The sequence below is a fragment of the Mobula birostris genome, chromosome 28, assembly GCF_030028105.1.
Source record: "Mobula birostris isolate sMobBir1 chromosome 28, sMobBir1.hap1, whole genome shotgun sequence".
In the NCBI taxonomy this organism is placed as follows: Eukaryota; Metazoa; Chordata; class Chondrichthyes; order Myliobatiformes; family Myliobatidae; genus Mobula; species Mobula birostris.
Genome location: NC_092397.1, coordinates 2,590,186 through 2,717,948, shown reverse-complemented (window position 1 = coordinate 2,717,948; position 127,763 = coordinate 2,590,186). Strand labels below are relative to the sequence as shown.

The following is a 127,763-nucleotide window of genomic DNA, read 5'->3' as shown; positions in this document are numbered from 1 at the left end:
ACCAGGGTGTCCTGTGGGTCGGCGTGAAGGTGGGGAGGGACGGCCTCTCCCCTCCATCTCATCTCCCCTGCCTCTTTACCTCCCGTCCCTCTCTCTGCACCCTCTCCCCCTCACACGCTGTCTAAACCCCACACACCCTCCAATCCTCCCCAACAACCCCTCTACCCCCCTCTCCCCTCCCCACTCCCTCTCTCCCCCCGCCCGCAGACTCTGTCAGGCAGAGACCCCCCCCCCTGCCCCTCCCATTGCCCGCACACTCACCGATGACGAGCAACGCGGCGACCTGGAGGGAACGGCGTCCGAGCAGCAAGGACGACATGGTCGCCAGGAGAGCCAGGTGAAAGCTCGCCACGTGTGACACCTGCCGTGCGTGGGAAGGAGGGCGTTGATTACAGCCGCTCCCCGTCTCACCTCCCCCTCCCACACAGACACCCCCCCTCACAGAATCCCCGACACCCCGAGGGGCTGTGTCAGCGCGCTCCTGAGTCGCTGGTGGGAAGGGGAGAGAGACACCGTCAGAAGACGTGAACGTAACACTTATCTCAAGAATTTCTATAGAAAGTGCAATTTGTGTAATTTACAGTTTCTCAAACTTTATATTTATGAATCTCGAATAAAACCCTTTCTTTTCTATCTGTGGATGATTAAAAATAAATGGTTGGTCACCACCACTGCTGTGGGTGTCTTGGATTCTGACGAGAGTGTTGTCATGGCGTAGTATATCGTTTTATGGAAGCGGTGCGCTGCGCTCGGGCACGATGGTTATCGTGACGCTGTTGCAGCTTGGGACGTTCGGAGTTTAATTCCAGTGTCCTCTGTAAGGGGGGGGGTTGTACGTCCCTCTCGTGAACTGTGTGGGTTTCCTCCGGGTGCTCCAGTTTCCTCCCAAAGACGGTTAACTGGTCTTTGTAAGTGAGGCTGGGGTTGAACAGGGCAGGACAGCTCGTTGGGGCTGGAAAGCAGAAGCCAGCCTTTCCGGCGTCTGCAGAATCTCTTGTGATCTTATTCTGGCTTCTCCCTGCCCCCCCCCCCATTCCTTTCCAGTCCTGGTGAAGGCTCTGGGCCCGAAACGTCGACTGTTCACTCCCCTCCATAGATGCTGCCTGGCCTGCTGAGTTCCTCCAGTGTTTTGTACGTTTGTGGATAGATGCTGGGCTGCATTCCCCCCGTAGCGGGAGCTAGCAGGGGCCGGAGGGGCGGAGTGTCCTCCCGGGGTGAACCGCTGTGACTTACCAGCACGACGATGGTGAAGTGGTGGCTGGAGCTGGTGTAGGATTCGAGGAGGAAATGGGAGGCCAGGTCAAGGCCGAGGAGGGCCGTCTGCACGATGCAGAAGGCGAAGGACAGGATGGCGAAGCTGTGTCTCTTCATGAGGCGGCCGGTGGTCAGCCCCATGCTGTGGACAGCTCACCTCTCCTTCCCCAGCTCGTCCACTCCCCCGCCTCCCGGGGTCCCCGTGGCGACCGGAACTCCGAGACAACCACGGGGGCCCCGGTTTGTGATGCGGCTCCTCAGTGCGACGCGCGGTGGGCAGGCCTGGGGATGGGAGGGCGTGGTGGGCTTTAAAGCATAACTAACAGAGGGAAGGAAAATATCTCTCTCCCCTCCCCACCCACAGTTTCAGTCCCTCACCCGCACACTGGGACGCTGAGGATGGGTTAACCCTTCGATCCCCATGTCATCAGGATGTGGGGCGGAAGCAGAGTATCCGGGTGAAACACTGTGACAGTGTGTAATCTCCGTGCAGACACACACAGATGAAGTCGTAGAAAAGTACAGCTCAGAAACAGGCCCTTTGGCCCATCTAGTCCATCCTGAGCCATTTAAGCTGCCAACATCCATCGGCCTGCATCGGGACCATGGCTCCTCTCCCCTATTCCCCCACCATCCATGTACCTATTCAAACGTCAAAATCGAGCTCCATGCACCACTTGTGCTGGCAGCTCGTTCCACACTCTCACCACCCTCTGAGTGAAGAAGTTTCCCCTCATGTTCCCCTTAAACTTTTCACCCTTCACCCTTAACCCATGACCTCTGGTTGTAGTCCCACCCAACCTCAGTGGAAAAAAGCCTGCTTACATTTCCCCTATCTATACACCTCATAACTTCGTATACCTCAATTAAATCTCCCCACATTCTCAGATTTCCAAGCAATAAAGTCCCAACCTATTCCATTTTCCCTTATGTCTCAGGTCCTTCAGACCCGACAACACCCTGGTAAATTTTCTCTGTGTTCTCTCAACCTTATTTACATTTTACCTGTTGGTTGGTGACCAAAACTGCTCACAATCTTCCAGATTAGCCCTCAGCAATGTCTTATACAACTTTGACATAACATCCCATCTTCTGTACTCAATTGATTTATGAAGGCCAATGTGCCAAAAGCTTTCTTTATGACCCTGTCTACCTCTGACACCACTTTCAGCGAATTATGAATCTGTATTCCCAGATCCCTTTGTTCTACCACACTCCTCAGTGCCAGGCTGTTCACTGTGTAAGACCCACACTGGCTGGCCCTACCAAAGTGCACCTCCTCGCACTTGTGTGCATTAAATTCCATCTGACATTTTTTGGCCCATTTTTCCAGCTGATTGAGATCCCTCTGCAAGCCACGATAGTCTTCCTCACCATCCACTGAACCCCCAATCTTGGTGTCATCTGCAAATTTGCTGATCCAGTTAACCATATAGACGACAAATGACAATGGACCCAGCACCAATCTCTGTGGCACACCACTAGTCACAGGCCTCCGGTCGGAGAGGCAACCCTCTACTACCAGTCTCTGGCTCCTCCCACAAAGCCAATGTCTAATCCAATTTACTACCTCATCTTGAATGCTGAGTGACTGAACCTTCTTGACCAGCCTCCCATGTGGGACCTGGTCAAATTCCTTGCTGAAGGTCCATGCCTTCCCTGCCTTGCCTTCATCAGCTTTCCTGGTAACTTCCTTGAAAAGCTCAGTGAGACTGGTTAGACATGACCCACCACGCACAAAGCCATGCTGACTATCCCTTATCTACTCCATAATACCATAAGATAGTGGAGCAGAATTAGGCCATTCAGCCCATCAAGTTGCTCCGCCATTCCATCGTGGCTGGTCCCGGATCCCATTCAACCCCATACGCCTGCCTGCCCGCCATATCCTTCGATAACCTGACTGATCAGGAAACTATCTAGTTCCGCTTTGGACTAGGCCTCTGCCGCAGTCTGTGACAGAGCGTTCCACAGATTCAACACTCTGGCTAAAAATGTAAACAACAGGAATTCTGCAGATGCTGGAAATTCAAGCAACACACATAAAAGTTGCTGGTGAACGTAGCAGGCCAGGCAGCATCTCTAGGAAGAGGTGCAGTCGACGTTTCAGGCCGAGACCCTCTCGGCCTGAAACGTCGACTGCACCTCTTCCTAGAGATGCTGCCTGGCCTGCTGCATTCACCAGCAACTTTTATGTGTGTTGGCTAAAAATGTTCCTCCTTACCTCTTTGCTAAAAGCTTTCTCCCCAATTTTGAGGCTGTGCCCTCTAGTTCTGGATACCCCCACCAGAGGAAACATGCTCTCCACAGCCACCTTCAGTCCTCTCAAAATTCGGTAGGTTTCAATGAGGGAGGGAACGTCGACTCAGACAATGAGAGGCCTGCATTGGGCATTTTCATGCCTTACAAGGCGCAGATTGGAAGTCTGTGAGGGGCGCCACTCCTCGCACAGACACTAGAGCAATGTGTGGTTAAGTGCCTCGCTCAAGGACACAAACACGCTGCCACAGCTGAGGCTCGAACTAGCGACCTTCAGATCACTAGACGAGCACCTTAACCACTTGGCCACGTGCCCAACACAATGAGATCCCCCTGCATTTTTCTAAATTCCAGTGAGTACACTTTCCAGTGAAACGCTTTCTCATATGTTAACCCTTTCATTCCCCGAATCATCCTCATGAACCTCCTCTGGACTGTCTCCACTGACAACACATCCTTTCTGAGATATGGGGCCCAAAACTGTTGACAATACTCCAAGTGCGGCCTGACTAGTGTCTTATAAAGCTTCAACATTATCTTCTTGTTTTTAATACCAACATGGCATTTGCCTTCTTTACCACAGACTCAACCTGCAAATTAACCTTCTGGGAGTCTAGCACGACGACTCCTAAGTCCCTTTGCATGTCTGATATTTGAATTACCTTCCTATTTAGATAATTGTCTACACTATTGTTCCCTTTACAGTATCATACATTTCCCAACACTGTATTCGATTTTTTTTGCCCATTCTTCCAATTTGTCCAAATCCTGCTACAATTGCATTGCTTCCTCAGCACTACCTACACCTCCACCTGTCTTCATATTATCTGCAAACTTTGCCACAAAGCTATCAATTCCATTATCCAAATCATTGAAAAACAATGTGAAAAGTAGTCCATCTGGTCCAGGTGATTTATCCACCTTAAGACCTTTCAGCTTGCCTAGCACTTTTTCCTTTGTAATAGCAATGGCACTCACTCCTGCTCCCTGACACTCACAGACCTCTGGCACACTGCTAGTGTCTTCCACAGTAAAGAGTGAAGCCAAGTACTTATTAAGTTCATCTGCTTTGTCCCCCATTACCACCACACCAGCATCGTTTTCCAGTGGTCCAATATCAACTCTCAACTTCCTTTTACTCTTTATATAACCGAAAAAAACTTCTACTACCTTACCTTATATTATGCTAGTTTGCCCTCATATTTCATCTTTTCCCTTCGCTCCTAACATAAACCTCTGGCCAGCCAGCCAATGTGCTTTCTCACTTACTACTTTCTGGCTGCAAAGTTCAAAGCAAATTTCATTATCAAAGTGCAGATATGTCATCACATACAACCCTGAGCTTCATTTTCTTGTGGGCATTCTCAGGAATAGTAACTGTAACAGGATCAATGAAGACCATAAGATATAGAAGCAGAATTAGGCCATCTGGCCCATCGAGTCTACTCTGCAATTTCATCATGGCTGATCCAATTTTCCTCTCGGCCCCAATCTCCTGCCTTTCCCTCAAATCCCTTGATGTCCTGACCAATCAATAATCTATCAAATTCTACCTTGAATGTACATAAAGACAAAGAATTCCACAGATTCACCACTTACTGGTTAAAGAAATCCCTCCTCATCTCCGTTCTAAAAGGATGCCCCTCTATTCCGAAGCTGCGTCTTCTGGTCTTAGACTCTCCCACCAGAGGAAACATCCTCTCCAGTCACTCTATCTAGGCCTTTCACCATTCGATAGGTTTCAATGAGGCCCCCGTCATTCTTCTGAATTCTAGTGAATACAGGCCCAGAGCCATCAAATGACAAGCGATTCAATCTCGGAATCATTTTTGTGAACCTCCTTTGAACCCTCTCCAGTTTCAGCACATCCTTACTAAGATCAGGGGCCCAAAACTGCTCACAATGCTCCAAGTGAGGCCTCACCAGTGCTTTATAAAGTCTTAACATTACATCCTTGCTTTTATATTCTAGTCCTCTTGAAATGAATCCCAACATTGGATTTGTCTTCCTCACCACAGGCTCAACCTGCAAATTAACCTTCAGGGAATCCTGCACAAGGTCTTCCCAAGTCCCTTTGAACATCAGATTTTTGTATTTTCCTCTCCATTTAGAAAATAATCAACACTTTCGTTTCTTCTGCCAAAGTGCATGACCATACACTTCCCAACTCTGTTTTCCATCTGATATTTCTTTGCCCATTCTCCTAATCTGTCTAGGTCCTTCGGTAGCCTCTCTACTTTCCCCAAATTTCCCTTCACCTCATCCCTATATTGTCTGCAAACTTTCCAACCAAGCCATCAATTCCATCATCCAAATCAACGACATATAACCTAAAAAGAATTGGTCCCAACACAGACCCCTGCGGAACACCACTAGTCACTGGCAGCCAACCAGAACAGGCTCCTTTTATTCCCACCCTTTGCCTCCTGTCAATCAGCCATTGCTTTATCCATGCTGGAATATTTCCTGTAACACCATGGGCTCATAGCTTGTGAAGCAGCCTCATGTGTTGCACCTTGTCAAAGGCCTTCTGAAAGTCCAAGGACACAACATCAACCAATTCTCCTTTGTCTATCCCGCTTGTTATTTCTTCAAAGAATTCCAACAAATTTGTCAGGCAAGATTTTTCCCTGAGGAAACCATGCTGATTATGGCCTATTTTATCATGTGCCTCCAAGTACCTTGAGACCCCATCCTTATTGAGACTCCAACGTCTTCCCAACTACTTAAGTCAGATTAACTGTCCTATAGTTTCCTTTCTTCTGCCTCCCTCTCTTCTTGAAGAGTGGAGTCACATTTCCAATTTTCCAGTCACCGGAACCATTCCAGAATCTAGTGATCATTACTAATGCCTCCACGATCTCTTCAGCAACCTCGTTCAGAACCCTGGGGTGTACACCATCTGGTCCAGGTGACTTATCTACCCCCAGGCCTTTCAGTTTAGAAAGACCCTTCTCACTAGTTATGGTAATTTCACATACTTCATGGCCCCTGACTCCTGGAACTTCCGCCAGACTTCTATTGTCTTCCACAGTGGAGACTGACATAAAATACTGAGTCAGTTCACCTGCCATTTCCTTGTCCCCCCAGTAATGTCTCTCCAGCACTGTTTTCCAGCGATCCAATATCCACTCTCACCTCTCTTTTACACTTTATGTACCTGAAAAAACTTTTGGTATGCTCTTTAATACTACTGGCTAGTTACTTTTGTATTCCATCTTAATCGGAATTATTTAGTCCGATGGCCTGGTGGAAGAAGCTGTCCCGGAGCCTGTTGGTCCTGGCTTTTATGCTGCGGTACCGTTTCCCGGATGGTAGCAGCTGGAACAGTTTGTGGTTGGGGTGACTCAGGTCCCCAATGGTCCTTCGGGCCCTTTTTACGCACCTGTCTCTGTAAATGTCCTGAATCATGGGAAGTTCACATCTACAGATGCGCTGGGCTGTCCGCACCACTCTCTGCAGAGTCCTGTGATTAAGGGAGGTACAGTTCCCATACCAGGCAGTGATGCAGCCAGTCAGGATGCTCTCAACTGTGCCCCTGTAGAAAGTTCTTAGGATTTGGGGGACAACATCAAACTTCTTCAGCTGTTGTGCCTTTCTCACCACCCAGCCGGTATGTGCAGGCTACGTGAGGTCCTCGGTGATGTGTATGCTGAGGAACTTTAGAGCTGTTCCCCCTCTCAACCACGGATTCTTTGATGTCTATAGGGGTTAGCCCTTCTCCATTCCTCCTGTAAACCACAACCAGCCCCTTTGTTTTTGCAACATTGCGGGAGAGGTTGTTTTCTTGACACCACTGTGTCAGAGAGATGACTTCTTCTCTGTAGGCTGCCTCATTATTATTTGAGATCAGGCCAATCAATGTAGTGTTGTCAGCAAATTTAATTAGCAGATTGGAGCTGTGGGTGGCGACACAGTCATGGGTCTACAGGGAGTAAAGGAGGGGGCTTAGTACACATCCCTGATGGGCTCCTGGTTTGAGGGTCAGAGGTGAGGGAGCCCACTCTTACCACCTGCCAGCAATCTGACAGGAAGTCCAGGATTCAGCTGCACAAGGCAGCATCAAGGCCCAGGTCTCTGAGCTTTTTATCGAGCCTGGAGGGAATTTTGTGTGTTTTACTCTGGGCTTCCTGCATCTGCAGAATCTCTCTTGTTTGTTATTGTCCCTGACCTTCTCTCTCAATATAACTTTATTGTTCCCGACCTTCTCTTTCGCTGTAACTTTATTGTCCCTGACCTTCTCTCTCAATATAACTTTATTGTTCCGAACTTCTCTTTCGCTGCAACTTTATTGTCCCAGCCGTGTCCCAGTTCCGGGCCGATGGCGGCGGCCGAGCCGGAGCCCGAGCCCGAGGGGAGGAAGCGACGCGCCCACGGGATGCTGAAGCTTTACTACGGGCTGAGTGAGGGAGGCGGGCGGCAGCCGAGCTCCCGGGACCCGCTGGACCCCGCCGACATCGACGGTGCCCACTTTGATCCCGAGGTTTACCTGAACAAGGTGCGGTCGAGTAATTGGGTGGGCAGGGGAACTGTCTGTGGGGGGGGGTCACTGTCTGCGGGGTCCGGGGTGTGTGTGGGGGGTCACTGTCTGCGGGGTCCGGGGTGTGGGGGGGGGTCACTGTCTGCGGGGTCCGGGGTGTGGGGGGGGGGTCACTGTCTGCGGGGTCCGGGGTGTGGGGGGGGGTCACTGTCTGCGGGGTCCGGGGTGTGGGGGGGGGTCACTGTCTGCGGGGTCCGGGGTGTGGGGGGGGGTCACTGTCTGCGGAGTCCGGGGTGTGGTGGGGAGGTCACTGCGGGGTCCGGGGTGTGGGGGGGGTCACTGTCTGCGGGGTCCGGGGTGTGTGTGGGGGGTCACTGTCTGCGGGGCCCGGGGTGTGTGGGGGGGGGTCACTGTCTGCGGGGTCCGGGGTGTGTGGGGGGGGGGTCACTGTCTGCGGGGTCCGGGGTGTGTGTGGGGAGGTCACTGCGGGGTCCGGGGTGGGGGTGGGGTCACTGTCTGCGGGGTCCGGGGTGTGTGGGGGGTCACTGTCTGCGGGGTCCGGGGTGTGTGGGGGGGGGGTCACTGTCTGCGGGGCCCGGGGTGTGTGTGGGGGGTCACTGTCTGCGGGGCCCGGGGTGTGTGGGGGGGGGGTCACTGCGGGGTCCGGGGTGTGGGGGGGGGTCACTGTCTGCGGGGTCCGGGGTGTGGGGGGGGTCACTGTCTGCGGGGTCCGGGGTGGGGGGGGTCACTGTCTGCGGGGTCCGGGGTGTGGGGGGGGGCAATCTGTCTGCGGGGTCCGGGGTGTGTGTGGGGGGGTCACTGCGGGGTCCGGGGTGTGGGGGGGGTCACTGTCTGCGGGGTCCGGGGTGTGTGTGGGGGGGGGTCACTGTCTGCGGGGTCCCTGTCTGCGGGGTTCGGGGTGTGGGGGGGGCAATCTGTCTGCGGGGTCCGGGGTGTGGGGGGGGGGTCACTGTCTGCGGGGTCCGGGGTGTGGGGGGGGTCACTGTCTGCGGGGTCCGGGGTGTGTGTGGGGGGGGGTCACTGTCTGCGGGGTCCCTGTCTGCGGGGTTCGGGGTGTGGGGGGGGCAATCTGTCTGCGGGGTCCGGGGTGTGGGGGGGGGTCACTGTCTGCGGGGTCCGGGGTGTGGGGGGGGGTCACTGTCTGCGGGGTCCGGGGTGTGGGGGGGGGTCACTGTCTGCGGGGTCCGGGGTGTGGGGGGGTCACTGTCTGCGGGGTCCGGGGTGTGTGTGGGGGGGTCACTGCGGGGTCCGGGGTGTGTGTGGGGGGTCACTGTCTGCGGGGTCCGGGGTGTGGGGGGGGGTCACTGTCTGCGGGGTCCGGGGTGTGGGGGGGGGGTCACTGTCTGCGGGGTCCGGGGTGTGGGGGGGGGTCACTGTCTGCGGGGTCCGGGGTGTGGGGGGGGGTCACTGTCTGCGGGGTCCGGGGTGTGGGGGGGGGTCACTGTCTGCGGAGTCCGGGGTGTGGTGGGGAGGTCACTGCGGGGTCCGGGGTGTGGGGGGGGTCACTGTCTGCGGGGTCCGGGGTGTGTGTGGGGGGTCACTGTCTGCGGGGCCCGGGGTGTGTGGGGGGGGGGTCACTGTCTGCGGGGTCCGGGGTGTGTGGGGGGTCACTGTCTGCGGGGTCCGGGGTGTGTGGGGGGGGGGGTCACTGTCTGCGGGGCCCGGGGTGTGTGTGGGGGGTCACTGTCTGCGGGGCCCGGGGTGTGTGGGGGGGGGGTCACTGCGGGGTCCGGGGTGTGGGGGGGGGTCACTGTCTGCGGGGTCCGGGGTGTGGGGGGGGTCACTGTCTGCGGGGTCCGGGGTGGGGGGGGTCACTGTCTGCGGGGTCCGGGGTGTGGGGGGGGGCAATCTGTCTGCGGGGTCCGGGGTGTGTGTGGGGGGGTCACTGCGGGGTCCGGGGTGTGGGGGGGGTCACTGTCTGCGGGGTCCGGGGTGTGTGTGGGGGGGGGTCACTGTCTGCGGGGTCCCTGTCTGCGGGGTTCGGGGTGTGGGGGGGGCAATCTGTCTGCGGGGTCCGGGGTGTGGGGGGGGGGTCACTGTCTGCGGGGTCCGGGGTGTGGGGGGGGTCACTGTCTGCGGGGTCCGGGGTGTGTGTGGGGGGGGGTCACTGTCTGCGGGGTCCCTGTCTGCGGGGTTCGGGGTGTGGGGGGGGCAATCTGTCTGCGGGGTCCGGGGTGTGGGGGGGGGGTCACTGTCTGCGGGGTCCGGGGTGTGGGGGGGGGTCACTGTCTGCGGGGTCCGGGGTGTGGGGGGGGTCACTGTCTGCGGGGTCCGGGGTGTGGGGGGGGTCACTGTCTGCGGGGTCCGGGGTGTGTGTGGGGGGGTCACTGCGGGGTCCGGGGTGTGTGGGGGGGGGTCACTGTCTGCGGGGTCCGGGGTGTGTGGGGGGGGGTCACTGTCTGCGGGGTCCCTGTCTGCGGGGTTCGGGGTGTGGGGGGGGCAATCTGCGGGGTCCGGGGTGTGGGGGGGGTCACTGTCTGCGGGGTCCGGGGTGTGGGGGGGGTCACTGTCTGCGGGGTCCGGGGTGTGTGGGGGGGGGTCACTGTCTGCGGGGTCCGGGGTGTGGGGGGGGGGGTCACTGTCTGCGGGGTCCGGGGTGTGGGGGGGGCAATCTGTCTGCGGGGTCCGGGGTGGGGGAGGGTCACTGTCTGCGGGGTCCGGGGTGTGGGGGGGGTCACTGTCTGCGGGGTCCGGGGTGTGTGGGGGGTGTCACTGTCTGCGGGGTCCCTGTCTGCGGGGTTCGGGGTGTGGGGGGGGCAATCTGTCTGCGGGGTCCGGGGTGGGGGGGGGTCACTGTCTGCAGGGTCCGGGGTGTGGGGGGGGCAATCTGTCTGCGGGGTCCGGGGTGGGGGGCGGTCACTGTCTGCGGGGTCCGGGGTGTGGGGGGGTCACTGTCTGCGGGGTCCGGGGTGTGTGGGGGGGGTCACTGTCTGCGGGGTCCGGGGTGTGGGGGGGGGTCACTGTCTGCGGGGTCCGGGGTGTGGGGGGGGGTGACTGTCTGCGGGGTCCGGGGTGTGGGGGGGGGTCACTGCGGGGTCCGGGGTGTGGGGGGGGTCACTGTCTGCGGGGTCCGGGGTGTGTGTGGGGAGGTCACTGCGGGGTCCGGGGTGTGTGTGGGGGGTCACTGTCTGCGGGGTCCGGGGTGTGTGGGGGGGGTCACTGTCTGCGGGGTCCCTGTCTGCGGGGTTCGGGGTGTGGGGGGGGCAATCTGTCTGCGGGGTCCGGGGTGGGGGGGGTCACTGTCTGCGGGGTCCGGGGTGTGGGGGGGGTCACTGTCTGCGGGGTCCGGGGTGTGTGGGGGGGGTCACTGTCTGCGGGATCCGGGGTGTGGGGGGGGTCACTGTCTGCGGGGTCCGGGGTGTGGGGGGGGGTCACTGTCTGAGGGGTCCGGGGTGTGGGGGGGGCAATCTGTCTGCGGGGTCCGGGGTGGGGGAGGGTCACTGTCTGCGGGGTCCGGGGTGTGGGGGGGGGTCACTGTCTGCGGGGTCCGGGGTGTGGGGGGGGGTCACTGTCTGCGGGGTCCGGGGTGTGTGGGGGGGGTCACTGTCTGCGGGGTCCCTGTCTGCGGGGTTCGGGGTGTGGGGGGGGGCAATCTGTCTGCGGGGTCCGGGGTGGGGGGGGGTCACTGTCTGCGGGGTCCGGGGTGTGGGGGGGGCAATCTGTCTGCGGTGTCCGGGGTGGGGGTGGGGTCACTGTCTGCGGGGTCCGGGGTGTGTGGGGGGGTCACTGTCTGCGGGGTCCGGGGTGTGTGGGGGGGTCACTGTCTGCGGGGTCCGGGGTGTGTGGGGGGGGTCACTGTCTGCGGGGTCCGGGGTGTGTGGGGGGGGTCACTGTCTGCGGGGTCCGGGGTGGGGGGGGTCACTGTCTGCGGGGTCCGGGGTGTGGGGGGGGTCACTGTCTGCGGGGTCCGGGGTGTGTGGGGGGGTCACTGCGGGGTCCGGGGTGTGGGGGGGGTCACTGTCTGCGGGGTCCGGGGTGTGTGTGGGGAGGTCACTGCGGGGTGTGTGGGGGGGGTCACTGTCTGCGGGGTCCCTGTCTGCGGGGTTCGGGGTGTGGGGGGGGCAATCTGTCTGCGGGGTCCGGGGTGGGGGGGTCACTGTCTGCGGAGTCCGGGGTGTGGGGGGGGTCACTGTCTGCGGGGTGTGGGGGGGGGGTCACTGTCTGCGGGGTCCAGGGTGTGGGGGGGGTCACTGTCTGCGGGGTCCGGGGTGTGTGTGGGGGGGGTCACTGCGGGGTCCGGGGTGCAGTGGGGGGGTGACTGTCTGCGGGGTCCGGGGTGCGGAGGGGGGAACTGTCTCCGGGAGGGATCTGTCTGTGGGGTCCGAGTTGCTGGGGGGTCTGTCTTTGGGGTCAGAGGTGTGGGGTGACTGTCTTTGGGGTCAGAGGTGTGGGGAGCGGTCTGTCTGCGTGGTCTGAGCCATTACCCAGTCTGGCAGTCCTGGTCCTGATGCTCCTGTACCACCATCGTGACGATAGTGGGTAAAGAGACTGTGGGATGGGTAGTAGGGACCCTTGGCATACAACAGCCCTGATAAATGTCACCAGCAGAGGGGAGTGAGACCCAGTGACCCTCTCAGAGTTTTCCTGTCCTCTGTGAGGTGTTGCAGCTTCTGTACCACACAGTGATGCAGCCCGACAGGAGACTCTCTCTCACTATCCTTGCCCTTGGCTCTCTCTGCTCTTGTCCAGCTGAGGAGTGAGAGCACGCTGGCAGAACTGATGGACAGCGAGACCGAGATGGTGAAGCAGATCCGGGCGCTCGACAGCGACATGCAGACGCTGGTCTACGAGAACTACAACAAGTTCATATCGGCCACAGGTAGGGGCGGACAGCGAGCGAGCGGTACTCCCCTCACACAGGTAGGGTCCTGTCTGAGGAACGGACAGGGAGTGACAGATACTCCCCTTGCACAGGTAGGGTCATTTCTGAGGGACGGACAGCGAGTGACAGATAACTCTCCTCGCACAAGTAGGGTCATTTCTGAGGGACGGACAGCGAGTGAGCGATACTCTCTTTGCACAGATAGGGTCATTTCTGAGGGACGGACAGCGAGTGACAGATTCTCTCCTCGCACAGATAGGGTCATGTCTGAGGGATGCCCCGTGACCGCGTGGGTTTCCTCACATATTCCAAAGGGGTATGGATTAGGGCCAGCGAGGGGTGGGCGTGTTATGTCGGCGCTGGAAGCATGGCGACACTTGTGGGCTGCCCCCAGCGCAATCCTCATTGACCTGATTTGACGCAAACGACGCATTTCACTGTATCGATGTGCATCCAACAAAACTAATCTCCCTTTTATTCGTCTCCCATCCGTGTACCTATCCAAACTTCACTCCAACGTTGAAATCAAGTTTGTGTGCACCATTTGCACTGGCCGCTCATTCCACACTCTCATCACCCTCTGAGTGAAGAAGTTTCCCCCGAAACTTTTCATCTTTCACCCTTAACCCTTGATCTCAAGTTGTTGTCCCACCCAACCTGAGTGGAAAAAGCCCGCTTGCATTTACCCTATCGAAACCCCTCATAATGTTGTATACCTCTATCAAATCTCCCCTCAGTCTCCTACGCTCCAGGGAATACAATCCGAACCCATTCAACCTTTCCTTAAAACTCGGGTCCTCCAGACCCAGCAACATCCTTGTAAATTTCCTCTGTACTCCATGGAATAGTGGACTGGTTTATCGTGTAGGATCAGGGAATGGGTTTGAATGGCACCCACAGCGAGCAGAGGGATTGGGGTGAAAGAGGGCGGCTTCGAGAGCCGGGAGCGGAGACCAGCATAATTTGGACTAACACACTCAAAATGCCAGGCAAATTCAGCAGGCCAGGCAGCATCTATGGAAATGATTAAACAGTGGGCATTTCTGGCTGAGTTCCCTCATCACGACCGGAAAGAAAGGGGGAAGAAGCCAGAATAAAAAGGTGGGGGAAAGGGAAGGAGGACAAGCTGGCAGGTGACAGGTGACGCCAGGTGAGGGGGAAGGTGGGTGGGTGAGGGAGAGGGGGGATGAAGTGAGACACTGGGAGGTGATGGGTGAGACCAGGTGAGGGGGAAGGTGGGTGGGTGGGGGAGAGGGGGGATGAAGTGAGACACTGGGAGGTGATGGGTGAGACCAGGTGAGGGGGAAGGTGGGTGGGTGGGTGGGGGAGAGGGGGGATGAAGTGAGACACTGGGAGGTGATGGGTGAGACCAGGTGAGGGGGAAGGTGGGTGGGTGGGGGAGAGGAGGGATGAAGTGAGACACTGGGAGGTGATGGGTGAGACCAGGTGAGGGGGAAGGTGGGTGGGTGGGGGAGATGGGGGAATGAAGTGAGGCACTGAGAGGTCATAGGTGAGACCAGGTGAGGGGGAAGGTGGGTGGGTGGGTGGGGGAGAGGGGGGATGAAGTGAGACACTGGGAGGTGATGGGTGAGACCAGGTGAGGGAGAAGGTGGGTGGGGGAGGGGGGGATGAAGTGAGACACTGGGGGGTGACAGGTGAGACCAGGTGGGTGGGTGGGGGAGAGGGGAGATGAAGTGAGAGACTGGGAGGTGATGGGTGAGACCAGGTGAGGGGGAAGGTGGGTGGGTGGGGGAGACCAGATGAGGGGGGGAGATGAAGAATCTGGGAGGTGAAAGGTAGAAAACAAAGGGTTGAAGAAGGAGAAATCTGGTAGGAGAGGAGAATGGACCTTTGGAGAAAGGGAAGGAGGAGGGGAACCAGAGGGAGGTGAGGAGAAGGAATAAGAGGGGAGCCAGAATGAGGAATGGGAAAAGAGAGAAGGGGCGAAAGGAGAGAGATTACTGGAAGTTGGGGAGATCGATGTTCGTGCCATCAGGTTGGAGGTATGACCATCGGACCAGTTGGGTCAAATGTTCTGACTGGTCATTTCTAGTTCCACGATCGTGTAGGGAGTTGGGCTCCACCATTTCCCGCCAGTTCCCCCTGGGTGATTATGGGCAAGGGGGGGGGTCGTGCGTTCTTCTGATCAGTAGGCCAATGTCGTTGCCCTCTTGCCTCCTCCTATTCCCCCCCCCTCCCCACAGACACTATCAGGAAGATGAAGAACGACTTCAGGAAAATGGAAGACGAGATGGACTGCCTGGCCACCAACATGTCGGCCATCACGGAGTTCAGTGCCCGTATCAGTCACACTCTGCAGGACCAACACCAGCAAATCACCAAGCTCTCAGGTGCTCGGGGAGAGGAGGGAAGCTGTGGTGTCGGGAGGGAGGGGTGGTCCACTAATGCAGGAGGTTCAGCAGATGCTGGGAATCCAGAGAACATACAAAATGCTGGAGGAACTCAGCAGGGTCGGCAGCATCTCTGGAAAGGAATAAACAGTCAACAATTCAGGCTGAGACCCTTCATCTGGACTGGAAAGGAAGGGAGGAAGAAGCTGGAATCAGCCAGGGGTAGTAGTCGAGTCAGATACTTCAGGGACATTGAACAGACACGTGGATGAAAGAATAATGGAGGACTATGTGAGAGGGAAGGGTTAGATTGATCTTAGTGTAGGTTTATATGCCATAAACACAAAGGATTCTGCGAAGCTGAAAACCCAGAGCAACTCTCACAAAATGCTGGAGGAACGCAGCAGGCCAAACAGCGTTTATGCTAATGAATAAGCAGTCGATATTTCAGACCAAGATCTTTGTCCTGGGGAAAGTTATTGATGAACTGATGGGAATTGGGACGGTTGGTTTCTGGAGGATCAGGGAGAACGGGGATCGGGGATGGTTTTGGGGAGGACAGTGTGGGTTTGCAAAAGATCGCAAGTAGTGCAAATTTGGTGGCGGGGAGAGTTGGAGGAAGTGGGGGTGTGATGGAAAGGTTTTGAAACCCTGGGGAATTAGGACAGTTGGGTTGGAGAGATGGTTGGGAACTGTGGGGCCATTACGAGGAGAAAGGGGATGCTGAGAGTTGGGGAGGTGCAGGAAGAGGGGAGTGCCAGTGAAGTTTTGGAATCCCTTGGGAAATGGGATGGTTGGGTTGGAGAGACGGTGGGGAAGTGTGGGACAGTTAGAGGAAGAGAGGGCTGGACTGGAGAAAGTTTTACAAGATGCTGGGAATCGGGAGGAGGGGAAATTGGGGTGTGACAGGAAGGTTTTGGAGAATACTGGGAATTGGGATGGTTGGGTTGGAGAGACGGTGGGGAAGTGTGGGACAGTTAGAGGAAGAGAGGGCTGGACTGGAGAAAGTTTTACAAGATGCTGGGAATTGGGAGGAGGAGAAATTGGGGTGTGACAGCAAGGTTTTGGAAAACGTTGGGAATTTGGACAGTTGGGTTGAAGAGATGGGAGGAACTGTGGGACAGTTGGATCGGAGAGATGGGAATTATGTGACAGTTACAGGGAGAGAGGTATGGGCTTTGGGGGAAAGGACTACAAGCTGATGGGAATTGGGAAGGGGAGGGTGGTTTTGGTAGGTGTTAGAGCCCGATGTGAATTGGAACATTGTTTGGTATGGACCGGTTGGGCCGAGCAGCTCAGTGATGGTTCCCCCGTTGTCTTGTCTTCCAGGCGTGCATGCTCTCCTGCGCAAGCTGCAGTTCCTGTTCGAGCTGCCTGCCCGGCTGAAGAAGTGCGTGGAGCTGGAGGCGTACGGGCAGGCGGTGCGCTACTACACCAAGGCGCGCTCCGTCCTGCTGCAGTACCAGCTGATGCCCTCTTTCCAGGGCATCCACGACGACTGCAGCAAGATCATGGCTGACCTCGCCCACAGGCTCCGCGTCCAGTTCAGGTGCAGGAGCGCCGGCTCGTCACGTCTCCTGCCCCCTCCCACTCCTAGAGTCCGCAGCACAGAAACAGGCCCTTCAGCCCATCTAGTCCATGCCTAGACCCACCGACCCGCACCCAGACCTCTCCCATCTATGCATTGTGGAAGTCATTGCCACGTGAGGGCGGAAGTTGATGAGTTCTTGATTAGTCAGGGCGTCAAGGGTTACGGGGGAGAAGGCAGGAGAATGGGGTTGAGAGAGAAACTAAATCAGCCATGATGGAATGGCGGAGCAGACTCGATGGGCCGAACAGCCTAATTCTGCTCCTGTGTCTCATGGTCTTAAAAGCTCCCACATCCTTTCAAATGCCCCCAATGGCGTTTGTCCCAAGTAGCCTCTGACAACCAGGTCCTGCTCCTGACTTGGTTAGCGAGCCTGGCGGAACCGTTTGCGCCAACGGGAGACGGGGCAAAAGCGGGTTGGCAGGGCTTTAAGACCTTTCAGGCAGATGGGACACATCAGCCATTGTTTGCAGCTCATCGAGGAGAAGGAAAACCCCAGATCTCAAACCTCCGCTGCCTTGTGGCTATACCCACTAGTGGGAAAGGCTTTGGGAGTGAACCTCGTTTGTGGGGGGGGGAGAAATCTGGAGCAGGAAGGCAGGAGAATGGGGTTGGGAGGGGCAATAAATGAGTCATGATGAAATGGTGGAGCAGACTCGATGGGCCGAATGGCCTATTTCTGGCGGACAGTCAGAGACTTCTCCCTCTGGCAGGAGAGAGCAAGGAGGTTTAAGGGGCGAGGATCTGAGGCAGGGTTTCTCTCACAGTCAAAAGGGTCAGCACGGGCAAGTGGGCCGAAGGGCATCTTCGTGCCCCGTCCCATTCAGTGACTCAATAGTTGTCATTCGACTGGGAAAGGGTTTGTGTTGCTTGGTTATGGGGGAGCCAGCACGCCCCAAAGGGCTGAATGGCCTTCAGTACGGAACCTTCCCTGTGGCAAGTAGTGTGGTGGACTTGCTGGGGGAGCAGTTCATTGCTTCCTCGCTCCCTCCCTCCCCTAGTCCCTCAGCACCTCTCCCTCCGTCCTCCACGTACTCCCTCGGCCCCTCCACCTGTCGCGCTCTCCCCCGTCCCCCGCGCGCCACCAACCTCTCCCCTCTGTCCGGCTGACGACTGACCGCTGTCCCCCACCCTAGGGAGGGCGGCTCGAGCGCCCAACAGCTGGCCGAGTGCGTGGACCTGCTGCTGCGCCTGGGGGAGCCGGCGGAGTCCCTCTGCGACGAGTTCCTGTCGCACGCCCGCAGCCGGCTGGAGGGGCAACTGCGGGGTCTGGAATCCGGCGCTGGCAGCACCTCGCCCCCCGCCGCCGACTTCCTGGAATTCGTGGACGCCGGCTGCCACGGCTTCGTCAGCGACACCTGCCTGCTCATCGCCTCCTACCAGGAGCTTTTCGTCCGGCGGCCAGCCGCGGCCGGCAGTGACGTGGCCCCCATGGCCAACGCCAAGCTCCAGGCTTTCGTCCGCCAGCTGATGGGCCGCTACTTCTCGCTGGTGGAGGGGCGCGTGGCGGCCGAGAGAGGCGTGGCGGACAACTCGCTGCTGGTCCGGGGCTTGGACCGCATCCACCGCCGACTCCAGGCGGTCGAGAGGCTGCTGCCCGGCTCAGGGCTGGGGGCCGAGGGAGCGGAGATCGTGGCGCGCGCTGCCCGCGGGCGCCTTGGCCAGTACCTGGAGGCCCTGCGCGGCTTCCTGGCCGACTCGTTGACCGACGTGCGCCAGTCGCTGGCCGCGCCCCGCGTTCTGGGCAAGGACGGACCCGGCCTGTCGGAGCTGCTCGCCACCCTGTCTGCCTCCCTGCTGAACCAGGTCAAGTCAGTGCTCGCCTCCGTCCACCTTTTCATTGCCAAGGACATCACCTTCTCCGATAAGCCCTTCTTCAAGGTGAGAGTGCTGCGGAGGAGCTTCACGCCGACATCCCAGCCGCTAAACCCCCGTTTCCCACTGCTCCCTGTTTGTCTGACCCTCCCTAACCCAAACGTCCTTCGAATATGGTGAGGGGCTTTGGGCCCCTTATATAAGAAAGGTCGTGCTGACATTGGAGAGGGTGCCTGAGAATGATACTGGGAATGAAAGGGTTAACCTATGAGGAGTGATTGATGGCCCTGGGCCTTGACTCACTGGAGCTTCGAAGAATGAGGGGGGATCTAGCTGAAACCTATTGAATAGTGAAAAGTCTAGGTAGACTGAGTGTGGGGGGGGGGGGATGTTTCTTTTGGTGGGGGAGTCTAAGACAAGAGGGCACGGCTTCAGAATAGAGGGGGGTGCCCTTTTAGAATGGCAACGAGGGTGAGTTTCCTTCGCCAGAGGGTGGTGAATTTGTGGAATTCATTGCCACAGGGGCAATGGGTATATTTAAAGCAGGGGCTTGTGGGTTCCTGATTAGTCAGGGCGTCAGGGAGAAGGCAGGAGACTGAGGTTGAGAAGGGTGAGAGATCAGCCATGACGGAATGCTGGAGCAGATTCGATGGGCCGAATGGCTTAATTGTTCTCCATTGTCCTATGGTCTGATAAGCTCCTACTGTGATGATGAGAGGCATTGATCGTGTGGATAGTCAGAGGCTTTTTCCCAGGGCTGAAATGGCTGCCACAAGAGGACACAGGTTTAAGGTGGTTGGAAGTAGGTACAGGGGTAAGTTTTTTATGCAGAGAGGTGAGTGCGTGGAATGGGCTGCCGGCGATGGTGGTGGAGGGGGATACAATAGGGTCTTTTAAGAGACTCCTGGACAGGTACATGGAGCTCAGAAAAATAGAGGGCTATGGGTCACCTCAGTAATTTCTAAAGTAAGTACATGTTCAGCACATCATTGTGGGCCGAAGGGCCTGTATTGTGCTGTAGGTTTTCTGTGTTTCTATGTTGCCTATTAAATACCCTGAGCGTCTCAAATAGACTTTGACAACCAAGTCCAGCTCCTGACCTTCACATGTGGCTTAGCCACCAAGCCCGGCGGAACAGTTTCTACTGACAGGAGAAGGGCAAAGGCAGGTTCCTGGCATCTTAGAAACCAGTCGCTTTGGGCAGACGGGGCTTGTCAGCCGCGGTTGGCAGCTCACCTTGGAGAAGGAAAACTCTGATCTCAAACCTCCGCTGCCTTGTGGCTATACCCACCCACGGGGAAGGCTTTGGGAGTGAACCCCGAGGGAAAAATCTGGAGCCGGGGTCCCTAAGACAGTCCTACGTTGAGTTCAATGCCGATGGGCAACTCCTGCGACACTGCCGGTGCCAAACTGCGTCGGTCTCTGCCGTTCCTTTGCATTCATCAGCTGTGTGGAGAGGGGGAGCCTGCTGCGTGGACAACAGCTCACTCTCCATATCATACTGCCCTGGCTTGCCTACTGGCTTATAGCCTCTGCTGAGACTTGGAGGGTGCTGGAAGAAGGCAGTACCGGGAAGGTTTGGGAAACTGCTGGGAATTCAGAGGTTCAGGAAGATGGAGGATGACGGCTCTATTTCTTGATCTTCTGGGAATTTGGACATTCAGGGAGATGGGGGTGTCTTCCCTGTCTCTCGATCTGGGAATTTGGAGGTTCAGGGAGATGGGGGGGTGACGGCCCTGTCTCTCGATCTGGGAATTTGGAGTTTCAGGGAGATGGGGGGTGACGGCTCTGTCTTTCGATCTTCTGGGAATTTGGATGTTCAGGGAGATGGGGGTGACGGCTCTGTCTCTCGATATCTCTGCAGGGGGAGTTCTGTAGCCAGGGTGTGCGTGAGGGTCTCATTGTCGCCTTCATCAGACATGTGTGCCAGACTGCGCGGCAGTTCTGCGAGACGACCGGCGAGAAGAGCTCAACTCCGCCTGGGCTGCTGCTCCTGCTCAGCCGCCTCTGCCTCGACTACGAGACGTCCACTGTCAGCTACATCCTCACGCTGACCGACGAGCAGTTCCTCGGCCAGGTCAGTGATGCCCATCCCCCCCCCCCCCACCTTTCTCAGATGGGGCAGCGTAGAGGGAGCTTCACTCTGTGCCTGACCCCGGGAGTGTGTGATGGGACGGTGCAGAGGGAGATTCACAGATTCACTCTGTGTCTGACCCAGGGAGTGTGTGATGGGACGGTGCGGAGGGAGCTTCACTCTGTGTCTGACCCCGGGAGTGTGTGATGGGACGGTGCGGAGGGAGCTTCACTCTGTGTCTGACCCCGGGAGTGTGTGATGGGACGGTGTAGAGGGAGCATCACTGTGTCTGACCCTGGGAGTGTGTGATGGGACGGTGCGGAGGGAGCTTCACTCAGTGTCTGACCCCAGGAGTGTGTGATGGGACAGTGTGGAGGGAGCTTCACTCTGTGTCTGACCCCGGGAGTGTGTGATGGGACAGTGTGGAGGGAGTGTGTGTGATGGGACGGAGCGGAGGGAGTATGTGTGATGGGACGGAGCGGAGGGAGTATGTGTGATGGGACGGAGCGGAGGGAGTGTGTGTGATGGGACAGTGCAGAGGTAGAGTGTGTGTGATGGGACGATGTGGAAGGAGTGTGTGATGGGATGGTGCAGAGGTAGAGTATGTGTTGGGAGCCTCACTCTGTGTCTGACTCTAGGAGCGTGTGTTGGGATGGTGCGGAGGGAGTGTGTGTGTGTGTTGGGACAGTGCGGAGGGAGTGTGAGTGATGGGACGGTGTGGAGGGAGTGTGTGTGATGGGACGGAGCGGAGGGAGTGTGAGTGATGGGACAGTGCGGAGGGAGTGTGAGTGATGGGACGGTGCGGAGGGAGTGTGTGTGATGGGACGGAGCGGAGGGAGTGTGTGTGATGGGACGGTGCGGAGATAGTGTGTGTGATGGGACGGAGCGGAGGGAGTGTGTGTGATGGGACGGAGCGGAGGGAGTGTGTGTGATGGGACGGTGCGGAGATAGTGTGTGTGTGATGGGACGGAGCGGAGGGAGTGTGTGTGATGGGACGGAGCGGAGGTAGAGTATGTGTTAGGAGCCTCACTCTGTGTTTGGCTGTGTTGTCCGCTCCACACAGGACCATTCGCCGGTGACGCCGGTGACGGTGCTGTGCGCGGATGCCCGCGAGTCGGCGCAGCGGCTCCTAAACCACTACGTGAAGGTGCAGGGGCTGAACGTCTCGCAGATGCTGCGCAAGAGCGTGGAGACGCGCGACTGGATCAACACCATTGAACCACGCAACGTGCGGGCCGTGATGAAGCGGGTGGTGGAGGACATCACCTCCATCGACGTGCAGGTGAGGACGCGGTCACCACGGGAACCGGACGGTGACGGGAGGGAGGCAGAGACGCCAGGCAGGATAGTGGAACGCTGCTCTCGCAGGATGAGGGAAGGCAGCAGACTTCCAGTGTCCCTGCCGACTACGACTGCGAGAAGGGTGTCCAGCTGCAGCTTCTAGCGCTCCACGTTACGGAGTTGGAGCTGGAACCGGATGAACTCCGGATCATCCGGGAGGCTGAGGGGGTGGTCGATAGGACACATACAGAGGGAGTTACACCCAAGGATTAAAGAATTAAGGAGCCAGTGCAGATTACCCCTGTGGCCATCCCCCTCAACAACAGGTATACCACTTTGAATACTGTTGGGCTGGGGGAATGACCTACCAGAGAAAAGTCCCAGCAGCCAGGCCTCTGGCACTGACTGACTTTCATTCAGAAGGGATGCGAGCTGTGGAGATAGTGGATTCATTAGTGAAGGAAACAGAAAGGAGGTTCTGTGGAGAAGAATGAGATTCCCGGATGTTACAGTTGCAAGAAAAAGTTGTCAACCCTTTGCAATAACTTGGCTTTCTGCATTAATTACTCATAAAGTGCAGTCTGATCTTAATCTAAAATCACGATAAGGCACACACAATCTATTTAAAGTAAGAACAGACAAAACTTGTCAATACTGAGTACACCATTCACAGTCTAGATTCAAGAAAAGTATGTGAACCTCTGGGGTAATGCTTTCTGCGAAAGCTATTTGGAGTCAGGCGTTCCAATCAATGAGATGAGATTGGAGGTGTGGGTTGTGGAGGTTCCCTGCCCTATAAAAAAGACACACAAAGTCAGGTTACTGACAGAGCTTGCTCTTCCCAACAAAGATCTGTTGACGTGCACTATGCCTCAATCAAAACAACTTTCAGAGGATCTTAGAAGAATTGTAGAGATGCATGAAGCTGGAAAAGGCTACAGAAACGTGCTAGTGAGGCCAGATGTAGGAAGATTATACAGTTTGATACATGGCTAAGGAGCTGGTGCAGGAGGGAGAGCATAAGATCTTTGGATCATTGGGCTCTCTTCCAGGGAAGGTGGGACCTGTACAGAAGAGATGGATTTCACCTGAACTGAAGCGGGACTAATATCCTAGTGGGAAGGTTTACTAGTGTGGGGTTTAAACTAGAGTTGCAGGGAGACAGGAACCAGAGCATCAGAACGGCTAGTGGAGAGGTTGTGGAGGCAGATGTTGTTAAGACCTCAGACAAAGTCCAGAATCAAAAGGTTGAGCTTGGTGTGACTAGTGTCCTGAGCTGCGTATATTTCAGTGCAGGAAGTATCGTAGGAAAGGCAGGTGAGCTCAGGGCATGGTGCAACACATGGAATTATGATGTGGTAGTCATGAATGAGACTTGGTTGCGGGAGGGGCAGGATTGGCAGCTCAGTATTCCGGGGTCTCCATATTTTTAGACGTGGACAAAGTGGGAGGGATTGGAGGAGGAGGGGTGGTGTTCCTCGTCAAGGGAAAACGTCATGGCAGTGCTCCGTCAGGACGGACTGGAAAGCTCGGGTAGTGAGGCATTTTGGATGGAGCTGAGAAATAAGAAAGGTAAGACCACGTTAGTGGGGCTATGTTACAGACCACCCGACAGTCTGTGGGATTTAGAGGAACAAATTTGTAAAGAGCTTGCAGATTGTTGCAAGAAACATACGGTTGTTACGGTAACTTTACACTTATTGACTCTGCCTCCCGGACTGTAAAAGGACTGGATGGGGTAGAGTTTGTCAAATGTGTTCAGGAAAGATTCCTTCATCAGTACATAGAAGTCCCAACGAGAGACTGTGGGATACTGGATCTACCGTGAGGGAATGAGACAGGGCAGGTGACTGAAGTTTGTGCAGGGAATGATCATAATGCCATTGGTTTCAAAGTAAATATGCAAAATGATAGGTCTGGTCCATGGGTTGAGATTCTAAACTGGAGAAAGGCCAATTTTGATGGTATCGGAAATGATCTAGCAAGTGTGGATAGGGACAGGCTGTTTCCTGGCAAAGGTGTACTTGGTAAATGGGAGGCCTTCAAAAGTGAAATTTTGAGGGTACAAAGCTTGTATGTGCCTGCCGGAATAAACAGTAAAGATAACAGGGTGTAGGGAACCTTGGTTTTCAAGAGATATTGAGGCCCTGTTAAGAAAAAAGAGGAGGCACATGGCTGGTGAAGGTAGGTAGGAACAAATGAGGTGTTTGTGGAGTACAAGAAATCAGGAAGGCTAAGAGGGCATGAGGTTACCTAAGCAGACAAGGGATACTTCAGATATGTTAAGAGCAAAAGGATTGTAAGGGATAAGACTGGTCCTTTGGAAGACCAGAGCGGTAATCTATGTGTGGAGCTAAAACAGACGGGGGGAGACCTTAAATGAATACTGTAAGTACTCAGGAGACAGAAACAGAGTCTGCAGAAGTGAGGCAATGCAACATTGACTTCATGCACCTATACAGATTACAGAGGAGGAGGTGTTTGCTGTCTTGGGAAAATTAAGGTGGATAAATCCCCAGGGCTTAACAAAGTGTTTGTTGGACGTTGCGGGAGGCAAGCACAGAAATTGCCGGAGCCCTGGCAGAGATATTTAAATCATCCTTCGCGACAGGAGAGGTACCAGAGGATTGGAGGATTGCCAGCGTTTTTCTGCTGTTTAAGAAAGGCTCTAAAAGTAAACCAGCAAATTATAGGCTGGTGAGTCTGACATCAGTAGTGGAAAAGTTATTAAGAGGTATTCTAAGGGACCGGATATATGAATATCTGGCTGGATGTGGACTGATTAGGATAGTCAGCAAGGCTTCATGCTTGGCAAGTCATGTCTAACCGATCTTACAGAGTTTTTCAAGGAAGTTACCAGGAAAGTGGATGAAGGCAGGGCAGTGGATGTTGTCTACATGGACTTTAGTAAGGCATTTGACAAGGTCCCACATGGGAGGCTGGTCAAGAAGGTTCAGTCACTTGGCAGTCAGGGTGAGGTAGTAAACTGGATTAGACATTGTCTTTGTGGGAGAAGACAGAGAGTGGTAGTAGATGGTTGCCTCTCTGACTGGAGGCCTGTGACTAGTGGAGTGCCACAGGGATCGGTGCTGGGTCTATCGTTGTTTGTCATCCATTATCAACGATCAACGTGGTTAACTGGATCAGCAAGTCTGTGGATGACACCGAGATTGGGGGTGTGGTGGACATCGAGGAAGACTGCCGTGGCTCGCAGTGGGATCTGCATCAGCTGGAAAAATGGGATGAAAAAATACAGATGGAATTTAATGCAGACAAGTGCGAGGTGTTGTACTTCGGTAGGACCAACCAGGGTGTGTCTTACACAGTGAACAGTCGGGCACTGAGGAGTGTGGTAGAACAAAGGCGTCTGGAAATACAGGTCCATAATTCACTGAAAGTGGCGTCACAGATAGATGGTCTCGTAAAGAAAGCTTTTGGCACATTGGCCTTCGGTGTATTTGTACAGGAGATGGGATGCGATGTTATGTTGAGGTTGTATAAGACATTGATGAGGCCTAATTTGGAGTATTATGTGTGGTTTTGATCACCTACCTACAGGAAAAATGTAAATAAGGTTGAAAGAGTGCAGAGGACAATTTACAAGGATGTTGCTCGGTCTGGAGCACCTGAGTCATAGGGAAAGGCTAAATAGAGTCATAGAGAAGTACAGAACAGAATTATGCCTTTCAGCCCATCTAGTCCGTACCGAAAACCATTTAAATTGCCTACTCCCATCGACCTGCATAGCCCTCCATATCCCTTTTTCCAACCTCAGTGGAAAAAGCCTGCTTTCATTTACCCTATCTATAGTATACCCCTCATAATTTTGTATACCTCTAAAATCTCTCAATGTTATAAAGAATAGAGTCTTAACATATTCAACCTTTCCATATAAATCAGGCCCTGCAGACCCGGCAACATCCTTGTTGTAAATTTTCTCTGTACTCTTTGAAATTTATTTACATCTTTCCTGTAGGTCGGTGACCAAAACTGCGCACAATACTCCAAATTAGGCCTCACCAACATCTTATACAACTTCAACATAACATCCCAACTCCTGTACTCAGTAGGTTAGGAATTTATTCCTCGGAACATAGAAGATTGATGGGAGACCTGATAGAAGTATACAAAATTATGAAGGATATAGATAGGGTAAATGCAAGAAGTTTTTTTCCACTGAGGTTGGTTGGGACTACAACCAGAGGTCATGGGTTAAGGGTGAAAGGTGAAAAGTTTAAGAGGAACAGGAGGGGAAACTCGTTCACTCAGAGGGTGGTGAGAGTATGGAATGAGCTGCCAGCACACGTGGTGCATGGGAGTGTGATTTCAATGTTTAAGAGAAGTTTGGATAGGTACTTGGATGGTTGAGGTACAGAAGGCTATGGTCCTGGTGCAGGGTGATGGGAATAGGCAGATTGAATGGCTCAGCATGGACTAGATGGGCAGAAGGGCCTGTTCCTGTGCTGGACTTTTTTATGACACTGTGGTTCTAGCCACCAGCCGTGACCCAGCCTCGGTCGGACAAAACTCTCTCACCTTGCACCAGGAGTTCTCCCCTTTTATACCCTGCAAAGCCCCCTGCACCGGTGCTGTTCCGTGCATTCGGTACCTGCTCTGACACGAGGATCTCACCTTCCCCAGACAAACACGGTTTTCACCATTATCCATTATTACGACTGCAGACGCGTACTCTCTTAACGTTCAAAAATATTGCAGTGGACTGGTTCTCAAAACAATCCCTCTCCAGACTAACCCCATTTCATCTTCCAGACCTCCATTTTCTTTGAGCAAATGCCAAGGAGGAATGCCGTTTAACCCTTTCCTCACAGAATCCCAAGTGGCCGTCCCTTTATTGTGAACCTGTGCCCTCTGTCTGGGGCACCGGGCCTGTTTGTCCGCAGTGGCTCAGGGTCTGAGCCGAGCCCCGTGTAACCATGCCGTGTGTACTCCTGTGCAGGTTGGACTGCTGTACGAGGAAGGTGTGAGGAAGGCCCACAGCAGCGATTCCAGCAAGAGAACCTTCTCGGTGTACAGCAGCTCCCGGCAGCAGTCACGCTACACCCCCAGCTACACCCCCAGGTAGGCGGGCTGTGGGGAAGGCAGGGGGGTGGTGAGGAGCGTTGTCCCCATCGGATCGGGAACAGGGAAAACACGTGTCCGAGGCTGTGCCGCGCCGCCGTCTCGCTTCTTGCGAGTTCCGATTTATTTCTCGCGCGTACATTGAAACATACAGAGAAATGGCCCCCAAACAGCCGTTACGTGTGAGGCAACACTTTGTGGCCGGTTGTCTCTGGTGCCCCCGATGTGGCCTCCTCTACGTCGCGGGACCACTTCGTCGAGCACCTCTCCATCCGCCAAAATCAGAACTTCCCGGTGGCCAGCCGCTTAAATTCCCATTCCCATTCCCATTCCGACATGCCAAGATGAGGCCACTCTCAGGGTGAAGCAGCAACAGCTGATATCCTGTTTGTGTGGCCTCCCAACATGATGGCATTAACATCAATTTCTTCTGGTTTGTAAAATAAAATTCCCTCCCCCTCCCCTTTTCTTATATTCCCTACTCTGACCTCTCCCTGGGGTCCCCCCACCTTTCCCTTTCTCCTCTCCTATCAGATTCCTTCCTCTCCCCTGGCTTCACCTACCACCTTCCATATACCCTCCCCCCCTTCCCCCCTCCCCTGCCTTTTTATTTTGGTGCCTCCTCGCTCCCTTTCCAGTCCCGATGAAGGGTCTCGGCCCGAAACGTCGACTGTTTATTCGTTTCCGTAGATGCTGCCTGACCCGCTGAGTTCCCCCAGTGTTTTGTCTGTGTTGCTCTGGATTTCCAGCATCTCTCGCGGTAGATCGATGCGTTGTTCACGTTAACGGCAAACGCGCCCCAAGGATGCACCGTGGGCAGCCCGCGCGAGTCGTCACACACCCGGGGCCCGCGTGGCACGCCCACACTGCTCAGCAGAACAACGCGGGACACAGCAAGCCGCAAATCAGCGACGGCAAACCGCCGGCACGCTAGCGTGGGGTTTAGCGTGACGCCGTTACAGCCCGGGGCGCCGGAGTTTTCAGAGTTCAATTCCAGCGTTCTCCGGAAGCAAGTTTGTACGCTACTTCCAGTGAACATGCAGATTTCCTCTGGGTGCTCTGTTTCCTCCCACAGTCCAAAGAGGTACCGGTTGGTGGGTTAATTGGTCATTGTAAATTGTTCTGTGGTTAGGCTGGGGTTAAATCGGTGGGCTGCTGGGTGGGGTACCTCATCGGGCCAGAACGGCCTGTACTGATCTGTACTTGGAAATAAATAAATAGTTTGCCCAAATGCCCAGCAGAACAACACAACTGGCCAAACAACAGCAAAACAAGCACCTGGCCTGCACACACACACACACACTCACTCACTGCTCCAGCTTCAGAACAGGCCTGCAGTCTTCAGTCTTCGGCTATTGTGCTTCAACCTCTGGCCTTTGGTATGGATTCCCGGATGAGCCGTTGACAGGACCCTAACCTCCAGGCTGGCACCTCAGGGCACGCCGATTGACTAGCCCTCGCACAGACTCCCGCCGGCGGCGGATGCCCTCTGTCACCCGTGCACGTCAATCACCGGCGCTGGCGGAGCATCCGGCTGGTGTGCGGTGCAGGCCTGCGTCAAGCAGCCTACGGGGTATCCGCGTGCCTCTCCGGTGCTTCTGGGAGAAGGGGGTGAGAGTGAGTATCAGACCACTGGCAAATGATGCTGGAGAGATAGTAATGGAGGACAACAAAATAGCGAACGAACTAAACATTTTGCATCAGTCTTCACTGTGGAAGCCGAACCCTGCTTCTATATCTCATGGTCTTATTGAAGGAACATGGGGAAGATAACTGCTGTACTGGGGCAGTCTCGGACCAGGGGACACAGATGGAGTGGATGTGGAGAGGATGTTTCCTATAGTGGGTGGAGTCTAGGACCAGAGGACACAGATAGAGTGGATGTGGAGAGGATGTTTCCCATAGTGGGAGAGTCTAGGACCAGAGGACACAGATAGAGTGGATGTGGAGAGGATGTTTCCCATAGTGGGAGAGTCTAGGACCAGAGGACACAGATAGAGTGGATGTGGAGAGGATGTTTCCTGTAGTGAGGGAGTCTAGGAGCAGAGGACACAGATAGAGTGGATGTGGAGAGGATGTTTCCTATGGTGGGGGAGTCTAGGGCCAGAGGGCACAGATAGAGTGGATGTGGAGAGGATGTTTCCTATAGTGGGGGAGTCTAGGACCAGAGGACACAGATGGAGTGGATGTGGAGAGGATGTTTCCTGTAGTGAGGGAGTCTAGGAGCAGAGGACACAGATAGAGTGGATGTGGAGAGGATGTCTCCTATAGTGGGGAGTCTAGGACCAGAGGACACAGATAGAGTGGATGTGGAGAGGATGTCTCCTATAGTGGGAGAGTCTAGGACCAGAGGACACAGATAGAGTGGATGTGGAGAGGATGTCTCCTGTAGTGGGGGAGTCTAGGACCAGAGGACACAGATAGAGTGGATGTGGAGAGGATGTCTCCTATCGTGGGGGAGTCTAGGACCAGAGGCCACAGATAGAGTGGATGTGGAGAGGATGTCTCCTATCGTGGGGGAGTCTAGGACCAGAGGCCACAGATAGAGTGGATGTGGAGAGGATGTTTCCTATAGTGGGGGAATCAAGGACCAGAGGGCACAGATAGAGTGGATGTGGAGAGGATGTCTCCTATAGTGGGGGAGTCTAGGACCAGAGGCCACAGATAGAGTGGATGTGGAGAGGATGTTTCCTATAGTGGGGGAATCTAGGACCAGAGGGCACAGATAGAGTGGATGTGGAGAGGATGTTTCCTATAGTTGGGGAATCTTGGACCAGAGGGCACAGATAGAATGGATGTGGAGAGGATGTCTCCTATGGTGGGTGAGTCTAGGACCAGAGGACACAGATAGAGTGGATGTGGAGAGGATGTCTCCTATAGTGGGGGAGTCTAGAACCAGAGGACACAGATAGAGTGGATGTGGAGAGGATGTTTCCTATAGTGGGGGAATCTAGGACCAGAGGGCACAGATAGAGTGGATGTGGAGAGGATGTTTCCTATAGTTGGGGAATCTAGGACCAGAGGACACAGAGTGGATGTGGAGAGGATGTTTCCTATAGTGGGGGAGTCTAGGACCAGAGGACACAGGTAGAGTGGATGTGGAGAAGATGTTTCCTATAGTGGGGGAGTCTAGGACCAGAGGACACAGATAGAGTGGATGTGGAGAGGATGTCTCCTATAGTGGGGGAGTCTAGGACCAGAGGACACAGATAGAGTGGATGTGGAGAGGATGTTTCCTGTAGTGAGGGAGTCTAGGAGCAGAGGACACAGATAGCGTGGATGTGGAGAGGATGTTTCCTATAGTGGGGGAGTCTAGGAGCAGAGGACACAGATAGAGTGGATATGGAGAGGGTGTTTCCTATAGTGGGGGAGTCTAGGACCAGAGGACACAGATAGGGTGAATGTGGAGAGGATGTTTCCTGTAGTGAGGGAGTTTAGGACCAGATGGCACAACCTCAAAATAGAGGGACGTCCCTTTAGAACGGAGATGAGGAGGAATTTCTTTAGCCAGAAGGTGGTGAATTTGTGGAATTCTTTGCCTGAGACGGCTGTGGAGGCTGTTATTGGGTATATTTAAAACGAAGGTTGATAAGTTCTTGATTAGTACGGGCATCAATGGTTATGGGGAGAAGGCAGGAGAATGGGGTTGAGAGGGATAATAAATCAGCCATGATGGAATGGTGGAGCTGACTGGATGGACTGAATGGCCTGATTCTGCTCCTATGTGTTATGGTCTTGTATTTCTGGACTGCTGATTCAGAAACACGTTCAAATCACGTCCAAATGTTCAAAGTGCATAGGTTACCGGGGGCATGAATGGTCAGTGCAATGGTGTTACAGCTGAGGGGTGGAGTTCAAAGTTCAATCCCAGCACCGTCTGTGAGGAGTTTGTACTTTCCGCAAACACATGGGTTTCCTCGGAGCTCTGGTCTCCTCCCGCAGTCCAATGCCGTACCGGTCAGTAGAGTAATTGGTGGCTGTAAATTGTCCCGATTGAACACAAGAAGTTCTGCAGAGGCTGGAAATCCAGGGCAACCCACACAAGTGTGTCTCTGCTCGGGTTAACTGGGCAGTGCCTGTCCCTAGCTGTATCTCAAATCCCTACCTCGCCTGTCAGGAAGAATGGTATTAGAAAGAAAATCAGCCGTGTTGGAACGGCTGAGCAGGCTCGACGGGCCGAGTGGCCTGGTAGTGCTCCTGTGTCTTCCGGATGGAGGAAATGGGAATGGAAGAGTCCATCTGGCCCCGTGAGCCTGCTGTGCGTGTCGGTGAGATTTAGCGGAGGATGCACTAACAGGCCGCTCGGATCGTCAAGCACCCAGTTTTCTACTCATCCCAGTGAATTCCTTTTACTTCCCTCTCCATCCCATCAACCCCACCACCCCACGATTCAAGGGTTAAAAAACCAGGGGTACAACGCCCCATATTCTGTCTGTGGAGCCTCCAACCTGACAGCGTTAATGTCGATTTCTCTAACGTCTGGTAATTTCTCCCCCTTCCCTCCCCTTCTCTCTTTTCTATTCCTCATCCTGGCTCCCCCCTCACCCTTCTCCTCACCTACCCATCACCACCTCACGTACCCATCACCACCTCACGTACCCATCACCACCTCACCTACCATCGCCTCCTCACGTACCCATCACCTCCTCACCTACCCATCAACTCCTCACCTACCGTCACCTCCTCATGTACCCATCACCACCTCACGTACCCATCACCACCTCATGTACCCATCGCCTCCTCACGTACCCATCGCCTCCTCACGTACCCATCGCCTCCTCACCTACCCATCGCCTCCTCACGTACCCATCGCCTCCTCACCTACCCATCGCCTCCTCACCTACCCATCGCCTCCTCACGTACCCATCACCTCCTCAGCTACCCACCACCTCCTCACCTACCCATCACCTCCTCACCTACCCATCGCCTCCTCACCTACCCATCGCCTCCTCACGTACCCATCGCCACCTCACGTACACATCGCCTCCTCACCTACCCATCACCACCTCACCTACCCGTCACCTCCTCACCTACCGTCACCTCCTCACCTACCCATCACCTCCTCACCTACCATCACCTCCTCACCTACCATCACCTCCTCACGTACCCATCGCCTCCTCACGTACCCATCGCCCCCTCACGTACCCATCGCCCCCTCACGTACCCATCGCCACCTCACCTACCCATCGCCTCCTCACCTACCCATCGCCTCCTCACCTACCGTCACCTCCTCACCTACCGTCACCTCCTCACCTACCGTCACCTCCTCACCTACCGTCACCTCCTCACGTACCCATCACCACCTCACGTACCCATCACCACCTCACGTACCCATCACCTCCTCACGTACACATCACCTCCTCACCTACCCATCACCACCTCACCTACCCATCACCTCCTCACCTACCCATCACCTCCTCACGTACCCATCACCTCCTCACCTACCCATCACCTCCTCACCTACCGTCACCACCTCACCTACCGTCACCTCCTCACCTACCGTCACCTCCTCACGTACCCATCACCTCCTCACCTACCATCACCTCCTCACCTACCATCACCTCCTCACCTACCCATCACCACCTCACGTACCCATCACCTCCTCACCTACCCATCACCACCTCACCTACCGTCACCTCCTCACGTACCCATCACCACCTCACGTACCCATCACCTCCTCACCTACCCATCACCTCCTCACCTACCCATCACCACCTCACCTACCGTCACCTCCTCACGTACCCATCACCACCTCACGTACCCATCACCTCCTCACCTACCCATCACCTCCTCACCTACCCATCACCTCCTCACCTACCGTCTCCTCCTCACGTACCCACCACCTCCTCACGTACCCATCACCTCCTCACGTACCCATCACCTCCTCACGTACCCATCACCACCTCACGTACCCATCACCACCTCACCTACCCATCACCACCTCACGTACCCATCACCTCCTCACCTACCGTCACCTCACCTCCTCACCTACCGTCACCTCCTCACCTACCGTCACCTCCTCACCTGCCCATCACCTCCTCACCTACCCATCACCACCTCACCTACCCATCACCACCTCACCTACCCATCGTCTCCTCACCTACCCATCACCACCTCACGTACCCATCACCTCCTCACCTACCATCACCTCCTCACCTACCCATCACCACCTCACCTACCGTCACCTCCTCACGTACCCATCACCACCTCACGTACCCATCACCTCCTCACCTACCCATCACCTCCTCACCTACCCATCACCTCCTCACCTACCGTCTCCTCCTCACGTACCCACCACCTCCTCACGTACCCATCACCTCCTCACGTACCCATCACCTCCTCACGTACCCATCACCACCTCACGTACCCATCACCACCTCACCTACCCATCACCACCTCACGTACCCATCACCTCCTCACCTACCGTCACCTCACCTCCTCACCTACCGTCACCTCCTCACCTACCGTCACCTCCTCACCTGCCCATCACCTCCTCACCTACCCATCACCACCTCACCTACCCATCGTCTCCTCACCTACCCATCACCACCTCACGTACCCATCACCTCCTCACCTACCATCACCTCCTCACCTACCCATCACCACCTCACGTACACATCACCACCTCACGTACACATCACCTCCTCACGTACACATCACCTCCTCACGTACACATCACCTCCTCACATACCCATCACTTCCTCACCTACCATCAACTCCTCACCTACCATCAACTCCTCACCTACCATCAACTCCTCACCTACCATCACCTCCTCACCTGCCCATCACCTCCTCACCTACCCATCACCACCTCACCTACCCATCGTCTCCTCACCTACCCATCGTCTCCTCACCTACCCATCACCACCTCACGTACCCATCACCACCTCACGTACCCATCACCTCCTCACCTACCGTCACCTCCTCACCTACCGTCACCTCCTCACCTACCGTCACCTCCTCACCTACCCATCACCACCTCACCTACCCATTGTCTCCTCACCTACCCATCAACACCTCACGTACCCATCACCTCCTCACCTACCATCACCTCCTCACCTACCATCACCTCCTCACCTACCATCACCACCTCACGTACACATCACCTCCTCACGTACACATCACCTCCTCACGTACACATCACCTCCTCACGTACACACCACCTCCTCACGTACACACCACCTCCTCACCTACCCACCACCTCCTCACCTACCCATCACCACCTCACGTACCCATCACCACCTCACGTACCCATCACCACCTCACGTACCCATCACCTCCTCACCTACCCATCACCACCTCAAGTACACATCACCTCCTCACGTACCCATCACCTCCTCACGTACCCATCACCACCTCACGTACCCATCACCTCCTCACCAACCGTCACCTCCTCACCAACCGTCACCTCCTCACCTACCGTCACCTCCTCACCTACCGTCACCTCCTCACCTACCGTCACCTCCTCACCTACCCATCACCACCTCACCTACCCATCACCACCTCACCTACCCATCACCACCTCACCTACCCATTGTCTCCTCACCTACCCATTGTCTCCTCACCGTACCCATCACCTCCTCACCTACCATCACCTCCTCACCTACCATCACCTCCTCACCTACCCATCACCACCTCACGTACACATCACTCCTCACGTACACATCACCCTCCTCACGTACACACCACCTCCTCACGTACACACCACCTCCTCACCTACCCATCACCACCTCACCTACCCATCACCTCCTCACCTACCCATCACCACCTCAAGTACACATCACCTCCTCACGTACCCATCACCTCCTCACGTACCCATCACCTCCTCACGTACCCATCACCTCCTCACGTACCCATCACTTCCTCACGTACCCCTCATCTCCTCACGTACCCATCGCCTCCCCACGTACCCATCGCCTCCCCACGTACCCATCGCCTCCTCACCTACCCATCACCTCCTCCTTCCCGTTCTCCCACGGTCCTCTCTCCTCTCCTATCAGATTCCTCCTTCCTCAGCCCGTTACCTCTTCCACCTATCCCCTTTCAGCTTCTTACTTCATCTGGCGTCACCTATCACCTTCCAGCTTGTCCTCCTGCCTCTCCCCCCCCCCCCCCCACCTTACTCTGCCTTCTACCCCGTTCCTTTCCAGTCCTGGTCTGAAGCTTTGACTGTTCATTCCCTTCCATAGGGTGCTGCCTGACCTGCTGGGTGCCTCTCGCATTCTCAGACCGTGGACCGTAAGAATTAGGAGCAGGATTAGGCATTTGTTCCACCATTTCCCCTCTCAGCCCCAGACTACTTCCTTCTCCCGGTATCACCCGCCGCCACCCCCCCTCTCCAGCCCCATCGACTCTGAGGGTCTGTCATGCCTGTCTCTCACTCTCTCCTCTCCGTCCCCGCCAGCGCCCCCATGGACGCCAACCTGCTGAGTAACATCCAGAAGCTGTTCTCCGAGCGGATCGACATCTTCAGCCCCGTCGAGTTCAACAAGGTGAGAGTGCATCCAACCTCCCCCCACTCTTTTCCCCCTCCCTGCCGGCTGGCTCTGGTTCAGTGGGGCAGGTGGTGTCCTGTTGGGGAGAGAGGTGTGGGCAGTGGGGTGGGAGGGGTAGGGGTGTAGAGAGGGGCTGGGTCTCTGGGGAGGGCTGGTTAGAGGGGAATCACCAGCCGGCTCTTCGACCCCCAGATATCGTCAAATGGCACAGCGGGTAGTGCTGCTACCACCCAGCTCCAGAGACCCAGGTATGATCCCGACCTTTCACTGTGTGTGTGTGTCTGTGTGCGTGTGTGTGTGTCTGCGTGTGTGAGACCATGTGGGTTTCCCTTGGGTGACCTGATTCCCTTCCCCATTCTAACTTTGCACGGGTGGGGTCAGCGGGTTAATCGGCTGCCGTGAATTGTACCCGCCCCTCAGTGCTGGTGAAATGAGATTGGTGGGTTAATCAGCCGCTGCAAATTCCCCCTCCCCCCAAGTGCAAGTGAAGTGGGGGTTTGGTGAGTTAATCGCCTGCTGTAAATTCTGCCGCCCCCCCAAATAGTGTAGGTGAAGGGGGGGGCGTTCGTGGGTTAATCGCCCGCTGTAAGTTGTTCCCCCCCCCCCCAGTGCAGGTGAAGGGGGGGGTCAGGGGTCTGTGAGTTAATTGGCTGCTGTGAATTGTCTCCCCCCCCCCCCCAGTGCAGGTGAAGGGGGATTGGTGAATTAATCGCCCGCAGTAAATTGTCTGTTTCCGCCCCCCCCACCAGTGCAGGTGAAGGGGAGGGTGGTTCGGTGAGTTAATCGTCCACTGTAAATTGCCCCCCCCCCCCAGATTGTGCCGGTGAAGAGGGGATGTTGGTGGGTTAATCGGCTGCTGTGAATTGTCTCTCCCCCCAGTGCAAGTGAAGGGGGGGGGGTTGGTGGGTTAATTGGCTGCTGTGAATTGTCTCACTCCATTGCAGGTGAAGGTAGGGTCGGGGGTCTGTGAGTTAATCGGCCGCTGTGAATTGCCCCCCCCCCCCAACACCGCCTTGTTGTCGATTCTGGAGGGAGGGTGACAGGCATTCCTTGTTGCTGCACCCCACCCCCCGGGCTAACACGATCGCTCCCCGCTCCCAGGTCTCTGTGCTGACGGGCATCATCAAGATCAGCCTGAAGACTTTCCTAGAGTGCGTGCGCCTGCGCTCGTTCGGCCGCTACGGGCTGCAGCAGATTCAGGTGGACTGCCAGTACCTGCAGCTGTACCTGTGGCGTTTCGCCTCCGACGAGAACCTGGTGCATTTCCTGCTCGACGAGATCCTGGCCAGTACTGCCCACCGCTGCCTGGACCCCGTCACCATGGAGCAGAGTGTCATCGAGGTCATCTGTGAGAGGGGCTGAACTCCCCCATTCCCATCCCGTCTGTTCACTGCCCTCTGCTGCCCCTCCCCTCCCGTCCCGTCCTCTCCCTGTGCTTCCCCTCCCCTCCCATCCCGTCCTCTCCCCTCCCGTCCCGTCCTCTCCCTGTGCTTCCCCTCCCCTCCTGTCCTATCCTCTCCCCTCCCGTCCCATCCCCTCCCCTCCCCTCCCGTCCTGTCCTCTCCCTGCCCTCTGCCGCCCGTCCCCACCTCTCCCTGTGCTTCCCCTCCCCTCCTGTCCTATCCTCTCCCCTCCCGTCCCATCCCCTCCCCTCCCCTCCCGTCCTGTCCTCTCCCTGCCCTCTGCCGCCCGTCCCCACCTCTCCCTGTGCTTCCCCTCCCCTCTTGTCCCCTCCTCTCCTCTCCCTGTGCTTCCCCTCCCATCCCGTCCTCTCCCCTCCCGTCCTGTCCTCTCCCTGTGCTTCCCCTCCCCTCCCGTCCCATCCTCTCCCTGTGCTTCCCCTCCCCTCCCATCCCATCCTCTCCCCTCCCGTCCCATCCTTTCCCTGTGCTTCCCCTCCCCTCCAGTCCTCTCCTCTCCCTGTGCTTCCCCTCCCCTCCCATCCCATCCTCTCCCTGTGCTTCTCCTCCCCTCCCATCCCGTCCTCTCCCCTCCCGTCCTGTCCTCTCCCTGTGCTTCCCCTCCCCTCCCGTCCTCTCCTCTCCCTGTGCTTCCCCTCCCCTCCCATCCCATCCTCTCCCTGTGCTTCCCCTCCCCTCCCATCCCGTCCTCTCCCCTCCCGTCCTGTCCTCTCCCTGTGCTTCCCCTCCCCTCCCGTCCTGTCCTCTCCCTGTGCTTCCCCTCCCCTCCCGTCCTCTCCTCTCCCTGTGCTTCCCCTCCCCTCCCGTCCCATCCTCTCCCTGTGCTTCCCCTCCCCTCCAGTCCTATCCTCTCCCCTCCTGTCCCATCCTCTCCCTGTGCTTCCCCTCCCCTCCTATCCCGTCCTCTCCCCTCCCGTCCCGTCCTCTCCCTGTGCTTCCCCTCCCCTCCCCTCCCGTCCTCTCCCTGCCCTGTGCTTCCCCTCCCCTCCTCTTCCTGTGCTTCCCCTCCCCTCCCGTCCGCTCCCCTCCCCTCCCATCCCGTCCCATCCCCTCCCCTCCCATCCAGTTCTCTCCCTGCCCTGTGCTACCCCATCCTTCCCATCCTGTTTATTCGCTGCCCTGTGCCACCTCCTGTCAGGTCCTCCCCCGCTCTGTGCTTCCGCTCCCCTCCCGTCCTGTCCCCGCCCTGCCCTGTGTCGATCCTCCTGCCCGATCCTCCCCCTGCCCTGTGCTTCCCCTCCCCTCCTGTGTCGATCCTCCCGTCCCGTCCTTTCCCTGCCTGGTGCTGCCCCTCCCATCACGTCCTCTCCCTGCCCTGTGTCGATCCTCCTGCCCGATTCTCCCCCTGCCCTGTGCTTCCGCTCCCCTCCTGTGTCGATCCTCCCGTCCCGTCCTTTCCCTGCCCTGTGTCGATCCTCCCGTCCCGTCCTTTCCCTGTCTGGTGCTACCCCTCCCATGAAACAGGAATAATGGGAGACCATTCCACCCCTCCAGGTCTCTCCTGTCCCCATGGCTTCCCGGGATCCCTGAGCATCTTGATGTTTTCTCTTTGCCGTCTCTGTGGGTGGACTTGACATCTCTTGTCCCGACAGTGTCGAGGTTTGGACAGTGCGTGACTTCTCCCTGGGGTCTGTTCCTTTTTAAGCTCTGCACCTTCTCAACACTACTCCAAAAGAAATCTAATTTATAAAACTACAGTGTGTCAGAGCCTGATTGTAGCTCCAAACCCCAAACAAGTCTCACTCGTCCCTACCCCTGAGATGGGGGTTTGGGTGAGATCTTCCCAAAGGCCCAGCGAGACTCGTTCCACCCCACCCCTCTTCCCTTTGCGATCTGCCCCCACCTTCCCTTCAGCGTCTCACTCCCGTGGAGTAGGGTCTCCCTCCTTCACCCTTGCTCCCTGTGGGGGTACAGGTGTATATTTTTGACAGTCAGCTGGGAGATGAACTCGCAGACTGACTGCTCCACACAAGAGTGTGACGTTCGATTCATGTGTATATACTTTGTGGGGAAATAAATCTACGTTCCGTCTGAATTTGATGTTTTCTTTATTCCGTTTGTGGGATCTGATTTATAGTGTTATGTGGCAATGAAACAGGCCCTTTGGCCCATCCTGTTCATACTGACCATCAGACTAGTGGAAAAGTAGAAATAAAGCAGTGAGGTAGTGTTCATGGGTTCAATCTCCATTCAGAAGTCGGATGGCAGAGGGGAAGAAGCTGTTCCTGAACCACTGAGTGTGTGTCTTCAGGCCCCTGTACCTCCTCCCTGATGGTAGCAATGAGAAGAGGGCATGTCCTGGGTGATGGGGGTCCTTAATGATGGATGCTGCCTTTCTGAGGCATCGCTGCTTGAAGATGTCCTGGATACTACAGAGGCCGGTGCCCGTGATGGAGCTGACTGAGTTTGCAACTTTCAACAGCTTATTTCGATCCTGTGCAGTAGCCCCCTCACCCCATACCAGACGATGATGCAGCCAGTCAGAATGCTCCCCACGGTATATCTGTGGAAATATGCGAGTGTTTTTGATGAGAAACCAAATCTCCTCAAACTCCTAATGAAATATAGCCACTGACGTGCCTTCTTTGTAGCCGCATCGATGTGTTGGGCCCAGGATAGATCCTCAGAGATGCTGACACCCAGGAACTTAAAATTGCTCACTCTCTCTACTTCTGTCCCCTCCATGAGGACCGCGTCCTACCCTTCCTGAAGTCCACAATCAGCTCTTTGGTCTGACTGACGTTGAGTGCGAGGTTGTTGCTGCGGCACCACTCCACCAGCTGGTACATCTGGCTCTTGTACGCCCTCCCGTCACCATGTACGACCTTGAGAGCCGTCCTCCTGTAGGCACTCTCAGCAAAACAGTGAAATGCAACAGAATCCACGGGAAAGAAACGTACAACCAACACCGACAAACATTGGGTGCGCTACAGGGGACGGATAATAAAAGATAATCAAGTATTATTGAGAACGCAAGTTGTCAGGGTCCTTGAAAGTGAGTCTGTAGGTTGTGGCAACACACATCAAAGTTACTGGTGAACGCAGCAGGCCAGGCAGCATCTCTAGGAAGAGGTACAGTCGACGTTTCAGGCCGAGAGTAGGTTGTGGAATCAGTTCAGTGTTGTGATGTGAAATTATCCCCTCTGGTTCAGGAGCCTGATGGTTGAGGGGTAATAACTGTTGCTGAACCTGGTGGTGTGAGTCCTGACGGCTCCTGTACCTCCTGCCTGATGGCAGCAGGAGCAATGGAGGAGGAGGTGTCAGACGCAGGCGGACGGAACGGGTTCAGGTAAGGATTTTGGCTTATTCTCACTGACTTACCTCGTGAACTTAGTTTTTGCAGCGGCAGAACCCTGCAAAATGTAAATAAACTTCTAAGTGCAAACTTCTAAATCTTTCCATCCATGTACCTGTCTAATGTTCCCTACGGGAGGGAGTGGGGATGAGCTCCCACTGTCTAGCATGTGTCTCAAAAAGCCTCTGACAAACCAAGTCCATTCCCTGGCCTTCGTGTGTACCTCAGCTACTAACCCCGGAAGAACAATTTCTACTGTTAGGAGAAGATGGGTTACTAACACCTTAAAGCAGTCACTTTGGGCAGACAGGCTTGTCTGTTGTGTTTGCAGTTCATCCAGGAGAAGATCTCAAACCTCCGCTGCCTTGCGGCTATACGCACTCGTGGGGAAGGCTTCGGGAGTAAACCTCCAGGGAAAAATCCTCAGCTGGACTCCCTAAATATTCCCAATACCTTGGTCTCAACAGACTTACTACATCCTCTCCACATCCACTCTACCTGTGTCCTCTGGTCCTAGACTCCCCCACTACAGGATACATCCTCTCCACATCCACTCTATCTGTGCCCTCTGGTCCTAGACTCCCCCACTACAGAAAACATCCTCTCCACATCCACTCTATCTGTGTCCTCTGGTCCTAGACTCCCCCACTATAGGAAACATCCTCTCCACATCCACTCTATCTGTGTCCTCTGATCCTAGACTCCCCCACTATAGGAAACATCCTCTCCACATCCACTCTATCTGTGTCCTCTGGTCCTAGACTCCCCCACTATAGGAAACATCCTCTCCACATCCACTCTATCTGTGCCCTCTGGTCCTAGACTCCCCCACTACAGGAAACATTCTCTCCACATCCACTCTATCTGTGTCCTCTGGTCCTAGACTCCCCCACTATGGGAAACATCCTCTCCACATCCGCTCTATCTGTGTCCTCTGGTCCTAGACTCCCCCACTATAGGAAACATCCTCTCCACATCCACTCTATCTGTGTCCTCTGGTCCTAGACTCCCCCACTACAGGAAACATCCTCTCCACATCCACTCTATCTGTGTCCTCTGATCCTAGACTCACCCACCATAGGAAACATCCTCTCCACATCCACTCTATCTGTGTCCTCTGGTCCTAGACTCCCCCACTATAGGAAACATCCTCTCCACATCCACTCTATCTGTGTCCTCTGATCCTAGACTCCCCACTATAGGAAACATCCTCTCCACATCCATTCTATCTGTGTCCTCTGGTCCTAGACTCTCCCACTACAGGAAACATCCTCTCCACATCCACTCTATCTGTGTCCTCTGGTCCTAGACTACCCCGCTATAGGAAACATTTTCTCCACGTCCATTCGGTCTAGGCCTTTCAGTATTCACAAACACTATAAAATCTGCAGATGCTGGAAATCCAAAGCAACACACACAAAATGCTGGAGGAACTCAGCGGTCAGGCAGCATCTATGGGAAAGAGTAAACAGCCAATGTTTCCAGCTAGCCTCTTTCCCCTCCCCCCACCTTTTATCTTCGACATCTCCTCACTTCCCTCTGGCCTTGGCCCGAAACAACAACTGTTTATTCGTTTCAATAGATGCCTCCTGACCTGCTGAGTTCCTCCAGCATTTTGTGTCTGTTTCTTTCAATATTTGATAGGTTTCAATAAAATCCCTCCTCATTTTTCTAATCACCAGAGAGTACAGGACCTGAGCCATCAAACACTCCTCGTTCTTTAACCATTTCATTCCTGGAATCATTATCCTGAGCCTCCTCTGGACTCTTTCCAATGTCAGCACATTCTTTCTGAGATAAAGGACCCAAAACTGCTCGCAATACTCCAAGTGTGGTCTAACCAATGCCTTATAAAGCTTCAGCGTCACATCCTCGCTCTTACATTCCAAACACAAGAGATTCTGCAGATACTGGAAAGCCAGACTAACACTAACGCACACGCAATGGTGGAGAAACTCAGCAGCGTCTGTGGAGAAGAATAAGGATTTGACGTTTTGGGCCGAGATCCTTCATCAGGGATAATATTCTAGTCCTCTCGAAATGAATGTTAACTTTGCATCTGCCTTCCTTACCACCGACTCAACCTCCAAATCAGCCTTCAGGGAATCCTGCACACACCCAGACAAGTATGCAAATTTAACTTGTAGTCTCTCTGACTCTGCTCTCTGGGTGTCAGCTGTAAAGAAGCGAATGATTTATTTTCTTAGGCGATGGGGAGAGTTTAGTTGCGTCCATCGTTGTCGGATCTGAACCTGGTCATTCAGATGAAGTAAGGAAATGCTTTGGTAATACTTTATGGTTCTGTGAGGGAGCTGCGGAGCTCAGTGAGGGATCTGGGGGGCTCAATGAGGGATCTGGGGTGTTCAGTGAGGGAGCTGCCCAGCTCAGTGAGGGATCTAGGGTGTTCTGTGAGGGAGCTGCCCAGTACTGTGAGGGATCTCGTTTCCATCAGATACAAGGGAGGACAAGGGGGGGGAGGAGCCGTGATACTCAGTCTCTGATTGGTGAACCGAACAACGCGAATTTCTTAGCGTTGATTGGCTGCCCAGCCGTCGCCTTGTGGCGGTTGTGGCTTGTGATTGGCGGACGGGGAGTGGTTACACTGGGGTGACAGTGCGCAGTCGCAGCCGCGGCCGGGAAGGGACTGTGCGAACCGGGGCGGAGGGGCGCCGGGGACTGTCAACGGGACCGAGACCGTCCTGCAGCCGCCGGCCGGGCAGCTCCACCGGGCAAGTGGATCATTTTCATGTCGATCTCCCCCCAGTCCGCCCCTCTCCCTCTGCCTGCGCGGGCTGATAAACTTATTCCCGGGCTACGCTCTGTGCAGCCGGGGTTACCGATGTACGGACGGGGTTCTCTGCATAAAGGGACTTCCACTAGCGACCGCTGTCACTCCCAGGAGGAAAGACCGGCCGACCGACCATGGCACGTCCGGACGGTGTGGAGCGGTAGTCCATACCTCCCACCCCACCCAGAAACTAGAAATGGTGTTGTGGTTATCTACGAGAGCAGCTCACGGACAAGATTTCTCTTCTCACCTGCACCTGAGTCCCCTTCTCCAATGGTCCACTCTCTTCTCCGATTGGATTCCTCATTCCTCAGACCTTTCCCTCTGTCACCTCCCAGTATCCCCCTTCCCCCTCACCTGGTCTCACCTATCACCTCCCAGTGTCTCACTTCATCCCCCTTCCCCCTCACCTGGTCTCACCTATCACCTCCCAGTGTCTCACTTCATCCCCCTTCCCCTTCACCTGGTCTCACCTATCACCTCCCAGTGTCTCCCTTCATTCCCACCCCCCCACCCACCCACCTTCTCCATCACCTGGTCTCACCCATCACCTCCCAGTCTCTCACTTCATCCCCCCCTCTCCCCCACCTTCCCCCTCACCTGGTCTCACCTATCACCTCCCAGTGTCTCACTTCATCCCCCTTCCCCTTCACCTGGTCTCACCTATCACCTCCCAGTGTCTCCCTTCATTCCCACCCCCCCACCCACCCACCTTCCCCATCACCTGGTCTCACCCATCACCTCCCAGTCTCTCACTTCATCCCCCCCTCTCCCCCACCTTCCCCCTCACCTGGTCTCACCCATCACCTCCCAGTCTCTCACTTCATCCCCCCCCTCTCCCCCACCTTCCCCCTCACCTGGTCTCACCTATCACCTCCCAGTGTCTCCCTTCATTCCCACCCCCCCCACCCACCTTCCCCCTCACCTGGTCTCACCCATCACCTCCCAGTGTCTCACTTCATCCCCCCTCACCCCCACCTTCCTCCTCACCTGGTCTCACCTATCACCTCCCAGTGTCTCACTTCATCCCCCTTCCCCTTCACCTGGTCTCACCTATCACCTCCCAGTGTCTCCCTTCATTCCCACCCCCCCCCACCCACCTTCCCCCTCACCTGGTCTCACCTATCACCTCCCAGTGTCTCACTTCATCCCCCCTCTTCCCCACTCACCTTCCCCCTCATCTGGTCTCACCTATCAGCTGCCAGCTTATAGTCCTCCCTCTTTTCCCGTCCCCCCACTAATTCTGTCTTCTTGCCCTCTTCCTTTCCAGCCCTGATGAAGTGTCTCAGGCTGAAATATTGTTTATTCCCCTCCATGGATGCTGCCTGACCTGCTGAGTTCCTCCAGCATTTTGTGTGTGTTGCCTCGGATTTCCGGCATCTGCACAATCCCTTGTGTTTAAGATTCCAGCTTGTAAAGTTTTTTTGTCCTCTGTCCAGGGGTGGCGGTCTGCACTACACTGCCCCACCCAAGCGGGTAGCTGGCACCGCCAATGTCGGGCGTGAGGACTCGTCCACACGGAGCTGGCGAGGCTGGGGCTGGCGGATGGGAGCCGAGGATGGGCCAGATGACCAAAATGGCCAGAACCTCCAACCTGGAGTTCGGAGGGCCCCTAGGTGACTGACATCTGTGTTAATCGTTGTGGTTGGCGGGGAGGAAACGAGTCATCAGGGTGGATTATTGCTAAGAGATGTTGCATCTTACAGCCCATAAAACAGGCCCTTTGTCCTAATTTCCACGCTAACCTTGATGCCTCTCTATGCCAGTCCCAATTTTACCTTCATCATGGTTGAAGCCCTCTCCACCACTGAGCACATCTGGGAATGGTGTCACAGGGAAGCAGCATCCATCATCACGGGCCCCTGCACCCAGGACGTGCTCCCTTCTCACTGCTGCCATCAGGAGGGAGGTACAGGAGCCTCAGGACCCACACTACCAGGGTCAGGAAGAGTCAATACCCTTCGACCACCAAGCTCCCGAGCCAGCGGGGGAGAACTTCACTTGCCCCATCACTGAAGTGTCTCCACAAGCTAAGGAGGTTCGCGGTAGTGACCCCGGGTTTAAGCAGCTTGTCGTATGAAGAGCGTTTGATGGTTCTGGGGCTGTATTCGCTGGAATTCAGGTTTTTCATCAGGTCGTCCATCATTCATCTATCGAATGGTGAACATCCTCGACAGAGTGGATGTGGGGGAGGATGTTCCTGTGGTGGGGGAGTCCAGGATCAGAGGACACTGCCTCAGCATAGAGGGACTTCCTTTTAGAACAGAGATGAGGAATTTCTTAGGCCAGAGAGTAGTGAATCTGTGGAATTTGTTGCCACAGGCAGCTGTGGAGGCCAAGTCATTTGGGTATATTTGAGGTAGAGGTTGATGGATACTTGATTAATCAGGGCATGAAGAGATACAGGGAGAGGCAGGAGATGGTAGCTGAGATGGAAAATGGATCATCCATGATGAAATGGTGGATTTCATGGACCTGATGAACTCACTTTCAAGGTCTCTTCATAAGACCATAAGGCATAGGAGCAGAATTAGGCCATTTGGCCCATCGAGTCTGCTCCACCATTCAATCATGGCTGATCCTTTCTTCCCCCTCCTCAACCCCATTCCCTGGCCTTCTCCCCTTAGACTTTGATGCTGTGTCCAATCAGGAACCTATCAAGCTCTGCCTTAAATACACCCAACAACATGGTCTCCACAGTTGCTTGTGCTAAAAAAATTCCACAAGTCCACCATCCTTTGACTAAAGAAATTTTTCTGCATCTCTGTTTTAAATTGTCGCCCCTCTATCCTGAGGCTGTGCCTTCTTGTCCTAGACTCCCCCACCATGGGAAACATCCTTCCCACGTCTACTCTGTCTCGGCCTTTCAACATTTGAAAGGTTTCAATGAGACGCCCCTCATTCTTCTGAATTCTAGTGCGTACAGACCCAGAGCCATCAAACGTTCCTTGTAAGATAACCCTTCCATTCCTGGAATCATCCTTGTGAACCTCCTCTGGACCCTCTCCAATGCCAGCACATCTTTTCTAAGATGGAGCCAAGAACTGTTTACAATACTCAGAGTGAGGCCTCACCGGTGTCCTATAAAGCCTTAGTATCACATCCCTGCTCTTGTATTCTCGATCTCTTGAAATGATTGCTAACATGGCATTTGCCTTCCTCACCACCGACTCAGCCTGCAAGTTTAACATTTAGGCTGTTCTGCACAAGGACTCCCAAGTCCTCTTGCATCTTGATTTTTGGATTTTCTCACTGTTTAGAAAATATTCCTCACATTTATTTCTACTACCAAAGTGTATCACCATGCATTTTCCAACAGTGTATTTTATTTGCCACTTTCTTGCCCATTCTCCTAATCTGACTAAGTCCTTCTGCATCCTACCTGTTTCCTCAACACAACCTGCCCCTCCACCAATCTTCATATCGTCTGCAAACTTAGCAACAAAGTCATCTATTCCATCATCTAAATCATTGATACACAGCATAAAAAGAAGCAGTCCCAACACCGAACCTTGCGGAACACCACTAGTAACTGGCAGCCAACCAGAAAAGGATCCTTTTATTCCTACTCGCTGCCTCCTACCAATCAGCCAATGCTCTAACCATGTTAGTAACTTTCCTGTAATACCACGGGCTCTTAACTTGATGTATGTAAGCCATACATGTGGCTTGATGTGCAGCCTCATGTGTGGCACCTTGTCAAAGGCCTTCATGAAAATCCAAATATACAACATCTACTGCATCCCCTTTAACTATCCTACTTGTAGTTTCCTCAAAGAATTCCAACAGGTTTGTCAACCAAGGTGTTCCTTTAAGGAAGCCATGCTGATGTTGTACTTTCTTGTCCTGTGTCACCAAGTAGTCCATAACCTCATCCTTAACAATTGACTCCCAACATCTTCCCAACCACTGAGGTCAGGCTAACTGGTCTATAATTTCCTTTCTGCTGCCTTCCTCCTTCTTAGAGTGGAGTAACATTTGCAATTTTCCAGTCCTCTGGGACCTAGGGTGGAATTCATCTGGTCCAAGTGACTTATATACCCTTAGGTCTTTTGAGCACCTTCTCTGTTGTAATAGTAACTGCACTCACTTCTCTTCCCTCACACCCTTCAACATCTGGCACACTGCTAGTGTCCTCCACAGTGAAGACTGATGCAAAATACTCATTTAGTTCATCTGCCATCTCCGCAGCCCCCATTATTTCTCCAGTCTCATTTTCTAGCAGTCCTATATCTACTCTCATCTCTTTTTTATTTTTACATACTTGAAGAAGCTTTTACTATCCACTTTGATATTGCTTGCTAGCTTTCTTTCATATTTCATCTCTTCCCTCCTAATGATTCTTTCAGTTGCTCTCTGTAAGAATTGAAAAGCTTCCCAATCCTCTGTCTTCCCACAAATTCTAGCTTTGAGCTAAAACCGTCAGCCACAGTTGTACTATTTTGCTGTTTGAGCACTTGTTTGTTTTTGGGATACATCTATACTGTACTTTCTTCATTTTTCCGAGAAACACACACCATTGCTGCTCTGCTGTCATCCCTGCTAGCATTTCCTTTGTAGTTACTTTGGCCAACTCCTCTCTCATACCACTGTAATTTCCTTTACTCCACAGAAATACTGCCACATCAGACTTTACTTTCTCCCTGTCAGATTTCAAGCTGAACTCAGTCATATTGTGATCCATGCCTCAGGGTGCTTTTACCTTCAGCTCCCTAATCCACTCCAGTTCATTATATCGTAGGCGTTCAACAGACTCACTCCCTTGAGATCCATTACCAACCTGATTTTCACTATCGACCTGCATGTTGAAATCTCCCATGACTATCATAACATTGCCCTTTTGACAAGCCTTTCCTATTTCAATAGACAATAGGTGCAGGAGTAGGCCATTCGGCCCTTCGAGCCACCATTCACTGTGATCATGGCTGATCATCCACAATCAGTACCCTTTTCCTGCCTTCTCCCCATATCCCTTCACTCCGCTATCTTTAAGAGGTCTGTCTAAAGTCCCTTCACTCTGATTCCCACACCCCTGCCAAATCCTCCCTGTGCTCTCCTCCAATCACCTAAAAATTACGTCCCCTTGCATTAGCCCTTTTCACCCTGGAGAAAAGTCTCTGGCTGTCCGTTCAGTTGATGCCTCGTATCATCTTTTACACCCTCTATCAGGTCACCTCTCACCCTCCTAATGGGTAGGCGTGCATCTCATCTGATCAGCCAGCCAGTCAGTACAGTGAGTGGGCGGAGGAGAGAAGGCAGGTTCAATCCTGACCAGCGCCCTCCGGGTGTCTGTATGCCCGTGGGGTTTGTGCACCCTCATGTCAAGAGTCACCCTTATTGGTCAGGGTGTGGCTGGCAGCATGAAACAATGCTCAACAATTATAAAGCATTATGTAAGTGATAAAATTAGAGGTTAAAGTACAGATATAGAATAAGATGTACATAAATATGATATAAATACAATTTAAACTATTTTTAAAAAAAGTGGCTTAAAATATCTGCAGTGCAGTGACTGGGTAATAGATAGAGGAGGATGGGGCAGGGGTACAACTAGAATGGTTCATCAGATTAACTGCCCAGGGGCAGGGGAAGAAACTTGTAAGATAGCGTGAAGTTTTTCTTTTAATAATCCTAGAGAACTTTCCTGAAGGGCGATTTTGGAAAAGGAAGTTTGCTGTCCGCAATGATTTTTCCTGCCCGCTTCTGGTTCTGAACACACACACACACACACACACACACCCTCTTCCACACCCCTCCGGCAGTGATGTTAGACTGTAGCTGTATGGGTCTCTTCCTCTCCACCCCCTACCCAGGGGCTCTGGTTCTCTCCTGCCTAACGACCTGCAGGTTTGGTGGGTTAATTGCCCCCATAGTGTGTGAGGGGTGAGTTCAATTAAGAGTTTAATTGTCATTCAACCCTACACAAATACCCATGAATACATCCAAGCAAGGTAGTGTGCCTCTGGGGTCAAGGTGCAAAACACAGTACCGACAGTCATGCACAGCACAAAGCACACACAAGATAGCGGGCACATAAAGGTATCAGTAAGATATAGTCGCACAGTAATAGAGTCCAAAAACTGCATTTTTTGATGAACTGTGGATCAGGGTCTCTTTAGGGGGCTTTTGTTATTGCGTGCACGGTTGGATCTGATGTTTCTGTCAGTGCAAGTGGTGTGGGGGAGAGGGGTTAATGTGCCTGCATGAGGGGGAGGGGGAGCTTCGGGGTTCTGATGTTTCTATTATTTATTCTGTGCTGTTTCTTATTTTGTGGGCGTCTGTGAAGAGTAAGAGTTTCAGGTTGTATACTGTACACATTCTCGGATGTGAAATGGAACCATTTTGATACAACGCTAACCGCTGGCTGTGGTTCGCCTGTCTGCCCAGGTGCGCTGGTGCTGGTCGCCCTGCTGCCCTGCAGCGTTCTCTACCTGCTGCTCGCCTGCCGCACCGAGGCAGCCAGCGTCCTGAACAACCCCCTACCCCAGCTGGACCTGAGCCAGCTCTGGGACCCTGCTGCCTTGATCCTGGTTCTCGCCTGGTTTGCCCTCCAGTCTGTGCTCTACCTCCTTCCTCTGGGCAAGGTAGGTCCGAGGGAGGGGTGGGGGCAAGCACCTTGTCCTGTTTCTGATTGCAAATTGGTCGTGTGGGGGGGGGGTGCGGGTGTGGTTATCCAATATAAGACAGGGGAGCAGAATGAGGCCATTCAGCCCATCAGCTGTGCATGCTGGTGCTAGACTCCCCCATGGCCTAATATGGGTAGACCGTAGCAACTCCTTACAGACAGCAGCGGGATTGAACTGTGACCTGCTGTAAAGTGTTAACGCTTGCCGCTATGTGGCCGTAGCGAGCTGAGTACGGGGTGAACAAGACTGGCGTGACGGGAGGGTGGCTCACGAAGAAGGCAATGGCAAACCAGTTTGGAAGAAAACTTTGCCAAGGGCAATCATGGTCATGGAAAGATCATGTCCGCCTATGCCATACGACATGGCGCATAATGATGATGCCATACGACATGGCGCATAATGATGATGTCATATGGTATGGCACATGACGATAATTACTTTATGAGCCATGTTGTGTACCTTGGTCTGGAGGAATGTTGTTTCGTTTCGCTGTGTGCTGTGCACTGTTGAATGACAATAATCTTGAACTTAATCATAAGTTTCACAACTTCTTCCTTTATGACCAGTAAAGTGTTTCCCGCGACGCTACTGGGCCGCCATTCAGCCTGCGTTATCTGCTGTCGCTCTGACCCCTGACCCCTGACCCTCGCTGTTTCATGTCCACAGGTTACGCAAGGCATGCCACTTCGGGATGGCACCCGTCTCTCCTACCGGATTAACGGTATGTTTTGTGTTCATACGCGTGTGTGGCGGGTGTCACGTGACCTCACGCTGCCTGAGGTTCGCGACCTCAAACCGCCCAGGCGGTTCACCGTCGTGGTAACCCGAGGCCAGGTGCACCTATCCGTTCGTTTCTTGTCCGCAGTTCGGTCGCCCCGCTACAGGAGGGATGTCGGGGCTTTGGAGAGGGGGCAGAAGAGGTTCACCGGGATGCTGCCTGGTTTAGAGAGCGTGTGCTGTCACGAGAGGCTGAACAAACGTGGGTTGATTTCTCTGGAGCATCAGAGGCTGAGGGGAGATCTGATCGAGGTGTATAAGATTATGAGAGGCATTGATAGACAGCCGGTATGTTTTAACCTGGGATAAAATACCTAACACTGGAGGGCATGCATTGAAGGTGAGAGGACGTGCCGGCATTGGAGAGGGTCCAGAGGAGCTTCATGCGAATGACTCCAGCAGTGGAAGGGTTAACATGTTTGGTGGCCTGGGGCCTGTACTCGCTGGAGTTTAGAGGAATGAGGGAGGATTTCAATGGGATATTGAAAGGCCTGGATGGGGTGCACAGTGGGGAGGTCGAGGACGAGGGGGCACAGCCCCAAGATTGACGGGGCAGAAAGAAACGCAATAATAGTTAATGTAGGTAAATGCTTCAAAGAAACTCATTGTGGTCATAGGAGTAGATTATAAGCGTAGATTGTGGTCGTGTATACGGTACATAGGATTAGATTATATACGTAGATTGTGGTCGTACAGACACTATGTCAGATTAGATTATATATGGAGATGTATATAAGGAGTGGAAACAGCACAGTTGCCTACAGGTAAAGCCCTCCACACCGCTGAGCGCATCGGTATGAAACGGTGCCACAGGAAAGCAGATTCCATCATCAGGGACCCCCGGCACCCAGCACGTGCTCTCTCCTCACTGGTACACGAGCCTCGGGGCTCAGGACCCGCTATTACTCTTCAACCAGAGGAGTGAGCTTCACTCAACATCAATGAAGCGACTCCTCATCTTCAATTCTTCATATTCATTGCTTATTTATGCATTATCGTTATTTATTTGCTTTTGTATTTGCTGGGTTTGTTGTTTGTGCTCTGGTTGATTGTACAAGATGGTGCCAGCACTCTTTCATTATTCTATCACGGTAATGAATGAATTCATTGATCATCTGCACAAGGCCATGAAGCTCAGTGTTCCATACGTGGACGTGCTTGTACTTTGAAGATAAATTAACCTTGAACACTTTGAACGTTGATTGTATGTCCAGAAGAGTGACACAAGGTGTAGGGGTGCCTGCATTTAAGGTGAGTCTGACAGGAAATGGAAAGTAATGACTGACTCTTGGCAAGAGGAACTCGTCCAGGTAGCAGCGGGGAAAATGAAAACTGAGCAGGACAGGGAGTGTGTCAGTGTGGGTGTGAGGTGTGGAGTGTCAGTGTACAGTGACAGTGAATGGGGGTGAAGGGGGTGGTGAGGGACTGTGGAGAGGAGTGTGTCAGTGTGGGTATGTGGTGTGGAGTGTCAGTGTACAGTGACAGTGAATGGGGGTGAAGGGGGTGGTGAGGGACTGTGGAGAGGAGTGTGTCAGTGTGGGTATGAGGTGTGGAGTGTCAGTGTGAAGTGACAGTGAATGGGGGGATGAAGGGGGTGGTGAGGGACTGTGGAGAGGAGTGTGTCAGTGTGGGTATGAGGTGTGGAGTGTCAGTGTGAAGTGACAGTGAATGGGGGTGAAGGGGGTGGTGAGGGACTGTGGAGAGGAGTGTGTCAGTGTGGGTATGAGGTGTGGAGTGTCAGTGTGAAGTGACAGTGAATGGGGGGATGTAATGATAAGTGTTTTTTGATCAGAATCAATATCAGGTTTAATATCAATGACATATTTTGCGAAGTGCTTTGTCTTTGAGGCAGCAGTACATTGTGATAGATAACAGAATAAATCGTGAATTACAGTAGGAATATTTATTCAACAGTTAAATAGATGGTGCAGAAATAGAAATAAAAAAATAGTGAGGTATTGTTCATGGGTTCAAAGTCCATTCAGAAATCAGATGGCGGAGGGGGAGAAGCTGTTCCTGAATCGCTGAGTGTGTGTCTTCAGGCTCCTGTACCTCCTCCCTGATGGTAGCAATGAGAAGAGGGCACGTCCTGGGTGAAGGGGGTCCGTAATGATGGATGCCGCCTGCTTGAATTTGAAGTTTCTGCAGAGGCCAGTGCCCGTGATGGAGCTGACTGAGCTTACGACTCTCTGCGGCTTACTTCGACCCTGTACAGTAGCCAGCAGCCTCCCTCCCACACCAGGCAGTGATGCAGCTCTCCTCTGTACATCTGTGGAAGTTTGCGATTGTTTTGGTGACAAACCAAATCTCTTCAAACTCCTAATGATATATAGCTGCTGTCGGGCCTCCTTTGTAACTGCATGGGTATGTTGGGTCCAGGTTAACGACCGCAGTACAGTGTAAAACGTAAGTTCCTATAAGAAGTAATAAAAGTGAATATTTTGCAAAAGGGAAGTAGTGAGGTGTTCATGGATGGTTCAGAAATGTTTGTTTATTCAGAGAAACCGCATGGAACAGGCACATCTGGCCCAGCAAGTCACGCTGTCCAGCAGCCCAGCGACTGAAATTTGCCCCGATCGCGGGACAATTTACAACGACCAATCAACCCACTGACCGGTGCGTCTTCAGACTGTGGGAGGACGCCGGAGCACCCGGAGGAAACCTACGCGGTCATGGGGAGAGACCGTACGAACTTTCTGACAGGGGATGCTGGGGTCGAACTCTGAACTCCGATGCCTCGAGCTGAAGTAGTGCAGCGCTAACCGCCCCCCTACCCCGGTGCGCTGGTGGAAATCTGATGGCGGGGGGGGGTAGCTGACGTGTTACGTGGGTGTCTCCACCCCTTCGCTGCACGCAGATTCCCCCCCCCCCATGGTAACTCTGCCCCTCCTCTCCCCCCGCAGGTCTGCATGCCCTCGTGATCACCGCGCTGTTGACGGCAGTGGGCGTCGTCTGCGGGCTGCCCCTCGCCCACGTTCACGACTGCTGTGTGCAGCTGGCCTGCGTCTGTATCCTGACCTCGTTCGCCCTCAGCGTCCTCCTCTACGCCCGCTCGCTGTGTGTGTCCGAGGTGGCCCTGGCGCCCGGCGGGAACTCGGGTGAGTTCTCCTGCGCCTTTGGAGGCTGGGGGAGGTGCTTTATAGACCCTGGTTGGTGGTGGGGACAATTCGGAAGGCCACACGATTGATAGATACATCCCAAAGTGAGAAAAGTGCTCAAGAGGCAGGATGACACAACCGTGGCTGACAAGGTGAGCCAAAACGAACATAGAAACAAAAGAGGGAGGGTATATAGTACAGCACAGATTAGTGGGAAGTTAGGGCAACTCACAAAGCCATCAGAAGAAATGAGATTATCAAAGTAAGCGAGCCAATAATATCAAAGAGGATACAAAAAGTTTTTCTCGTATATATAAAGAGTAAAAGAGAGATGAAGGTGGATGTCAGACCCTGGAAAATGATGCTGGAGAGGCAGTAATGGGGACAAGGAAATGGCAGACGAACCAAATAAGTATTTTGAATCAGTCTTCACTGTGGAAGACACTGGCAGTTTGACAGAAGTTTGAGAGCTTCAGGGGACAGAAGTGTGTGAAGTTGCCGTTACCAGGGAGAAGGTTCTTGGGAAACTGAAAGGTCTGAAGGTAGATAAGTCACCTGGACCAGGTGGACGACATCCCAGGGTTCAGAAAGAAGTGGCTGAGGAGATTGTGGAGGTATGAGTCATGATCTTTCAAGAATCACTAGGTTCTGCAATGGTTCCGGAGGATTGGAAAATTGCAAATGTCACTCCATTCTTAAAGAAGAGACAGAGGCAGAGGACAGGAAACTATGGGCTTGTCCTCAGTGGTTGGGAAGATGGTGGAGTCGATTATTAAGGATGAGGTCTCATGGTACTTTGAGGCACATAATAAAAGAGACCATTGTCAGCCTGGTTTCCTCGAGGGAAAATCTTGCCAGTCAAATCTGTTGGAATTCTTGGGAGGAAATAAGAAGCAGGTTGGACGAAGGGAGAGTCAGTGGACGTTGTGTATTTTGATCTCCAGTAGACCTTTGAGGCTGCTTAACGAGATGTTACAGGAAAGATGCTAGCATGGGTAGAAGATTGGCTGACTGGCAGGAGGCAAAGAGCGGGAATCAAGGATCCTTTTCTGGTTGGCTGCCGGTGACTAGTGGTGTTCCGCAGGGGTCTCTCTTGGGTCCAGTTCTTTTCACATTATATGTCAATGAAGGAATTGGTGGCTTTGTGGCCAAGTTTGTAGACAATACAAAGATGGATGACTGGGCAGGTAGTGCTGAGGGAGCAGGGGGTCAGTAGAAGGTCTTGGACAGATTAGGAGAATGGGCAAAGAAGAGGGATATGGAATTTAGTGTAGAGATGTGTATGGTCATGCACTTTGTAGAAGGAATAAAGGTGGAGACTGTTTTCTGAAGAAAATTCAAAAATCTGAGCTGCAAAGGGACTTGGGAGTCCTTGTGCAGGATTCTCTAAAGGTTAACTTGCAGATTGAGTCAGTGATGAGGAAGGCAAATGCAATTTTAGCATTCATTTCAAGAGGACTAGAATAATAAGAGCAGGGGTGTGATGCTGGGGCTTTATAAGGCACTGGACAGACCACATTTGGAGTACTGTGAGCAGTTTTGTGGCTCTTATCTAAGAAGAGGTGTGCTGGCATTGGAGAGGGTGCAGAGGAAGTTCAAAAGAATGATTCTGGGAATGAAGGGGTTAACTTATGCAGAGCATTGGATGGCTCTGGGCCTGTACTCAGTGAAGTTTGGAAGAATGAGTGGGGTTCTCATTGAAACCTATCGAATGTTGAAAGGCCTGGATAGATTGGCCGTGGAGATGATGTTTCCTATAGTGGGGGAGTCTAGGACCAGAGGACACAGATAGAGTGGATGTGGAGAGGATGTTTCCTATAGTGGGGGAGTCTAGGACCAGAGGACACAGATAGACTGGATGTGGAGAGGATGTTTCCTATAGTGGGGGAGTCTAGGACCAGAGGGCACAGATAGAGTGGATGTGGAGAGGATGTTTCCTGTAGTGGGGGAGTCTAGGACCAGAAGGCACATTCTCAGAATTAAGGAACGTCTCTTTAGAACAGAGATGAGGATGAGCTTCTTCAGTCAGAGGATGGTGAATCTGTGGAATTCATTGCAACAGATGGCTGTGGAGGCTGTTATTGGGTATATTTAAAGCGAAGGTTAATAGGTTCTTGATTAGTATGGGTATCAAAGGTTACAGGGAGAAGGCAGGAGGATGGGGTTGAGAGGGATAGTAAATCAGCCATGATGGAATGGCGGAGCAGACTCCATGGGCTGAATGGCCTGATCCTGCTCCGATGTCTTAGCCTTTCAGTCACATTAGCTGGAGTGAAGGTTTACGAGGATGTTGCCGGGACTTGAGGGGCTGAATTATGAAGAGAGTTTAGGACTTTATTATTTTTTTCGAGCGGAGTATTTGGAACGAGCTGCCAGAGGGAGTGGGTGAGGCAGGTTCACCAACACTTGGACAAGAACAGTTTAAACCAGGGGTTCCCGACCTCTCCTAACCATGGACACTCACCATTAACCGAGGGGTCCGTGGGCCCCAGGTTAGAACCCCCTGGTTTCGAGGGATACTGGCCAACTGACTTGGATGGGAATCTTGGCCAGCATGAACTGGATAGGCTGAAGGGCCTGTTTCACTCTATGACCAGCAGGAGTTGCACTGAGTGGACTGAACTAAGCGCTGACCTTTAACCTTGGTCACCCCAGGCAACCCCATCTACGACTTCTTTATCGGGCACGAGCTGAACCCCCGCATCGGCAACTTTGACCTCAAATACTTCTGCGAACTGCGGCCGGGACTGATTGGTTGGGTAAGTGGCCAGTGTCCCCTTCAACCCCCACCTCCGGCGGGGAGATCTAGGTGGAGTGCACTTAGGGCGTTTCATAGAGTGAGTGAGTCTCAGGCCAGGGGCCACAGCTGCAAAATAGAGAGACGTCCATTTAGAATAGAGATGAAGAGGAATTTCTTTATTTATTCATTGAGATATGGCGGGAAATAGGTCCTTCCGCCCCTTCGAGCCACGTTGCCTAGCAATCCCACGGTTTCACCCCAGCCTAATCAAGAGACAGCTTATAATGACCAATTAACCTGCCAACCATTGCGTCTTCGGACTGTCGGAGGAAACAGGAATTCCCTGGGGAAACCCACGCAGTCACGGGAAGAGACCGTACAAACCCCTGACAGGCAGCAGTGGGAATTGAATCTGGTCTTTGTTGCTGTAATTGTGTTACATTGCCTGCTACACTATTGTAAACCAACCCCCCCCCCCCACTACATATATCTTTTTATTCAAATGGTTCAGTTTAATATCAGGGAATGTATGTGGTATACAACCTGGAATTCTTACTCTTCACAGACACCCATGAAACAGGGAGAAAAATCCCAAAGAATGAATGACAGAAAGATCAGAACCTGAAGCCCCCCTCCCCCTCCACACAAACACAGCAAAAGCATCGACCTCTCCCCCAGACTCCCCCACTATGCAAGCAATAGCAAAGCCCACAAAGAGACCTTGATCTAGAGCCCATTAAAAACTACAGTTCGCCATCTGGGACAGCTCTCTGTCCAGCTAGGGAGAGGGAGATAGGTCACTCCTCACTCCTGTTACATTGGGAGTGGGAGGCCAGCAGCTCGCTGTTTCGATGTTACAATCTGCCGCGGCGCTTCTCAGAATCCCCCGACACGGGGACCGACAGGCGCGTGTGCGCTCTCTCCTTACCCCCCTCTCTCCTTACCCCCCTCTCTCCTTAACCCCCTCTCTCCTTACCCCCCTCTCTCACCCCCCCTCCTCACCCCCCCTTCCCCCCCCTCACCCCCCCTTCCCCCCCCAAGGCTAGGGGCCTTTTCCGACAGCCTCGCACGCCGCCTGTTGTCTCGATGTTTCAGTCCCCCACCACACTTCAGTTGGCAAAATCGACGAGAATTCGGGTTGTCCACAGGGCTGCCCTCTGACTTCCGACCTCCTAGCTCTGAGGGCATAAGTTTGAAGGAGATGTGTGGGGCAAGTTTTTTTTTACACAGAGGGTGGTGGGTGTGTGGAATGAGCTGTCGGGGGTGGGGGTGGAGCTGTTGAAGAGGCTGTTAGAGAGACGGAGATGGAGGGAGATGGACACTGTGTAGGCAGAAGGGATGAAAAAGGATCTAGTGCTTTCCTGCCCGGTGGTATTTTACCCCTGACATGTCCAGACATCAGTCCTGATGAAGATGGCAGAGTTTGGCCATCGAAACGTCGGTTAAAATGGATACTTGCACCCGGCTGGAAGCCCGGGAAGCGATGAGTTTATTTTCTTGTTGTGCTCAGTACTGGCGCGATGGGCTGAAGGGCCTTTCCCACCCAATCAGTGTTCTGGCTTGCCCCTCACAGCTGCTTATCAACCTGGCCATGCTGATGAAGGAGTGGGAGTTGCAAGGAAGCCCGTCTCTCGCCATGCTGCTCGTCAACGCCTTCCAGATCCTCTACGTGTTTGACGCCCTTTGGCACGAGGTGAGACAGGGCAGCCACCCCACCGGGGGCGGGGTCCCGGTGGGCTTCTGATAACCTGGCATCTGACCCATTGGAAATGCCCAGCATCCTTTGATTCCATTTCCATTCAAATGTGTTATCTAAGCAGGGTGGGTTGGTAGGTTTGCAGATGGCACGAAGGTTGGTGGAGCTGTGGACGGGGCAGAAGGTTGTTGGATGTAAGAAGGCAAATGGAATGTAGGCCTTCATTGCCAGAGGGATTGAATTCAAGAGCAGGGAGGTTATGCTGCAACTATACAGGGTACTGGTGAGGCCGCACCTGGAGTACTGTGTGCAGTTCTGGTCTCCATACTTGAGGAAGGATAGACTGGCTTTGGAGGCCGTGCAGAGGAGGTTCACCATGTTGATTCCAGGGGCCTGTGAGGAGAGATCAAGTCGCCTGGGACTATACTCTCTGGAATTCAGAAGAATGAGAGGGGATCTTATAGAAACATACAAAATTTTGAAAGGGATAGATAAGACAGAAGTAGGAAAGTTGTTTCCATTGGTAGGTGAGACTAGAACTAGGGGACAAAGCCTCAAGATTCAGGGGAGAGGATTTAGGACGGAGATGAGGAGAAACTGTTTTTCCCAGAGAGTGGTGAATCTGTGGAATTCTCTGCCCAGGGAAGCAGTTGAGGCTACTTCACTAAATATATTTAAGATGCAGTTAGATAGGTTTCAACATAATAGGGGAATTGAGGGTTATGGGGAAAAGATGGAGCTGAGTTTACGGACAGATCAGCCATGATCTTATTGAATGACAGAGCATGCTCGACGGGCCGGATGGCCGACTCCAGCTCCTATTTCTTATGTTCCTATGACACTGACAGGATGCAGAGCTGGGTTGACAAGTGGCAGATGGAGTTCAATCTGGAAAAGTGTGAAGTGTTTTACTTCAGGAGGTGGAAACTAGCAGGTAGAGCACAGGGTTAATGACAGGATTCTTTGCAGGGTGGAGTAACGGGGATCTTGGGGTTCACATCCAAAGATCCCTCAAACTTGCCGCACAAGTTGATCGGGTGGTTAAGAAGGTGTTTGGTGTGTTGGCCTTTGTTAGTTGGGGGATTGAGTTCAGGAACAGTGAGGTAATGTTGCAGCTCTATAAAACCCTGGTCAGACCACACTGGGAGTATTGTGTTCAGTTCTGATTACCTCATTATAGGAAGGATGAGGAAGCTTTAGAGAGGGTGCAGGGGAGATTTACCAGGATGCTGCCTGGATTAGAGAGCATGTCCTATAAGGATAGGTTGAGTGAAAGGGTCTTTCTCTTTGGACTGAAGGAGGATGAGAGGTGACTTGATAGAGGTGTACAAGATGATAAAGAGGCATCGATCGAGTGGACAGCTGGAGACTTTTGCCCAGGGTGGAAGTGGTTAGTATGATAGGGTATAATTTTAAGATGACTGCAGGGAAGTATAGGGGGGGATGTTAGAGGTAGTGTTTTTTCACACTGAGAGTGGTGGGTGTGTGGAACGCCCTGTCAGGGATGTGGTGGGAGAGGCAGGTACATGAGGGACATTTAAGAGAATCTTAGATAGGCTGATGGAGGATAGAGAAAATGGAGGGCTATGTAGGAGGGAAGGGTTAGAATGATCTTGAGTAGGTTAAAGGGTCAGTTGTGGGCCGAAGGGCCTGTGCTGTACTGATCCACGTTCCTGGCCAGTAAACTAATTGTGGCCATGCCAGACGCACTGCTGACTGACTGACCGGTGTGCGACGTGTGGCTTCTTGGCAGGAGGCGGTCCTGACCACGATGGACATCGTCAACGACGGCTTTGGCTTCATGCTGGCTTTCGGGGACCTGACCTGGGTGCCCTTTACCTACAGCCTGCAGGCCCACTTCCTGGTGTCTCACCCTCAGGAGCTGAGCCCCACGGGGGCGGTCGCCATCACCCTCCTCAACGGTAGGTGTGTCTGCAGCTCGCTGTAATCTCCACACCCCCTCACCGATCTTCTCCAGTTCAAGTTCATTGTCATCTGACTGTACATGTATACAACCAAATGAAACAACGTTCCTCCCGGCCGCAGTGCCCCCACACTACATCCATCACACCCAGCGCATAAAACAAAACATTACCACAAATAAGGCCAGGCAGCATCTCTAGGAAGAGGTGCAGTCGACGTTTCAGGCCGAGACCCTTCGTCAGTTCTAACGTTAGTCCTGACAAAGGGTCTCGGCCTGAAACGTCGACTGCATCTCTTCCTACAGATGCTGCCTGGCCTGCTGCGTTCACCAGCAACTTTTATGTGTGTTGCTTGAATTTCCAGCATCTGCAGAATTCCTGTTGATTACCACAAATAAATTTATAAAATATAATTTAAATGCATGTTGTGTGCAGCACAGGTAAATGGTACATAGCTCGCTGTACCAGTGACGAGATCTCGGTGGCAGGGTACTCAATAGTCTCACAGCCTGGGGGAGGAGGCTGTCACCCAGTCTGACAGTCCCAGTCCTGGTGCTCCTGTACCTCCTCCCTGACGGTAGTGGGTCAGAGAGATTGTGGGACGGGTGGTCGGGATCCTCAACAATGCTTTGTGACCTTTGTGTACAACACTCCTGGTAAACGTCACAAATATGGGGGGTGTAAGACCCTGGTGATCTTCGTGGCATTTTTACTGTCTTGCGGTCGGTGCCCTGTCGCTTTTGTACCACACAATAAATCAGAATCACTTTTAATATCGTAATATCATGTCGTGAAATTTGTTAACTCTGCAGCTGCACAATGCAGTACATAATAGAAAACTGAATTACAGGAAATATATGTAGCAAAAGTAGCCAAATAAGTTGTGCAAAAACAGAAATAAAAACGTAGTGAGGTAGTGTTCATGGGTTCACTGTCCATTCAGAAAGGGGAAGAAGCTGTTCCTGAATCGCTGAGTGTGTGTCTTCAGGCTCCTGTCCCTCCTCCCTGATGGTTGCAATGAGAAGAGGGCATGTCCTGGGTGATGGGGGTCCGTAATGATGGACGCTGCCTTTCTGAGGCATCGCTCCTTGAAGATGTCCTGGATACTACGGAGCCCGGTGCCCGTGATGGAGCTGACTGAGTTTACAACTCTCTGCAGTTTACTTCGATCCTGTGCAGTAGCCCCTCCTGTTCCCCCCCGCCCCATATCAGACGATGGTGCAGCCAGTCAGAATGCTCTCCATGGTACATCTGTTGAAATTTGCAAGTGTCTTTGGTGACAAACCAAATCTCCTCAAACTTCTAATGAGATATAGCCACTGTCGGGCCTTCTTTGTAACTGCATCGATATGTTGGGACCAGGATAGATCCTCCAAGAGACTGACAGCCAGCAACTTGAATCTGCTCCCTCTCACCACCTCTGATCCCTCTGAGGACTGGTGTGTGTTCACTCATCTTACCCTTTCAGAAACCCACAATTACTGACGCAATGATGCAGCTGGACAGGAAAGCCTGGGCAGTTCTCCTGTAGAAAGTTGCTAGAAATGGAGGGCGGGGAGCCTTGCACGCCTCAGTCTCCTTAGGAAGTGTAGCTGCTGCTGTGCCTTCTTGACTGATGAGAAGGTGTTGTGGGTCAACATTAGATGGTCTATTATGTGCACACCAAGCAACTTTGTGCTGTTCACGCTCCCCATGGCTGACATTGATGTGTGATGGAGCGTGGTTGACCTGTGCCTTCCTGAAACTCACAATCATCTCTTTTGTCTTGTCTCCTGGAGTGTTACCCTCATAAGAATTGGGTACAGATGACCATCCTGCCCATTGATCTTTGCTATCCCACTCACCTAGATCATGGCTGATCTTTGACCTCAGTGTAAAAGATAAGTTAAAGATTAGCTTTATTTATCACATGTTCATCAAAATCTTCCACATAGCGAACTGTGTCTGCCCTGCCTCTCAGTGTTAGAACAAACTCTGATTTAAAGATTAATATCAGATGGTGATGAGAGGGGATACTGGAGCAAGGTAGATCAGTTGGTTGAGTGGGGTCACAGCAACAGTCTTGTCCTCAACGTCAGTCAGACCAAAGAGCTGATCATGGATTTCAGGAAGGGTAAGATGAAGGAACACATACCAATCCTCATTGAGGGATCAGAAGTGGAGAGAGTGAGCAATTTCAAGTTCCTGGGTGTCAACATCTCTGAGGATCTAACCTGGACCCATCATCTCAATGTAGCTACAAAGAAGGCACAATAGAGGCTATATTTCATGAGGAGTTTGAAGAGGTTTGGTATGTCACCAGTAACACTCACAGATTTTTACAGATGTGTTGTGGGGAGCATTCTGACTGGCTGCATCACCATCTGGTGTGGGAGGGGTGGGGAGCTACTGCACAGGATCGAAGTAAGCTGCAGAGAGTTGTAAACTCAGTCAGCTCCATCACAGGCACCAGCCTCTGTAGTATCCAGGACATTTTCGAGGAGCGATGCCTCAGAAAGGCAGCATCCATCATTAAGGAACCCCATCACCCAGGACATGCCCTCTTCTCATTGCTACCATCGGGGAGGAGGTACAGCAGTTCAAAGTTCCAAGTACATTGATTGTCAGGGTATGTATAAATTATACAACCTTGAGATTCACCTGCTTACAGGCAGCTACCAAGCAAGGAACCCAACACAACTCGGTTTTTAAAAAAGACCAATACCAAATGTGCAGGGAGAGTGGGGGAAAAGAAAACACAACTCATGCAAACAATAAAAGCAAGCAAGAGCATTCTGAACCAAATCGAGTGGATAGACCCGGAGCCCAGAGCAGCTGGTGTAGGCTCACAGCCTCAGCTTCGGTTCACCGCATAGTGGGGCAAATCACTGCAGAGCTTGTGGATATGAAGCTGGATTAGTCGGAGCACGGCACAAGCTCAGCGCCATGGAGAAAGGAGTAAACGTCGCAGAAGATGGGGCAAAATTGGCTGGATCCTCGACCCTGGTCCCGACACCCTGCCTTGTCGGTCTAACTAGGCTGGCGTGTGAATTGTCCAAACACCGGGTCACCGCCCACACTAGGACCCGGCTCCCACCGCAGCTGTACGCTCTGGACCCAGACCTCGCCGCCCGGCCTGTGGCTATAACCGTGTTCCAGCTCGCACTTGAGCCTCCCAAATCAGCTTGAAGCACAGATCAATCCAACCTTGCTTCATTGACTCCGAAACTCCTCTGCTCTGATTTCTTTCCGATTCACTCATTCCAGCTCTAGCTCCATCTCTGACTCTGTCTCAAAGGTGCCTCACCTTCACTTTTACAGATCTGTTTTCACTTTGACACAAAAGAGATGTTTCTGTTGGCCAGTGCCAAAAAAAGCCAAATTAAATCCACAGTGATTCAATGTTGTAAAACAATAAAACATGAAAACTTCTGGGAGGTTGTGAATTTTTATAGACACTATAAGAGTGTGTGTGTGTATATAATGTATTGTAATTCAGTATTTTTCTATTATTAGATAATTCATTGTACCGCTGTCTCAAAGACAACAAATGTCACAACATTTGCCGGTGATATTCAATTGATTCTGATTATAGGAAAGATGTCAATAAAATTGAGAGAGTACAGAGAAGATTTACTAAAATGTTGCCTGGGTTTCATCTCCTAAGTTACAGAGAAAGGTTGAACAAGTTAGGTCTTTATTCTTTGGAGCGTAGGAGGTTGAGGGGGGACTTGATAGAGGTGTTTAAAATTATGAGGGGGATTGATAGAGTTGACGTGGATAGGCTTTTTCCATTGAGAGTGGGGGAGATTCAAACAAGAGGACATGAGTTGAGAGTTAAAGGGCAAAAGTTTAGGAGTAACATGAGAGGGAACTTCTTTACTCAGAGAGTGGTAGCTGTGTGGAACGAGCTTCCAGCAGAAGTGGTTGAGGCAGGTTTGATGTCATTTAAAGTTAAATTGGATAGATATATGGACAGGAAAGGAATGGAGGGTTATGGGCTGAGTGCAGGTCAGTGGGACTAGGTGAGAGTAAGAGTTCGGCACGGACTAGAAGGGCCGAGTTGGCCTGTTTCCGTACTGTAATTGTTACATGGTTATATCGTTATTTGCCGGTGATATTAAACTGATTCTGATTTATACGTCATGCACACAGTGATAAACACAGGAGATTTTGCAGATGCTGGAAATCCAGAGCAACTCACACAAGATGCTGGAGGAACCCAGCAGGTCAGGCAGCATCTATGGGGAGGAATTAGCAGTTGTTGCTTCGGGGTTGGACCCCTTCATCAGGACTGTGAAATGTGTCATTTGTGTCAACAACCAACGCGGTCCGAGGATGTGCAGTGGGCAGCCTGCGAGAGTCGCCAGGCCTCGGGCAGCAATGTAGCACACTCACAGCTCACTAACCCTGACCTGTACGTCTTCGGACCGTGGGAGAAAACTGGAGCACCTGGAGGAAACCCACGTGGTCTCGGGGAGGACGTACAAACTCCTTACAGACAGCGGCAGGAATTGAACTCTGGCGGCACTGTAAAACGCTACACTAACCGCTAGACTGACATGCCCACCCCCAAGACATGAAATTGGCTTTTCAGCAGCAGTACAGTGCAATGACATCATTATAATTTACAAAAATTAATAGTGCAAAATAAAAAGGAATTATGAGGGTAATATTCATGGACTGTGCATGAATCTGATGACAGAGGGGGAAGAAGCTGTTCCTGAATCGCTGAGTGTGTGTCTTCAGGCTCCTGTCCCTCCTCCCTGATGGTAGCAGTGAGAAGAGGGCATGTCCTGGGTGATGGAGGTCCGTAGTGATGGACGTCACCTTTCCGAGGTATGACTGTTTGAGGACGTCCTTGATGCAGGTGCCCATGATGGAGCTGACTGAGTTTACAACTCTGCAGCTTATTTTGATCCTGTGCAGTAGCCTCCCCGCCCCCCCATACCAGACCGTGATGTGACCAGTTCGAATGCTCCCCACTGTACGTCTGTAGAAATTTACTAGTCTCCAGTGACTCCTAATGGAGTAGGCTGCTGACGTGGCGGCTCTGGTCAACGGGCTGTCGGGTTGAACTGTGATGATCCTTTTCTTGCTGGCACCCCTTTCCCTTCCGGATCACTAACGCTGTCTTTCCTTGCCGTCACAGCCCTTGGATATTATATCTTCCGCAGCGCGAACTCGCAGAAGAACACATTCCGCAGAAACCCCGGCGACCCCACGGTGGCAGGTACGTCGTGTGTGGTTCAGGCGCAGGGGCTGTGGAGCAGTATGTGCTGACCCTACTCCCTCATCGAGGGGGAGTGGGCAGCGTTTCATTGTCCCCTCCCCAGGCCGCATTTGTGTCCACTCCGGGGCGGTCAGCTCTCACCTGTGGCTCCAATAGGTGTTTGCAGGCCAGTGCACTGCTTTGACACGCAGGGTAAACCAGGTCAGGGTAGCTGACGGGACTCGTGCCCCGCTGAGACGGGGAGGTGCCTATCGTAGCACGCGAAGGTAACTCCAGCGGACTGGGCGAGTGAGACCCAACGGCCAGGGAGCCGGTTCTCTAACGCCCCGTGTGGAGAGCGAAGGGCGCGACCAGGCACGGAAAACATCACGGTCACCCACTGCAACCAGGGAAGACCCCGGTTTGTGACGCTTGTTTGTCCCACTGGACCCGGACCGTCGAGAGAGCGGAAACTGCCCCAGTGCAACGGCTTTTCCACTTTACAGACTCTCCCGTCATCGTCGGACACGGTGGACAACCACCAGTTGCCCTTGAGAAGCTGGTGGTGATCTGCTTTGAACCGTTGTGGTCCTTGGGGTGTTGGAGTATAACCCAGAGGGAGTCCCTTTGATTTTAACCCAGTGACTGTGAAGGAAGGGCGATAGATTTCTAAGTAGGACAGTGGGTGATTTGCAGGCCAGTTTCTGGGTTGGGGGAGGTGTTGTGTTCCCTGTATCCTTCCAACTGGTAGAGCTGGTGGGTTTCGACGATGCTGTGTGAGAAGTTTCAGTGAAGACTGCTGTTTGACTCGTCTCTGAGACAACCCTTCCCTGTCTTAGACCACAGAACTGTACAGGCAGAGAGACGGTGCAGGTGGGATGTTCAGGGGTGATGGTGTGTTGGCAGAGTGGCAGGAGTGATAGCATACAGGTGGAAAATGGGTGGTGAAGTGAACAGATGATGGAGGAGAAGGACAGGCAGGGTGTTTACAGATGGAAGGAAAGCGATGATAGTGTACAGGCAGAGAGGGGATGACTGTACTGACAGGACAGGCAGAGAGTGAATGGGTAACGATGTACAGACGGACGGCGGGAGGACAGGCAGAGTGGGGATGACGGTGTACTGACAGGACAGGCGAAAAGAGTGAATGGGTAACGGAGTACAGTTGCAGAGTGGGAGGATAGGTGGTGACAGTGTACAGGGGAGACTAGATGAGGGGGTATACAGACTGAGACGGGGATAGGTGAGGGTCGACATGGAACCATACAAACAGAATAGTTGACTGGTTGTACAGACGGAGGAGGACAGGCGAGGGTTGGCGGAGGCAGAGAACGGGTTAAGGGGTGTACAGATGGGAGTGAGGACAGCTAGAGAGTTGTGTGGCTGTGGGTGGGTGATGACTGGTTGAACGCTAACGTGTCTCCCATTCCTCCTCCACCCCCCCCCCCCACCCCGGTTTCAGGGCTGGAAACGATCCCCACGGCAACTGGGCGGCAGCTGCTGGTGTCGGGCTGGTGGGGCTTGGTGCGTCACCCGAACTACCTGGGGGATCTGATCATGGCTCTGGCCTGGTCTCTGCCCTGTGGTGAGTGCCGATGGGTGAGGGGGTGCAGCCTTGTGGGGAGGGAGAGGGGTGAGCACCAGTCGGTGGGAGGGAAGGGGCTCTGTCCCAGTCTGTTCACATCCACACTGCCTGCCTCACCTCTTTGTACATTCGTCTATCACACCACCTACACAGAGTGACTGCATCACTTCCCTCAGAAAACAGTTTGATTAGACTTTTTTATATAACTACTTAAATGCGTATAACTGCTTTGTATGTTCCCCAGTGGTCACCGTCTGTATATGCAGTTGTTTCGTGTGCCCCTAGTGGTCACCGTCTGTATATGCAGTTGTTTCGTGTGCCCCTAGTGGTCACCGTCTGTATATGCAGTTGTTTCGTGTTCCCCAGTGGTCACCGTCTGTATATGCAGTTGTTTCGTGTGCCCCTAGTGGTCACCGTCTGTATATGCAGTTGTTTCGTGTGCCCCTAGTGGTAACTGTCTGTATATGCAGTTTTTCAGTGTGTCCCCTAGTGGTTACAGTTCTTTCTGGAAACCTCTCTGCAAATTTGAATGGAATTTTTCTTATCTATGGGTATAGAAGTAGCTGACCATGAGGTGGCACAATCTTTCCTTTTTGCTTCTTCACTCACCAGACCGCTATCTCTGTACATTTTTCATTGCTCTTGGCTCTCTGAAACGATCAAGAACCAACAAGTTTTATGCCTCTTTCCTAACTTCCAAAACAGCAGAATCCAAAACGTGTCTCTGCAGAAGGTCTCCGTCACTTCTGTCACAGTTATCTGGCACGGAAGCAGGCTATTTGGCCCATCTTTTCCATTCCGACCCAAATGCCCATCTGCTGCCCAAACCAAATAACACTCAATATTACTGAGCTGGTACAGACAATCTTATTTCTGGATCCCAGCCACCTTCCTATTTTAAGCAATAAGTACTACTGTGCTCTGTGGCAGGGTGGCGATTCGTCTCTTCCCTCTGCTGGCCTGCAGGTCACCCTTGGGCAAGGTGTAGCACCTGCTTAGCCCCCCGATCAGGGTCATGTGAAGCCACGGGAGAAGTGATGGATGGTCGTACAAGCAGCCGGTGCAGATCACAAGTCCTGGTTATGCGACCACTGATGCCAGGCAGACAATCTCTGAAGAGTATTGATAATGGCTGAGGTCACCCATCTTGTAAAGACACTGGCCAGAAGCAGGCAAAGGCAAGCCACTTCTGTAGAAAAATTTGCCAAGGGCAGTCATGGTCATGCAAAGACCATGATCAGCAACATCATACAACACAGCATCACATGTGCCTAAGAATTTTACCTTGTGTGTTATACTCTAACCTGAAGGTTAATTTACAGGTTGGGTCTGTGCTGAGGGAGGCAAATGTGATGTTAGCATTCATTTCAGGAGGACTAGAATATAAAAGCAGGAATATAATGTTAAGGCTTTATAAAGCACTGGTGAGGCCTCACTTTGAGTATTGAGAGCAGTTTTGGGCCCCTTATCTAAGAAAAGATGTGCTGACACTGGAGAGGGTCCAGAGGAGATTCATGCGATTGATCCCTGGAATGAAGAGGATAATGTATGAGGAGTGTTTGATGGCTCTGGGCCTGTACTCGCTGGAGTTTAGAAGAATGGAGGGGGAGGAATCTCATTAAAATCTATTGACTATTGAAAGGCCTAGAGAGAGTGGATGTGGAGAGGATGTCTCTCATAGTGGGATGATCTAGGACCAGAGGACACAGATAGAGTGGATGTGGAGAGGATGTTTCCTATAGTGGGGGAGTCTAGGAACAGAGGGCACAGATAGAGTGGATGTGGAGAGGATGTTTCCTATAATGGGGGAGTCTAGGACCAGAGGACACAGATAGAGTGGATGTGGAGAGGATGTTTCCTACAGTGGGGGAGTCTAGGACCAGAGGACACAGATAGAGTGGATGTGGAGAGGATGTTTCCTACAGTGGGGAGTCTGGGACCAGAGGACACAGATAGAATGGATGTGGAGAGGATGTTTCCTATAATGGGGGAGTCTAGGACCAGAGGACACAGATAGAGTGGATGTGGAGAGGATGTTTCCTGTAGTGGGGGAGTCTAGGACCAGAGGACACAGATAGAGTGGATGTGGAGAGGATGTTTCCTATAGTGGGGAGTCTAGGACCAGAGGACACATATAGAGTGGATGTTGAGAGGATGTTTCCTGTAGTGGGGGAGTCTAGGACCAGAGGACACAGATAGAGTGGATGTGGAGAGGATGTTTCCTATAGTGGGGAGTCTAGGACCAGAGGACACAGCCTCAGAATACTAAGTCATCCCTTTAGAACGGAGATGAGGAGGAATTTCTTTAGCGATGGTGAATCTATGTAATTCATTGCCACAAACCGCTGTGGGTATTGAGTATATTTAAAGCGGAGGATGATCAGTGAGGGTGCCGAAGTTTATTGGGAGACGGCCGGTGGACAGGGCTGGAAAGAATAATGCATGAAATGGCAGAGGAGGCTCGATGGGCCAGATGGTCTAATTCTGCTCCTGTGTCTCATGGTCTGACATTAACGTACATTAATGGTCGTCAAACACCTCTACGGCTGAGGTTGTGAGGATGAGAGGTGACTTGACAGACGTGTGCAAGATGATAAGAGGCATAGATCGATAAATTTACTTTGAACTTTTGTTCCCCCCCCCACCCCCCGCCCCCCACCCGCCAGGTCTGGACCACGCTCTGCCTTATTTCTACGTTGTCTACTTCACCGCGCTGCTGATCCACCGTGAGGCCAGGGATGAGCACCTGTGCCGCAGGAAGTACGGCTCGGCGTGGAGCACTTACTGCGGCCGTGTCCCTTACCGCATCTTCCCCTATCTGTACTGACGAGGGAGTCGGGGCGGTGGCTAGCCGTCTGCTATCTCCACGCCGGCTCCATCCACCCTCCTCCACCCTTCCTTCTCCAGCTCCACCGGTCAAGTCAAGGACTGTGCGAGGTCGAATCAGCTGGGTTACTGGTGGATGTCCACGGCCATCCTGTTGCTGCCTCTGGTGTGTGTGTGTGTGCCTCAGTGGAAGCCATCGGATGAGCTCCCCGCTCCCCTCGGTCTTCAGCCAGTCTCGCTGCAGTGGCTGAGATCAGCGTTTGAAAGATGAGCCTTGTTTATCGCGCGTACATCGAAGCCTACAGTGAAATGCCTGGTTTGCGTCAACCGCCTGAGGATATGCTGGGGGCAGCCCACAAGTGCGTTTCTACCCGTAACCGCGCGGATTTCCTCCAGGTGATCCGGATTCCTCCAGCGTTCCAAACGCGTACCGGTTAGGCTGAGTGAATTGTGGGCGTGTGGCGATCTGCGGCTGAAACGTGGTGACACTTGCGGGCTGCCTCGTAAAATCCTCACTGATTTGATTGGACACAAACGACACATTTCACTATATGTCTTGGCAAATAAAGATGATCTTTAATCTCTTTAAGACTTTAAAAAAAATACACAATAATTTTTAAAAAATACAGAACGATAATAGATAAAATGTGGTCAAATGTGAATGATCTGCTGAGGTGAAAAATGTGACTTTTTACACTTATTTGGCTTTTAATCAGGGTGAAACTTTTTGATACATGCCTTTGTAGTTAAGTGCAGAAAACTGGATCTCCTGCAGGGGGTGTCAGTGCTGCCTCTCTGTGAGTGAAAATGGTAAGCTCGTGTTTAATATTGGGTGTGCGTGTTATCCAGGTGAGGATTGTGGGTAATGTGGCCTAATATCTGCCCGGTATTTATAATTTATTATCTTAACATTAATTCCTGTTATATTGGTGGGGGCCAAATAAATTAACTGCTTTCAATCTTACTGAAATGAAATGAAATATCTTTATTGTCATTACAATTTGTCATGCACCAATACAGCAAAAATGAGTTTGCAACTCTCATACTCAATGCTATAAAACAACAAATAAAATATAAAAACAATAAATAAAATCAAGTAACCAGCCAGTACAAGCGATGTCCAGCAGTACAAAAGCGCAACTCAGATGCATGACAGCCATAAATCCAGTATTAAAGTAGCAATATAACAAATTTATGGATGATGCTTGATCAATTGGGGGAAAAGCTATTTTTCAGTCTGGAAGTGCAGGCATAGAAAATCTTATAACGTCTGCCAGATGGAAGAAGTTCAAACAGATGATTGCATGGGTGTGTATTGTCCTTACAGATGCTTGTAGCTTTCCTCAGGCAGCGAGAGCTGTGGGTGTCCTCCAGGGCTGGGAGCTGTGTCCCGATGATCTTTTGTGCGCTAGAGACGACCCGCTGAAGTGCTTTCCTGTCAGCTGCTGTACCACACAGAGATGTAGTACGTTAAGATGCTCTCTATGGTGCAGCGGTAAAAAGTCACCAGCACCTGTTCAGGTAGACCAGCTCTCTTCAGCGTCCTGAGGAAAAACAAGCGTTGCTGTGCTTTCTTAACTATTGTTGTGGTGTTGGTGGACCATGTAAGGTCTTTTGAGATATGTATTCCCAGAAACCTGAAACTGGACACTCTCTCCACCATCTCTCTACTGATGACAAGTCGAATCATTAAAGGTTTGAACATCAGCTCAACATGTACATTGAAACACAGTGAAAAGCGCCTTTTGCGCCAATGGCCGACACGGTCCGAGGACCTGCTGGCGGGAGGGGCCGCACTTCCAGCTGCAACGTATTTCGTGCCCACGTCACTAACCCTAACCGGTACATCTATGTACTGTGAGAGGAAACCCACATGGTCACGGGGAGAACGTGCAAACGCCTGACAGACAGCAGCGGGAATTGAACCCCCCGATTTTCCCGTCGCTGGCGCTGTGAGGAGTTACGCTCGCCACTACACTACCGTACGGCCGTTAATTTGATGCACACCAGCTGCTGAACGTGGAACACTCACTTGACCTGGCGATAGGGTGGATTGGGTGGAGGACGGCGAGTTACGGTGTGACTGGGCGTGTGCATTCTCCAAGTGAGGACCATGGTTAATGTGGCCTAATATCTGTTCCAGTATTTGTAACTTAGCACTGGCAACCCCTGTGTTTGTGGGGCCAAATAACCACGGTAGTGTCGCGGTTAACCCACACTACTGCGGCCAGGTGCTCACTTCCGGTGTACTTTCTTCCCGTCTCCTCCCACAATCCGGAGACCAACCGGTTAGTAGGTTAATGGGCCATTGTAGATTATCCTGGGCGTTAAATAGATGGGTTTCTGGGCCACGTGGGTCATTGGGCCAGGAAGGCCTGTTACCTGCTGTATCTTTGAATGAATAATGTTTCAGTCAAATCATTAAAGATTTAAAGATGAGCTTCATTTTTCACACGTGCATCATGAAGCGGGTCATTTTGTGCCAGGACCCAACACAAGTCACGGATGTGCTGGGGGCAGCCCGCAAGTGTCACCAGGCTTCTGGCACTGACGTAGCACACCCACGACTCGCGAACCCTAACCTATACATCTTTGGAATGTGGAGGAAACTGGAGCACCCGGAAGAAACCCACATGGTCACGAGGAGAGCGTACAAACTCCTTACGGACAGCAGTATAGTGAGGACTTGGTCTCAAGCTGCAGTCTGTGTGGAGGTATCCGGGAGAGAGGTGTTGGTGCCAGAGTCAGTGCTGCCATCTAGTGTTCGGTCAGCAGAAGACAAGCTGTATTGTGTTGGACTGTAGACTGCTGCAACATTCATGGACTTAGGGACTCAGACTATATTTTTTTGTGGGAGTGTACTTTACTGATATCTTGTGTGCCTTTATTTACTGAGATGCAGAGCAGAACAGGCCCTACCAATCCCTCGAGCTGCACTGCTCAGCAACACCCGATATAACCCCAGCCGAATCATGGGAAAACTTACAATAAACCTAACAGCCAGTCTGTCTTTGGACTGGGGGAAGAAACCAGAGCAAGCCCACGGTGTCACGGGTGACATACAAACTCCTTACAGACAGGGGTAGGTATTGAACTCGGGTTGCTGGTACTGTAAAGCATTGTGCTAACCACTTCATTGCTGTGCCTTCCTGCCTTGTGCTGTTGTGTGTGACTGTTGGTAATGTGTTTCACACCTTGGCCCTGGAGTAACATGGTTTCATTTGGCTGTATTCATGAATAACAAGTAAACTTAAAACATGAGCAAGTCAGCAAATCCAGAGCAACCACACAGAAAATGCTGGAGGAGCTTAGCTGGTCAGGCAGCATCTATGGAGAGGAGTAAGCATTTGGGCCTAGACCATTCTTCAGGACTGAGAAGGAAGGGGGGGGGGAAGACGCCAGAATAAAAAGGTGGGGGAAGGAGGTTAGCTGGAAAGTGATGAGTGAAGCCAAGAGGAGAGGAAAGGTCAAGGGCAGGAGAGGAAGGGATCTGATCGGAGAGGGGAGTGGACCATAGGAGAAAGGGAAGAAGGGGGCAGCAGGGGTGGTGTGATAGGCAGGAGGGAAGAGGTAAGAGTTTGGGGATTTTTTTTACTGGAAGAGAAAATTGATGCTCCTGCCCATGACATAAGACACAGGAGAAGAATTAGGCCATTCGGCCTGTCGAGTCTACTCTGCCAATCCATCATGGCTGAAGGGTTCATGGGGGTCGTGCCCACGATGGAACTGGCTGAGTCTACAAACCTCTGCATGGTTTTGTGACATAGAACATAGAATAGTACAGCACTTTACAAGCCCTTCGGCCCACAATGTTGTGCCGACCCTCAAACCCTGCCTCCCATATAACGCCCCACCTTAAATTCCTCCATATACCTGTCTAGCAGTCTCTTAAACTTCACGAGTGTATCTGCCTCCACCACTGACTCAGGCAGTGCATTCCACGCACCAACCACTCTCTGAGTAAAAAAACCTTCCTCTAATATCCCCCTTGAACTTCCCACCCCTTACCTTAAAGGCATGTCCTCTTGTACTGAGCAGTGGTGCCCTGGGGAACTGGCTATCCACTCTACCTATTCCTCTTATTATCTTGTACACCTCTCCTCTCATCCTCCTTCTCTCCAAAGAGTAAAGTCCTAGCTCCCTTAAACTCTGATCATAATGCATACTCTCTAAACCAGGCAGCATCCTGGTAAATCTCCTCTGTACCCTTTCCAATGCTTTCACATCCTTCCTATAGTGAGGCAACCAGAACTGGACACAGTACTCCAAGTGTGGCCTAACCAGAGTTTTAAAGAGCTGCATCATTACATCGCAACTCTTAAACTCTAACCCTCGACTTATGAAAGCTAACTCTCCATAAGCTTTCTAAAACTACCCTATCTACCTGTGAGGCAACTTTCAGGGATCTGTGGACATGTACCCCCAGATCCCTCTGCTCCTCCACACTATCAAGTATCCTGCCATTTACTATGTACTCTGCCTTGGAGTTGTCCTTCCAAAGTGTACCACCTCACACTTCTCCAGGTTGAACTCCATCTGCTACTTCTCAGCCCACTTCTGCATCCTATCAATGTCTCTTTGCAATCTTCGACAATCCTCTGCACTATCTACAACACCACCAACCTTTGTGTCGTCTGCAAACTTGCCAACCCACCCCTCTACCCCCACATCCAGGTCGTCAATAAAAATCACGAAATGTAGAGGTCCCAGAACAGATCCTTGTGGGACACCACTAGTCACAATCCTCCAATCTGAATGTACTCCCTCCACCACGACCCTTTGCTTTCTGCAGGCAAGCCAATTCTGAATCCATCGGAACTCAGACTAAAACTTTGTTGTTGTGAGGTGCCCCCGAGCAGTTAAAATCCATGAGCCATTAATCGCCAGACACTGATGAAGACTCTAGCAACTTGGAGCAATGTTACTAAGGGCTCTGTTACTCACACAGCACGAATCATATTGATGAATTTCTGAATTGGACGTTTGGTCATGAAGCAATCACTTTGACAGCACAAGACAGAGGAGCAGAATCAAGCCATTCGGCCCATCAAGCCTGCTCCACCATTCCATCATGGCTGTGGAGTTCACGAGGTTCGTGTCCCCGATCGAGCTGGCTGAGTTTACAAACCTCCGCGTGGTTCTGTGACCGGGTCAATGCACGTCATGGAAAAAAATCATAAAAATCACAAAATCGTGTTCGTGAACCACTCGAGGAACAATGAGGTGTTCGTGGACAACTAGAGGAACAATGAGGCAATGCTCATGGAACACTCGAGCAATAATGTGATGGTGCTTGTGTTCCACTCGAGGAACTGTGAGGTGTTAGTGGAACACTCGAGGAATAATGAGATAGTGGACCATTTAAGAAATAACGAGATAATGTTTGTAGACCATTCGAGGAACAATGAGGCAATGCTCATTGACCACTCAAGCAACAACGAGCCAGTTCTTGCGGACCATTCCGAAATTCTGATTGATGGTGGAGGGGGAAGTTGCACTGAATCGTTGTGTGTGTGTGTGTACCTCCCTCCTGCTGGTGGCAATGAGAACAGGGCACGTCCTGGATGCCGAAGGTCCTTAATGACGGATGCTGCCGTCTTGAGGCGGAGGTACTCGAAGACGTCCTCGGTCGCTGGCAGCGTTGTGCCTGTGAGGGCGTGGGCTGAGTCGACAGCCCTCGGCAGTTTCACTTTCCAATCCCGTGGGCTGGTGCCTCTATCAGATGGTGACGCACCTGGTCAAAATTCTCTTCCCCGTCCATCTACAGATGTCTCTGGTGACTCTTGCGAATGCTGCCGTCTGCTCCAGTCTATGTGTGCCTGAGACCGCATCACGGGCACCAGTGATCTCACTTTAAGGACTCTTTGCCTCATGTTCTAGTTATTTATTGCTATTTATTCATATTTGTATTCACACAATTTGTTGTCTTCTGCTCTCTGGCTGATCATTCATGGGTCCTGTTATAGTTATGATTCTGTCGACCTGCAGGAAACTGAATCTCATGGTTTAATATAGTGAGATGTGTGCACTTTAATAATAAACTTACTTAGAACTTTGAAGATCACAACATTCACCAAAAAAACATAGTTATACCCAATTTTCATAAGAAGGAACATAATTTGACGAGGAAGGTCTCCAAAAGCAGAAATATTTTGCCTGTTGGAGTGGGTTACAGTCTGAATACACTGCCAGGGCAGTTGCTGGATAAAATCTGCAGACACAATGTGCTGGGTTACACAAAGCCAGGGCAGACGTGATGGGCAGAATAGCCATCATCTTTATTGCTGCAGTAATTCAGTGGTTCCAGTCTGCAACTGTTACCACCGACGGTAAGTTTGTGAAGGGAGGACGGGACCTGCTGGTCACGTTGTTTCTGAAGGATCCTACTAGGATCAGAAGTGGAGAGAGTGAGCAGTTTCAAGTTCCTGGGTGTCAAGATCTCTGAGGATCTAACCTGGTCCCAACATACTGATGTAGTTATAAAGAAGGCAAGACAGCGGCTATACTTCATTAGGAGTTTGAAGGGATTTGGCATGTCAACAAATACATTCAAAAACTTGTATAGTTGTACAGTGGAGAGCATTCTGACAGGCTGCAGCACTGTCTGGTATGGAGGGGCTACTGCACAAGACCGAAAGAAGCTACAAAGGGTTGGTAAATTTAGTCAGCTGCATTTTGGGTGCTAGTCTACAAAGTAGCCAGGACTTCTTCAAGGAGTGGTGTCTCAGAAAGGCAACGTTCATTATTAAGGACCTCCAGCACCCAGAGCATGCCCTTTTCTCACTGTTACCATCAGCAAATGTTACTCCGCTATTTAAGAAGGATGGGAGGCAGCAGACAGGAAACTATAGACCTGTTAGCCTGACATCAGTGGTTGGGAAGTTGTTGGAATCGATTGTTAGGGATGAGATTACGGAGTACCTGGAGGCCAAAGCGAGCATGGTTTCCTGAAAGGAAAATCCTGCCTGACAAACCTACTGCAATTCCTTGAGGAAATTACAAGCAGGGTAGATAAAGGAGATGAAGCAGATGTGGTGTACTTGGATTTTCAGATGGCCTATGACAAGGTGCCGCACATGAGGCTGCTTAGCAAGATAAGAGCCCATGGAATTACAGGGGAGTTACTAGCATGGGTGGAGCATTAGCTGATCGGCAGAAAACAGAGAGGGGGAATAAAGGGATCCTATTCTGGCTGGCTCCCGGTTACTGGTGGAGTTCCACAGGGGTCGATGTTGGGACTGCTGCTTTTTACGATGTATGTCAATGATTTGGACTGTGGTATTAATGGATTTGTGGCTAAATTTGCCAATGATATAAAGATAGGTGGAGGAGCGAGTAGTGTTGAGGAAACGGAGAGCCTGCAGAGAGACTTTAGGGGAATGGGCAAAGAAGTGGCAAATGAAATACAGTGTTGGAAAGTGTATAGTCGTGCACTTTGGTGGAAGAAATAAACAGGCAGACTATTATTTAGATGGGGAGAGAATTCAAAATGCAGAGATGCAAAGGGACTTGTGTAGGATACTCTAAAGTTTAACCTCCAGGTTGAGTCGGTTGTGAAGAAGACAAATACAATATTGGCATTCATTTCTAGAGGTATAGAATATAAGAGCAGGGATAACCATATAACAATTACAGCACGGAAACAGGCCATCTCGGCCCTTCTAGTCCGTGCCGAACTCTTACCCTATCCCAGTCCCACTGACCTGCACTCAGCCCATAAACCTCCATTCCTTTCCTGTCCATATATCTATCCAATTTAACTTTAAACAACAACATAGAACCTGCCTCAACCACTTCTGCTGGAAGCTCGTTCCACACAGCTACCACTCTCTGAGTAAAGAAGTTCCCCCTCATGTTACTCCTAAAATTTTGCCCTTTAACTCTCAATTCATGTCCTCTTGTTTGAATCTCCCCTACTCTCAATGGAAAAAGCCTATCCATGTCAACTCTATCGATCCCCCTCATAATTTTAAATACCTCTATCAAGTCCCCCCTCAACCTTCTACGCTCCAAAGAATAAAGACCTAACTTGTTCAACCTTTCTCTGTAACTTAGGAGATGAAACCCAGGCAACATTTTAGTAAACCTCCTCTGTATTCTCTCAATTTTATTGACATCTTTCCTATAATTCGGTGACCAGAACTGTACACAATACTCCAGATTTGGCCTTACCAATGCCTTACACAAATTCAACATTACGTCCCAACTCCTATACTCAATGCTCTGATTAATAAAGGCCAGCAAACCTAAAGTTTTCTTCTCCACCCTATCCACATGAGTTTCCATCTTCAGAGAACTATGCACCATTATTCCTAGATCCCTCTGTTTTACAGCATTCTTCAATGCCCTACCATTTACCATGTATGTCGTATTTTGATTACATAGAAACATAGAAAATAGGTGCAGGAGTAGGCCATTCGGCCCTTTGAGCCTGCACCGCCATTTATTATGATCATGGCTGATCATCCAACTCAGAACACCGCCCCAGCCTTCCCTCCATACCCCCTGACCCCCGTAGCCACAAGGGCCATATCTAACTCCCTCTTAAAAATAGCCAATGAACTGGCCTCAACTGTTTCCTGTGGCAGAGAATTCCACAGATTCACCACTCTCTGTGTGAAGAAGTTTTTCCTAATCTCGGTCCTAAAAGGCTTCCCCTCTATCCTCAAACTGTGACCCCTCGTTCTGGACTTCCCCAACATCGGGAACAATCTTCCTGCATCTAGCCTGTCCAATCCCTTTAGGATCTTATACATTTCAATCAGATCCCCCCTCAATCTTCTAAATTCCAACGAGTACAAGCCCAGTTCATCCATTCTTTCTTCATATGAAAGTCCTGCCATCCCAGGAATCAATCCCAGGATTAGTCCTATCAAAATGTAGCACCTCACATTTTTCAGCATTAAACTCCATCTGCCATCTTTCAGCCCACTCTTCTAACTGGCCTAAATCTCTCTGCAAGCTTTGAAAACCTACTTCATTATCCACAACTCCACCTAACTTAGTATCACCTGCATACTTACTCATCCAATTTACCACCCCATCATCCAGATCATCAATATATATGACAAACAACATTGGACCTAGTACAGATCCCTGAGGCACACCGATACACACCGTCCTCCAATCTAACACACAGTTATCCACCACTACTCTCTGGCGTCTCCCATCCAGCCACTGCTGAATCCATTTTACTACTTCCATATTAATGCCTAACGATTGAACCTTCCTAACTAACCTTCCGTGTGGAACCTTGTCAAAGGCCTTACTGAAGTCCATATAGACAACATCCACCGCTTTACCCTCATATCTGTCTTAGTAACCTCATCAAAAAATTCAATAAGATTTGTCAAACATGACCTTCCACGCACAAATCCACGTTGACTGTTCCTAATCAGACCCTGTCTATCCAGATAATTATATATACCATCTCTAAGAATACTTTCCATCAATTTACCCACTACTGATGTCAAACTCACAGGCCGATAATTGCTAGGTTTACTCTTAGACCCCCTTTTAAACAATGGAACCACATCAGCGATACGCCAATCCTCCGGCACCATCCCCGTTTCTAATGACATTTGAAATATTTCTGTCAGAGCCCCTACACTAACTTCCCTCAAGGTCCGAGGAAATATCTTGTCCGGACCCAGAGACTTATCCACTTTTATATTCCTTAAAAGTGCCAGTACTTCCTCTTCTATAATTGTCATACTTTCCATAACTACCCTACTTGTTTCCTTTACCTTACACAATTCAATATCCTTGTCCTCAGTGAATACCGAAGAAAAGAATGTGATGTTGAAGCTCTATAAGGCAATCGTGAGACCACACTTGGGGTATTGTGTGCTGTTTTAGAAACATAGAAACATAGAACATAGGTGCAGGAGTAGGCCATTCGGCCCTTCGAGCTTGCACCACCATTCAGTATGATCATGGCTGATCATCCAACTCAGAACCCTGTACCTGCCTTCTCTCCATACCCCCTGATCCCTTTAGCCACAAGGGCCATATCTAACTCCCTCTTAAATATAGCCAATGAACTGGCCTCAACTGTTTCCTGTGGCAGAGAATTCCACAGATTCACCACTCTCTGTGTGAAGAAGTTTTTCCCCATCCTCATTTTCCTGATTCCTAAGTTTTGGGCTCCTTATTTTAGAAAGGATATACTGACATTGGAGGGTTCAGAGAAGATTCACGAGAATGATTCCAGGAATGAAAGGGTTACGGTATGAGGAACGTCTGGCTGCTCTTGGGCTGTATTCGCTGGAGTTCAGGAGAATGAGGGGAGATCTCATAGAAACATTCCAAATGTTAAAAGGCTGAACAGATTAGAGATGGCAAAGTTATTTCCCTTGGTAGGGGAGTCTAGGACAAGCGGGCACAACTTCAGGATTGAAAGATGTCTTTTTAGAACTGATATGTGGAGAAATTACTTTAGTCAGAGGGTGGTAAATCTGTGGGATTTGTTGTCACAAGCAGCTGTGGAGGCCAAGTCATTGGGTGTATTTAAGGCAGAGATAGATAGGTTCTTGATTAGCCAGGGCATCAAAGATTATGGGGAGAAGGCAGAGGAGTGGGGATGACTGGAAGAATGGGATCAGTCCATGATTGAATGGTGGAGCAGACTTCACAGGCCAAATGGCCTACTTCTGCTCCTATATCTTATGGTCTTATAGGTGGAAGTACAGAAGCCTGAAGACACACACTCAGTGATTCAGGAACAGCTTCTTCCCCTCTGCCATCCAATTCCCAAATGGACATTGAATCCGTGAACACCACCTCACTTTTTAATATATGTTATTTTTGTTTTTGCACGGTTTTTAATCTATTCAATATATGTATGCTGTAATTGATCTACTTATTATTATTATTAGCTTCTTCTACATTATGTATTGCATTAAACTACTGCTGCTAAATTAACAAATTTCACAACACAGGCTGGTGAGCAGCTCCATAGCAAAGAAAGCCCAGCAGCATTTCTACTTTCTGCGAAGGCTGAGAAAAGTCCATCTCCCACCCCCCATCCTCACCACATTCTACAGAGGTTGTATTGAGAGCATCCTGAGCAGCTGCATCACGGCCTGGTTCGGAAATTGCACCATCTCGATCGCAAGACCCTGCAGCGGATAGTGAGGTCAGCTGTGAAGATCGGGGTCCCTCTTCCCGCCATTACAGACACTTACACCACACTCTGCACCAGCAAAGCTAACAGTATTGTGAAGGTCCCCACACACCCCTCATATAAACTCTTCTCCCTCCTGCCATCTGGCAAAAGGCACCGAAGCATTCGGGCTCTCACGACCAGACTATGTAACAGTTTCTTCCCCCAAGCCATCAGACTCCTCAATACTCAGAGCCTGGACCGACACCAACCTACTGCCCTCTACTGTGCCTATTGTCTTGTTTATTATTTATTGTAATGCCTGCACTGTTTTGTGCACTTTATGCAGTCCTGGGTAGGTCTGTAGTCTAGTGTAGTTTTTGTGTTGTTTTTACGTAGTTCAGTGTAGTTTTTGTATTGTTTCATGTAGCACCATAGTCCTGAAAAACGTTGTCTCGTTTTTACTGGGTACCGTACCAGCAGTTATGGTCGAAATGACAGTAAAAAGTGACGACTTGACAATAAACCCGATTCCAACCGATGCTTGCGCCCCAAAGGCCGCGCATGCGTATTGCTGTTCCCAGAGAGGCCGGTCGTGAAGGATGAATGGCGGCACTATGCCGTCTCCACGCATGCGTACTGCGCCCACTCTCGCTGAGTGCGCACGCGCGGACTGTCGATCGCCGGCAGAAGATGGCGGCGGTCGTTTCGAACCGTTTGCTGAGGGCTGCACGTCTCGTTGTTCCTCGGCCTCAGGTAGCGGGCAGGGCGGCGATCAGACCGGGAGCAGGACCCACCGGGAAGGCTGGGGCAGTAACTTGAGGGGCGGTGGGGTGGGGTTGGATGCGATGCCGGCGACGGGAGGAGTTACCTGTCGGGAGTCGTTGCCCAGGTTGAGGAGAGTCGGCTGCCTGGACACCGAGTGTGGAGGCGCGGTCAGAACGGGTGGGCGGAGTCTGGGACGGGGCGTGACCAGAACGGGTGGGCGGAGTCTGGGACGGGGCGGGGCCAGAACGGGTGGGCGGAGTCTGGGACGGGGCGTGACCAGAACGGGTGGGCGGAGTCTGGGACGGGGCGGGGCCAGAACGGGTGGGCGGAGTCTGGGACGGGGCGTGGCCAGATTGAGTGGGCGGGGCCAGCTCACCTCGCGCTCCCAAATCATAAAGTCAAAAGTTTAGTTAATTGCCATTTGAAAGTTCTCAGTTTCAGGTCGAGTCTTCCGATTAGATCATGGGGCTCAACTCTGCCTCTGCGTAGAACCTTGAACGGTACAGGCCCTTCGGTCCACGTTGTTGTACCGACCTTTTAACTTCAACCTAACCCTTCCCTCCTATTTCTCTTTCATCCATGTGCCTGTTTACGACGCAGTGTCCCCGAATGTATCTGCCTCTGACTCCACCACCAGTAACCCATTCCACACACCAAGCACTCTCTGTGTAAAAAATACCTATCTCTGACATCCCCTTAGAGTTTACCTCATGTATGATCAGTTCGTTGTTCGGAACAGCTGGCTGGATTTCTCTAACAATCACCTTAAAATTATGCCCTCATCTATTAACCATTTCCACCCCCCCCCCCCAGAAAATGTCTCTGGCTGTCCACTTGATCTATGTCCCTTATAGTCTTGCAGGCCTCTATCAAGTCACCCCTCATCCTCCTTTGCTCCAAAGAGAAGCTCGCTGAACCCATTCTCATTAGACATGGATAACAAATGAAATAATAGAAGCCATCAAACTAAAAGCTTGTGCGTACAAAGTCACTGAGAGTAGTGGGAAACTGGAAGATTGGTGGAGCTTTAAAAAGCAACAAAGAGCCACTAAGCAAGCAATAAAGAAAGGGAAGGTAAGGAGCCAGCTGTCAGGCAGCTTTTGGTAGTTTGATCTCACAGGACCACCAGTTGTGAAGGTTCTCAGTGACGTTTCCGTTTTGTCCTAGAGTTACTGCACGGCTCCGGGTTCTGGTTCCACATATCCGGGGATTGTTGAGTCGACGGAGGAATTCCATTTTGTGGAGAGATTGATTCCACCCACCACCGTGCCAGTTCCTCCGAAACACGACCGTTACCCCACCCCATCGGGATGGTGTCCACCTCGAGGTCTGTGTCGTCCGATGCAATGCTGGAGGATCGAGCAGCATGTGTGGATGTGGGAGGGGGAATTGTCGGTGTTTCGGGTCGATACCCTGCATGAGGGCGTCAATCTCCCCCTTATCTTTCAGCCCAGCGTCACTCTGCCAACCACCTCTGGCTGCTATCCCACCAAATCAAAGTATCTATCATCCACCTGTCCCTCTCTCTAGTAACTGCACCCAGACACCCTTCCCCTGCCTGGCACAGCCTCCTCATTCTCCTTCACTCTGCCTCAGACCATCAATCAACATAAGACAAAATTAGGCCATCAGCCCATCGAGTCTACCTGACCATTCCATCATGGCTGATTTATTATCATCCTGAACCCCATCCTCCTGCCTTCCCCCCGTAACCTTTGATTCCCTGACTAAACAAGAACCTATCAAACTCCACTTTAAATATGCCCAGTGACTTGGCTTCCACGGCCGCTTTTGGCATTGAGTTCCACAGAATAATCACCCTCCGGCTGAAGAAATTCCTCACCATCACTGTTCTAAATTGATGTCCCTCTATTCTGAGGCTGTGTCCTCTGGTTCCAGACTCCCCCACTATAGGAAACATCCTCTCCACATCCACTCTATCTGTGTCCTCTGGTCCTAGACTCCCCCACTACAGGAAACATCCTCTCCACATCCACTCTATCTGTGTCCTCTGGTCCTAGACTCCCCCACTATAGGAAACAGCCTCTCCACATCCACTCTATCTGTGTCCTCTGGTCCTAGACTCCCCCACTATAGGAAACATCCTCTTCACATCCACTCTATCTGTGTCCTCTGGTCCTAGACTCCCCCACTATAGGAAACATCCTCTCCACATCCACTCTATCTGTGCCCTCTGGTCCTAGACTCCCTCACTATAGGAAACATCCTCTCCACATCCACTCTTTTGAGGCCTTTCAACATTTGATAGGTTTAAATGAGGTCACCCCTCAATGAGGTTCATGTACTTGACTCAAACATCTTCTCTGGCAGCTCGTTCCATGCACCCACCGCCCTGTGCGTGAAGAAGCTGCCCCTCAGTCCCTCTCAAATCCAATCAGCCCGGCTCAGGTTACCTTCAGCCCAGGTGTGTGACCAGTGAGCTCATTGAGTCAGTAAGGAGCTGGTGTTTGCCGGGTCCACGGTGTGTAATCGGTGTTTAATCTTTTCCAGATCCACCCCTTGACCTGCCGTATATGATCCGGCGTTCCCGCATGCACAACCTCCCAGTTTATACGGACATCACGCACGGCAACAGAAAGATGACGGTCATTCGGAAGATAGAGGGCGACATTTGGGTACGTGATCGTTTCCTTGCATCGTCTTAAAACTGTTTAAACGAAATGTTCCCTCCATTTCTACACCCAATGTTATAGACTCACTTTAAGTTCTCTACAACTCATGTTGTCAGTATTGTAGTTTAAAAAAATATTTTATTTCCCCAAATTGTCTTCTCTTGCACATTAGCTGTGTGTCAGAAACAGGAGAGATTCTGCAGATGCTTGAGCTCCAGTGCAACACACTGAAAAAGCTGCAGGTACTTAGCAGGTCAGGCAGAATCCATAGAGAGGAATAAACAGTCTCCTCCTGATGAAAGGTCTCAGCCCGAAACGTTGACTGTTTATTCAACTCCAAAGATGCTGCCTGTCCTGCTGAGTTCCTCCAGCATTTTGTGGTGAGTTCTCAGTCTTTGTTGTATATTTTTTCATAAATTCAATTGTATTTCTTTATTTTCCTGTAAATGCCCCCAAGAAAATGAATCACAAGGTGACATAGATACACATACTTAATCATAGAAACAGGCTTTTCTGCTCACCTAGTCCATACCGAACTATTATTCTGCCTAGTCCCATCGACCTGCACCTTTCAACTGTAAGAGATGTTTGGATAGGTACATGGATGGAGTAAGTATGAAGGGCTCCCATGGACCATAACCCTCCTTACCCCTCACATCCAGGTACCTATGCAACCTTCTCTTAAACTCGCGTCCACCGCTCCCACTGGCAGCTCGTTCCACACTCTCACCGCCTTCTGAGTGAAGAATTTCCTCTTCATGTTCCCCTTAAACTTTTCACCTTTTACTCTTAACCCATGACCTCTGGTTCTAGTCCCACCTAACCTTAGTGGAAAAAGCCTGCTTACATTCATCCTATCTTTTCCCCCTCATACTTTTGTAATCAAATCTCTCAATCTTCTACGCTCCAGGGAATAAAATCCCAATCTGTTCAGCCTTTCTCTATAACTCAGGTCCTCATGTCCTGACAAATCTTCTCTGCACTCTTTCAGTCTTATTGATATCTCTCCTGCAGGTAGGTGACCAGGACTGCTTACAGTAATAACTGAACATGGTGGTGTGGGACCAAAAGCTCCTGTACCTCCTTGCCGATGGTAGGAGAGAGAACAGAGCATGGCCTGGATGCTGGGGGTCTTTGATGATGGAAGTTACTTTCCTGTGATAGTGTTCCATGCAAATATACTCAGAGTTAGCCCACAAGCTTTGATAAGATCCTTTTCTCTCACCTTAAACCTCTGCCATCTAGTTCTTGATTCACCCTGTCTGTGCCCCTCATGACTCGTAAGATCAGCCCTCAGTCTCCAGGGGATAAAGTCTCTGCCAGTTCAATCTCTCCATAACTCGGTCCCTCGAGTCATGACAACATCTTCCAAAAATTAGGAGGGGTATAGATAGAGTAAATGCAAGCAGGCTTTTTCCACTGAGGTTGGGTGGGACGACAGCTAGAGGTCATGGGTTAAGGGTGAAAGGGGAAATGTTTAAGGAGAAACATGGCTGCAAACTATTTCATTCAGAGGGAGGTGAGAGTGTGTTGTGAGCTACCAGCACAAGCGCATGCAAACTGGATTTCAATTTTTAAGAGAAGTTTGGATAGGTACATGGATGATAGGGGTATGGAGGGCTATGGTCCCGGTGCTGGTCGATGGGAGTAGGCAGTTTAAATGGGTGGGCACTGTTTAGATGGGCCAAAGGGCCTGTTTCTGTGTTGTATCTTTCTATGACTCTATGACTCTAAATCTTTTCTGCAGTGCTGTGTGGAGAGAGACTGTCTTGGTATGCAGTGAGACTGTCAGGAAGGACAGGCAGATGACAGGACAAAATTGCAGTCAGCAGGATGAGTTTCAGTGTAACATGGGGACAAAGTCAAAAAGGATGATGAATACAGGACTGAAGGTGTTATATTTGAATACCCAGTATACAAAATAAGGTAGATGATCATGGAGTGCAGTTAGCAATTGGTAGGTATGACAATGAGGGCATCACTGTCGTGGCTGAAAGATCATAGTTGGGAGTTTAATATCCAAGGATACACATTGTATCGAAGGTACAGGCAGGTAGGCAGAGGGGATGGTGTGGCTCTGTTGGTAAACAAATGAAATCAAATCCTTAGAAAGAGGTGACATAAGGAAGATGTAGAATCATTGTGAGTCAACTTAAGAAACTGCAAGGTTAAAAATACCCTGATGGGAGTCATATACAGGCCTCTGAACAGTATCCTGGATGTGGGCTACAAATTACAATGGGAGATAGAAAATGCATGTCAAAAGGGCAATGTTAGGATAGTCATGGGGGATTTCAGTATGCATGTAGATTGGGAAGATCCGGTTAATCCTGGATCCTAAGTGGGGGAATTTGTAGATTGCCTACAAGATTGCCTTTTAGAGCAGCTCATGGTTGAGCCCACTAGGGGAAAGTCTATTCTGGATTGGGTGTTATTTAATGAAACGGATTTCTTTAGGGAGCTTAAGGTAAATGAACCTTTAGGAGGCAGTGATCATAATATGATACAATTTGAGGAGGAATAGCTCAATTCAGGTGTATCAGTATTATGAGGTTTTCTGATGAGGAAGTCAAGGATCCAGTTGCAGAGGGAGGTACAGAGGCCCAGGTTTTAATACTTGCCGATTAACACTGAGCGATGATGGTGTTGACCGCTGAGCTGTAATCAATAAACAGAAGCCTGGCATATGTGTAGCGGTTGTCCAGGTGCTCCGGAGTGAAGAGTAGAATTGCACAAACCCTGCATCGTAGAACGTAAATCAGTACTGCATAAGAACAGGCCCTTTTCCCCACGGAAGGCCTAACTGAACAATCTGGAGCTGGAGACCCTAAGGCAGTGCTATGTTGCAGTACATAATCTACAAGAGAAAAAAATAATAAATAAAATAAAAATAATAATAATAAATAGGTAAATCAATTACAGTATATTGACTAGATTTAAAAAAGTGCAATAAACAGAATTACTGTATATTAAAAAATGTGAGGTAGTGTCCAAGGGTTCAGTGTCCATTTAGGAATCGGGTGGCAGAGGGGAAGAAGCTGTTCCTGAATCGCTGAGTGTGAGCCTTCAGGCTTCTGTACCTCCTACCCGATGGTAACAGTGAAGAAAGGGCATGCCCTGGGTGCTGGAGGTCCTTAATAATGGACACTGCCTTTCTGAGACACCGCTCCCTGAAGATGTCCTGGGTACTTTGTAGGCTCATACCCAAGATAGAGCTGACTAGATTTACAACCCTCTGCAGCTTCTTTCAGTCCTGTGCAGTAGCCCCTCCATACCAGACAGTGATGCATCCTGTCAGGATGCTCTCCACGGTACATCTATAGAAGCTTTTGGTATATTTTTTGACAAGCCAAATCTCTTCAAACTCCTAATGAAGTATAGCTGCTGTCTTGCCTTCTTTATAACTACATTGATATGTTGGGACCAGATTTGATCCTTAGAGATCTTGACACCCAGGAACTTGAAACTGCTCGCTCTCTCCACTTCTGCTCCCTCTATGAGGATTAGTATGTGTTTCTTCATCTTACCCTTCCTGAAGTCCACAATAAGTTCTTTTGTCTTACTGACGTTGAATGCCAGGTTGTTGCTGTGACACCACTCCACTAGTTGGCATGTCTCACTCCTGTATGCCCTCTCGTCACCACGTAAGCTTCTACCAACAATGGTTGTATCATCAGCAAGTTTATAGATGGTATTTGAGCTTCCTATCGCTCTGTCCTGTGCACGAGTGTTGTTGTTCTGCATGTTTTAACCCCTCTGGTGCCCTCTTGCCTTCCTCAGACACTCGACAAGGACGTGAAGGAATACCTCGCGCAGCTGACGGGCAAGACGCCGCTCACACAGGTCAACGAGGTGACAATGAGTCTGCGGGTGAAAGGTTACTTCGACAAAGAGCTGAAATCGTGGCTGCTGGAGAAGGGGTTCTGAGTTTTGTGAATGGATGTTAAACAGTGTGCTGAGATTGTTTGATTAAAACAGAAATCTACAGTAGAAAATCTCCTGTTTTCACGTTATAAGAAACATATCTCTTGTGAATGCACACCAGCCCAGTAAAGTAGAGGTCAGTGTGAACAGCGGAGCGACTCATCAGCTTAGACAGTATATTGATCTACTCGTCTCTCTGAGATCATCCATCATGATTCCAACATCTTTTGTGTCTCCATTAAACCGACAACTTGCTCTGGTTTCCTGCCCGGCATGTCATTTTCATTTTTGTGATTTGTAATTGTGGTCACCGTGTTACAGGAGAGATGTCGTTAAGCTGGAAGTTCGAAGGAGCCACAGGCACACAGTTCTGGAGGAACTCAGCGGGTCAGGCAGCATCTGTGGAGGGGAATAAACAGTCGACATATTGGTCGGAGAGTCTTCATCAGAAGTGGAACGGGAGGGGGAGGAGTTCTCTCTCTACTCCCTGTTTCGCCGCTGCCATTTAGGGTAGCAGTGAAGGTCCTCCATCTCTGGCAGTGTTCAGGGCTTCCTTTATCGTGTCAATAGCTCAGTTTTCAGTGCTGTCAGCCATGCAAGTCATGGGTGGAGACTCAGGAATACCGTAGGATTCGGATGTAGAAGGATTCTTCATTGCTGTTTCTGTAACAATTTTGTTTTCCCAGTCAAGGTTGTTAGCCCTGAGCTGAACCCCTGAACCTGGAGGGCCGGTGGATCACTCTTAGTCTGTCCTCTACCCTTTGACCTGCTTTGCATGGGTGACCCTACCAAGAGCCAAAGCCTAAAGCCCTGACTCCAGCCAACGTAGCTCTCCGGGTCATTGAGGGACGCAAGCCTCCAATGCTCCTGACGCGGCTGTGGTCCTAGTGGAGGGAAAGGGAAGGGTTTAATGTGACGATATTACATCTCAAAATGCCTTTTGTCACAGATGGAGTGAGGGAGAGACTGAACGATCTGTTCCCCCTCACACACCCCTATCTCACAGTACCATTATCGTACCGCGGCCATCGTTTAACCTACTCCATCTTTTAACCTGGACCACGCCATCTTCATCACTAACTGTTTATTCAGGGCGCCACGTGTCGGTTAGCGCTATGCTATTGCAGCTCAGGGCTTCAGAGTTCAAATCTGGAGTGCTCTGTAAGAAAGTTCGTGCATTCTTCCCGTGAGAAGGTGGGTTTCCTCCGGATGGTCCAGTTTCCTCCCAGAGTACCGGTTGGTAGGTTAATTGGTCATTGTAAACTGTCTGTGACTAGGCTGGGTTAAATCGGTGGGTTGCTGGGTGGTGTGGCTCGTTGGGCTGGGAGGACCTGCTCTGCACTGTATCTCTGAAATACATGAAATAGACAAAGGGAGGGGGAAGAGCACAAGCTGGCAAGTCATTCAGAGGAGGTTGACGAGGATGCTACCAAGATTCGAGGGACTGAGTCATGGAGGGAGGTTTGAATCTTATTCATTGGAGCGTAGGAGATGGAGGAGTGACCTTACAGAGGTGTGTAGAATCACGAGGGGCACAGACAGGGTGAATGCACTCAGTCTACTCCCCAGGGTTGGCGATTTAGTAACAAGAGGGCACAGGCTTAAGGTGAAAGGGGGGAGAGATTTAATCGGAACCTGAGGGACGTCCTCTTCACCCAGAGGCTGGTGTATATGTGGAACGAGCTGCCAGAGGAAGTGGTTGAGGCAGGTACAGTAACAACATTTTAAAAACACTTAATCAGGTATGTGGATAGGGAAAGCTTAGAGGGACGTGGGGCAAATGTGGGCAAATGAAAAGCTAGGATGGGTGTGTCGCCGGGTATGGAGAATTGTGCCGAAGAGTGTGGTGTGACTTTTGTCTGTGAAGTCCACTTAGGGTCCAGCCAATATAGCTCTCCAGGTCATTGAGGCACACAAGCCTTCAAACCCAACGACAAGGTTGTGGACTCTTGGAGGATCAACTTGACCATAAGACAGGAGCAGAACGAGGCCATTTGGCCCATCAAGTCTGCTCCACCATTTAATCATGGCTGAATCCTTTTGTTCCCTCCTTAGCCCCACTCCCCAGCCTTCTCTCCGTACCCTCTGATGCCATGTCTGATCAAGAACCTATCAATCTCTGCCTTAAGTACACCCAATGACCTGGCCTCCACAACTGCCTGTGGTAACAAATTCCACAAATTTACCACCCTCTGGCTAAAGGAATTTCTCTGCATCTCTGTTTTAAATGGACACCCCTTTATCCTGAGGCTGTGCCCTCTTGTCCTAGGCTCCCACACCATGAGAGACATCTTTCTACATCTACTCTCTCTAGACCTTTCAACATTCAAAAGGTTTCAATGACATCCTCCCTCATCCTTCTAGATTCCAGCAAGTACAGACTCAGAGCTATCAAACATTCCTCGTATTATAACCATTTAATTCCTGGAATCATCCTTGTGAACCTCATCTGAACTTTTCCAATGCCAGCATGATCTTTTCTCAGATGAGGAGCCCAAAATTGTTCACAATACTCAAGGTGAAACCTCACCAATGCCTTATAAAGCCTCAGCATCACATCCCTACTCTTGTTTTCTTGAAATGAATGCCAACATTACATTTGCCTTCCTCACCACCAACTCTACCTGCAAGTTAACCTTGAGGGTGTTCTGCACATGGACTCCCATCTCAGATTTTTGGATTTTCTCCCCTTTTAGAAAATAGTCTGCACATTTACTTCTACTACCAAAGTGTATGACCATGCATTTTCCAACATTGTGTTTCATTTGCCACTTTCTTTCCCATTCTGCTAATCTGTCCAAGTCCTTCTGCAGCCTCCCTGTTTTCGCAACAGTCTCTGTATCACCTGCAAACCTGGCAACAAGGCAATCTTTTCCATCATCTAAATCATTGATATACAGCATGAAAGGAAGCAGTCCCAACACCGACCCCTATGGAACACCACTAGTCACTGGCAGCCAAACAGAAAAGGATCCTTTTATTCCTACTTGCTGCCCCCTACTGATCAGCCAAGGCTCTAACCGTGCCAGTAACTTTCCTGTAATAGCATGGGTCTTAACTTGGTAAGCAGTCTCTTGCGTGGCACCTTGTCAAAGTCCTTCAGAAAGTCCAAACATACAATATCTTTTGCATCCCCTTTATCTATACTACTTGTAATCTCCTCAAAGAATTCCTACAGGTTTGTCAGATAAGGTACTCCCTTAAAGAAACTATGCTGACTTTGTTCAATCTTGTCCTCTGTTGCCAAGTACTCCATAACCTATCCTTAACAATTCACCACAATATCTTTCCAGCCACTGGGGTCAGGTTAACTGGTCTATAATTTCCTTTCCTCTGCCATTCTCCTTCCTTAAAGAGTGGAGTGATATTTGCACCATGCCAGAGTCCAGTGATTTTTGCAAGATCATTACTAATGCCTCCACAATCTCTCTTTTCAGAACCTCTCACAACCTCTTTTCAGAACCCTAGGGTGCAGTTCATCTGGTCTGGGTGACTTATATACGTTTAGGTCTTTCAGCTTTTTGATTACCCTCTCCCTGTCATGGTCCAGCCCGTGAAGTCTGCCCGTGAAGCATGGTTCAATGTCTGGTCCGTGGACTCAGGACTCCGAGTCTTCCAGCTGTCCCTTGTTTGGTTGAGTTAATCATAGGCACCTGATTCCCATCTTTGGGCTTGGAATATAAGTAGCTCTGGGGTTGAGTGTGGGTTGCTGGTTTGTCTTGTCAGTCCCCCTTGGAGCAACCTGCTGATGGAAGGCTAGTGAAACCATTCGTGAAATCTAGGCCTGGTTGGAGGATCACCGCTTCATGGGCCCTTGTTGCCAGTCGCTGGAGTAGTCATTGTGGTATGGATTTGGACGTTTCTGTAGCCAGCCAAGGTTGCTGGCTGCCCCGAGACTCAGAGCCACTCTGGATTGACCTCCTTTCCGGTCCCTTGCCTCCGTCGGGTAAGTCAGGCCGATTGCCGTTACCCTGCGGTTGGTTCTGTCCCTTCCTGTCCCTTGCCTCCTTCGGGTAAGCCAGCCGATTGCCGTTACCCTGCGGTTGGGTCTGTCCCTCCCTGTCCTTGCCTCTGTGGGTGAAGTTCCGCGTCCTGCCCAGGAGTTCCGCATCCTGCCCAGGAGAAGCTCCAAGAACCCAAGCCTCGAGGATCCCAAGCCAAGCTCCAAGAACACAAGCCTGAAGTTCCCAGCCTGCTGCCAAGCTCAGGCCTCTAGACCCCAGCCACGTTCTGTCCTGAAGCCATGTCATGTCCTTGCCTGGCTCTGGGGTCCGAGCCCGAGGCAAGACCCAGGTTCTGGGTCCTTGTCCAGTCTCGAGGTCGGATTCGAAGCCTTGTCTCCAAGTCCATGGGGTTCTAGTCCTGGTCCCGCTTTCCCTAGCCCAAGTCTGTGTTCTTGTCCCTGCTCCTGATCTGAATCCTGTCACGTCCCTACTCTAATCAAGTCCTGTTCCTTGTACTTCAGTGTCTGTGTCTTGCATTTGGGTCCGCTACCAGCGCCCCCATTGTGACACTCCCTTGTAATAGTAACTGCACTCACTTCTCTTCTCTCACACCATCCTTCAATATCTGGTATACTGCCAGCGTCTTCCACGGTGAAGAGTAATGCAAAATACCCATTCAGTTCATCTACCATCTTCTTGTCCCCTGTTATTATTTCTCCGGTCTCATTTTCTAACAGTCCTGTATCCACTACCATCTCTCTTTTAGTTTTTACATACTTGAAGCTTTTGTTATCCACTTTGATATTATTTGCTAGCTTGCTTTCATATTTCATCTTTTCCCTCCTAAAAATTATTTTAGTTGCTCACTGTAGGTTTTTAAAAGCTTCCCAGTTGTCTGTTTTACCACTAATTTTTGTTTTGTTGTCTGCCATCTCGTTTGCTTTTAGATTAGCTTTGATTTCCCTTGTCAGCCACAGTTGTAGTATTTTGCCATTGTATTTGGATACATCTATCCTGCACCACTTTCATTTTTCCCCAGAAACACATGCCAGTACTACCCTGTTGTCATCCCTGCCAGCATCTCCTTGCAAGTTACTTCCATACCATTGTCATTTCCTTTACTCCATTGAAATACTGCTACATCAGTTTTTACTTTCTCCCTATCCAATTTCAAGTTGAAGTCAATCGTATTGTGATCACTGCCTCCTAAGGGTTCCTTTACCTTAAGCTCCCTAATCACCTGCCATTCACTACATTACACCCAATCCAGTATAGTTGATCCCCTAGTACGCTTAACGAAAAACTGCGTAGGCATTCAACAGACTCACTCTTTTGAGATCCATTGCCAACCTAATTTTCCCAATCGACCTACATGTTGAAATCTCCCATGACTATCATAACATTGCGCTTTAGGTATACCTTTCCTATTTCCTGTTGTAATCTGTGGTCCACATCCCAGATACCGTTGGGACGCCTGTATATAATTGCCAACGTTTTACTCTTGCAGTTTCTGAACTCAACTCACAATGATTCAACATCTTCTAATCCTATGTCACACCTTTCTACTGATTTGAGCCGTTCTTTACCAGTAGTGCCACGCCACCCACTCTGCCTACCTTTCTATCCCTCTGATACAACGTGTAACCTTGGATATTCAGCTCCCAACTATAACCATTCTTCAGCCATGACTCAGTAAGCCACACCACCCCCTCTGCCTACTAACCTACCCTTCTGACATAACAGATATCCTTGGACGTTCAGCTCCCAATGGCAGCTGTCCTTTAGCCAAGTTTCAGAGATGGCAACAACATCATATTTGCCAATCTATAGCTGAATTTCACGATCGTCTATTTTATTCCTTATGCTGTGTGCATTCAAATACAACACTGCCAGTCCAGTATTTGTTGTTTTCTGTTTTAAATGCACCATGCCTCTATTGCCTGTAACTCATCCCACTGGCTGTGATTAAGCCTCATTTCCTGCCTGCCCTTTCTATAATCTCTGTTGCACGCTCTCTTTGACTTATTTCTGTTTTCCTCTTCCTCAGCCCTATCACTCCGGTTACCATCCTCCTGCCAAATTAGTTTAAACCCTCCGCAGCAGCTCTATTAAATGTGCCCGCAAGGATATTGGGCCCCTTTTATTCAGTAAGGGACCCAAAAAAGGCCCAGTTATCCAGGAATCTGAATCCCCGCCCTGCCCCACACCAGTCTCTCAGCCACACATTAATATGCCTGATCATGTTATTCTTTCACTCGCTAGCCCGTGGCACAGGCAGAAATCCTGAAATTACTACCCTTTTAGCTTCCTAGCTAACTCCCTGAATTGTCTCTTCAGGACCTCTTCCCTTTTTCTACCTATGTCATTGTTACCAACGTGTACCAAGACTTCTGGCTGTTCACCCTCTCCCTTCAGAAGACTCTGCACCCAATCCGAGACATCCCATACCTTGGCACCTGGGAGGCAACACACCATACGAGTATCTCTATCAGGCTGACAGAATGAGGGGACCAGAACTGAACACAATACTCCAAGTGTGGTCTAAATAGAGTTTTATAGAACTGCAACATTACCTCACGGCTCTTGAACCCTTTGATTTAAATTTCAGTGTAGGCCAGCAAATTAAGTTGACCATTGTTAATTTAGCCAGGACTTTCTAAATGTCGAATACTTTTAACTTTTACAATTGCAGTATTGTTTGTAAGATATACACATATACACACACACACAGATTGAGCGGAAATTCTAAAATCCAAAATTTGATTTTTTTTAGCACTATTGTGATAATAAAACACTGATAAAAGTGAAAAATAAAGATCTCGATTGTGTATTGAAGGAGTGTTGGCCTGAACATTTGCTGCCTAATGGTAGACTGATCATGAAGCAAGCAAAGATCTGTCATGGCGAACTGAAAATTGAAGGTAATTGTTTCAAGTATTCAGCATTCAACAGTTTGAGGGACTGGGACTGTGTTGGCAACGAGCTCTACGTGGTAAAACAACCTTTCTATTCAATAACCTGTCCAACTTTTCAACATGCTCCTCGCTTCACTAGTCCGCTGTAAAACTCTTCAACAGTTCAAGTGCTGTGAACAGAACTATGGAAATTCAAATATTTCTCCTTAAACGTCATTAGTTCTTGGAAAGATTTCAGGTGAAGAATGTGTGCGTCTATGTGATGTGACTATCCTTTCATATTTGAGTTCTGTTGATAGGCCTTCAGCCTGAAATTGAAGCAGCACACACAAAGCGCTGGAGGAACTCAGCAGGCCAGGTAGCATCGATGGAAAAGAGTAAACAATCGACTTATCGGACCCTTCGTCATGACTGGAAAAAAAAAGATGAGGAGTCGGAGTTAGAAGGTGGATGGAGGGGAGGAAGAAACACAAAGTGATGGGTGAAATGGTAGGGGGGTGGTTGAAGTAAAGAGCTAGGAAGTTGGTTGGTGGAAGAGATACAGGGCTGGAGAAGGGGGAATCTAATGGGAGAGGACAGAAGGCCATGAAGGAAAGAAAAGGGGTGGAGTATCAGAGCGAGGTGATGGGCAGGCAAGAAGATGAGGTAAGAGAGGGAAATGGGGATGGGGAATGGTGAGGGTGGGGGGCATTACTGGAAGTTCGAGAAATCAATGTTCATGCCATCAGGTTGGAGGCTATCCAGACGGAATATATGGTGTTGCTCTTCTAACGGGAGTGTGGCCTCATCGCGACAGTTGATGGGTTGCCACTGGGAGATCCCACTCTTTCTGGCGGATGGAGCATCGGTGCTCGGTGAAGCGGCAGTTTCACCCACCACTTTGTGTTTCTTCCTCCCCTCCCCTCACCTTCTAACTCTGAGTCCTCGTCTTTTATTCTCCAGTCCCGATGAAGTGTCTCGGCCCGAAACGTCGACTGTTTACTCTTTTCCATAGCTGCTGCCTGGGAAGCTGAGTTCCTTCGGCATTTTGTGTGTGTGTGTGTGTGTGTGTGTGTGTGTGTGTGTGTGTGTGTGTGTGTGTGTGTGTGTGTTGCTTGGATTTCCAGCATCTGCAGATTTTTCTCTTGTTTGAGCCTAAAATTGAATTCTGTTTCTTGCACTCACCAGCCAAAGATTTCAAACATTTTCTGTTTTGGAATTCATTTTTCCAGCTTCCCGAACACTTTAATTTTGTATTTATGTTAAGGAGTTTTTGTCGTTTGATTGCTCTACAGGTATTAAAGGAAATCTGGTGTGTCCCTGTTGACCCAATATTTATCTATCAGTTATATTTTTTGGAGGCACAATGCGGAACTGGCCTTTCCTTCCCACCGAGCCGCACCGCTCAGCAAACCACTTGTTTAACAAGACAATTTACAATGACCAGCTAACCTGCTGTCCGGTACATCTTTGGACTGTGGTCATGGGGAGAACGTATACAAACTCCTTACAGACAGCGCTGGAATTGAACTCAGAACTCTGGAATGCCCCGGGCTGTAATAGCATTGTGGCTACCATGACTCCTCATTGTACAGCTTGGTGCAACAACTGCTCTGCCCGTGACCGTGAGAAACTGCACACAGTCGTGGGCACAGCTCAGCACATCACGGAAACCAGCCTCCCCTGCATGGACTCTGTCTACACTTCTCACTGTCTCAGTAAAGCAGCCGGCAAAATCAAAGACACCACCTACCCCGGACATTGTCTCTTCTCCCCCCTCCCATCCGGCAGAAGATACAAAAGCCTGAAAGCTCATACCACCAGGCCCAAGGACAACTTCTACCCCGCTGTGATAAGAATATTGAACCCTGAGATGATAAGATCAACTCTTGGCCTCACAATCTACCTTGTTAGATATAGAAAACTCTGAGGGGTATAGATAGGGTGAACACAAGCAGGTTTTTTCCACTGAGGTTGGGTGGGACTACAACTAGAAGTCATGGGTTAAGGGTGAAAGGTGAAAAGTTTAAGGGGAATAAGAGGGGAAACTTCTTTTGATGGCCGTGAAAGTGTGGAATGAGCTGGCAGTCCAAGTGATGCTTGCAAGCTTGATGTCAATGTTTAACAGAAGTTTCGATAGGTATGTGGATGGTAGGGGTATGGAGGGCTATGGTCCCGGCGTAAGTCGATGGGAGTAGGCAGTTTGAATGGCTCAGCATGGACTAGATGGGCCGAAGGGTCTGTTTCTGTGCTGTACTTTTCCATGAATCTATGACCTTGCACCATATTGTATGCCTGCTCTGCACTTTCTCTGCAACACTCTTTTCTGCATTCTGTTATTGTTTTCATCATTATCATCAGGTGCCATGCCCAGTTTGGGCTTTGACTGCCATGGCCCACACACTCCTGTTTCGGGTCAGGTGGATCAATTCATTGATATTCATTTCCAGTTCTCTGGCTGCTGTCTCAATCATCATTTGTCTTTGCCTTCCTCTTGCTTTCTTCCCCTCAATCTTTCCCATAATTACCATGCATTCTAACTCCTCTTTCCTAATCACATGTCCAATGAAGTTACGTTGCCTTTTCATGATCTCACACACTATTTCTCTTTTTGTGATTGCTCTGTTCATGACATCCTAGTTAGATATTCGTTTCGTCCATGATATTCTTTGCATCCTCCTCAAAAAACACATCTCTGCTGCTGCAATTCGTTTCCTCATGTTACTAGATATCATAGACACTAGACAACAGGTGCAGGAGTAGGCCATTCGGCCCTTCGAGCCAGCACCACCATTCACTGTGATCATGGCTGATCATCCACAATCAGTGTCCATTTCCTGCCTTATCCTCATAACCTTTGATTCCGCTATCTTTAAGAGCTCTATCCATCTCTTTCCTGAAAGTATCCAGAGACTTGGCCTCCACAGCCTTCTGGGGCAGAGCATTCCATATATCCTCCACTCTCTGGGTGAAAAAGTTTTTTCTCAACTCCGTTCTAAATGGCCTACCCCTTATTCTTAAACTGTGACCTCTGGCTCTGGACTCACCCATCAGCGGGAACATGCTTCCTGCCTCCAGCGTGTCCAATCACTTAATAATCTTATATGTTTCAATAAGATCCCCTCTCAGCCTTCTAAATTCCAGAGTATACAAGCCCAGTCGCTCCAATCTTTCGACATATGACAGTCCCGCCATCCCGGGAATTAATCTTGTGAACCTACGCTGCACTCCCTCAATAGCAAGAATGTCCTTCCTCAAATTTGGAGACCAAAACTGCACACAGTACTCCAGGTGTGGTCTCACCAGGGCCCTGTACAGCTGCAGAAGGACCTCTTTGCTCTTATGCTCAATTCCCCTTATTATGAAGGCCAGCATGCCATTAGCTTTCTTCACTGCCTGCTGTATTTGTATGCTTGCTTTCTGTGACTGATGTACAAGAACACCTAGATCTCGTTGTGCTTTCCCTTTTCCTAACTTGACTCCATTTAGATAATAATCTGCCTTCCCGTTCTTACCACCAAAGTGGATAACCTCATCTTTATCCACATTAAACTGCATCTGCCATGCATCTGCCCACTCACCCAGCCTGTTTAAGTCACCCTGCATTCTCATAACATCCTCCTCACATTTCACACTGCCTCCCAGCTTTGTGTCATCGGCAAACTTGCTAATGTTACTTTTAATTCCCTCATCTAAATCATTAATATATATTGTAAACAGCTGCGGTCCCAGCACTGAACCCTGTGGTACCCCACTGGTCACCGCCTGCCATTCCGAAAGGGACCCGTTAATTGCTACTCTTTGTTTTCTGTCAGCCAGCCAATTTTCAATCCATGTCAGTACTCTGCCCCCAATACCATGTGCTCTAATTTTGCCCACTAATCTCCTATGTGGGACTTTATCAAAGGCTTTCTGAAAGTCCAGGTACACTACATCCACTGGCTCTCCCTTGTCCATTGTCATAGTTACATCCTCAAAAAATTTCAGAAGATTAGTCAAGCACGACTTCCCCTTCGTAAATCCATGCTGACTCGGACCAATCCTGTTACTACTATCCAGATGTGTCATAATTTCATCTTTTATAATTAACTCCAGCATCTTTCCCACCACCGACGTCATGCTAACCGGTCTATAATTCCGTTTTCTCTCTTCCTCCCTTCTTGAAGAGAGGGACAACATTAGCCACCCTCCAATCCACAGGAATTGATCCTGAATCTATAGAACATTGGAAAATGATTACCAATGCGTCCACGGTTTCTAAAGTCACCTCCTTAAGTACCCTGGGATGCAGACCATCAGGTCCCAGGGACTTATCAGCCTTCAGACCCAACAGCCTATCCAACACCATTTCCTGCCTAATCTAAATTTCCTTTAATTCATCCATTACCCTAGGTCTTTTGGCCACTATTACATCTGGGAGATTGCTTGTGTCTTCCCTAGTGAAGACAGATCCAAAGTACCTGTTCAACTCGTCTGCCATTTCCTTGTTCCCCATAATAAATTCACCCGCTTCTGTGTTCAAGGGCCCAATTTTGGTCTTCACTATTTTTTTTCCTTTTCACATACCTAAAGACGCTTTTACTATCCTCTTTTATATTCTTGGCTAGTTTACCTTCCTACCTCATTTTTTCTCCACGTATTGCCTTTTTAGTTCCCTTCTGTTGCTCTTTAAAAGTTTCCCAATCCTCTGGCTTCCCACTCGTCTTTGCTATGTTATACTTCTTCTCTTTTATTTTTATACTGTCCATTACTTCCCTTGTCAGCCACGGCCTCCCCTTAATCCCCTTAGGATCTTTCTTCCTCTTTGGAACAAATTGATCCTGCACCTTCCGCATTATTCCCAGAAACACTTGCCATTGTTGTTCCACTGTCATCCCTGCTAGGGTATTGTTCCATTGAACTTTGGCCAGCTCCTCCCTCATAGCACCATAGTTCCCTTTGTTCAACTGTAATACTGACACTTCCGATTTTCCCTTCTCCCTCTCAAATTGTAGATTAAAACTTATCATATTATGGTCACTACCTCCTAATGGCTCCTTTACCTCGAGATCCCTGATCAAAATCTGGTTCATTGCACAGCACTAAATCTAGAATTGCGTTCTCTCTGGTAGGCTCCAGTACAAGCTGTTCTACGAATCCATCTCGGAGGGTCTCCACAAACTCCCTTTCTTGGGGTCCAGTACCAACATGATTCCTCCAGTCTACCTGCATGTTGAAGTCCCCCATATCAACTGTAGCATTACCTTTGCGACATGCCAATTTTGTCTCTTGATTCAACTTACACCCTACATCCAGACTACTGTTTGGGGGCCTGTAGATAACTCCCATTAGGGTCTTTCTACCCTTAGAATTTCTCAGTTCTATCCATACTGACTCTACGTCTCCTGATTCTATGTCCCCCCTCGCAAGGGACTGAATATCATTCCTCACCCAACAGAGCCACCCCACCCCCTCTACCCATCAGTCTGTCCTTTCGATAGGACGTATACCCTTGAATATTCATTTCCCAGGCCCTGTCCACTTGAAGCCATGTCTCTGTTATTCCCACAACATCATACTTACCAATTTCCAACTGTACTTCAAGCTCATCCACTTTATTTCTTATACTCCGTGCATAAGAAGTGGCTGAGTTGCAGGAAGCAAAGGGTGGGAAGAAAGGGAGCCCTTTCTGGCTGGCTGCCCGTGTCTAGTTGTGCTCCACAAGGGTCTTTGTTGGGACCGTTTCCTTTTTCTCAATATACCAGTGATTTGGATGATGGAATTGATCGGCTTGCTGCAAAGTTTGTAGACGTTATGAAGATTGGTGGAGCGGCTGGAAGTTTCTTGGAAGTATAGAAGCTACAAAACGCCTCAGACAGATTAGGAGAATGGGCAGAAATAATACACTGCCGGGAAGCATACATAGGTCATGTACTTAGCTGGAAGAAACGAAAGCATTTACCATTTTCTAAATGGGGAGAAAATGCAAAAACATACCGAGACGCAAATAGACTTGGGTGTCCTCGTGCAGGATTCCCTGAAGGTCCATTTGTGGGGCAGTTTGTGGTGAGGAAGGCAAACGTGATTTTAGCATTCATTTCTCAAGGACTAGAATATGAAAGCAACGATGTAATGGTTAGAGTTTATGAAGTACTGATGAGGTCTCACTTGGAGTATTGTGAGCAGCTTGGGGCCCCCTAGCTTAAAAAAAAACAACATGTGCTGGAATGGAGAGGGATCAAACGTGGTTCATAAAAATAATCCAGGATTGATTGGCTTGCAATCGGAAAAGAGTTTGATAGTTCTGGGACTGATTAACAGGAGTACAGAAGAATGAGGCGTGACCTAATTGAAGCCGATCGAATGATGATTGGTCTTGATACAGTGGACGTAGAGAGGATGTTTCCCATGGTGGACTGAAATTTCATGATATTGGAGTCAATAATCCTTCCATGACGATAAGAATAATTTAACACTTACTGCGTAATCCCCGCTGATCGGTTCTACAGTGAGACCCCTAAACAACGCTCGCTTGGAGGTCAAATCAAATACTCGTCCAAGTAATTGTCTTGAATTTGCAAGAAGGAATAATCGTGTTTTCATTTTATTTGCAAATCTCCCGCGGTGTTCCAAACAGGTAAGTTACTCCATTTTTAAATTCCTTCCTGAACTTTCTCTGTGTCACAGCATAGATACACGTGTTGGTGCAGGTACTGAGAGAGGACAACATAAACCCACACACCTGCAGGATATAGGTCGGTTTACTGAAATATCTGTCTGCGTAGGAATAGTTTTCGGCTTGCCAGTTCATCGAATGTACGACATAGGGCATCCAAAATAACGTAAAATTGGCTGACAGAACGAACGACAGAATCATTGACTTTCGCCGGTTCGCCACCTCTGGATCACTACCACTTTCGCTGTTTTTCCGAAGTACTTGTCGAACTCTATTTGCCGCTATAATTCTTTTGACGGTTGAAACATTGAAGAACAGAACCAAACTGATTGGCAGCAACGGCGATGTGATGCTACTACATACCTCGTAAGATTTCCACAGGGGTGAAGTGAAGTATTCAGCTGCGGCGACACAGCGCCATCGATCCACTGCGAAGTAAGACGGAATGGCCTTGACACAACACGCTGCACTCACCGTTGCTACCACCACCGTCGCTGTTCTCTCGGTGCAATATCGGTTCCGCAGCGTCTGACAGCAGATGGCGACGCAACGATCGAAAGTGAAAGCAACCGTCAACCAAATAGAACAGTCCCAGGTTGCGAGACTCAGGACAAGCAGTACAGAACACGCCGGAGGTACGAGCAAGAAATCAGCAAACAAATAGATATAATTTATCCTCTGTAATATGATAACAACGATGACCACCATCAGATCGGCTGCCGCCATGGCCACGAGGTAGAGAGTGATGCATCTGGACAGACCGCATTTCCCGCGGCACAGGATCACAATCGCCGTCAAATTAACTGAAATAAGTTAAATGAAATTAGATTACTATCATTTACCTCAATGATCACGGTGAATGTATTTGCGTTGTGTGCGTAACAGTCGATGGGAACATTGTTCGGAGTCAAGGCCCATTCGCGTTGACCGACATGGCAGGCGGATGACCAGACTGGCTACATTATAATGCACTATTTAGATCCCGCCAGTTTTACGCCCAGAATAATGTGGGCTGTTTAATGACTATCGCCCGGTAGCACTCACATCGACAGCTGTGGAATGCTTTGAGAGGTTGGTTACGATTAGACTGAACTCCTGCCTCAGCAAGGACCTGGACCCATTGCAATTTGCCTATCGCCACAATAGGCCAATCGCAGACGCAAACTAAATGGCTCTCCACACGGCTTTAGACCACCTGGACAACACACACACACACCTACGTCAGGATGCTGTTCATCGACTATAGCTCAGCATTTTATACCATCATTTCCACAATACTGATTGAGAAGTTGCAGAACCTGGTCCTCTGTACCTCCCTCTGTAATTGGATCCCCGACTTCCTAACCGGAAGAACACAGTCTGTGCGGATCTGTGATAACATATCCTCCTCGCTGACGATCAACACGGGCGCACCTCAGGGGTGTGTGCTTAGCCCACTGCTCTACTCTCTGTATACACATGACTGTGTGACTAGGCATAGCTGAAAATACCATCTATAAAGTTGCTGACGATACAACTGTTGTTGGTAGAATCTCAGGTGGTGACGAGAGGGCGTACAGGAGTGAGATATGCCAACTAGTGGAGTGGTGCCACAGCAACAACCTGGCAGTCAACGTCAGTAAGACGAAAGAGCTGATTGTGGACTTTAGGAAGGGTAAGGCGAAGGACCACATACCGATCCTCATGACATAGAGGGATCAGAAGTGGAGAGAGTGAGCAGCTTCAAGTTCCTGGGTGTCAAGATCTCTGAGGATCTAACTTGGTCCCAACATATCGATGTAGACCATAAGACCATAAGACAAAGGAGCAGAAGTAGGCCATTCGGCCCATCGAGTCTGCTCCACCATTTTATCATGAGCTGATTCATTTTATCCTATTTAGTCCCACTCCCCTGCCTTCTCACCATAACCTTTGATGCCCTGGCTACTCAGATACCTATCAATCTCTGCCTTAAATACACCCAATGACTTGGCCTCCACTGCTGCCCGTGGCAACAAATTCCATAGATTCACCACCCTCTGACTAAAAAAAATTCTTCGCATTTCTGTTCTGAAAGGGCACCCTTCAATCCTGAAGTCATGCCCTCTCGTACTAGACTCTCCCATTATGGGAAACAACTTTGCCACATCCACTCTGTCCATTCCTTTTAACATTCGAAATGTTTCTATGAGGTCTCCCCTCATTCCTCTAAACTCCAAGGAATACAGTCCGACAGCGGACAAACGTTCCTCATATGTTAACCCTCTCATTCCCGGAATCATTCTAGTGAATCTTCTCTGCACCCTCTCCAACGTCAGCACATCCTTTCTTAAATAAGGAGACCAAAACTGCCCACAGTACTCCAAGTGAGGTCTCACCAGCGCCTTATAGAGCCTCAACATCACATCCCTGCTCCTATACTCTATTCCTCTAGAAATGAATGCCAACATTGCATTCGCTTTCTTCACTACTGATTCAACCTGGAGGTTAACTTTAAGGGTATCCTGTACGAGGACTCCCAAGTCCCGTTGCATCTCAGAACTTTGAATTCTTTCCCCATTTAAATAATAGTCTGCCCGTTTATTTTTTCCGCCAAAGTGCATAACCATACACTTTCCAACATTGTACTTCATTTGCCACTTTTCTGCCCATTCTTCCAATCTATCCAAGTCTCTCTGCAGACTCTCCGTTTCCTCAGCACTACCGGCCCCTCCACCTATCTTCGTATCGTCAGCAAACTTAGCCACAAAGCCATCTATTCCATAATCTAAATCGTTGATGTACAATGTAAAAAGAAGCGGCCCCAACACGGACCCCTGTGGAACAGCACTGGTAACCGGCAGCCAACCAGAATAGGATCCCTTTATTCCCACTCTCTGTTTCCTGCCAATCAGCCAACGCTCTATCCACGTATGTAACTTTCCCGTAATTCCATGGGCTCTTATCTTGTTAAGTAGCCTCATGTGTGGCACCTTGTCAAAGGCCTTCTGAAAATCCAAATATACAACATCCACTGCATCGCCCTTGTCTAGCCTACCGGTAATTTCCTCAAAAAATTGTAATAGGTTTGTCAGGCAGGATTTTCCTTTAAGGAATCCATGCTGAGTTCTGCCAATCTTGTCATATGCCTCCAGGTACTCTGTAACCTCACCCTTGACAATCGACTCCAACAACTTCCCAACCACGGATGTCAGGCTAACAGGTCTATAATTTCCTTTTTGCTTCCTTGCCCCCTTCTTAAATAGCGGAGTGACATTTGCAATCTTCCAGTCCTCCAGAACCATGCCAGAATCTATCGACTTTTGAAAGATCATCGCTAATGCCTCCGCAATCTCCACAGCTACTTCCTTCAGAACACGAGGGTTCATTCCATCTGGTCCGGGAGATGTATCTACCTTTAGCCTATTCAGCTTCCTGAGTACTTTCTCTGTCGTAATTGTGACTGCACACACTTCTCTTCCCTGCCACCCTTGAGTGTCCGGTATACTGCTGTCTTCCTCAGTGAAGACTGATGCAAAATACTTGTTCAGTTCCTCTGCCATCTCCTCATCTCCCATTACAATTTCTCCAGCATCATTTTCTATCGGTCCTATATCTACTCTCACCAGTCTTTTACTCTTTATATACTTGAAAAAGCTTTTAGTATCCTCTTCGATATTATTTGCTAGCTTCCTTTCATAGTTAATCTCTTCTCTCTTAATGACCTTCTTGGTTTCCTTTTGTAAGGTTTTAAAAACTTCTCCATCCTCTCTCTTCTCACTGAGTTTTGCTTCATTGTATGCCCTCTCTTTTGCTTTAACTTTGGCTTTGACTTCTCTTGTCAACCACGGTTGCATCCTTTTTCCACTCGAAAATTTCTTCTTTTTTGGAATATACCGGTCTTGCACATTCCTCATTTCTCGCATAAACTCCAGCCACTGCTGCTCTGCTGTCTTTCCCGCCAGTGTCTCTTTCCAGTCAACTTTGGCCAGTTCCTCTCTCATGCCACTGTAATTTCCTTTACTCCACTGAAATACCGACACATCAGATTTCGGCTTCTCTTTTTCTAATTTCACAGTGAACTCAATCATGTTATGATCACTGCCTCCTAAGGGTTCCTTCACGTCAATCTCTCTAATCACCTCCAGTTCATTACACAATACCCAATCCAGTACAGTCAATCCCCTAGAAGGCTCAACAACAAGCTGTTCTAAAAAGCCATCTCACAGACATTCTACAAATTCTCTCTCTTGAGATCCAGTGCCGACCTGATTTTCCCAATCTACTTGCATGTTAAAATCCCCCACAATTATCATAACACTGCCCTCTGACAAGCCTTTTCTAGTTCCAGTTGTAATTTGTAGTCCACATCCCTGCCGCTGTTTGGAGGCCTATAAATAACTGCCATTAGGGTCCTTTTACCCCTGATATTTCTTAGCTCAACCCATAAAGATACTGCACCTCCCGATCCTATATCACCTCTTTCTAATGATTTAATATCATCTCTTATCAATAAAGCCACGCCTCCCCCTCTGCCTACCTTCCTATCCTTCCGACACACCGTGTATCCTTGGACGTTCAGCTCCCAGAGACATGCATCCTTTAGCCAAGTCTCAGTGATGGCCACAATATCATACCTGCCAATCTGTAGCTGTACAACAAGATCATCCACCTTATTCCTTATGCTGCGTGCATTTAAGTACAACACCTTAAGACCAGTATTTGATACTCTTTGCTTTGATTTCACTGCAACTTTATTGCACTGCAACTCATCCCAATGGCTACAAATTTGCCCCATCACCTGCCTGTCTTTCCTGACATCTTTACTGCTCACTATCTTAGATTTATTTCTGTTTTCCCCTTCCTCCGCTCTATCATTCCCGTTCCCATCCCCCTGCGAAATTAGTTTAAACCCTCCCTAACAGCTCTATTAAACTTTCCCGCCAGGATATTGGTCCCCTTCGGGTTCAGGTGTAACCTGTCCTTTTTGAACAGGTCATACTTCCCCCGGAAAAGATCCCAGTTATCCAAGAACCTGAAGCCCTGTCCCCTACACCAGAGTCTCAGCCACGCATTTATCTGCCTGATCCGACAACTCTTGCCCACGCTAGCACGTGGCACAGGTAGCAATTCCGAGATTACTACCCTGGAGGTCCTGCTTCTCAGCTTCCTTCCTAACTCCTGGAAATCTCTCTTCAGGACCTCCTCCTTTGTCCTATCTATGTCATTGGTACCAAGACAACTGGCTGCTCACCCTCCCCCTTTAGAATATTCAGGACCCGATCCGAGACATCCCATACCCTGGCACCTGGGAGGCAACACACCATGCGGGTATCTCTGTCAGGCTGACTATGGAATCCCCCACGACTATCGCATTTCTCTTCTCCCTCCTTCTCTCCTGCACAACAGCGCCAGGCTCAGTGCCAGAGACCCGGTCACCGTGGGCGTCCCCCGTCAGGTCATCCCCCTCAGCAGCATCCAGAGCAAGATATTTGTTGCTGAGGGGGACAGCCACAGGTGTGCTCTCCACTATCCGGGCATTTCCCTTCCCTCTCTTGACAGTGACCCAGTTTTCTGAGCCCTGTAGCCTAGGGATGACTACCTCCCTGTAGCTCCTGTCTATCACCTCTTCACTTTCCCTGATAAGCAGTAGGTCATCAAGCTACAGTTCCAGATCCCTAACACGGTCTCTGAGGAGCTGCATCTCGGTGCACCTGGCGCAGATGTGGCCATCAGGGAGGCTGGAGGTCTCCTAGGATTCCCACATTTGACACCCTGAACAAAGCACTAACCCTACAGGCATGTTATCTAATTCTACAGGAATGAAACAGGAAAAATAAGTCTACTCACCCACTTATCTCGCCAAACAGACGAACTTTTTAAATCGTTAGCTCGTACCGTTAGCTGTGAGAGCCCTGCTGTTCCTGCCTGTCCGGGCCGATTCGCGAAAGGGGTGGGGACGGGGGAAGAAAAAAAAAGTTGGCGCTTCGCTCTCGCCTCTTTCCGTTTACCGCCAAAGCCCGCTGAAGCCAAAGCCCTACACTCTGCTGCCACTCACTCCGCTGCCCGCTGTATAGGGTGGTCTCCTTTTTAAAATCTCCGCGCGGTCCTGCTGACGTCACGCGCCTGCGCAGTCTCGCCCTTCTTGCGCTCGAAGTTTTTGAAAAAAACTGCCTTCCTTCAGAATTCAGCTCCCACGACGCTCTGTAGTCCCGATCAATATGTAGTTATAAAGAAGGCAAGACAGCGACTATACTTTATTAGGAGTTTGAAAAGATTTGGCATGTCGACAAATACACTCAAAAACTTCTATATTTGTACTGTGGAGAGCATTCTGACAGGCTGCATCACTGTCTGGTATGGAGGGGCTACTGAAAACGACGGAAAGAAGCTGCAGAAGCTGGTAAATCTACTCAGCTCCATCTTGGGCACTAGCCAAAAAAAAAACTCAGGAGATGTTTAGGGAGCTGTGACTCAGAAAGGCAGCGTCCGTTATTAAGGACTTCCAGCACCCAGGACATGCCCTTTTCTCACTGGTACCATCAGGTAGGAGGTACAGAAGCCTGAAGGCACACACTCAGCGATTCAGGAACAGCTTCTTCCCCTCTGCCATCCGATTCCTAAATGGACATCGAAGCTTTCGACACAAGTCACGTTTTTAATATACAGCATTTCTGTTTTTGGACGTTTTTAATCTATTCATTATACCTAATTGATTTACGGGTTTATTTATTTTTATTGTGTTTTATATTATTTGTTATTGCTTTCTCTGCTAGATTATGTATTGCATTGAACTGCTGCAAGTAAGATAAATTTCTCGTCACATGCCGGTAATATTAAACCTGATTCTGATTCTAACTGTTTTGCTCGATGGTTAGCAGACTGAGGAGAGGTCTGAATGAATTTTATAAAACATGAGAGACACAGCTGGGGAAGAGAGTCAGCATTATTTTCCCGGGTGCAAAAAATGTCCATTGCTGGAAGTCACAACTGTAAGACGAGAGAGAGGGGAAGTTCAAAGCTATGCGTGGCGACATTGTTTCTTTATGTTGAGAGTGGTCGGTGTCTCGCACTTACTGCCTTGCGGAGTGTTGGAAGCATTCACGACAGTGGAATTTACGATCTTTATGATAGGCGCGTGAATATGGCAGAAATAGAGAAATGAATCGCAGATTTGATTTATCTGGCATTTTGTTTAGCAGAGTTAACGTCCGCCGGCTTGTTATTCACTATATGACGTTCGCTGCTGCTGCTGACCAGTAACGATTTCAGCCAAGGTACGCATAGCTTTATCTGAGGCCACGCCGATGCATTACCTCAGTGGTGGCAGTGCGGAGAATGATTCCAACATGCCCTTCATTGCGTTGTTCGCAGGATTACTCCCTGTTCGACGAGAAGAGGTCTAAGAATTTAGGAAGAACTAGGAATTAATTAAGTGTGTGGCTGAGGAGTTGGTGGAGTGGAAATGTTTCAGTTATAAGCATCTCTTCCTGTGCAGGTGAGACCGTTGCAAAGACGACCAGTTTCACCTGAGATGACTGGGAGCACAATCCCTCACCAGTGTGTTCGCTGCCAGGACCTGATCCTGTTCATAATCGAGTGGCAAAGTGGTGGGGACCAAGGCCGCAGGTCAGCAGACACCATTCAGCGAACTGTGGAGTAATGGTGAAAGGAAGTCCAGCTGGAGACAGGATAATGAGATCATGAAGTGTTTATTTATTTTTGACGCGATACACCACAGAGTCGATTTACAGCGCCAGCCACTGCGCTGTGCTGATAAGACATGGACAACTCACTCTATGCTGTGAACACCCAACCCATCTAAGACCATACACAGCCCAATGTGAACAGAAAGCTTTACACCAGCCTATTTCAACACCAGAAAGACACAGAACTGCACAAACCAGTTTTTTTGACCACACAGGGTTCGCCCAGTACACAGAAGTGCAGTGGGAAGTAGAAACCAAACACAGTCCTGCGGGGAATCAGACTTCTACAACACAACCAAGGCGACCCCCGTTAACCCAGACTATCAATAAATATATACACACATACACACACACACAGAAACACACACACAAACAACACACACACACACATACATACACACACACAAACAACACACACCACATACACACATACACACACACACAGAAACACACACACAAACAACACACACAAACAACACACACCACACACACACACACACACACACCACACAAACAACACACACCACACACACAAACAACACACACCACGTACACACATACACACACACACAGAAACACACACACAAACAACACACACCACACACACACACACACCACACAAACAACACACACACCACACACACAAACAACACACACACATACCACACACACAAACAACACACACACACCACACACACACACACACACACACAACATACAGAGACAGACAGACAGACACACACACACAACATACACCACACACACACATACACACACACACACACACACACACACACACAACATACACCACACACACACACACACACACAACACATACACACACACACACACACACACACACGCACACACACATACATAACATACACAGACAGACAGACAGACACACACACATACACACAGACATACAAACAACACACACCACACACACACACACAAACAACACACAACATACACACAGGCGCGCGCTCACACACACACAAACAACACACACCGCACACACACAACACAACACACACGCGCAAACACGCACACACACACACACACACAAACGACACGGGAACATCGGCAGTTGCTGGCAATGCAAGGCAGCACACACAAAATGCTTGAGGAACTCAGCAGGGCAAGCAGCGTCTATGGAAAGAGAATACCGTTAATGTTTCCGTCTGAGACATTTCGATAGGATAGGCATTGCATGCATCCTGTCTTCAAGCAAGTAACAGACTCCAGAGATAATATGTCTAATCAAACTGTATTCTCTGTGTCCAATGCATGATCTGCTTCTGAAACCTAGAATCGACGTGTATACCTTTGTTCGTGATGATTTCTGTGTCCTTCAGAATTCACCCAGCAATTCCATTAGTGCCATGATTTTGGCGGCACTGTCGCTCGTTGTAAACATTGACACCACATTAGCATCCATCCCATCCTCCCGCACCACACCTTTGACAAGGGAATCCCGATCCTAATCGGCAGACCATCTGCTACTCCAAACTACCTTGTTTCTGAACAAACCAGGGCTTGTTTTCGGGTCTATTCATTTATTGGTTTGTACAGTTGCTGAACAATATTTCTTCCCTCTCGATCCGTTCCCCCCATCCACTCCACCCTTTTTTAAATGTTATCATTCTGTCGCCTACCTACGGCTCCATCCCCCGTTCCTGCTGCACCATTCAATGGGGCGACAGTTGGTCTCCTTAATGGTCACTTCTTGACAGGTGACCTTAGCGCTACTTCCTTGACCCACTCTCAGATGCATTGACGCTAACGGCATCCGCTGTTTCCAGAGACTCTTGACTTCAGCCTTGCAGCAACTCTACCCCAAAATGCTCCTTAAAACAATGAAGAAACAGGATTAATCACATTCTGATTAAATATTACACAATTTCCTTCTCTTCTCCTTCCTAAATGACATTACTAAATGACGATAAAAGAGGACTGGCTGTCCTCATTATCTAATCTAATCTAATTCTGTATGCCCCTATTAGGTCTCTGGTAGTTACTGTGGCAACATTAGGAAGATTGAGGCATGGAGACGAGTGAGGATATCAAGCCACAGTTCCACGCCGACTGCTTTCCTTTTCATCACTGCTGGAGAAGGAGTCACCGAGCGGCCGATCACAGTGCGGCTCCTCATGACAGATGGGCGGGCTTCTGCGTTCGACTGATGTCCCGTTCTTCGAATAAACTGCATACCTGGAGTATTGTGTGCAGTTTTGGTCCCCTAATCTGAGGAAAGACATCCTTGCCTTAGAGGGAGTACGAAGAAAGTTCACCAGATTGATTCCTGGGATGGCAGGACTTTCATATGATGAAAGACTGGATCGACTAGGCGTATACTCTCTGGAATTTAGAAGATTGAGGGGGAATCTTATTGAAAAGTGTAAAATCCGAAAGGGATTGGACAGGCTAGATGCAGGAAGATTGTTCCCGATGTTGGGGAAGTCCAGAACGAGGGGTCACAATTTGAGGATAAAGGGGAAGCCTTTTAGGACAAAGATTGGGAAAAACTGCTTCACACAGAGAGTGGTGAATCCGTGGAGTTCTCTGCCACAGGAAACAGTTGAGGCCAGTTCATTGGCTATACTTAAGAGGGAGTTAGATATGGCCCTTGTGGTTAAAGGGATCAGGGGGTATGGAGAGAAGGCGGGTACAGGGTTCTGAGTTGGGTGATCAGCCATGATAATACTGAATGGCGGTGCAGGCTCGAAGGGCCATATGGCCTACTCCTGCACCTATTTTCTATGTTTCTATGTTAAAAGTTGGTGATACGGTAGGATGGTATCGCGGTTCCGCATATGGGTTTGACTCTCGTGTTTATGGAAACTTTCAGAGTTATTGTTTTTATATTCTGTGCTTTTCCCCCCCGCTCATTCCTTTTCCGTTTTGTTGACTGAAAGGAGTGGATTTGGTGCTGATGTTCCGTTGTGTACCGTTAGTTATTTGTGCGTGGGTGGGGTTTTTTTGCAATCGATTTTCTTGCTCTATTTTGTACGGTTTTCGTGTTTGTTGATTGGGCTGCTGTTCTGTTTTGGGCAGCTTGGGTGGGTTTGAGGTTTCGCTTTGTACTGCAGAAACAAAGATGTTGACTACTCTCTAGATGGAGAGAAAATACAATAAAACAGAGGCGCAATAGGACCTGGGAGTTCTTGTGCAAGATTCACTAAAGGTCAATTTGCAGCTTGAGTCCGTGGCGAGGAAGTCAAATGAAATGTTATCATTCATTTCAAGAAGACTAGAATATAAAATAAAGGATGTCATGCTTTGACTCATGAGGCATCACTTGGATTGGAGCAGTTGGGCCCCATATCTTAGAGAGCATGCGATGCAATTGGAGAGCTTTGAAGGGAGATTCACAGAAACTGCATGGCCTGTCATAGGGAAAACGTTTGATTGTTCTGGGGCTGTATTCATTGGAATTCAGTAGAATCACGGCTGGCATAATTGAACCCCGTCGATAGTTATTGGTCTTGATAAAGTGGATGTGGGGAGGATGTTAACTGTAGTGGGAGAGTGGAAGGCAAAAGGCACGGCCTCAGAATAGTGTGCCGTCATTTTAGAATGGTGGTACGGAGGGATTTATTTAGACAGAGAGTAATAAATCTGTGGTCTTCTTTGTCAGAGGCAGCTGTGGAGGCCAAGACTTCTTTTTTGTGATTTATTTTTTTATTGCATTTCATCATCAAACAAACATTTCCATGAGATGTATTTCAGATACTGTACAAATATATCACATAATCATATTTGTCACAAATCTCCACATAATATTTATCTGAGGTATACACTTATAGAAAGGAGAGGAAAGAAAGAACAATCGAAAGAAGAAAACTATGTACGGAGTAGGGTGTAATTTTTTTTACAACATATTCATTGACTTCTGAGAATAAAATCAGGCCTATGAGGTCTTATGTAGTTTACTATTTTTTCCAGTATCAATAAAATTGTTCCAACTTACGATCGACAGATGCTGTTATCTTCTCCATTTTGTAAATGTCCATTGTAATTTCCATCCATACGTTTAGAGTTGGGCTCTCCTGTGATAACCATTTCCTGGTAAGGGTCTTTTTACCAACCACCAGCAATATATTCATTAAATATTTCTCTCTTTTCAACCATTCTTGAGGTATATACCCAAAATATATGGTCTTACTCTCTAATGGTATTTCACATTTAAAGATGGAGGGCATTATGTATCCCACTCCAATAGTCTTTGATAACGGGGCATTCCCAGAAAATATGATAATGGTTTGCATTTTAATTTCCACAATTTCTCCAGCAAACAAGGGGGTTACAATCATAATGGGATTTCTGAGAGGGTGTAATAAAATATCTTATCAAGTTTTCCAACCCGAACTCCCTCAGTTTCTGTGAACTGGTACACTTCCATTGATACCTATTGTCCAGTCTTCGTCAGATATTATTATCCCTCCTTCCTTCTCCCATTTTGTTTTAATGTATGAAGTCGAGTGTGTTTTAAAATTTGACAAACCCTTATACGCACTTGAGATTATTCTACTACTGTTGTCTGAATTATATGCCTTTCTAAATAGCTCTATCAGACATGTACTTGCCTTGGTTACATTTTTAACCGTCCTATTAACATACTGTCGCATCTGCAAATACCGGTAAAAGTCTTGTTTTACTAGTAAGTGTCTCTCTTTCAGCATTTCAAAACTGAACAGTGTTTCTTCTTTCATTATATTGCAAATAGCTGTTATTCCTTCAGGTGTCCAGTCCTTAAATCTAGCTTCCAGCTTATTCGGGGTAAAATCCGAATTATATGCACACCGTTTAAGAATTGCAATGTCTCTCTCCAGTTTATATCGTTCTATACTAGTTTTCCATATTTTAAGAGTCCATTTCACCTACGGGTTGTCAATATTATTGACTTTGTAGGTTGTTATCAGCCAAAATTGCCTGTATGGGGATGGAAAGTATCCTCTCCTCAACGATTAGAGATAAAGGTGGGAAGATGTGCCTGGAGGCTGTGGAAGTGAGCGAGGTCCTCAATGAATACTTCTCTTCGGTATTCACGAATGAGAGGGAACTTGATGATGGTGAGGACAATATGAGTGAGGTTGATGTTCTGGAGCATGCTGATATTAAGGGAGAGGAGGTGTTGGAATTGTTAAAATACATTAGGACAGATAAGTCCCCGGGGCCTGACGGAATATTCCCCGGACTGCTCCACGAGGCGAGAGAAGAGATTGCTGAGCCTCTGGCTAGGATCTTTATGTCCTCGTTGTCCACGGGAATGGTACCGGAGGATTGGAGGGAAGCGAATGTTGTTCCCTTGTTCAAAAAAGGTAGTAGGGATAGTCCGGGTAATTATAGACCAGTGAGCCTTACGTCTGTGGTGGGAAAGCTGTTGGAAAAGATTCTTAGAGATAAGATCTATAGGCATTTAGAGAATCATGGTCTGATATGAGACAGTCAGCATGGCTTTGTGAAGGGCAGATCGTGTCTAACATGCCTGATAGAGTTCTTTGAGGAGGTGACCAGGCATATAGATGAGGGTAGTGCAGTGGATGTGATCTATATGGATTTTAGTAAGGCATTTGACAAGGTTCCACACGGTAGGCTTATTCGGAAAGTTAGAAGGCATGGGATCCAGGGAAGTTTGGCCAGGTGGATTCAGAATTGGCTTGTATCTTGGCTTGTATGTTGATCTTGTATCCTGATAATTGACCATATTGTTCAAAGGATTGCATCAATTAAGGTAAGGAGTATGTTGGTTGCCCTAGATAGATCAAAATGTCATCTGCGTAACAAGCCAATTTATGCTCTGTCCCTTCAATAGTAATTCCTCAGATATCTTCATTTTGTCTGATGTATTGAGCTAATGGTTCCAGATATAATGTGAAGAGTAGTGGTGATTATGCACATCCCTGTCTCGTGCCCCTTTCTAGGGTAAAACTATTTGATAAATATCCATTGATTTTAATCCTGGCGGTAGGATTGTCATATAGTGCTTGTATAGTTTTAATAATTGTGTCATGTAGACCAAATCTATGTAAAACTCTGTAAAGAAAATTCCAATTAACCGAATCAAATGCGTTTTCAGTGTCCACGCTTATCGCTATTGCTTCAATTTCATTTTTTTATATGATCCATAATGTGAAATGTCTTTCGTATATTGCCTTGTATTTTGCGTTGTTGTATAAAACCTATCTGATCAGTATGTATCAGTGTGGGTATAAACTCTTCTAATCGTTTGGCCATGATAGAGGTTAATATTCTATAATCCACATTAAGAACAGATATTGGTCTAAATGACCCGCATTCCATTTTATCCTGGCCTTCTTTCGGTATAGCTGAGATTATCGCCTCCTTCCAGCTGGGTGGCATTTGTGTCTTTCTTTGGGCCCAGTTCAGTGTGGGGAGTAAAACAGGAATTAAGTCACTTCTAAACTCTTTATACCACTCTGCCGTATATCCATCTGATCCTGGTGACTTGCTTAATTTAAGCCTACTCATTGCAGTTTTCAGTTCAGCTTCAGTTATGTCAGCAGTCATCGTTCTATTTTGTTCTTTGCTTAAAGTGGGTAACTCTAAAGAATTCAGGAAGGTGTCAATGTGGGTTATGCTTCCCTTGAAACTTTAGAATACTGAGTTTTGTAAAAAATTTCAAAAGCTTCTTGAATTTCACTTAGCTTATTTTTTAAAAAATCGTTTTTGTACTTAGATCCCTAATTCTATGAATTGTATTTTCTGCTATCTTTTTTTTTCAGTTTCCACGTCGGTATTTTCATAGATTTAGATCCTCCTGCATAGTGTCCCTGTTTCAGAAACATTAATTTTTTTGTAATTTCTTGTGTAGCCAAAGTATTAATTTCATTCCTAATTTTTAAAATTTCCTCTAGTGCATCCTGTGCCAAACTCAATTTGTATTTTTTTCTAGTTCCTTCAGCTTATTTTGAAATTCCTCTCATGTTTTATTCCTTTTTTTTTCTTATATGAAGATATCGCTATAATTTTCTCTCTGAAGACAGCCTTCAGAGAATCCCATAGAATGGGAGGTGAAACCTGTCCATTATCATTGAATTCTAAGTAAAGACCAATTTCTTTTTTAATTTGTTCCTTAAAGTAGGGATCATTGAGTAGACTTGAATTTAGTTTCCAAATTGTATTCTTTGGTTGGAGGTCAAAATCAACAGATAAATATATAGGTGCATGGTCACTTACATCTATTGTCGCAATTCCACAGGTGATTATTTTGTCTCTATCTTTTTCAAATGTTATGAAATAGTCTATTCTTGTATATACGGAATGGGGGGGGGGGTGCAGAATAATGAGTGTAATCCCTTCTGTCGGGGAAAAGGTCTCTCCATATATCAATTAGACCAACGTCGTCAAAAAGAGTGTTAACTTTCTTATGTAAGGACTTTGTTTCATAAATTTTTCTATTGGAAGAGTCCAACTTTGGTTATAATTGTAAATTTAAGTCTTCCCCACATATCAAGAGACTTTCTGTTTCCGTTACCGTAATATTAGTAATTTTCTGGAAGAAACTAATATCACTTCCTGGGGTTGCGTATATATTCAATAAAGTAACTGGATTTCCATTGTTATTCCCCCTTACCAGAATATATCTGCCCTCCGTATCTCCTATTTCGAATACTTTTTCAAAATTTAGCTTGCTTGAGATGAGAATAGCAACTCCTCTTCTATGTCCTGATTTATATGAGGAGAAAAACAAATTAATGAAGCTCATTCTCTTCAATTTTCCATGCTCATTATCACTTGAGTTTCCTGTAAATGTACTACATGGGCTTGTTTTTTTTTCATTTTTGATAGAATTTTACTGCGCTTGACTGGATTCAACAGCCCATTGATATTAAAAGAAATGAATTTTACTTTGTCCTTAGCCATGTGTATTTATCTTTTAGTATAGCATTGAAATTTGCAGAATATAATTTAATCGATCGACTCCCTGAACAAATAAGAGCCAAGAAACGCGAATAATAAAAAAAAAGGTAACGAAGGTGTGATTCCAAGGCTGGGGTCTCTAGATGACCCTGGGTTGAGCTACAGGAAACGTCTAGCCATGGGTGATAGCCCCTCCTACCTGTGAGTTGAGGGCCCCCGCTGCAGTACCTATAAAAGTAAGTAAAAAAATCTATGTCCATTACACAGAAATGATTTCCCTATGTATTCCTCCCATGTATATATTCTCATTTTGGTGGGGAAAAAGGAATGAATGAATTAAAAAAATGAGTAATATAAAATCCACATTATAATACGTATTTCTCGAGATAGGTATATCACCGTCAATTTTTGATTCCATTTAGTTTATCAGCACTTTTAAAGTTAGCCAAATCTTATGGCTCTTGTGGAGGAGGTGAGGCCTGCCCTCGGAGAACTCACAGTCTCTTCCTAATATCCTTCTCTCGTCCTGCTCCCGTCCGCTGCTTTCTGGGTTCTCTTACTATTTCCCAAACAGATCGGGATAACTGCTCAGCCAGACTTTCCCTTGGTTTGACCACGCTAATGGGCAGTCCTCTGTTGTTCATGCCTGTTGTCGCCTCTTCCATCGTCTGATACAGTCATATGCCTTCTGGGTAAAATACCCTCAGTTTAGCAGGGTACGGGGTTTGGAATTTAATGTTTTCTTGCTTTAATATTCGTTTTGCTTCGGAATAGTCCTGCTGTTTTTGTAGGACCGCCAGGGGGTAATGATGATCCAAGTATATTAACTTCTTGTTCCAAAAAACCCTCTTCTTACCCCAGGACCTTCGTGGAATCTCCGCCTTGCTCTTGAATCGAAGGAATCTAAGTACTATTGAACGCAGTTTACTTTCTCAGTCTCCGGGAGGCCTCGATACGAGCGCATGATGCGCCCTCTCAATTTCAATCTCCATGGTCGAAGGAATCTCCAGCACTTCCCACAGCAACTTTCCTACAAAGTCTATCATCGACACTCCCTCCGCTCCTTCGGGAACATTATGAATCCAGATATTTTTCCGTCGCGATCTTCCCTCCTGGTCAAGCAATTTACTTTCCTGTTGATTTAATATTTTTATCGTCTTACTTAGTATCTGTTCCACGTTTTGCACGCGATCTTCCACCTTCTCAATTCTGGTCTCTGCCACCGCTATTTTCTGATTGACGTTGGTGAGCTCTGACTTTATATCATTGAGTTGCTGTTTCTATATCTTTTTGGACTTCCCTTATCTCTTCCCAAATCTTTATCACATTTGCTGCTTCACATGCACGAGGCCCGGCGTCAGCCTCGCCGCCACCCGCTGCACATCTCTCTTCCATAGGCTCCGCAGCGGTGCTTTTTTAAAATCTCTTTTCTTTTTCCCCATTCTTGCCCCCCCCCTTATCAATTCAGATATTTTCGAAAGATCCTATATTTGATGGATTAACGAGGCAAAATATGCGTTTTTCTAGAGGAGCTATTGATTTAAGCTGCCATCCTGAACGATGACGGCACCGGAACCGTGGAGGCCAAGTCTTATGCATACTGAAAGCAGAGGCTGATAGATTCTTGATTGGTCAGGGCATGAATGATATGTTGAGAAGGCGGGAGAGGAAAGTTGGATCAGCAATGATAAAATAGCGGATCAGACTCGATGCGTCAAATGGCAAATTCTGCTCCTCTATCTTATGGTTTTATGGACGTGTTCAGAGGAACGTGTTTCTAGCTTTTATTTCCAAAACATAACAACAGACGAGTAGCGCGCATTAACTGAAATGACAGGCTTCAGCATTACCTCAGCACAATAACAAAGCCCAAACACATTAGTGACTGAAAAGTGCAAAGTAACCCTTCCTACTTCCCTGTTCCCGAGCATTCTGGCATCGACATGTGACTGTGAGGGGTAGAGTAACCAGTATCTGCAATTATTGTAATCACCTTGCTGTCTGATGCTGACATTCAGAGATACTAAAATGAACCTACAATGCCGTAAAACAGAGGGAAATAATGATCATTTTCGGATTATACAAGTTTTTAAAAAATATTTTATGATGTTTTTAAATCCCTACGGATATTTGGTCAGCAGCGTGTTTCGTGAGCGAATAAGATAATTTCCTGTTCATATGCTTAGATACGTTGTCTTCAAACATAATGAATTGAAATTTCATGATATCTGAGTCAATAACCATTCCATGAAGAGAATAATAACTTTATTCCTGTTGCTTAATCCCCGTTAATCGTTTGTACAGCGAGACACTGAAACTCGCTTGAAGCTCATCTCAAGTACCATTCCAAATAATTGTTTTGATCCTGCATGAAGGAATAATTGTGTTTGCATTTTATTTCCAAGTCACCTTCATTACTGCAAACAGATTCTTCACTCCATTCGTAAGCTCGTTCCTGAACTTTCTCTGAGTCAGTCCATAGATACATGTGTTGGTGCAGGTACTGAGAGAGGACAACATAAGCCCACACTCCTGCAGGATATAGGTCGGTTTGCTGAAATATCTGTCTGTGTAGGAATAGTTTTCGGCTTGCCAATTCAGCGAATGTACGACATAAGGCATCCAAAATAATATAAAATTCGCTGAAAGAGCGAACAACAGAATTATGGATTTTCTCCGGTTTGCTACCTCCTGATCCTTACGATTTTCGCAGCTTCTCCAAAGTGCCTGACGAACTCTATTTGTCGCTATAATCTGTCTGGCAATTGAAACATTAAAGAGCAGGATTAAACAGATTGGTAGTAACGGTGTTGTGATGCTGTCAAATACCTCGTAGGCTTTCCGCAGGGGTGAAGTGAAGTATTCAGCTGCGGCGACACAGCGCCATCGATCCACTGCGAAGTAAGACGGAATGGCCTTGACACAACACGCTGCACTCACTGTTGCTACCACCACCGTCGCTGTTCCCTCGGTGCAATATCGGTTCCGCAGCTTCTCACAGCATATGGCGACGCAACGATCGAAACCGAAAGCCACCGTAAACCAAGCGGAGCAGTCCCAGGTCGCGAAAGTTAAGGCAAGCAGCAGGGAAAACGCCGGAGTTTCGAGCAAGAAATTAGCAAACAAATAGATATAATTTATCCTCTCCAGTATAACAAGAACGATGACCACCATCAGATCGGCTGCCGCCATGGCCACCAGGTAGACGCTAATGCATTTGGACAGACCGCATTTCCCTCGGGACAGGATCGCAATCGCCGTAACATTAACTGAAATAAGTTATATAAAATCAATTACTATTAGTTACTGCAGAATGACGAGTATGACTTTATTTGTGTAGTGTGAATAATAGTCAATCGGGCCATTGTCTGTTTTCTCTGCCAGGGTAGCATTCTACCTGTGCGGACTGAGATGAGTTCCGGATGATCCAATCAAGCTTATTCTAGTTTTTAATGCACAGTTTAGATCTCGCCAGTGTCATGTCCAGCAGTTAACCATCAGAAGGAAAGTCGGAGGCTGAAAGTCGGAGCCCTCAGGCAGTTGTGTGAAGTAGTGAACAAACGTTCGGATTCTAAAGCCGCAGGAGAGCATAATCAAAAGCTGTCCTGAACAGAATGGTGTCTTGTGCAGAACAGCGCAGGTAGTGGAGGGATTGGATTTAATTTCAGATATATGACGTTACTATTATTCATTAAAAGAGTTTATTTAATTGACTACTATTTAAAATGATTTTTTTTTGATAATTACATTGACAAAATGCCAGGAACGCATTTTGTTGGAAATCGGGAGATATTTGGAGACCGCGGCGGAAGCCTTCTGACCTAACAAGATGTGAAAAGGCTCGCAGACCTACCCGAACACAGGGAGACCGATCATCAAAATTAAAATCAGACGACACACTCTGTATGCCCTCTGTCTAGATGAATAGTGTTACCGGCTATGGAACCTTCGTCCTATTTATTGTCACTTCACAAATTTCATGACCCCTGGCACTCTGGAACTTACAGATTACAGTGAAGAGTGATGTAAAATCATTTGTTCGATTCATCTGCCATTTCTTGCTTTCCATTACTAACTTTCCAGCACGACGATAGCCACACTCGCCGCTCTTTTACGAATTTACTTCTGGTATGCTCTTTAATATCATTGGCTCGGTTGCTTTTGTATTCTATCTTCACCTTCTTAATGGCTTTTATGGTTGCCTTTTGCTGGGTTTTAAATTAAACTTCACAATTCTCTAACCCCACTATATTTTTCTTTATTATATGTTTTTTTTTCTGTTGACTTTTAACTTTTGTTAACTTTTCTGTTGGCTTTGAATTCCCTTGTTAGACACGCTTGTGTCATCTTTCTTTTTGAATACTGCTTCCTATGTAAGGTATATATACCCTGTACCTTCCAAATTGCTTTCGGAAATTCCAGCCATTGTTGCTCTGCTGTCATCTCCGCCAGAGTTCTTTTCCAATCAATTCTGACCAACTCGTCTCTCTAGCTTCTGTAACGCCATTTTATTCCACTGAAGTACTGATAGATCCGAGTTCAGCTTCTCCTTCTCAATTTTCTCAAACGTCCTGCTTCTCAAACTTCTAACGAGCTCGCTAAGATTTCGCTGCAGTTCTCACTTTTTCTCCATCCGTCATGAACCAGGCTGCTCAGCCCTGCCCTTGAGAACGCAATGACATCCCTGATCGCGACACCAGTGAGGCCACATCACACCGGGGTGTGACTATTGCTCCCACAACCTCTGTTTCTCTGACGAAGGAAGCCATATCAACACTGTACTCCTGTTCAACGATCTGCTCATCTGAGCCATAACACCACAATCAGTGTCAGAGACCCGGTAACGTGTCTAATTTGGTATAAATATTGGTGAGCGGACATCTACAAGTGTAATCTGCAATGCCTGTGCATTTCTCCTCCTTCTCCTGCCAGTAACATGGTTGCATGTCTCCCGCAGCCGTGGGGTGACTACCGCTGCAACTCTCTAAAACCTCATCATTCTCCCATGTATGCTGAAGTTCGTCGAGCGGAATAGAACATACATTATACTCCTCCTTCCAGCAGACACAGTTCAAACAAAATGAAGGAGTTATGGCCGCAGCCGCTGGTTTGAAGACAAATATTGCCGTTTGGAGAAACATAGGCAAATAATTTCAAGAGTAGCCAGACAGACTACTCTAAAACGCACGTTTCATTTGCATCACTGCGTTTTCTTCTGCTATGAGGGAGGACCCATGAGACAGAGTCATGCCTGTTGCAGATATCAAGGTAACTCAACTGAAATATTCTTATCGAGGTACCACGGAGCGTTGGTCACTTCTGTGGAAATTAATTGAATTAGATTCTAAATCAACTGCAAAGGATTGTTTTCATTGTCGAATGACAGAAAAGATGCACTGGACAGTATATGCACTTTGATTTTCAAGATACAGTTAATCTGCGATACCCCGAGTGTAAAATAAAGATATAATATTACCTGGAATACTGAGTGTGGCAAACACTGGGTAGAAAATTCTGACGATGCTGAATATTCCATTTGCTACCTGATACAGTGTCCAGTTGTACAAACTTTCCCAACTGCCTGCATGCACCGATTCGAGGAGTTCTTACACTCCAGTCAGAACCTCGGCTAAATCAGTCAGTGATCCCATCGGTCTCATTAGACACAATCCACTGAACAAACACGCTGTGTCAGCTATTTTTACGCATTGTGCCATTGTCTATCATATTTTGTTCTCAAAATTAAAAATGAAGTTGTATTGCGTTCATGAATAGCTCATGATTTCAACAAGTCCAAGAATCTGATCACCTGGCAACCTGGCCATTCTTGGTCCACGCAAGAAACGCTTTGTGACAATCGGTACCACAGAATCACCTCCCTTGGGTTAAAGAAATTCCTCGTCATCACTGCTCTGAAGTAACGGCCCTCGGTACTGTGCCATGTTGACCAGATGGTAAAGGCATGTTTGCTTTTATCATTCTGCATTGAGATCGGTGACCGGTGGTGTTCCGTATTGATCTGGTCTGGGTCCACTCCTCTTGTGATTTGTATAAATAACCTGAATGATGAAGTGGAAAGGTGGGTTAGTAGGGTGCTATGGATCGTCTGGAGGGTTGACAACGTTTACAGTGGGTCATCAATAGGATACAGATCTGGGCTGAGAAGCGGCAGATGGAATTCAACTCAGCTAAGTATGAGGTGGTCCATTTTGTCGTTCAAATTTGAAGGCAGAATATAATATTAATAGAAAGACTCTCGGCAGTGTGCAGGATCAGAAAGATTTTGGTATCCGTATCCATAGGACACTCAAATCTGCCGCGCAGGTTAGAAATGTTGTTAAGAAGGCGTATGGAGTACTTGCCTTTATCAAACGTGGGATTAAGTTGAAGAGCCGAGAGGTAATGTTAGAGTTATATAAGACCTTAGTTAGACAAGGCTTGGTGTATTTTGGTCAGGTCTGGTCATCTCACAAGGGGAAGGTGTCATGGTCCGGTCCGTGAAGTCCGTATTCTGGTTCACGGTCCGGTCCATAGTTCCTTATTCCAGGGTTTCTGGTTTTCCCCAGTTTCTGTTGTAGGCACATGATTCCCGTTTTGGGGCTGAGACATAGATACCTCTGCAAACCAGGGATTCGCTGCTGGGCTGTTCTGTTCCCCTCCCTGTCTTTTTCCCCTTTGCCTGACTCTCTGCCTGGATACCACGCCTGACTCTCTGCCTGCTCACCTAGCCTGGATACCCCGCCTGTATCGCTGAAGTTTTACAGCCGGAGCAAGACCGGAGCCTTGTTAGGTCAAGATAAGGAACTGTCTTTCATTGCCTGGAATTGTCTCTCTATGTCCGCGCCTTCGCTAGGTAGGTCCAGCCGTTTGCCGCTACCTAGTACGTATTGGGAACTGTCTCTGTGTCCTCACTTCGCTAGGTGGGTCTGGCCGTTTGCCGCCACCTTGTGTTGTGATCCGTCTCTTCATGTTCAGCGTTCTGTGTATGAGTCCCGGCCTTATGTCCTGTTCCCAAGGAGGGGTCCCAGCTCTGTATTCCGTGCTCCCGAAGGTCCTTGTCTATTCCGTGCCTAGTCCAGTCCTATCCGAGTCCTGTCCATGTGCCTTTACCTGTCCTTGTGTCTCGCCTCACCCAGGAGTTCCGCACCCAAGCCATGTCCAGTCCTGTAGCCTCGTCTTGTCCTCGCCTAGTTCTGGAGTCTGAGCCCGAGTCAAGTCCCAAGTTCTGGGTCCTTGCCCAGTCTCTGGTTCGGAGTCCAGTTCTGGTGGGGACCAACACGCCTCTTGTGAGGAGGCTCATGGGGGCTGCAAGGAGAAGGTTGGCGAGAGCTTTCTGGGAACATTGTCCGTGTACCCGGTGTTTCGAGCTGCTTTTGAGTAAGTGCGTGGCTACCTCAGGCCGGAGACCGAATTTAGACGAGGGACTGTATGTTTCACCCAGTCGAAACCGATGCCCGGGGAAGTAGTGAGAGTGATGGGGACCCCCAAATTTCCAGGAGTGCCTGAGGGCGAACTCCTCTTGGTGGGCGCTCCTGAACTTCATTGTGTTGCGTTCTGCGTTGAACTTCATCTGCCATTTCACAGCCCGGTTTTGCATCTTATAGATGTCCCGATGTAACCTCTGACAGCCCTCCACACTATGGGCAGCACCCCCTCCTATGTGCCATCATCAAATTCAGGAACTCATCCCCCAACTTCGTCATCCAGGTCATTTATTAAAAAAATCATGAAGAACAGGGGTCCAGACCAAATCCCTGAGGCACACCACTGGTCACCGACTGCCATGCTGAATATGACCCGCCTACAACCACGTACCGTCGTTCTGCATTTCTGGATTCGGCTGTTGTAATTATGGATTATTTCAGAGTTATGGCTTTTTTATATTCTGTGCTTTTTTTTAAGCTCGTTTCTTTTCCATTTTGCTGTTAGAAAGGAAGGGATTTGGTTCTGATGTTCTGTTGTGTTCCGTTACTTAGTGTCAGGATGGGAGAACACACATCATCTACTCTCATCCTGAACACCGGTACACCACAGGGGTGTGTTCTCAGCCCCATCCTATATTCTCTTTTCACCCATGACTGCTCTACCATTCACTCCACCAACACCATTGTCAAATTTGTTGACGATACCACCCTAATAGAAACATAGAAACATAGAAAATAGGTGCAGGAGTAGGCCATTCGGCCCTTCGAGCCTGCACCGCCATTTATTATGATCATAGCTGATCATCCAACTCAGAACCCCGCCCCAGCCTTCCCTCCATAACCCCTGATCCCTTTAGCCACAAGGGCCATATCTAACTCCCTCTTAAATATAGCCAATGAACTGGCCTCAACTGTTTCCTGTGGCAGAGAATTCCACAGATTCACCACTCTCTGTGTGAAGAAGTTTTTCCTAATCTCGGTCCTAAAAGGCTTCCCCTTCATCCTCAAACTGTGACCTCTCGGTCTGGACTTCCCCAACATCGGGAACAATCTTCCTGCATCTAGCCTGTCCAATCCCTTTAGGATTTTATACGTTTCAATCAGATCCCCCCTCAATCTTCTAAATTCCAACGAGTACAAGCCCAGTTCATCCAGTCTTTCTTCATATGAAAGTCCTGCCATCCCAGGAATCAATCTGGTGAACCTTCTTTGTACTCCCTCTATGGCAAGGATGTCTTTCCTCAGATTAGGGGACCAAAACTGCACACAATACTCCAGGTGTGGTCTCACCAAGGCCTTGTACAACTGCAGTAGTACCTCCCTGCTCCTGTACTCGAATCCTCTCGCTATAAATGCCAGCATACCATTCGCCTTTTTCACCGCCTGCTGTATCTGCATGCCCACTTTCAATGACTGGTGTATAATGACACCCAGGTTTCGTTGCACCTCCCCTTTTCCTAATCGGCCACCATTCAGATAATAATCTGTTTTCCTATTTTTGCCACCGAAGTGGATAACTTCAGATTTATCCAGATTAAATTGCATCTGCCATGAATTTGCCCACTCACCCAACCTATCCAAGTCACTCTGCATCCTCCTCGCAGCTAACACTGCCACCCAGCTTCGTGTCATCCGCAAACTTGGAGATGCTGCATTTAATTCCCTCATCCAAGTCATTAATATAAATTGTAAACAACTGGGGTCCCAGCACTGAGCCTTGCGGTACCCCACTAGTCACCGCCTGCCATTCTGAAAAGGTTCCGTTTATTCCCACTCTTTGCTTCCTGTCTGCTAACCTATTCTCTATCCACATCAATACCTTACCCCCAATACCGTGTGCTTTAAGTTTGCACACTAATCTCCTGTGTGGGAACTTGTCAAAAGCCTTTTGAAAATCCAAATATACCACATCCACTGTTTCTCCCCTATCCACTCTACTAGTTACATCCTCAAAAAATTCTATGAGATTCGTCAGACACGATTTTCCTTTCACAAATCCATGCTGACTTTGTCCAATGATTTCACCGCTTTCCAAATGTGCTGTTATCACATCTTTGATAACTGACTCCAGCAGTTTCCCCACCACCGACGTTAGGCTAACCGGTCTATAATTCCTCAGTTTCTCTCTCCCTCCTTTTTTAAAAAGTGGGGTTACATTAGCCACCCTCCAATCCTCAGGAACTAGTCCAGAATCTAACGAGTTTTGAAAAATTATCACTAATGCATCCACTATTTCTTGGGCTACTTCCTTAAGCACTCTGGGATGCAGACCATCTGGCCCTGGGGATTTATCTGCCTTCAATCCCTTCAATTTACCTAACACCACTTCCCTACTAACATGTATTTCGCTCAGTTCCCCCATCTCACTGGACCCTCTGTCCCCTACTATTTCTGGAAGATTATTTATGTCCTCCTTAGTGAAGATAGAACCAAAGTAATTATTCAATTGGTCTGCCATGTCCTTGCTCCCCATAATCAATTCACCTGTTTCTGTCTGTAGGGGACCTACATTTGTCTTTACCAGTCTTTTCCTCTTCACATATCTATAAAAGCTTTTACAGTCAGTTTTTATGTTCCCTGCCAGTTTTCTCTCATAATCTTTTTTCCCCTTCCTAATTAAGCCCTTTGTCCTCCTCTGCTGAACTCTGAATTTCTCCCAGTACTCAGGTGAGCCACTTTTTCTGGCTAATTTGTATGCTTCTTCTTTGCAATTGATACTATCCCTAATTTCTCTTGTCAGCCACGGGTGCACTACCTTCCTTGATTTATTCTTTTGCCAAACTGGGATGAACAATTGTTGTAGTTCATCCATGCAATCTTTAAATGCTTGCCATTGCATATCCACTGTCAATCCTTTAAGTGTCATTTGCCAGTCTATCTTAGCTAATTCGCGTCTCATACCTTCAAAGTTACCCCTCTTTAAGTTCAGAACCTTTGTTTCTGAATTAACGATGTCACTCTCCATCTTAATGAAGAATTCCACCATATTATGGTCACTCTTACCCAAGGGGCCTCTCACGACAAGATTGCTAATTAACCCTTCCTCATTGCTCAAAACCCAGTCCAGAATAGCTGCTCTCTAGTTGGTTCCTCGACATGTTGGTTCAAAAAACCATCCTGCATACATTCCAAGAAATCCTCTTCCTCAGCACCTTTCCCAATTTGGTTCACCCAATCTACATGTAGATTGAAGTCACCGATTATAACTGCTGTTCCTTTATTGCACACATTTCTAATTTCCTGTTTAATACCATCTCCGACCTCACTACTACAGTTAGGTGGCCTGTACACAACTCCCACCAGCGTTTTTTGCCCCTTAGTGTTACGCAGCTCTACCCATATCGATTCCACATCTTCCCGGCTTATGTCCTTCCTTTCT

General features: G+C 49.6%; 3 protein-coding genes across 4 annotated transcripts; all 3 read left to right on the top strand.

Annotated features, from left to right (window-relative positions):
- The first annotated feature begins 7,815 nt into the window (after positions 1-7,815).
- vps51 (VPS51 subunit of GARP complex) lies at positions 7,816-36,892 on the top strand. Its single transcript, XM_072245770.1, has 10 exons — positions 7,816-8,011; positions 12,704-12,833; positions 15,041-15,187; positions 16,517-16,736; positions 17,912-18,656; positions 20,455-20,667; positions 21,728-21,946; positions 26,903-27,024; positions 35,429-35,516; positions 36,621-36,892. Exons 1-10 carry the CDS (start codon positions 7,835-7,837, stop codon positions 36,879-36,881), a joined length of 2,322 nt encoding a protein of 773 aa, XP_072101871.1. The 5' UTR covers positions 7,816-7,834; the 3' UTR covers positions 36,882-36,892.
- A 5,953-nt stretch (positions 36,893-42,845) lies between these two features.
- tm7sf2 (transmembrane 7 superfamily member 2) lies at positions 42,846-70,448 on the top strand. Of its 2 annotated transcripts, XM_072245781.1 has the most exons (11): positions 42,846-42,964; positions 44,463-44,639; positions 49,411-49,607; positions 50,316-50,370; positions 53,330-53,524; positions 56,180-56,283; positions 57,838-57,957; positions 59,714-59,882; positions 65,014-65,094; positions 66,536-66,658; positions 69,325-70,448. In XM_072245781.1, exons 2-11 carry the CDS (start codon positions 44,516-44,518, stop codon positions 69,483-69,485), a joined length of 1,329 nt encoding a protein of 442 aa, XP_072101882.1. In that variant the 5' UTR covers positions 42,846-42,964; positions 44,463-44,515; the 3' UTR covers positions 69,486-70,448. The 2 variants fall into 2 exon arrangements, with proteins under 2 accessions (XP_072101882.1, XP_072101883.1); XM_072245782.1 differs by lacking the exon at positions 57,838-57,957.
- A 10,746-nt stretch (positions 70,449-81,194) lies between these two features.
- LOC140188946 (large ribosomal subunit protein mL49-like) lies at positions 81,195-88,191 on the top strand. The gene is made up of 4 exons (XM_072245600.1): positions 81,195-81,344; positions 82,524-82,683; positions 83,868-83,992; positions 87,770-88,191. Exons 1-4 carry the CDS (start codon positions 81,195-81,197, stop codon positions 87,914-87,916), a joined length of 582 nt encoding a protein of 193 aa, XP_072101701.1. The 3' UTR covers positions 87,917-88,191.
- The last annotated feature ends 39,572 nt before the right edge of the window (positions 88,192-127,763 follow it).

Coding starts and splice junctions, on each gene's coding strand:
- vps51 (XM_072245770.1), top strand. CDS start 7,835: ATGGCGGCGGCCGAGCCGGAGCCCGAGCCCGAGGGGAGGAAGCGACGC. Junction 16,737..17,911: donor AGGCTCCGCGTCCAGTTCAG/GTGCAGGAGCGC, acceptor CCCCCACCCTAG/GGAGGGCGGCTCGAGCGCCC. Junction 18,657..20,454: donor CCGATAAGCCCTTCTTCAAG/GTGAGAGTGCTG, acceptor ATATCTCTGCAG/GGGGAGTTCTGTAGCCAGGG.
- tm7sf2 (XM_072245781.1), top strand. CDS start 44,516: ATGTCGGGCGTGAGGACTCGTCCACACGGAGCTGGCGAGGCTGGGGCT. Junction 49,608..50,315: donor ACCTCCTTCCTCTGGGCAAG/GTAGGTCCGAGG, acceptor TCATGTCCACAG/GTTACGCAAGGCATGCCACT. Junction 66,659..69,324: donor GGCCTGGTCTCTGCCCTGTG/GTGAGTGCCGAT, acceptor CCCACCCGCCAG/GTCTGGACCACGCTCTGCCT.
- LOC140188946 (XM_072245600.1), top strand. CDS start 81,195: ATGGCGGCACTATGCCGTCTCCACGCATGCGTACTGCGCCCACTCTCG. Junction 81,345..82,523: donor TCGTTGTTCCTCGGCCTCAG/GTAGCGGGCAGG, acceptor GTTTTGTCCTAG/AGTTACTGCACGGCTCCGGG. Junction 82,684..83,867: donor GGGATGGTGTCCACCTCGAG/GTCTGTGTCGTC, acceptor AATCTTTTCCAG/ATCCACCCCTTGACCTGCCG.